This window comes from Abramis brama (genome assembly GCF_963993115.1).
Source record: "Abramis brama genome assembly, chromosome: 2".
NCBI lineage: Eukaryota > Metazoa > Chordata > Actinopteri > Cypriniformes > Leuciscidae > Abramis > Abramis brama.
Window position 1 is genome coordinate 8,648,795 of NC_139964.1, and position 140,862 is coordinate 8,789,656.

General features: G+C 36.4%; 3 protein-coding genes, 1 long non-coding RNA gene and 1 pseudogene across 7 annotated transcripts; all 5 read right to left on the reverse strand.

Moving 5' to 3' along the window:
- Window positions 1–5,262: 5,262 nt before the first annotated feature.
- Window positions 5,263–20,512, reverse strand: LOC311077603 (NLR family CARD domain-containing protein 3-like; annotated as a pseudogene). Its single transcript, XR_014609564.1, has 6 exons — window positions 20,334–20,512; window positions 13,347–15,197; window positions 13,020–13,193; window positions 12,754–12,927; window positions 10,254–10,300; window positions 5,263–6,871 (listed from the first exon to the last, which is right to left on the reverse strand). The product of XR_014609564.1 is annotated as an NLR family CARD domain-containing protein 3-like (transcript).
- Window positions 20,513–43,758: 23,246 nt separating this feature from the next.
- On the reverse strand, window positions 43,759–44,779 carry LOC311077652. The gene is made up of 3 exons (XR_014604952.1): window positions 44,545–44,779; window positions 44,311–44,427; window positions 43,759–44,006 (listed from the first exon to the last, which is right to left on the reverse strand). It is a non-coding gene; the product is annotated as an uncharacterized lncRNA (long non-coding RNA).
- Window positions 44,780–47,602: 2,823 nt separating this feature from the next.
- On the reverse strand, window positions 47,603–69,905 carry LOC311077612 (glutathione hydrolase 1 proenzyme-like). The gene is made up of 14 exons (XM_084106183.1): window positions 69,825–69,905; window positions 63,568–63,699; window positions 62,986–63,240; window positions 62,739–62,869; window positions 59,338–59,427; window positions 58,703–58,892; window positions 58,373–58,533; window positions 58,140–58,289; window positions 57,412–57,542; window positions 54,731–54,927; window positions 52,406–52,521; window positions 51,541–51,656; window positions 48,007–48,114; window positions 47,603–47,926 (listed from the first exon to the last, which is right to left on the reverse strand). Exons 2-14 carry the CDS (start codon window positions 63,663–63,665, stop codon window positions 47,783–47,785), a joined length of 1,887 nt encoding a protein of 628 aa, XP_083962309.1. The 5' UTR covers window positions 63,666–63,699; window positions 69,825–69,905; the 3' UTR covers window positions 47,603–47,782.
- A 13,746-nt stretch (window positions 69,906–83,651) lies between these two features.
- On the reverse strand, window positions 83,652–113,390 carry LOC311077601 (protein NLRC3-like). Of its 3 annotated transcripts, none has more exons than XM_084106161.1 (8): window positions 113,254–113,390; window positions 97,974–98,095; window positions 95,748–95,870; window positions 93,622–95,505; window positions 93,312–93,485; window positions 93,046–93,219; window positions 87,027–87,073; window positions 83,652–85,105 (listed from the first exon to the last, which is right to left on the reverse strand). In XM_084106161.1, the coding sequence occupies exons 2-8, from the start codon at window positions 98,063–98,065 to the stop codon at window positions 84,573–84,575; spliced, it is 3,027 nt and encodes a 1,008-aa protein (XP_083962287.1). In that variant the 5' UTR covers window positions 98,066–98,095; window positions 113,254–113,390; the 3' UTR covers window positions 83,652–84,572. The 3 variants fall into 3 exon arrangements, with proteins under 3 accessions (XP_083962287.1, XP_083962289.1, XP_083962288.1); XM_084106163.1 differs by lacking the exon at window positions 113,254–113,390 and adding an exon at window positions 112,752–112,879 and having other exon boundaries at window positions 97,974–98,159; XM_084106162.1 differs by lacking the exon at window positions 113,254–113,390 and having other exon boundaries at window positions 97,974–98,186.
- A 21,027-nt stretch (window positions 113,391–134,417) lies between these two features.
- Window positions 134,418–136,980, reverse strand: LOC311069362 (E3 ubiquitin-protein ligase TRIM17-like; the record flags this gene model as incomplete). The annotated part of the gene is made up of 3 exons (XM_084092459.1): window positions 136,553–136,980; window positions 135,028–135,123; window positions 134,418–134,477 (listed from the first exon to the last, which is right to left on the reverse strand). Exons 1-3 carry the CDS (start codon window positions 136,934–136,936, stop codon window positions 134,418–134,420), a joined length of 540 nt encoding a protein of 179 aa, XP_083948585.1. The 5' UTR covers window positions 136,937–136,980.
- Between the last annotated feature and the right edge of the window lie 3,882 nt (window positions 136,981–140,862).

A 140,862-nucleotide genomic window follows, 5' to 3' on the forward strand; every position in this document is an offset into this window, starting at 1 on the left:
CAATAGAGTTTGGTAAAAGCTGTTCATTCATTCACACACAGAAACGCGATTAATTTTTAAACAGTATTTTTGCCAGCTGTAGCTACATAACAGCGCACATCTGTGCGTTCATTCATTCATACATAGAAACGCGATTCATATTTAAACAGTCTTTTTGCCAGCTGTAGCTACATAACAGCACGCATCTGTGCGTTCATTTATTCATACATAGAAATGCGATTCATATTTAAACAGTCTTTTTGCCAGCTGTAGCTACATAACAGCACGCATCTGTGCGTTCATTCATTCAGCGTGTACAGACACTTGCGATTAGAACAAAGCAGACATAGAACTGACCTATTCCTCAGCCGGATCCCTTTGCTCCTCGAAATGAAAATTCCAGCACTTCTGAGGTAAATTTTCCAGGATTATTATTAAGATAGTATTATTCCTCACAGCATCGTAAAGTAATGACTCTGTTAACTCGCGGTGTGTGTTATCCAGCTGATGTGGGCGTTCACGGGTTTGCCTGGATCACCTCAGATCATTTGCGTTTGAATAGCGCGCGCTCTCCATGGGCGGAGTCACATTAAAACATAATGAGCTGAGATAAGAACGACTGACATCTCTCTCTTTTCATACATATTACATAAACTGAGAATATTTGTTTTTTATAAAAATTAATTTAAAAGAAGAGAATTCAAGCTTCATGCCTGTGTGTCTGTATGCCTGTTTGACTGAGTATTCGCTGAGTTATTGTTCATTTTCGGACGTGTTTCAGAATTGACTTCACTGACAGAGAGAAAGCAGAACTCACATCATGTTTATTTTTCTTTATTTGTCAAAAAGCACAACACTTTGTTTTTATTGTGAGTATACACAAAAATAATACACACTTAACAGGATCGATTGATGTATGAAACTGGTTTGTAATATCAAAGTCAACAGAGTATTTGGACTCTCGATTGAACTGCTAAGAAAAAAACCGAGCAAATCACGCCGGCGTGATTGCCGACCTCAGAGGGTTAAAGTGATCAAAAGTGACCTTAAAACATGTGTAATGTTACAAAAGATTTCTGTTTCAAATAAATGCTGTTCTTTTGAATTTTTTATTCATCAAAGAATCATGAAAAAAATGTATCATAGTTTCCAAAATATTAAGCAGCAAACTGTTTTTATATTTCTTTAGTATCATGTGACACTGAAGTAATGATTTTGAAAATTCAGCTTTGACATCACAGGAATAAATTACACTTTGAAATATATTCAAATAAAATAACAGATTTTAAATTGTAATACTATTTCACAATATTACAAGTTTTACTGTATTTTTGATCAAACAAATTCAGCTTTGGTGAGCATGAGCTCTTTATAAAAAACATTTTGTTCCTTTGTGCTTTTTTTGTTCCTTTGTGCACTGGCTAAGGAGCATGAGTCAAACTGAAAAAAATAAAATCAAAGTTTTTCTGAGCTAATGTGTTATGTAATCTTGTTAAAATGGATTTCATAAAATTGGTATCGACAACAAACCTTAATATCTCCAGCTGACAGTTTGGGCTCTTCAGTCCATCAGAGAGCAGCTTCAATCCCGAATCCTGCAGGTCATTGTTGCTCAGATCCAGCTCTCTCAAGACACAGTTTGAAGATTGCAGAGCTAATGTCAGACTCTCACAGCACTGCTCCAAGAGATTACAGCCAGCAAGGGGACAATGGTATGGGACAAAATATGTAATAAAAGAAGGTAACTTCACTTCAGAAAAATGTGTTAATAGTAAATGTACAGAAATTAAACACTCACAGAGCTTTTCTGCAGTTGATCACAGCTGGTATCAGTCTTCTTCTACCCTCATCTGATGTGTTGTATTTCTTGAGGTTCAGCTCATCCAGCACCTCTGACATCTGAAGCATATAGGCAATTGTTGAGCACTGAGCAGGATAGAGTTTCTTTTTTGAGTGTTTGTCTGATTTAACAAACTCCTGAATCTCTCTGGACAGAGTCTGATCTTTCACTTCCAGCAGACAGAGGAACAGATTGATGGATCTTTCAGTGGAGAGTCCATGTCCATCTTTGATCTTCTCTTTAATGTACTGTGTGGTTCTCCTGATGCTCTCTGAGCTGTTCTCGGTGTGTGTCAGTAGATCCTGTAAGAGTCTCTGATTGGACTCCAGTGAGACACCCAGCAGGAACCGCAGACACAGATCCAGGTGTCCATTCTTACTCTTAAGGGCTTTATTGACTGTTTCCCTCTGCAGACAATGAACTACATCCAAAAACTTGGATGTGTCGACATATTTCATTACATAAAGGTAAAACAAATAGAAAGCAGCAAGAAATTCCTGGATGCTCAGATGAATGAAACTGTAGACTTTCCTCTGATGAATCACAGATTCCTCCTTAAAGATCTCAGTGCAAATCCCAGAATACACTGAGGCGTCAGTGACGTCTATGCTGCTCTCTCTCAGGTCCTCCTCATAGAACATCACATTGCCCTTCATCAGCTGTTTGAAAGCCACTTCAGTTTCACAATCACTTCTCTGTTGGACTTCAGGAGTTTCTCTGGATCTTTCGCTTCATACTTCTGATTCCTCATGTTGACCTGAATCAGCAGGAAGTGGATGTATATTTCAGTCAGAGTTTGAGGGATTTCTGTACTCAGATCTTCTTTCATGAGCTTCTGAAGCATGATTGAAGATTGAAGATGATTGATGAAGAGATTGGCATGATTTTATTTCAGTTAGCCTAAAAGCTAGTTTGATTTGCATTGAGAGATGATCTTATGGAAAGTACCCCATGCCAATCTCTAGGTATGGTGAAGGCTATGTGATGATGTGGGGCTATTTTAATTCCAAAGGCCAAGGGAACTTTATCAGGATGCATAGTATCCTAAATTTTTTTTTTAAAAAATACTTAAAAATAAAAATCTGCCTGCCTCTATGGGAATTTAACATAGGGGTGTACTCACTTATGCACCATGTATTTTAAGGAAGAACATTTATTTATTTACGATACATTATTCATTCACAAAGAAAATTGGTGTCCTTAAAGGTTGGATTTTTCCTAATTTTTTAAATTAAGGCATTAAGTTCAATTTCCAAAATATGATTTTTTATTCCTCTTTTTAGTCAACTTTAGCATGGGTGTATTCACTTATGCATTGCACTGTATATATATATCTTCTAATAAAACTGGAGAGGAAATACTTGTTTAAGTCATTTCACAATCACCCCCACACCAGCAACTGAAAAATACGTTAAATCTGGCATGTTTCATATTTGCCAGAAGAGAGCCATAAAATAATGCCCCTCCCTCCACCACCTCCTGCTGCGCCACCACCGATTCCGGAACCCTTCAGGGTTGCCATCCATTTGCCAACATCGAACACAAACCAAACAAATGCCAGAAGAATCCAGAAAAGGCCCGGAAGATTTTGCTATCTGAAGCTAGTTAAACAAACTCCGAGATTCAGAGTAGGTTTAAAGTTGCCAAAATCAGACAAATCCAACATGGTTTCGATCAAGTTCAGCGGACTCGGTAAACGTTCTCTGTCAACTCATGTTTTATTATCCAGAGTTTGTGATTAACTCGAGAGCGTGTATGTGTCACGTGCAGTGAACAGCCAATCACACGGAACATGGAGCGTCAGTTTGATTCACTTAACTTCTCAAATAAAGATGAAAAATACAAAAAGGCAACTAAAACTTTGAATGTATGCTCATTTTTTGGTGTTTTTGTATAAATATTTTATAATTTTTATTATTATTATTTTATTACTATTATTTTATGTTTTGTGGGGAGAATATTTATTGATTTATTTTTTAATTGATACTTCCTTATTTTGTAATTTAATTTGGTTTATTTTCTTGTATTTATTTTTTTATTTTTCTCTTTCTTTTTCTGAATTCAAATGTGATGTAATACTTATCAGTCCCTGAACCTCTGGCTTTCTTCTCTGGTTTATGATTTCTCACTTTTGTATTTTATAAGTAAATGTTTAATAAAAAAAAAATAATAATAAAGATGAAAAATATCCTGAATTTAAACACTTCTGCTGCAGCGAGAGCTTGAGATGGCAGCTAAAAGAAAATATCTGACTATATCAATGCATGTGAATCAACTGAATATAAATAAGAGCTCAAAAGAATACACGTTCGATTAATCAGTTTAAAAGCTTAATATTAAAGCTTTTATATATATATATATATATATATATATATATATATATATATATATATATATATATATATATATATGTGTGTGTGTGTGTGTGTGCATTATACATAATAAATATAATAAACATGTTGGGTGTAATGCATTAATAAGGAATTGATTACTGTAATTTAATTACCTTTCCCTTGAAAAAGTAAAGTAAGGGATTACACTTACTCTTTTTTTATTTTTTTTATTTAATTACACTTCTGATGTAGTTGCATTAATACTGTATAGACTATTGAACAATTATATATAAAACAATAGTGGATATAACATATGTAGCTAATGTATGTGTTTAATGTAACCTAATGTAAGAAAACCAGTAACCCAGTGTTACATTGTGCAACTGTTACATTAGAAACATTTTCACCTGTTACTCTCACTGCTGCAACCTAATGAAGACAATCATATTCATCAATAACTGGAATTTATGTTCACTGGAAAAATAAAAGCTGTAATTGATTTGTTTTCACTCAAATAAAACATGCTAGCGCAAGAAAGTAAATTGTTTAGCTACAAAACAAAATCTAATATGATTTTCTCCAATATTTAAAAAAAAAAAAAATTAACTTTTATGCTTACATGCTTTAAAATATAAAGACTTCGCAAAAAAAAAAAAAAAAAAAAAAAAAAAAAAAAAAAAAAAAAAAAAAAAATATATATATATATATATATATATATATATATATATATATTAATAATAATAGTTGTGTTAGAGTGAGCCGAGATTATTTTACAACAGAACACAGGATACATAATTTCCCTGTGGCAGAAGATGATCTTATTTAAGTTATGCTAATAGCGATAATTTTAGCCATAGCAATAAGTGGTGATTTTTTTTGTTTTCCAAAAAAGAAAGACAATTTCTGAACTAACAGTTTGTGACAATCCAGCAGGATGAAACTTTGCATTTAATAAATAAAATATAAAACATCTCAATTACCTCAAATGGATTAATCTCTCCTGTCTAGCATAGAGTGTAAGAAGCATTATTCTGTGAGTTCATCATTACTGTGTGTGCCTTCACTAAATATTCTCAAGGCTTCAGTAATTAATTCATCTTAGTGTAACCAGTGGATCACGACACCAAGCGTGACTGATGTTGCTGGAGTTCACAAAACCAGTTAGATGAAACCACAACTTGTGCGTTGTGTAGATATTGAGTAACATTGGACACTCAAACATGGGGCAACAGGCTTTCATTCATCTGGATCTTTATTTTCACTTCTGGATAAACACACATGAATCGCTCTTAAATGTCCTGTCTCTCCCACGCAATCATGGTGCAAAAGAGTCCAAAAAGGCAAAAAACAAATGAAGCGAAAGAGATTGCTTTACACAAGAAAATTGTATAAAACAGAAAACATACTTGATACAAACAAACAAACAAGCATCCTCTATGGGTGAAACTCACTTACATGTTCTGTCTCGGGTAAATGTACCCTTGTAATCTTGTAATGTAATCTTATCACCATTAGATAAAAAAAAAAAAAAAAAAAAATGAATACAAAAAATAATAACACACTTAATTGAAATAACATTATAAACATGATTTAAGATGGATATATATAAGACTTGAGAACTCAAATGAACTCTACCTCTCCCATGAAATTATGGTACAAAAGGGAAGAATAAGAGCAAACTCTCAAACAAAAAAAATAAATAAGACATCATGACTCAATTAAAGGGAAAACCCTCACAAATAGACAGCTATACCAGGTATGCAGATATGAAGAATTTTGTGTTTGTCCTACTTAATATATTTAACAGTATAATTTGTATATCGGATACATTAGCAATATGACAGAAAGCCTGAATGATCCATCTCTAATTTGCACTTGTGGAAGTTACCTTGTTGTGGTAATTGTGACTTCATATCTTACAATGTGACTTTAAATCTCCAGAATTGCAACTATTTCTCATAACTGTAACTTTATATCTCACACTGCAAATTTATATTACAATATTACTTGTTTTTTGCAAAGCAACCTCATACATTGTGACTATAGCTCACAATTGCAGCTCTATTTCTGACAATTGTGACAATTTATTGATTTCACAATTGTGAGACAACTGCATAAAATCGTAATTACCTGTTCGTTTTTTTGCTCTGAGGTGGAAATGTGTCTCTGTGGTTTCTTGCAGGAGGTTGTTAAATCTGACACAGAGACACTGAAGATTTGGGATAAAGCCCAAATCCAGCATAGAGGGGTTCAGTGAATGTGGTGTTGAATGTGTATATGTGTGTGAGTGTGTGTGTGTCAGAGACGCTGTAGAAGGACAGAGTGCCGGCAGACCCGTCCAGATAGACACCAACTCTATTAGAGCGGGCTGAAGGGCCAGATACTTCAGTGCTTTCATTATTGAACCAGACTGTGTAATTCATATCAGAACAGTACATACTCCAGGACTTATCATTCAGTCCAAACCAACAGTCAGTCCCACGTTTCCTGTCGATTCCTTTATATGCCACTGCTACATGACCCGAGCCACTCCATTTAACCTCCCAGTACCAGCGTCCAGTCAGACTCTCTTTACACAGAACATGCTCCTGGTGCTCAAATCTGTCTGGATGATCAGGATACGGCTGCTGCTCTTTCACACATGTTGCCTCTCTGTTGTTCTCAGACAGAATGACTTGAGAGTGTGCTGTGTTTATATCCAGTGTGAGATCACAGGCATCTGAACACAACAAGAGAGATCAGCACATCTTTGACATTGTTAAATATGCACAGGTGTGTGTGTGTGTGTGTGTGTGTGTGTGTGTGTGTGTGTGTGTGTTTGTATGTATGTGTGTGTGTGTACTCGGTAAACCCTACATTATGATGACCAAATGTCTCCACAGTGTAGATAATAACTGTAATTTTTGACATTTTCTGGTCCCCATGAGGAAAACAGCTTGTAACTTTAGGGGTAAGGTTAGTGTAAGGGATAGAATATACAAAGTTCTATCATGAAACTCTAGATGGCGCAGACTGATAGGTCTTTAACTCAATCTGCTTGTAATCACACCATTCTCTGTAGGGCACAGCTGATTGGTCCCTGCTGTATCAGTAGCCAATGAGCTCGCTGCTCAACCTTCAAATACTTGGTCAGCATTTGCTGTAGCTTTCAGAAACCCCCCACCTTCCCCAGCTCCACCTGTGTAGATCTGCTATGGTTTATTTCATGTTTGCTGTATTGTACAGCACCAGCTTGTCTACTTGCTCACAGCAGTGTGTTGTGCATGTATTGGCAATAGCAAGTCTCTGTGCATGCTCTACAGCAGAAGCAGTGTAGCAGATCTATTCCGCTAAGGCCAAACATATTAACATTGTCATATCCATTACCATACCAAACACTCTGTCATGACAGAAATACAGTTGTTACAGTATGAACATCACTACACCTATGTCATTTCCTCATAATGAAAGGAATACCAGTGTGTAGGGCTGGGCATTGACACAAATTTCAAGATTTTATTTAAATTCACAAGCTTGCAATTTGATTTGATTTCAATTCGATACAATTTGATTCTAAATCAATTAATTAAATCAATTAATCATACATTAAATAGCTACTGAAGAACAGGATAAGTAGAAATGCAATGAATATAAATTATAGTGCATATATTAGGTTCATATTTCTAGCTGACTAGCTAGTTTTTGGACATTGAATCGCTTTTCTGTGGTAAATGTAACATAACGTGACACTGTATACAAGCTGTTTTATTGCCATCTTTCCATAGTTGAAATACTGATTGAGCGATTACACGGAATGCGGTAATTTGCATCTTTCAATATATCTTCTGATGTTTATTCATGTTTATTATATGCTTTCACTAGCAATAATGGGGAAGAGATTAGGGCTGGGTATCGATTCAGATGTTACAATTCGATTCGATTTCGATTCGCAAGCTCTCAAATCGATTCGATTTCGATTCTCGATTCGATTTTCGATTTCGATTCTCGATTCGATTTTTCGATTTCGATTCTGAATTAGATTTCGATTCGACTCAATGAATATTTAATACAAATCCTATATTTATTAAAAAAAGAAAAAGAAAAGAAAAGAAAAGTGAACATAAGTTTTCAAGTGTTTAATTAATAAAAAGAAATTAAGAGCCACAAACCTGTATATTAAACTCTTTTTATTTTAGGTACACTTGGGTATTAAAACAGAACCCAACTCTATATTTCAAATGCATACAATGAATAGACAGGATTTTGATGCAAGATGAAAAATTGATGCTGAAAATTGGACAAGTCAGAACAGTCGCATGTCTTGATCAAACAGGTTAACAATCCTCACATAAACCCATATAAAAACATTGCATATAATTTTTATCTGTGCCCTTCCTGTCTAACAGCTAGGCCATATACATAAATTGAATAAAGTTATCAAACAGTCTGTGCTGCATTAATTATAAATTATATATAGACTAATCAAAGTTAAAAAAGTTCTTTAGTCAAGAGCAGTGAGTGTTTTTCTCTGTTCCCTTTGTTATTTGATTAACTTTAACGACAGAGATAATTAGTGGCTACTGTGTACTGTCCCTTTAAGACCAGCCGCTGTTGACAGAGACGCGGATCTCACACGCGCCTCATTCTCTCACGAGTCATAACTCTTCACGTTCATCATAAGACTGCTCTTATGTTATGAAAATACTCAACAAAAAGACATTTTGGCATTATTGTGTGTTTTATTGTTCGTTCAAGCGCGAAAGATAACTCTATTCTGGGCTGTCTTGTGCGCACGCACGATATCATCGCAAGTTTTTCTGTGTCACAGTCAGGACATTCACAGGCAGCGAGATCTATTTTGTCTTGTCGCGTATGAATGGTTTAAAAGCATTTGCATGAATAAGAGCGGGATCATGTAACACTAGCCAAAGGATGACAAAAAATTAACAGATGCTGCATTGCGTTAAAAGCCCAGATTTGTTTATTTCATACAAAATCGCAGCATTTTGCTCATATAGCCTAATTGCGTATAGGCTTGACATCGCGATTGCGATATGATTAAACGTGCAGCACTAATTGAGGTTATTTTATGATTTAGATAAAACTAACATAAAATCTCACAGCATTAGCTATAAAATTGAGTTTGCAAGCCTATATGAACAGTGGGTAATAGATAAATAAAGATGGAAAAAAATCGATTCTTGGCGTTTGAGAATCGATTTTGAATCGACCACATTTTAAAAAACGATTAATCGAAAAATCGATTTTTTTGCCCAGCCCTAGAAGAGATGATCATTTCACGTGCGCTTCGCCTGAACTGAAGGTGCTATGTGATCTGACGCGCCACATTAAAGAGCGCCGAAACAGTATTTATTGTTTTGAATTTCGTAATAAAAATGACAGAATTTGAAAGCAGAGATGTTGTTTCATTAAAGAAGTTACACAGCAAAAAGCTACAACGTTTTGTTCATTCACCAACTGAAAACAGCAGAAGAGCTATTCAAACAGGACTAGTTTTCTAAACGGCGTTTGAGTAACAATTCTTATCACTCGATGTCTGTGATTTCATGTACTGATTTAGACGGGACTAACATCTATATGTATATTACAGAGGTGGGACTGTGTGTTTTCTAGATGTGGCCGTTACAAAGGTCATGTCCTGTGCGTGCATCACGTATATGTCTTTTAAATTATTAATTATTTATATGATATTAATTTATTATAAAAAATGTAAGTAAACTTTAATGAGTTTTATAGCAGTGGCTGTTTAAATTAATAATTGAGCAGAGAAATCTAGACAAGTATCTTACTCTTACTTAACACTGGTATTAAATGGCCAGTCTAAAACACTAGGTCATTTGCACTGGGATTTTCACAATTTCACGTCTGTGAAACAAATTCACTAACAACCCTATTAAAACTATTCCTGTTCGAATAGGGCTAATGACTGAGAGATTATTGGGATATAAGAATTGGTCCTTCAAAATGACAATCGATTTAAATTGAGGAATTTATATTTTTTACCCAACCAGTGTGTGTGTGTGTGTGTGTGTGTGTGTGTGTGTGTGTGTGTGTGTGTGTGTGTGTGTGTGTGTGTGTGTGTGAGTGTGTGTAGGACCTACATTTTGCCAGTCCTGATGTGATCCTGAAATATCCACCATGGTCCAAACTATACAGAGACAAAAACATACACAAAACAAACAAACAAAAATTACATATGTGGGAAGATTCATAAAATTGCAAATAAAATTAGAGTTTTGTGGCTTTTAATATAAGTTTACATATGAGTTTATTTATATAATTTACTCTCCCTCATGTCATTCCAAACCCATCAGACAAATTAAGATATTGTTAATTAAACCTGAGAGATTGCTGTCCCTAAATATAATACAAATGAATCAAGCAGTTTAATCCAAATTGTCACATCCTCCAGCTGGAGTGCATATGAGCTCTTCCAGAGGACACTCATTTTGTCTCTGTGTCACTATTAAGGACTACATTCCCCACGATCATTTGCCTGGACTCATTATGTCTTCATTCAGTACACTTATGTATTGTTACCTTGTTTGCACTGGCTTATGGTGCCTTCCTGTGCATTATTTGTGTAGTTATGCTAGAATGTTACCACTGTGTAGTGATGGGAAGCCAAGGCTTTCTGAAGCATTTGAGGCTTTCATCAAATTGTGCCGAAAACGGTTTATTACTTGAAGCTTTTAACACAATGCGCATTAGTGTCATCTGGTGGTCAGACTTGTCTTCTCCAACATATCTAACTTATCACCGCAGAGCAGAAAAAGTATGTGACCAAACAAAGCTTCGGAAGTCCGTGACATATAAGTGTGGGATCAATACAGTTCTATCTAATCTCATAGAAATTAATGAGACCACAACTCCTGTCATGTGTAGCCTGGTCAATGGATTAACATATTGATCAATAATATAAAATATACAAGTAGGCTATGTGATCATAATTATATTAATTGAAAAAATATTTTGGGTGTTCTGCTTTAAAAAAAAAAAAAAAAAAATATATATATATATATATATATATATATATATATATATATATATATATATATATATATATATATATATATATATAAAATCTAAATTATGTTATAGGGAAGTGCAGGTTTAAATCCTTTAAATAACGCCTCCTCCATAATCATTTCACTTTTTATGCATCAGATGAGGTTGCGATTCTCATGTTTTTAATGTTTTTAATATTTGTCAAATATTGTTTTTTTAAGTTCAATAAATGTTCCTTTTTTAAATTGAGACTTGTAACATTTGTTATAATCATTGTGTCATTTTTATTATGTAAATTGAGTGAGCAAAAGCAGTATCGGCTCCAAATATCGGCCCAAGAAAATCGGCAACCCGTATCGGTCATCGGCTAAGGCTGATGAAAAAAAATCGGTATCGGCATCGGCACTAAAAAATCCATATCGGTCGATCCCTATTTGCAACCTTGCTTGCTTTTGACAACTCTTTGGACTACCTTCAACTAAGACTGCATTTGGTTCTTCAGCCAAGTCTCAGGAGTGTTTTTAACACGGTACAAACTACTTCTAAAGGAAGCTCAAACTACAGGACTGTAAAACTACCTGAATTACTGTGGTGCTCTCACTACAGAACAAAGTTCCTTGCCATCTGTCTTCTTGTCATAGCAGTGCTCATACACAACACAGCTGAGGTGCATAAACCTCAAGTCCTTTGGTCAAGCTTTTGTTGGCTGGCAGCCAGAGGCTCGTATACCTTTTGTCTTTGACAAAATCTTTCTGCAAAAGCAAATCCAAATCATTTGGATCCATCACATTTTTGCTCACCCCCAGAAAGTGGCAATTTTAACATGCTATAAAAATGATTTGTAAGGCATTTTGAGCTAAAACTTCATATACACTCTCCGGAGACATCAAGCTTATTTTACATATCTTAAAAATTTGTATAATAGGTCCCTTTTAAGCTGTACTGGGTTTAAGAGCTACAGTAATTTTAGCATTAAATGCTATGTGAATTCCTTCAAGACAAAAAATATATTAGTCCTAATATTAGGAGCAACATATCCCTAATTTTTAAGAGTTGCTTAAGAGAAACAATTAGCCTTAAGATTGTTTTGTGAATACAGCCCCTGATTTTGTATCTGTGTCACGTGAACCACTGCAGCACACACCAGTGTGCTCCAGACCCAAAGACAGGTTACACAGAGTGAATCATATGTGCAGGTCAGCACAGACAACAAAACATTGCAATCAAACATTGCAAAAAAGACCACAACAAAAGTTTTAATAAGTGCTGCAAATTGTTATAGCAAGGTGTTACCCTTTAACACTAGGCTCTCTGGAATCCTAGTAGGAATTTAAAAATATATGGGTTGTAATAATTTGTTTTTTCTTAAAGCTAATTTAGTATTAAAGTAACAGTCCTCTATGCTTACACCCTCACAATTTGATATAAAAAATGTTTTCTCTTATGTGAGATTTGTGGATTCTGCTGTATTACATCAGATAAAGTCAGTTAAAAATGATGACCATAAAAATATTATTTCTTAACAAAAGATCCCTCTTTGGTGACCCCTAATTACATTTAGGCACACATATGAGACGCAACGTCTAAACATACTTGAGAAACTGCAGAGAGCAGTTTGGATCCTCCAGTTTGTCGTTGAGCTGCTGGACTCCTGATTCTCCTGGGTGATTGTAGCTCATATCCAGCTCTCTCAGGTGTGAGGGGTTTGAACTCAGAGCTGAAGACACATAACCACAGCCTTCCTCTGTCACCATACAGCCAGACAACCTACAGACACACACACAGTCAGATCATCAACAAACACACATCAACATTATGACCGGCTGACTGTAGATTATCCCTTAGATGCTCTAACACACCTCAGTATCTCCAGCTGACAGTTTGCACTCTTTAGTCCATCAGAGAGCAGTTTCACTCCTGAATCCTGCAGGTCATTGTTACTCAGATCCAGCTCTCTGAGGGCGGAGTTTGAGGATTTTAGAGCTGATGATATAATTTCAAAGGACTGACCAGTGAGATTACAGCCAGCAAGACTGAAAAAAGATTCAAACAAATTCAAACAAAATTAAATTCTTAACCTTATTCTTCAACTGTATTTCAATTATATCATTATTTATTTGTATAATACATTTAAATGAAATGGTTAAGACACAATTTAATATATTAGGACAAAATTAAACACGCACAGAGCTTTTTTGCAGTTGATCACAGCTGGTATCAGTCTTCTTCTACCCTCATCTGATGTGTTGTATTTCTTGAGGTTCAGCTCATCCAGCACCTCCTCTGACATCTGAAGCATGTAGGCGATTGTTGAGCACTGAGCAGGAGAGAGTTTCTTCTCTGATTTCACAAACTCCTGAATCTCTCTGGACAGAGTCTGATCTTTGACTTCCAGCAGACAGAGGAACAGATTGATGGATCTTTCAGCGGAGAGTGCATGTCCATCTTTGATCTTCTCTTTAATGTACTGTGTGGTTCTCCTGATGCTCTCTGAGCTGCTCTCTGTGTGTGTCAGTAGATCCTGTAAGAGTCTCTGATTGGACTCCAGTGAGACGCCCAGCAGGAACCGCAGGAACAGATCCAGCTGTCCGTTCTCACTCTCAAGGGCTTTATTGACTATTTCCCTCTGCAGATTATGTACTACATCAAAAAACTGCAATGTGTCAACATTTTTGATTACATTATGGTAAAACAAATAGAAAGCAGCAAGAAACTCCTGGACGCTCAGATGAATGAAGCTGTAGACTTTCCTTTGATGAATCACAGATTCCTCCTTAAAGATCTCAGTGCAAATCCCAGAATACACTGAGGCGTCAGTGACGTCTATGCTGCTCTCTCTCAGGTCCTCCTCATAGAACATCACATTGCCCTTCATCAGCTGTTTGAAAGCCACTTCAGCAAGTTTCACAATCACTTCTCTGTTGGACTTCAGGAGTTTCTCTGGATCTTTCTCTTCATACTTCTGATTCCTCATGTTGATCTGAATCAGCAGGAAGTGGATGTACATTTCAGTCAGAGTTTGAGGGATTTCTGCACTCAGATCTTCTTCCAGGAGCTTCTGAAGCACAGTGGACGAGATCCAGCAGAAGACGGGTATGTGGCACATGATGTGGAGGCTTCTTGCTCTTCTGATGTGTGAGATGATTCTTCTGGCTTAATGCTCATCACTGATTCTCTTCCTGAAATATTCCTCCTTCTGAGGCTCATTAAATCCCTGAATCTCTGTCACACAGCTGATGTATTTGGAAGGGATCTGATTGGCTGCTGCTGGTCTGGAAGTGATCCAGATGAGAGCAGAGGGAAACAGCTCTCCTTTAATGAGGTTTGACATCAACTCACCCACTGATGAAGTCTCAGTCACATCAGAAACTTTCTGAGTGTCTGAAAACCTCAGTGTGATTCTGCTTTCATCCAGCCCATCAAAGATGAACACAGCTTTACACTCCTCATAAATCTTCGAGTCCAGATCTTGAAGTTCAGGATGAAAGTCCAGCAGAAGTTTGTGAAGACTGTACTGATGACCTCCTGTCAAGTTCAACTCTCTAAATGGAAGCACAAACATGAAATCTACATCCTGATTGGCTTTTCCCTCGGCCCAGTCCAGAATGAACTTCTGCACAGAGACGGTTTTCCCGATTCCAGCGATGCCTTTAGTAAGAACAGTCTTGATGTGGACTTTCTTCTCACATCCTAGTACAGGTGAGGCTTTAAATATGTCATTGCAGTCAATTGGAGTGTCTTGTGAGTGTTGTGTTCTGGCTGTTTTCTCCATCTGTAAAATCTCATGTTCTTTATTCGCTCCTTCTCTCTCTCCCTTTATGATGTAGAGCTGTGTGTAGATCCTGTTCAGGAGGGTTTCATCACCCTGTAATTTCATTCCCTCAAATAATTTCTCAAACTTGATCTTCATGCTGGTTTTGTGATGGTCTTTCACTCTCTGCAGGTCTCTAGTCTCCAGTGTGTGTGTCTGCAGGGCTGCTCCAGTTGTGACCTGCATAATATGGGTCTGATATTGGGATGTAGAGGACGGCACAGATCTGATCACAACATACAAAAAACACAACATCAACTAAATTAACATGTTAAAAAGTTTTAGCACACAGTTTACAGGTTGATAAATAAGTAAATTCTCCAGTGTTAAATTAACACCGACCGGTGTTCATATGGGAACCACCAGCAGGGTGTTAAAAGTAACACTGAAGCAGTGTTGAGTTAATTAGACAATTAAGTGATTAATTGAGTGATGTTTGTTCGATTATTGAAGACACCTGATGATAACAAGCAGAATCACTGAAGAAAGGAGAAAAAAAAGAACTACAACTGGCATACAGACACAGCCTTAGATGAAATCAACTGAGAAGACATGAAATCTCTGTTATTACAAACCAGTTTGACCTTATTTTTGTCAATCATCTACAGAAGATCTTTTTAAGAATTAACAGAGATTTAAATGTTGATGTTATATTGAAAATGTTTGGTCACCATTATGGTGATAAGTGATTCCTTTAGTTGTGCAGTTTGACTCTTTAAATTTTTGTATGTTAATTGTTGTCTTTGTAACAGTGTTTACCAAAACACATAATTTGTTGCAAAAGAAACCACAAACAAAGATTATCAAGTGATATACATTTCATCATCATATAGAAAAATGTTTCACAAATGTCATCACTGACCAAAAGAAGTCACTTGTTATTAATAGATTTTTACCACCAATATTTTTTTTTGCCAAAGATCAAAGATTCTGAATTTTAATTTCTAATTACATTGCGAGAAAACTTCAAGAATCATCTTCTGAATCTCAACAATGGTGACATGCTTAATGCTGCATTGCATTCTGGCAGCCATTTGTTGTATAATATGGTGGCTCCCAGCATGCATTGCTGCAAAAAGCATGTCACCATTGTTGAGATTAATATGCAAATTCTTGATGTCTGTGTGTGTCAAAAATAATTTAACCCACAATGTTTTTAAAATCACAATTCATAATGTCAGATCGGTGGTAATAAATTATCATTGGTGAAAATAATTTATTAATTACAAATAACTATTTTTGGTCAGTGATGAGATTAGTGAATCATTCTACTTCATGATGGTTCAAACTATATCACCTGATCATTTTTGTTTCTGGCTTCCTATGTAAAAAATTATGTATTTTGGTAAAAACTGTTACAAAGACCACAAGTTCACATAAAAACACCAAGAGTCAAACTGACCAACTAAAGGAAACACAGATCACCATAATGGTAACTTTACAAAACCTATAATTTTCAATAAACTGGTTTCATATTGTTTTGATTATGTAATTCAAATCACCATCCTCAAAGTAGTCCATGTGACATCAGTGGGTTAGTTAGAATGTTTTGAAGCATCGAAAAAATACATTTTGGTCCAAAAATAAAAAAAACTACGACTTTATTCAGCATTGTATTCTCTTCTGGGTCTGTTGTCAATCCTGGTTCACGACCCCGCAGTGATGCTGCTGACGTAAGACACTGCTGACGTGTTATCTGGTGCGCCTGAGCTTCGTTTACAGTCTTCGTTTACAGACGCACGCTGTAAACAAAACAATCTTTGCAAACATATCTAAGGATTTCGAAACAGAGGAACAATGTAGAATAACTTGAATACAGCGTGCGTCTCCCTCAGACTGTAAACGAAGCTCAGGCGCACCAGATAACACGTCAGCAGCATCTTACGTCAGCAGCGTCACTGCAGAGTCATGAACCCGGATTGACAACAGACCCAGAAGAGAATACAATGCTGAATAAAGTCGTAGTTTTTGTTATTTTTGGACCAAAATGTATTTCCGATGCTTCAAAACATTCTAACTAACCCACTGATGTCACATGGACTACTTTGATGATGTTTTATTGCCTTTCTGGACATGGACAGTATACCGTACATACATTTTCAATGGAGAGACAGAAAGCTCTCGGCAGAGGTGGAAAGTCCAGGGGTCAGAAAGTAAAAGTCCTGCCATATATTTATTCCACCCATGAACTCACACAGCAAAAACTCCAGTTTTAAATGAACTCTCCTGGGAGTTTGTTTGGCTCCAGACTCAAGAGTGTTAAAGTTAATTAGATAATTAAGTGATTGATTGAGTGATGATTGACCATTATTGAAGACACCTGATGTTAACAAGCAGAATCACTGAAGGAGAAAAATCACAATTTTAGTTACCATTATGGATATCGGTGTTTGATTTAGTTGGGCAGTTGACCTTTAAATGTTTAACTTTAGATTTTGTTTGGCTGCTGTATCTGTTTTATAACAGCCAGATGAACAAAGAGAAAAGGTGAACAGGTGTTGGTTATATTTTAACATAATCATCATTTAACCTGAATCACTGAACTCATTTAGAGTCTAATCTCTGACTTAAATGTATATTGGTCATTACAGCATCACAGTGATTCTACAGAATAATATCCAGATTTGTCATTATAATCCAAATGATTTCTTAAAAGTTGTTCTGATATTAAAAAAAAAAAAATCTTTCTTTAAGGCGCACACAGACATCAAGAATCAGTGTATGAATCTCAACAATGGTGACAAAAAGAATATTCAATTAGGGAAAGGAAATTAGTAAGACAATTCAGATCATAATTTATTCATACACAGCAAAATCCCCAGAGTTAAATTAACTCTGTTCAGAGAACATTTGGTCCCTCTCTAAAGAGAGTTAAAATAACTCTGAATCAGAGTTAAAGTTAATGAGATACTTAAGTGATTAATTAAGTGATGATTGGGCATTAATGATGAACACCTGCTGTTAACAAGTTCTCAGCAGAGGAGGATTCAACAACTCCATAAACAGCATTGCCAGCTTCACTTATTACTAACCAGGGGTGCGTTTCCCGAAAGCATCGTTGGCCAACTATGGTCGCAAGTTCATCGCAATGTCCATTGAACTCTATTGGTAACGACGAACTTGCGACCATAGTTGGCCAACGATGCTTTCGGGAAACGCACCCCAGACTGACTTTATTTCTGTCAGACGTCTACAGAAGGTCTTATTGAGAATCAACAGAGGTTTAGATGTTGACGATTTATTGAAAATGTATGATCACCATTATAGTGATGAGTGTTTTCTTCAGTTGGGCAGTTGGACTCTTCTTGCAAGTTTGTGGGTTTTGTAACAGCTTTTACCAAAACACGTAATTTGTTACAAAGAAAGCCAAAAAAAAGATGATCGGGTGATATAGTGTTTAACAGCAGATAGTAAAAAAAATGCACTTATATCATCACTGTCCAAAAGTGGTCATTTGATGTTAATAGATTATATTCACTAACAATACTCTCTTGCCACAGATTGGACATTTTGATTTTTTAAAATACATAATGGGGGATTTATTTTTTATTTTTTTAAACAAAGACATCAATAATCAGCTTATGAATCTCAACAATGGTGACATGCTTCATGCTGCAATGCATGCTGGGAGCCACAATAGTATAAAACTCATGGCTCCCAGGATGCATTGCGGCATGAAACACGTCACCATTGTTGAGATTCATATGCTGATTCTTGATATCTGTGTCGTAGAAAAAAAAAATTCCCCTATTATGTATTTAAAAAATTCAAAATGTCCAATCTGTGGCAAGAGAGTATTGTTAGTGAATATAATCTATTAACATCAAATGACCACTTTTGGACAGTGATGATATAAGTGCATCATTCTACTTTTTGTTGTTGAAAACTAGATCACCTGAACATCTTTGCATCTGGCATTCTTTGCAACAAATTACATGTTTTGGTAAAAGCTGTTATAAAAACCACAAACACTCAAAAAAATAAGATAGAGTCAAACTGCCCAACTAAAGGAAACACTCATCACGATAATGGTGATCATACATTTTCAATAAATCGTCAACAGCTAAACCTTAATTCTCAATACGAACTTCTGTAAACGTATGACAGAAATAAAGTCAGTCTGGTTAGTAATAAGTGAAGCTGGTAATGCTGTTTGTGGAGTTGTTTAATCCTCCTCTGCTGAGAACTTGTTAACAGCAGGTGTTCATCATTAATGCCTAATCATCACTTAATTAATCACTTAAGTATCTCATTAACTTTAACTCTGATTCAGAGTTATTTTAACTCTCTGTAGAGAGGGACCAAATGTTCTCTGAACAGAGTTAATTTAACTCTGGGGATTTTGCTGTGTACCGCAATGCATGATGGGAGCCATGAATGAGTTTTGATTGGTGGTACCCAGAATGCACTGCAACATGCTTTATTATTGTCACCATTGTTGAGAATCACAGGCTGATTCTTGGTGTCAGTGTGTCCAAAAAAAAAAAAAAAAAACTTTTCAAAGTGTTTTGATCAGGACAACTTTAAAGAAATCTTTTGGATTATTTTGAAAATGCTGATTATATTGATAAGAGTATACTGTAGAATCATAGACTGCTGTAATCAGCAAGGTAAACCTAACTCTCTGAATGAGCTTTGTGATTCAAGTCAAAAGATGATTATGTCGAAACACAACCAAAATGACCTGATCAGCTTTTCTCTTTGTTCATCTGAGAGTTATAATACTGATAGAACAGCCAAACAAAATCTAACGGTATTAGTTTAAGGTTCAAGAGCCCAACTAAAGCCAACACTGATCACCATAATGGTAACTTAAAAAAAGAGATTTTCTCCTTTGGTGATTCTGCTTGTTAACATCAGGTGTCTTCAATAATGCTCAATCATCACTCAATCAATCACTTAATTATCTCATTAACTTTAACACTCTTGAGTCTGGAGCCAAATAAACTCCCAGGAGAGTTCATTTAAACTGGAGTTTTTGCTGTGTGAGTTCATGGGTGGAATAAATATATGGCAGGACTTTTACTTTCTGACCCCTGGACTTTCCACCTCTGGCTCTCGGACTAAATCTAAAATATCTTAAACTGTGTTCCGAACATGAACGGAGGTCTTACGGGCTTGGAACGACATGAGGGTGAGTCATTAATGACATAATTTTCATTTTTGGGTGAACTAACCCTTTAAGGCAATAAGGTGTTCTGTGAAGCTGCTTTAAAACTATATTCATCTTGATCAAATTTTGGACCCATCTACTGTTTGTCTATCAATCTGTTGTCCCAACATGTAGTACTGGGTAGCTTGAATGCATGGTAAATTGTTTTGAAAGCATTTATCAAATACATTCATGGGTATCGTACTGTACCTGAGGTCAGAGGTGAAAGTAACAGGGTTGCGCATGGACTGATCACTCTTCATTGACACACAGCTGGGTCCTGCACCACACTCTTCTTTCTCCTTTCCGTCCTCCTCTCTCTCCTCACAGTAATGCATTTTGGAGTTGTGTTTCCCTTCTCTTTGTCTTGATTTAAGGCCTTAATCTGTTAAATATCATCAAAAGGACAATAAAAACAAATTTACAGTAACATTGGCAATCAAGTTTCATCTCTCAGATTCATGTATTTAAACAGTAACTTTTAAGCTCCATTGCTCTTCAAAATTTGTAACACTCAGTCTTACACTTCTAGTTCTGAGTTCAAACACCTCCTGCTTGCAGATGGCAAACTAATATCTGATTATGACCCTAAACACTTTGTGCTTGCATCATATTTTGTCCTGCACTGGCACTTCAGTGTGTTTCTCAATCAGAAGGCTATATTTTAGTAAAGCCGTCTCAGTTTGAAGGATACTTGGAAGCAGCTTTCATTTTGCATCCATCATTCAGTCTGTTTTAAAGGATGCATCAAGTGTATCCTTCATGTCCTCCAATCACCCACAATCCTTTACACAGAGTTCAATTTACAAAAAAGAATTAGCGGAAAATTACATCTGAGTTCATTATGACAAAAAATATTTTCAAAGATGAAGGCATCATTAGGATATGCCAAAAAAAAAAAAGTCCTTAGATGAGGGCATTGTTTTGTTTTATTTTAAATTACATAATGCTAAACTTTCCAAGATGCAAATTACTTTCACTTTCAAATTATTCACTGTACTGTATTAACAGAAAGACAATAATAATCTAGACAATAAAATAATATTAACAATAATATTAAGATTTTTATTACGTATTTTTCCAAAAGTAATTTAAAATACTATTTTTGCACCGACACTGTTTTAGCACATGCCACCAGAGGTGGAGAATCCAGGGGTCAGAAAGTAAAAGTCCTGCCATATATTTATTCCACCCATGAACTCACACAGCAAAAACTCCAGTGTTAAATGAACTCTCCTGTGAGTTTATTTGGCTCCAGACTCAAGAGTGTTAAAGTTAATGAGATAATTAAGTGATTGTTTGAGTGATGATTGAGCATTATTGAAAACACCTGATGTTAACAAGCAGAATCACTGAAGGAGAAAATCTCTTTTTAAGTTACCATTATGGTGATCAGTGTTGGCTTTAGTTGGGCTCTTGACCCTTAAACTAATAACTTTAGATTTTGTTTGGCTGTTGTATCTAGGTTACAACTCTCAGATGAACAAAGAGAAACATTGATCAGGTGGTGTTGGTTATGTTTTGACATAATCATAATTTGACCTGAATCACAAAACTCATTTAGAGAGTTAAGTTTACCTTGTTGATTATAGCTGCCTGTGATTCTAATGTTATCATTTTCAATGTAATCAGAAAGATTTTTTGAAAGTTGTTCTGATCAAAAGACTTTGAAAAAATATATTATTTGGACACACAGACATCAAGAATCAGCCTGTGATTCTCAACAATGGTGACAATAATAAAGCATGTTGCAGTGCATTCTGGGTGCCACCAATCAAAACACATCCATGGCTCCCATCATGCATTGCGGTATGAATAAATTATGATCTGAATTGTCTTGTTTTCCTAATTGAATATTCTTTTTGTCTCCATTGTTGAGATTCATACACTGAATCTTGATGTCTGTGTGCGCCTTAAAGAAAGATTTTCTTTTTCTTTATCAGAACAACTTTTAAGAAATAATTTGAATTAGATTGAAAAATCTATATCTTATTCTGTAGAATCACTGTGATGTTGTAATGACCAATATACATTTAAGTCAGAGATTAGGCTCTAAATGAGTTTTGTGATTCAGGTCAAATTATGATTATGTCAAAACATAACCAACACCACCTGATCAACGTTTCTCTTTGTTCATCTGAGAGTTGTAACCCAGATACAACAGCCAAACAAAATCTAAAGTTAATAGTTTAAGGGTCAAGAGCCCAACTAAAGCCAACACTGATCACCACAATGGCAACTTAAAAAATAGATTTTCTCCTTCAGTAATTCTGCTTGTTAACATCAGGTGTCTTCAATAATGTTCAATCATCACTCAATCAATCACTTAATTATCTCATTAACTTTAACACTCTTGAGTCTGGAGCCAAATAAACTCACAGGAGAATTCATTTAACACTGGAGTTTTTGCTGTGTGAGTTCATGGGTGGAATAAACATATGGCAGGACTTTTACTTTCTGACCCCTGGATTCTCCACCTCTGCATGCCACTATCCACTGGCACATGCCAAAGACAACCAGATGCCACTAAGCATAAAGGCATGTGCCAATGCCGGGCTACTTATTACCGTCTCTCATTCGGGAGTCAATTTCTGCTGAAGGTGAGCAGTAATATCTACATTTTCTCTGTTTGCTGAGTGTTAGTCACGCTTGTCAGGAAAGTGAGAACACACACACTTTTTATCGAATCATTCATCATCAATAGCGGGTCACTTCCACAATTTAGTATGATTGTGTTCATATCCCAGATCACCCTTTTTATGCGGACTCGGGTACAGTTCACAAGTGTTTTTTTGTTGCTTGTTTTTTGCAAGTCAGCACAATATAGTGAATCCTTTACGTTTAAATTAGGATGCAAACAAGCATGTGAATGCAGGTTAGGGCCGTCAGGTAAAGTGGGCAATTATAAAGTTAATGAGCTTATTAAGTGATTGATTGAGTGATGATTGACCGTTATTGAAGACACCTGATGTTAACAACCAGAATCACTGAAGGAGTCACAATTTAGTCACCATTATGGGGATCAGTGTTTGATTTAGTTGGCCAGTTCACCTTTAAATGTTTAACTTTAGATTGTGTTTGGCTATTGTAATTGAGTTATAACAGCCTGATGAACAAAGAGAAAAGGCGAACAGGTGGTGTTGGTTATATTTTAACATAATCATCATTTGACCTGAATCACTGAACTCATTTAGAGCCTAATCTCTGACTTAAATGTATATTGGTCATTACAGCATCACTGTGATTCTACAGAATAAGATCCAGATTTTTCAATATAATACAAATTAATTCTTAAAAGTTGTTCTGATAAAAAAAAAATCTTTCTTTTAGGCACACACAGACATCGAGAATCAGTGTATGAATCTCAACAATGGTGACAAAAAGAATATTTAATTAGGGAAAGGAAATTACGAAGACAATTCAGATCATAATTTATTCATACTGCAATGCATGATGGGAGCCATGAATGAGTTTTGATTGGTGGCACCCAGAATGCACTGCAACATGCTTTATTATTGTCACCATTGTTGAGAATCACAGGCTGACTATTGATGTCTGTGTGTCCAAATAAAAGTATTTTGATCAGAACAACTTTTAAGAAATCGTTTTGATTATATTGAAAATTCTGAAAAAAAGTATACTGTAGAAGGTTGCTGTAATCAACAAGTTAAACCTAACTCTCTAAATGAGTTTTGTGATTCAGGTCAAATGATGATTATGTCAAAACATAACCAACACCACCTGATCAATTGTTGTTCATCTGGCTGGTATAACTCCGTTACAACAGCCAAACTAAATCTAACGTCAATAGATTAAGGGTCAAGAGTCCAACTAAAGCAAACACTGAGAGACAGAGAGCAAGAGGAGAGAGAGAGAGAGAGAGAGAGAGAGAGAGGAAAGAGGAGGTAAAGGAAGACAGCCCCAAGAAAGGGACCCAAAGAATAAGAAGAGCCAGAGCACCAAAGAGACAGAGCAACAGTTTCAATCTTCTTTTATCCTTTCCTGACTAAAACCCAAATGTGAGACAAACTGTCAAACTGACCAATCAGATAACTCCAACTTCCCCCATTGAACTAAAGGTGTGACAATTCATCGACCCCCGAAGTACACACATATTGGCCTACAGGCCTAGATAACCATCTGTGTCTTTGGGAACTCCAAATGGTCCTTGTGCGTGGTGGAAAGAAGTCTTTGTTCGTTTCAAATATCTTGGATTATTATAATTCTACAAGGGCATTATGTTTTGTTTTCTTTTAAATTAATAACATAATGCTAAACTTTCCATGATGCAAATTACTTTCACTGTATTTCACTTTGAAATTATTCACTGTACTGTATTAACAGAAGAACAATAATATTAAGATTTTTATTACATATTTTTCCAAAAGTAATTTTAAATACTATTTTTGCACCAACACACTGTCCACTGGCACACGCCAAAGACAACCAGATGCCAGTAAGCATAAAGGCACGTGCCAATGCTGGGCTACTTAATATTCTCTCATTTGGGAGTCAATTTCTGCTGAAGGCGAGCAGAAATATCTACTATGTCTCTAGGCGCGTTTCCATTACAGATTTGCGCAAAACCTTTGCGATTTTTTCTAAATATCGATAAAAAAATATTGCGAAATGACGGCGTTTCCATTAACCAATGTTATGAGACTAAAACGTAATTTTTTTCCTCTCGCGATAAGTCATTCCAAAAATCATGGCAACGGACGTTGGTAGGTTTATATCTCACAGCCACGTACCGCACTAGACGTAGGCGTGTTATTCAAGCATTAATGGTAAGGAAAGACCCTTATACTGTGAGCGGCACATATGAGGTGTTTCTGGGTTTTTCTCACTCATTTCTGCTCCGAGGTCTTGATTGTGGCATTTCTTTGAGGTTTAGAATCCAGTATTTCTGTCATTCTTTTGTCTTATATGAATTTAATAAAGAACTCAAGTCTCGTATTCTGTCCAAACACACTGCGCCTTCTAAGTCAGGTGACCTGTAAATGCGCAAAAACGGTTTCCATTGCAGGTTTGCGAAATATTCCTTTTTCGAATTGCCTGAAAAACCTCCTCAAGCGAGCGTAAAAACTTTTTTGCGATAAATGGGAGTTTTTGTGAAATTTACGTGTTTCCATTAGGCGTATTTTCAATTCACATTTACAATTTGCGCAATTTGAAGGGTAATGGAAACGCGGCTTCTGCTTGCTAAGTGTTAGTCAAGCTTGTCACAAAAGTGAGAACACACACTTTTTATCGAAACATTCATCATCAATTGCGGTTCACTTCACGATTTAGTATGATTGTGTTCATATCCCAGATCACCCTTTTTATGCAGACTCGGGTACAGTTCACAAGTGTTTTTTTGTTGTTTGTTTTTTGCAAGTCAGCACAATATAGTGAATCCTTTACGTTTAAATTAGGATGCAAACAAGCATGTGAATGCAGGTTAGGGCCGTCAGGTAAAGTGGGCAATTATAAAGTTAATGAGCTTATTAAGTGATTGATTGAGTGATGATTGACCGTTATTGAAGACACCTGATGTTAACAACCAGAATCACTGAAGGAGTCACCATTTAGTCACCATTATTGGGATCAGTGTTTGATTTAGTTGGCCAGTTCACCTTTAAATGTTTAACTTTAGATTGTGTTTGGCTGTTGTAATTGAGTTATAACAGCCTGATGAACAAAGAGAAAAGGCGAACAGGTGGTGTTGGTTATATTTTAACATAATCATCATTTGACCTGAATCACTGAACTCATTTAGAGCCTAATCTCTGACTTAAATGTATATTGGTCATTACAGCATCACTGTGATTCTACAAAGTAAGATCCAGATTTTTCAATATAATACAAATGAATTCTTAAAATTTCAGACATCGAGAATCAGTGTATGAATCTCAACAATGGTGACAAAAAGAATATTTAATTAGGGAAAGGAAATTACGAAGACAATTCAGATCATAATTTATTCATACTGCAATGCATGATGGGAGCCATGAATGAGTTTTGATTGGTGGCACCCAGAATGCACTGCAACATTCTTACAGCCACGTACCGCACTAGACATTATTATTATTAATGGAAGGAAACGTAGGCGTGTTATTCAAGCATTAATGGTAAGGAAAGACCCTTATACTGTGAGCGGCACATATGAGGTGTTTCTGGGTTTTTCTCACTCATTTCTGCTCCGAGGTCTTGATTGTGGCATTTCTTTGAGGTTTAGAATCCAGTATTTCTGTCATTCTTTTGTCTTATATGAATTTAATAAAGAACTCAAGTCTCGTATTCTGTGCAAACACACTGCGCCTTCTAAGTCAGGTGACCTGTAAATGTGCAAAAACGGTTTCCATTGCAGGTTTGCGAAATATTCCTTTTTCGAATTGCCTGAAAAACCTCCTCAAGCGAGCGTAAAAACTTTTTTGCGATAAATGGGAGTTTTTGTGAAATTTACGTGTTTCCATTAGGCGTATTTTCAATTCGCAATTACAATTTGCGCAATTTGAAGGGTAATGGAAACGCGGCTTCTGCTTGCTAAGTGTTAGTCAAGCTTGTCACAAAAGTGAGAACACACACTTTTTATCGAAACATTCATCATCAATTGCGGTTCACATTAGGGCTGTGCGATATATATCGTGAGATTGTTATGCGCATCTCGTCAGTAAAGCCGGTTCCTTGATTAGTAGTAAATCGCCATCACCTGCTTTCAGATGGAGCGGCATTTACTACAAAGAGCCGTAGTTCACTGACAAGCTGAGCCATATCGCATTAATATCGCCGACGTATCGCCAGCGATATTTAATGTGATATGGCTCAGCTTGTCAGTTAACTACGGCTCTTTGTACACAGCAAAAACTCCAGTGTTAAATTAACACTCCTGGGAGTGTATGAGTCCACACTCAAGAGTGTTTAAGTTAATGATATAATTAAGTGATTAATTTAGTGATGATTGAACGTTATTGAAGACACCTGATGTTAACAAGCAGAATCACTGAAGGAGAAAATCTCAAATTGTAAGCCACCGTTATGACGATCAGTGGTTGCTTTAGTTGGACTCTTGACCCATATATTATTAACTTTAGATTTTGTTTGGCTGCTGTATCTGAATTATAATCGCCAGTTGAACAAAGAAAAAAAGTGATCTGATGGTGTTGGTTATATTATGACAATCATCATTTGAACTTGATCACTGAACTCATTAAAATCCTTCTTTCTGACTTCGATTTATGTTGTTGGTTACAGCATAACTGTGAATCTGCATAAATGCCCAGAATCTTTGATATAATATAAAGGATTTCTTAAAAGTTGTTTAAAAAAAGAAATCATTATTTTAGGCACACACAGATGTCAAGATTCAGTCTATGCATCTCAACAATGGTGAGGAGCAGAATATTCAGTTAGGAAAAGTAAATTACATAGACAATTCAGATAATAATTTATTCATACCGCAATGCATGATGGGAGCCATTAATGAGTTGTGATTGGTGGCAGCCACTGCAACATGCTTTATTATTGTCACCATTGTTGAGATTCACAGGCTGATTATTGATGTCTGTGTTTTAAATGAATTTATCTGAATGTCTTTTGATCAGAACAATGTTTATTTAATATTTAGAATTATAAGTAAAATACTGATAATCATAATCTGAAGAATCACAAAACTGCTGCTAACAAGTTAAACCAAACTATCTCAATAAGTTTCCTTTTTGAGATCACAGCATGATTATGTCAAAACATAACCAACACTATAAGACAACATTTTACTTTGTTCATTTAACTGTTATAAATCAATAACAGCAGACAAACAACAGTAAATATTAAAGTAAACATATAATGGTCTAGAGCCCAACTAAAGCAAACACCCATCACCTTAATGGTAACTTACAATTTGTGATTTTCTCCTTCAGTGATTCTGCTTGTTAACATCAGGTGTCTTCAATAATGCTCAATCATCACTAAATTAATCACTTAATTATCTCCTCAGCCCTAAATGCCGCTTCATCTGAAAGCAGGTGATGGTGATTTACTACTAATCAAGGAACCGGCTTTACTGACGAGATGCGCATAACAATCTCACGATATATATCGCACAGCCCTAGTTCACATCACGATTTAGTATGATTGTGTTCATATCCCAGATCACCCTTTTTATGCAGACTCGGGTACAGTTCACAAGTGTTTTTTTGTTGTTAGTTTTTTGCAAGTCAGCACAATATAGTGAATCCTTTACGTTTAAATTAGGATGCAAACAAGCATGTGAATGCAGGTTAGGGCCGTCAGGTAAAGTGGGCAATTATAAAGTTAATGAGCTTATTAAGTGATTGATTGAGTGATGATTGACCGTTATTGAAGACACCTGATGTTAACAACCAGAATCACTGAAGGAGTCACAATTGTAGTCACCATTATGGGGATCAGTGTTTGATTTAGTTGGCCAGTTCACCTTTAAATGTTTAACTTTAGATTGTGTTTGGCTGTTGTAATTGAGTTATAACAGCCTGATGAACAAAGAGAAAAGGCGAACAGGTGGTGTTGGTTATATTTTAACATAATCATCATTTGACCTGAATCACTGAACTCATTTAGAGCCTAATCTCTGACTTAAATGTATATTGGTCATTACAGCATCACTGTGATTCTACAGAATAAGATCCAGATTTTTCAATATAATACAAATGAATTCTTAAAAGTTGTTCTGATAAAAAAAAAAATCTTTCTTTTAGGCACACACAGACATCGAGAATCAGTGTATGAATCTCAACAATGGTGACAAAAAGAATATTTAATTAGGGAAAGGAAATTACGAAGACAATTCAGATCATAATTTATCCATACTGCAATGCATGATGGGAGCCATGAATGAGTTTTGATTGGTGGCACCCAGAATGCACTGCAACGTGCTTTATTATTGTCACCATTGTTGAGAATCACAGGCTGACTATTGATGTCTGTGTGTCCATATAAAAGTATTTTGATCAGAACAACTTTTAAGAAATCGTTTTGATTATATTGAAAATTCTGAAAAGAGTATACTATAGAAGGTTGCTGTAATCAACAAGGTAAACCTAACTCTCTAAATGAGTTTTGTGATTCAGGTCAAATGATGATTATGTCAAAACATAACCAACACCACCTGATCAATTGCTGTTCATCTGGCTGGTATATCTCCGTTACAACAGCCAAACTAAATCTAACGTCAATAGATTAAGGGTCAAGAGTCCAACTAAAGCAAACACTGAGAGACAGAGAGTAAGAGGAGAGATAGAGATAGAGAGAGAGAGAGAGAGAGAGAGAGAGAGAGAGGAAAGAGGAGGTAAAGGAAGACAGCCCCAAGAAAGGGACCCAGAGAATAAGAAGAGCCAGAGCACCAAAGAGACAGAGCAACAGTTTCAATCTTCTTTTATCCTTTCCAGACTAAAACCCAAATGTGAGACAAACTGTCAAACTGACCAATCAGATAACTCCAACTTCCCCCATTGAACTAAAGGTGTGACAATTCATCGACCCCCGAAGTACACACATATTGGCCTACAGGCCTAGATAACCATCTGTGTCTTTGGGAACTCCAAATGGTCCTTGTGCGTGGTGGAAAGAAGTCTTTGTTCGTTTCAAATATCTTGGATTATTACAATTCTACAAGGGCATTATGTTTTGTTTTCTTTTAAATTAATAACATAATGCTAAACTTTCCATGATGCAAATTACTTTCACTGTATTTCACTTTGAAATTATTCACTGTACTGTATTAACAGAAGAACAATAATATTAAGATTTTTATTACATATTTTTCCAAAAGTAATTTTAAATACTATTTTTGCACCAACACACTGTCCACTGGCACACGCCAAAGACAACCAGATGCCAGTAAGCATAAAGGCACGTGCCAATGCTGGGCTACTTAATATTCTCTCATTTGTAGGGCTGGGCGATTTAAATCGCGATATTGTTATGCGCATCTCGTCAGTAAAGCCGGTTCCTTGATTAGTAGTAAATCGCCATCACCTGCTTTCAGATGGAGCGGCATTTAGGGATGATGAGATAATTAAGTGATTAATTTAGTGATGATTGAGCATTATTGAAGACACCTGATGTTAACAAGCAGAATCACTGAAGGAGAAAATCACAAATTGTAAGTTACCATTAAGGTGATGGGTGTTTGCTTTAGTTGGGCTCTAGACCATTATATGTTTACTTTAATATTTACTGTTGTTTGTCTGCTGTTATTGATTTATAACAGTTAAATGAACAAAGTGAAGTATGAGCTGATAGTGTTGGTTATGTTTTGACATAATCATGCTGTGATCTGAAAAAGGAAACTTATTGAGATAGTTTGGTTTAACTTGTTAGCAGCAGTTTTGTGATTCTTCAGCCTATAATTATCAGTACTTTACTTATAATTCAAAATATTTAATTAACATTGTTCTGATCAAAAGACATTCGGATAAATTCATTTAAAACACAGACATCAATAATCAGCCTGTGAATCTCAACAATGGTGACAATAATAAAGCATGTTGCAGTGGCTGCCACCAATCACAACTCATTAATGGCTCCCATCATGCATTGCGGTATGAATAAATTATGATCTGAATTGTCTATGACAATTTACTTTTCCTAATTGAATATTCTGCTCGTCACCATTGTTGAGATGCATAGACTGAATCTTGACATCTGTGTGTGCCTAAAAGAATGCTTTTTTTTTTTTTTAAACAACTTTTAAGAAATCCTTTATTTTATATCAAAAATTCTGGGCAATTATGCAGATTCACAGTTATGCTGTAACCAACAACATAAATCGAAGTCAGAAAGAAGGATTTTAATGAGTTCAGTGATCAAGTTCAAATGATGATTGTCATAATATAACCAACACCATCAGATCACTTTTTTTCTTTGTTCAACTGGCGATTATAATTCAGATACCTCAGCCAAACAAAATCTAAAGTTAATAATATATGGGTCAAGAGTCCAACTAAAGCAACCATTGATCGTCATAACGGTGGCTTACAATTTGTGATTTTCTCCTTCAGTGATTCTGCTTGTTAACATCAGGTGTCTTAAATAATGTTCAATCATCACTAAATTAATCACTTAATTATCTCATTAACTTAAACACTCTTGAGTGTGGACTCATACACTCCCAGGAGTGTTAATTTAACACTGGAGTTTTTGCTGTGTACAAAGAGCCGTAGTTAACTGACAAGCTGAGCCATATCGCATTAAATATCGCTGGCGATATGTCCGCGATATTGATGTGATTTGGCTCAGCTTGTCAGTTAACTACGGCTCTTTGTAGTAAATGCCGCTCCATCTGAAAGCAGGTGATGGTGATTTACTACTAATCAAGGAACCGGCTTTACTAACGAGATGCGCATAACAATATCGCGATTTAAATCGCCCAGCCCTACTCATTTGGGAGTCAATTTCTGCTGAAGGCGAGCAGAAATATCTACTGTGTCTCTAGGCGCGTTTCCATTACAGATTTGCGCAAAACCTTTGCGATTTTTTCTAAATATCGATAAAAAAATATTGCGAAATGACGGCGTTTCCATTAACCAATGTTATGAGACTAAAACGTAATTTTTTTCCTCTCGCGATAAGTCATTCCAAAAATCATGGCAACGGACGTTGGTAGGTTTATATCTCACAGCCACGTACCGCACTAGACGTAGGCGTGTTATTCAAGCATTAATGGTAAGGAAAGACCCTTATACTGTGAGCGGCACATATGAGGTGTTTCTGGGTTTTTCTCACTCATTTCTGCTCCGAGGTCTTGATTGTGGCATTTCTTTGAGGTTTAGAATCCAGTATTTCTGTCATTCTTTTGTCTTATATGAATTTAATAAAGAACTCAAGTCTCGTATTCTGTCCAAACACACTGCGCCTTCTAAGTCAGGTGACCTGTAAATGCGCAAAAACGGTTTCCATTGCAGGTTTGCGAAATATTCCTTTTTCGAATTGCCTGAAAAACCTCCTCAAGCGAGCGTAAAAACTTTTTTGCGATAAATGGGAGTTTTTGTGAAATTTACGTGTTTCCATTAGGCGTATTTTCAATTCACATTTACAATTTGCGCAATTTGAAGGGTAATGGAAACGCGGCTTCTGCTTGCTAAGTGTTAGTCAAGCTTGTCACAAAAGTGAGAACACACACTTTTTATCGAAACATTCATCATCAATTGCGGTTCACTTCACGATTTAGTATGATTGTGTTCATATCCCAGATCACCCTTTTTATGCAGACTCGGGTACAGTTCACAAGTGTTTTTTTGTTGTTTGTTTTTTGCAAGTCAGCACAATATAGTGAATCCTTTACGTTTAAATTAGGATGCAAACAAGCATGTGAATGCAGGTTAGGGCCGTCAGGTAAAGTGGGCAATTATAAAGTTAATGAGCTTATTAAGTGATTGATTGAGTGATGATTGACCGTTATTGAAGACACCTGATGTTAACAACCAGAATCACTGAAGGAGTCACAATTTAGTCACCATTATTGGGATCAGTGTTTGATTTAGTTGGCCAGTTCACCTTTAAATGTTTAACTTTAGATTGTGTTTGGCTGTTGTAATTGAGTTATAACAGCCTGATGAACAAAGAGAAAAGGCGAACAGGTGGTGTTGGTTATATTTTAACATAATCATCATTTGACCTGACTCACTGAACTCATTTAGAGCCTAATCTCTGACTTAAATGTATATTGGTCATTACAGCATCACTGTGATTCTACAAAGTAAGATCCAGATTTTTCAATATAATACAAATGAATTCTTAAAAGTTGTTCTGATAAAAAAAAAATCTTTCTTTTAGGCACACACAGACATCGAGAATCAGTGTATGAATCTCAACAATGGTGACAAAAAGAATATTTAATTAGGGAAAGGAAATTACGAAGACAATTCAGATCATAATTTATTCATACTGCAATGCATTTTTGGGAGCCATGAATGAGTTTTGATTGGTGGCACCCAGAATGCACTGCAACATGCTTTATTATTGTCACCATTGTTGAGAATCACAGGCTGACTATTGATGTCTGTGTGTCCAAATAAAAGTATTTTGATCAGAACAACTTTTAAGAAATCGTTTTGATTATATTGAAAATTCTGAAAAGAGTATACTATAGAAGGTTGCTGTAATCAACAAGGTAAACCTAACTCTCTAAATGAGTTTTGTGATTCAGGTCAAATAATGATTATGTCAAAACATAACCAACACCACCTGATCAATTGTTGTTCATCTGGCTGGTATAACTCCGTTACAACAGCCAAACTAAATCTAACGTCAATAGATTAAGGGTCAAGAGTCCAACTAAAGCAAACACTGAGAGACAGAGAGTAAGAGGAGAGAGAGAGAGAGAGAGAGAGAGAGAGAGAGAGAGAGGAAAGAGGAAAGAGGAGGTAAAGGAAGACAGCCCCAAGAAAGGGACCCAGAGAATAAGAAGAGCCAGAGCACCAAAGAGACAGAGCAACAGTTTCAATCTTCTTTTATCCTTTCCTGACTAAAACCCAAATGTGAGACAAACTGTCAAACTGACCAATCAGATAACTCCAACTTCCCCCATTGAACTAAAGGTGTGACAATTCATCGACCCCCGAAGTACACACATATTGGCCTACAGGCCTAGATAACCATCTGTGTCTTTGGGAACTCCAAATGGTCCTTGTGCGTGGTGGAAAGACATCTTTGTTCGTTTCAAATATCTTGGATTATTTCTACAAGGGCATTATGTTTTGTTTTCTTTTAAATTAATAACATAATGCTGAACTTTCCATGATGCAAATTACTTTCACTGTATTTCACTTTCAAATTATTCACTGTACTGTATTAACAGAAGAACAATAATATTAAGATTTTTATTACATATTTTTCCAAAAGTAATTTTAAATACTATTTTTGCACCAACACACTGTCCACTGGCACACGCCAAAGACAACCAGATGCCAGTAAGCATAAAGGCACGTGTCAATGCTGGGCTACTTAATATTCTCTCATTTGGGAGTCAATTTCTGCTGAAGGCGAGCAGAAATATCTACTATGTCTCTAGGCGCGTTTCCATTACAGATTTGCACAAAACCTTTGCGATTTTTTCTAAATATCGATAAAAAAATATTGCGAAATGACGGCGTTTCCATTAACCGATGTTATGAGACTAAAACGGAATTTTTTTCCTCTCGCGATAAGTCATTCCAAAAATCATGGCAACGGACGTTGGTAGGTTTATATCTCACAGCCACGTACCGCACTAGACATTATTATTATTAATGGAAGGAAACGTAGGCGTGTTATTCAAGCATTAATGGTAAGGAAAGACCCTTATACTGTGAGCGGCACATATGAGGTGTTTCTGGGTTTTTCTCACTCATTTCTGCTCCGAGGTCTTGATTGTGGCATTTCTTTGAGGTTTAGAATCCAGTATTTCTGTCATTCTTTTGTCTTATATGAATTTAATAAAGAACTCGAGTCTCGTATTCTGTCCAAACACACTGCGCCTTCTAAGTCAGGTGACCTGTAAATGCGCAAAAACGGTTTCCATTGCAGGTTTGCGAAATATTCATTTTTCGAATTGCCTGAAAAACCTCCTCAAGCGAGCGTAAAAACTTTTTTGCGATAAATGGGAGTTTTTGTGAAATTTACGTGTTTCCATTAGGCGTATTTTCAATTCACAATTACAATTTGCGCAATTTGAAGGGTAATGGAAACGCGGCTTCTGCTTGCTAAGTGTTAGTCAAGCTTGTCACAAAAGTGAGAACACACACTTTTTATCGAAACATTCATCATCAATTGCGGTTCACTTCACGATTTAGTATGATTGTGTTCATATCCCAGATCACCCTTTTTATGCAGACTCGGGTACAGTTCACAAGTGTTTTTTTGTTGTTTGTTTTTTGCAAGTCAGAACAATATAGTGAATCCTTTACGTCACATTACCAAGAAAAATCATAATATAAAATGTTTATATGTGATAGCTTGTAGTCTCAGGCGGAAGTGTCGGAAATGACCAGTGTTCTCTTGTGGCACGTGCACATTTCAAACAGAAGACTGCTTCGTCTCAATCTTAACGCTGTTGCAGAGTCTGTAGTGAAATTAGGATGCAAACAAGCATTTGAATGCAGGTTAGGGCCATCAGGTAAAGTGGGCAATTTAAGCTTGATTGGACTGTGCTCAATGGTCTTAAAGCCTGGGTATACTTCATTTTTGCGATCTGCTCCACACCTCAAAGGAGAACTCAGTAGATTCAGGTACAATTAATGACCATTAACCTAAATTATACTCAAATTCAATAAACAAATTTACATCCACTGGTTATTTTATAGTTGACATGACATACAAAATCAACTTTTATTAGAAAACAAAAATGAGTGTGCAGTCAGGAAACTCAAGTAACGGAAAGAAAGAGCAGAAAGGAAGTCAAGGCATTAGGCCTACATTCAATCTGTGGAGTGAAGAAAGGACGTGAGGAGCAAAATTTAGATGCAGCGCATAAAGCTTTAAAATGTGGACACAATTAAAGTTAATTTTAAGTGTTTAGTGAAAGCTTATACAGCAAAACATTGTACAATATGGTTACCATTTGAAATGTTCCTCATTCAATATTTATTAGCCTCGTTGTTGCATGTGTTATAGTCACTTTTTTAATATGTTTCATCAAGATTTCATGAATCATTAATTAATCAAGATTTCATCCAATTGAATGTCAACACAACATGTTCTATCAGTTGTTTTATATTTTGCGCATGCATTGAGTGAACTGATTAATTTTACTCATAGCCTAGGCTATACCACTGCACAATAAATTTGAATAAAATAAACGCGGGGAAGGAAGTGCGTGAGACACGACATAACAATGCAAATGATAATGTAGGCGGCTATAAATTAGATGAAAGACACGTAAGCACATATAATATTTAACATTTCAACAGACATTTATCACTAATGACAAATTATACTAAATTAATTAATAATACATTTGTATTTGTAAAATACACATGGATGTAGCCTATTAGCCTACATATTACATGAACGTATGGTAATTTATAATTTGGGTTGTTAAATATGTTTTTTGATTAAAAAAAAAATTGTGTTAATATTCTGTATGTTCTTAATTAGACATGTGCCGGTATTCGGTAATGCGATAAATCGCGGTAATGAATATGCACGATATTGTTATCGCGGGCACTTCAAAATACCGTGAAAAATAAAAGATCAGAATTTATATTTATAGAACGCGCATTAGCTTATTTTCCATCAACCGCTTAAACAAACACTGCGTATATGCGGCGCAGTGCGCACTCTAGTTAATGTAAATAATCCTCACATGGAGAAGAAGCATGGCGGAAGGAGGAGCGCTGCTGACGATTTATCCCCCTTCTAAAAGCAGGGCTGCCAACTCTACGCATTCAGCGTGAGACTCACGCAATCAACACTTTTCACACGCTCTCGCGCCACACATCCATTTTATCACGCAGAGAAAAATCACGGAGCAAAGAGGACACTGACACCGACAGACTAGACAGAGCAGGTTACTTTTGATATGAAAAAAAATCTCAGCTCTCATGTTCTGTCAATTTTATTACGAAATTCAGACAATAAATACCGTTTTGGCGCTTGTAAATGTGACATGACCGATCGCTGTAGCACCTCAGTTCAAGTAAACCGATCCTCTGTTACTTTTTATTTAAAGATGCAGTACAACTTACCGAAAGGTATTTATGCCTCATACATAATATCGATCAATCAGTGTTTTTCAACCACGGAAAGAGGTCAATAAAACTGCAGGTGAACAATTATGTCACAGAACGTTACATTTAGGCTACCTCAGGAAAGCCATTTAATGACCAAACACATTAGTTGACTAGAAAAAATATCTATAGAGAGGAGTATTTTGCTAAATATGTGCACAATATTACATTTGTATTATATTTTTACTTGTGTCATAATTGTACCAAATTGTATTTAATTTAATTTGTTAATTTTTAACCTTTAATAATTATAGCGTGATATTATAATTAAATATTAAAAATATCGTGATAATACCGTATACCGTGATAAAAGCTCAATCAATTAATCGCAGCATAAAAATTTGATACCGGCACATGCCTATTCTTAATTTAGAAACAGATTTTTTTTTGATAAATCAGGGACGGCCCACTTTATAGGCTACCTAATAAGTTTAAGTTAACAAAAGTAATAATACAATAAAATTAAAATCTAGTTATCTAAACTACACGTTTAACAAAAAGTGCATTTTACATTTTCTCATAAAAACCAACATCTTTACTTTTAATGAGAAAATAATAATGAACTATTCTAGGGCGTATTATAACCCATGCCTCTGAGATGTGTTAAAAAACAACACGCAGCATGTGTTGATGGTATTTTGACACATGTTGTGTAGATTTTTAATACACAATGTGTGTTAAAATGTAACTCTGAATAGCACTGGATGGAGGGCAGTTTGTGTTTATGAAAAAAATACCATAAAAAGCTCTAAAAATAAAAAATCTTTTTTAAATAAAAATATATAAAATCTTAAAGGTGGGGTATGTAATTCTCTTTTTTGGCCATTTTTTCAAAATCACTTGAAATCCTATTCCTAACCCACTTACAGCCACTGAGTTAGAAGCACTGAAATAAAAATTAAGCAATTTAATCATCTGTGGAACGGGCAGGACTCGAAAAACTCCAGCCAATCATTTCCAAGACCACCTAGAATCATTGGACAGTAAATGCGTCAATCAAACGTTGTACCATCCCCCCTCCCCCCATCCATGTCCATGTTCTTTGAATGGGTGGAGTCAAAGGAAAGAAGGTAGGACCATTTGAGGTTTTGCATATCACATACCCCACCTTTAAAGATTAACGGGTGTTTTTTGGCAGCCAATAACATCATGCCTCTTTTTCAGTGTTCTGATAAACATTCAAACATCTGATCTAATTTTCTCTCACCATAAAAAATGTGTTTTATTAAAATACAGTAACAGCAGCCAGAGAAAAACTAACAGAAGAGTAAAGGGTCAAGAGCTTCAATAAAGGAGCCATTAATCACGATTCTGGTGACTTCAAAATAAAACATTCAATGAAACATCAAACCTCTGAACCTCTGTTAATTCTCAATAAGAGCTTGTCTATGTAGATTCATGCTGTTTAAAACATCCAGTTAATAAAATGTTCAACCTCTTTATTAAACATCACTGGACTCCATAAAAACAAGTTAACAATACGTTTCAGTGTTCATCCAAACACTCAGTTGTAAACACAGGAAATAACTGTGGCAATACACCGACTACAGTCACATGTAATATCTGACACAAGTTGTGTAACTATAGGCTACCACATTATTGTGTAAAAGGTTTCAACACATTTCTGTGTAAGAGGAATAACGTTAACACATTAGATGTGTTAAAGGTAACAAAATGTGTGGTCCGTAAAACAGAGATGTGTTAAGAAACGACACAGGTTGTGTGTTAAATTTGACACAACATGTGCTGTGCCTGAGCACACACACTACATGTGTTAAAATCTACACAACATGTGTCATTTTTAACATCTCTTTTTACAGGTTGTTTTGTTTTCAACACATCATTTTAGAAAAGCGTGCCAACACTATCAATGTTTTCATTTACATTCAATATCGTCCGGTTTGAAATCCTCTTTAAGGAAATGGAGAAGCCTACAATAAATGACAGAGTATTTCTATTGTAGCCTACATTATAACATAAAGAATAACTTTTGAACTCACCACAGCATATATCGGAGTAAAATAGCCTACACTGGAGGTGTTTTGTTATCTCCTGACTGGCATCTCTTCCGTTTCACTTTTGTTTTCTGGTCAGGTAAGGTGACCTGAGGTGTGTTCATTCGCCCGTCAGTGCTCTGAGAAGTGGACTACACTGGGTACACTACACTACTCCGCCATCTTGAGTGAGATTCCAGTCCGTACTCGTACGTGTTCAGTGCGAACTCGAAGGGCACTGCAAAAGACATAGGGTACAAGGCATAGACATAATAAATACATAGACGGCCCCAATAGGGCCGTTTTGGAGCGTTGCTGCGATAAGTCAGCGCGTCTGCCAATTTGCTGAGGGCAAGACTGCGCTGTAAACCTATGCAGGTAAACGGGTGAGCTGCGGTTTTTCTGGATAAAAACAATAATAACGTTTACATTTATCAACCGATTTCAGTGGTTTTTACGTGGTGTAGCCTACTAAAAGTTCCATCTCTAGTTATTCAAAATCTCGATAGTTAGACTTATAAAATATAAGGAATTATCAAAGCTTGAAAAGGCTTTGTCATGTATTACTGGATAAAAATTGTGAAGACCCCCATACTGAGATATAATTACATTTTCACATTAAATGAAATAAAGTTTTCTTATTGTGGAAAAAGCATGTTCTGTCTTTAACCTGATTTTAGCTTTTCTTGTGCTTAGAATTAACCGCCGTTGAGAAAACAAATCGGCAAATACAAATCACACCGGTAGGCTGCTTTCTGTATTTTTATAGCACTAAAATGATAGATATTTACAGATAGATAGTCCAAATATACAATAACAAAGATAACTGATGGATCCTTTTTTGGTAATATGCTATGATATGGTACTATGGAACTACAGTGCAATGCAAATAGTAAATATAAGATAAAGTGAGAAGTAATAGTAAATAGTTTAGTGTATAGCCTAGTCAATAAAATAAAATAAACAGTAGGCTATACAGCAAATAAAATAGTAATGAATAATTATATAAGTACAATAATATAATAATAATATATTGATAATAGCATATAGTTTATGTATAATACTATAATAATAACAATAGAATATGAAATATCAATGACAGAATATAGACAATAAAAAAATAATAAGTAAATGGTGACTAGTGAATAGTACAATAATTTAACAGCATAACAATACTAGATTGATAACTGCAAATTGTATAATATTATAATAACAATAATAATAATAATAATAGCAAATACAATGTACTGTAATATGAATTGCAGAATAATATAGACAATAATAAAAATAGTAAATTAAATAGTGACTAGTACATACCTGAAACAAATACTTGTCATAAAAGTCGGTTTTAAGAAAATATGGATGAATATTTAGAGTTCAGGAAATTCACTTTATAATATAAAATATAATATTTAAGCTAAAACTATAATAGAAATAATGTCAAATTTCACAGCTAACTAACAGCTAAACGTCTGACTGACGTTACTATTACTAATTATATAATGACCAAATACAACCAGAAACAAATGTTCAGTCATGCTTGTGAAAGGTAATTCCCCAAGACCTGTTTTCAATTGTGCAGCGATTTGTATGGCCTCAAGCAGCACACGAAGCAGCCATTTTTCTCAAGTCCCATGATGAGAGGTATGGGAAAGTTGCCCTCAGCAATATGGCGGCGCCGTTGACGTACGATCCAGTGGCCAATAGAGTGTCTATGTATTTATCATGTCTATTGGTGCGTTCAAGTCCTCCAGGAAAGTTCGTACATACGAGGTGGTAAGTCGTGTTTACGGCGGCAGGTGTGTTCAAGTCGGAGTAAGATGGCGGAGTACTTTCTCTTAAATAATTACACAAAAACACAGTAAGGTTCTTAAATTCTTGTTCTAGAAATGTTACATGGTGCATTGTTATATTATAATGCCATCCTATCCTGTGCAGGCAATTAGCTTACTGCGCTGTAAATAGAAAAGCCTGACAATATCACTGCTAAATACCTTTAAGTATTGTGGTATTCTGTTTCTCAGTGACACGCACCCAACTCGTAAAGATCGGGGTTTAGAGAAAATCCCAAGCTTCCCACTGGTATTTACGACATGGCAGAGAGGACCCTTCGGGCGGCCATGGCGGAGAGGACCCTTCGGGCGGCCATGGCGGAGAGGACCCTTCGGGCGGCCATGGCGGAGAGGACCCTTCGGGCGGCCATGGCGGAGAGGACCCTTCGGGTGGCCACGGCGGAGAGGACCCTTCGGGTGGCCATGGCGGAGACGTATGGCCCCCCCAAAAAAAATTCTTGGGGAGAATGACGGCGTCAAGACAAGCCTCTGGAACAGGCTCTGGGACAGGAACTGGGACCGGGACAGGCTCAGTCTCTGGCTGGGCAGGGCTGACGTGATGCGCTGGCTCTGGGCAGGACGGGACCAGCGGTGAGGGCTCTGTGCTGGACGAGACCAGCGGTGAGGGCTCTGTGCTGGACGGGACCAGCGGTGAAGGCTCTGTGCTAGACGGGACCAGCGGTGAGGGCTCTGTGCTGGACGGGACCAGCGGTGAGGGCTCTGTGCTGGACGGGACAGAACCAGCAATGAAGAGGGCTCTGAGCTGGAAAGGGCCAGCGATGAAGAGGGCGTTGAGCTGAACGGAACCAGCGGCGAAGGGAGCTTTAAGCTCGGCGGGATAAAAGAAAACAATAGTTCTGCGGGCATGATGCTGTCAGTCTCTAGCTCGGCGGGCATGACGCTGTCAGTCTCTAGCTCGGCGGGCATGACACTTACTGTCACAGGCGCGGCGGGCATGACGCTCACAGTCTCAGGGGCGGCGGGCATGACGCATACTGCCTTGGGCTCGGCAGATCTGGCGTGAATACAAAAGTTTAAATACAAAAGTTCCAGAAGCAACATCACCATCAGGGCCGTGCACAGACCTTTTGAGGGGCATGTGCTGAAACTAAAAAAAGGGCACCCCCCTCCCATTTTCAATAACACAAAATAATAGTCTCAACAGCTTTAGATTTATTCACTATTAATAACAACCATAATAATAATAATAATAATAATATAGATAATATAGATAAACATGGTTTTAAGGGCTTCTGTGAGCCCTTCTGAAACCTTCTGTGAGCCAGGGATGTTAGTCTCTTGAAGGTCTCTTATTCACTACACTTTCTCTAAAATAAGCCAGCAATGAAAAAAAAAAAAAAAACAGTTGCAGTGAAAAGCATTTCTGAAGGATCACGTGACACTGAAGAGTACTGAACTGGAGTAATGATGCTGAAAATGCAGCTTTGATCACAGAAATAAATTACATTTTAAAATATATTCAAATAGAAAACAGTTATTTTAAATTGTTAAAATATTTCACAATATTACTGTTTTTGCTGTATTTTGGATCAAATAAATGAAGCCTTGGAATGAATTAAATCATGAATTACATTCTGCATGATAAAATATAAAGATTTCACAGTGATCTTCTGTAATGTTTTTTTTAAGTCACTACTACAATATTACTGTAGTAAAACCATGTGAGGACGAGCGGAGAGTATAGAATACTATAGATTAAAAAATTAGCTAGATAATATGTGCATATTAACAGCCTTGAATTAACCATAACATGATTAGTCTAAATGTTAATAAATTAAGTGTATCAGCAGCAATCATAAATCAAAGAAGAAATGTCTTACTTCTTAGAAATATATGTTACCTAGGTGACGAGGATCAGTCAGTCGCTTTGTGTAAGTTCCAGTACGAAACAGCGCGGGGGCGCACCTGTTATTTTTCCGCTGGTAAAAACAAATTATATGTTGTTGGATTACTTATCAGTATATAGATTTTGACCAGCGAATGTGTGCAAATGTGCATTTTTTGTCCGTCATTAACAGTGTTGGGGCTAGTTACTCAAAAAAGTAATTACATATTACATATTACTCTCAAAAATAGTAATGCCTTACTTTACTTTATTACTCCCTGGAGAAAGTAACTAGTTATATTACTAGTTATATTACTAGTTACATTTTTTTTCTTAATTACTCTATAATTGCCTGAGATGCATCAGATGGAGGGAGAACATACAAAGGAGGAGTGTTCTTTAGGGTCTTTATTACGCCAACAACAGACTGGCACTGTCTAGCACAAATAACTACAAACAACTGTACTTGTGCAATCAAGTACAAACAAGTATTAACTTCCTCAATGTTTAACAAACACCGTCTGGTGCAAACAATCAATAAATTTGATTGTCAATTTATAACAAGTTCAAACATATATTAACTTCCTCAATGTTTAACAAACACTGTCTAGTGCAAACAATCAATTTGATTGTCAATTTATAACAAGTACAAGAACATATTAACTTCCTCAATGTTTAACAAAAACCATCTAGTGCAAAAAATCAATTTGATTGTCGATTAACAAGTACAAACAAAAAAAATATTAACTTCCTCAAAAAAATATATCCATAAATAAAAAAGACTGGCCTTACCAGCACTGTGTAGAGGAGAGGTAAATTGTTAAAAAGCAAAACACAGTGCAGAGGAGAGGTAGGTTGTTGAAATGAGTTAAAGCAAATACAGAAGACTCAAAGTAAATAAAAGGAAAAATACAGTTGGCATTTACTGTAATGCATTTTTCTGGTGCAAAATATGAGCTTCTGAATGTGTCAGCTTATTTGTCAAAGTAGTGGTTATACCTCATAAGGAGGAGTCTCTCAAAGCGCTTGTCTCCTAACCTGTTCCTCCTTGGAGTGAGAACAAGGCTTCCCAGGCTGAATAGCCTCTCCTCTGGAGCACTGGATGCTGGTGCTGTATTGTATTTTAAAGATAAGTTCTTAATTCTGGGGAAGTTGTCTAGGACCCCCATCTCTGACCCAGACTTCAGGTACTCCATCACCTCCCTGTCTGGGCCAAAATATCCTGAATCCTGCTCTTCCTCAAACACAAAAAAGTCATCCTCACTACTGCTGGATGCTGGACTAATCTGTGGAGGCCTGACCTCATGCTCCTCATTGTGGGGGGCAGCCAGGGGTGAAGCACGACACTCTGTTATCAGCAGAGTCTTTAGGGCCTCTCTCCTGGTCTCTTCCCTCAACCACCTCATCTTGAACTTCGGCAGAGTGACAGCAGCCAGGAGACCCTCCCTACTGTCCAAAACAGAAGCAAAGCGGGTTTTGATGGCCTGTAAGAAAGAGATTTCTAAAATTAGATATTTCTCTTAAAGAGGAAAAACATACCTTCCTGTGGAAGGAGTTGACATGTAAATGATGCAACAGGCATATTGACTATACCAGGTCTTCAGAAACACAGTACCAGTATACAATTCTTACATTCTCTAAGAGCCTATTTCAGTGTGAAATTTAGAAGACTGTGATAATGGAAGCATCTGTGATAGTGGAGGGATGTGCAATTGTGCATATGACAGGCTTCTCTCATATCACACAAAGTTACAGTCAGTAAGTCTTAAATACACACTCACAGCCTACCTGCACTATGACATCAGGCAGATTTGCCATCATCTCGGAGAGATGGCAATGCCAAGGTCTTTGACATCAGAGACTCCAGTGTCGGTAATAGATTGCCATAATAACAATCATTTTCCCCTGGAATGAATGAATATGAATCAATGAATGAATTACTTGTTTGATTCAAATGTTTAACATTCAAAAAAAGGAAAGGCAAGAAGCCACAGGTTTACATTAACCTATACTTTATCTCACCTTGTAAACGGTCCAAAGCTTTTGTAAGCGGTTTTGTGACTGTGCAATACTCTACAAGGAATTTGTACTCTCGCTCTGAAAAGGCTCGTACACCTAACTGACTGCAGAGAGTTGTCAACTGTGGTCTGGATATCTCAGTTATTCGTGCAACTGCATTGTGGAAAGAGTTCCATCTCGTCACTGTAGGCACCATGAGCTTTTTTCCACAAAGGCTTTCCACTAGCTCTGCAGCTACTGTAGATGACACTTCTTCATCCTCCCCTGATCCCTCATCCTCTGAATCGGATGCTGCTGCTGCTGCTGGCTTGGGCTCATACTCCCTGAATGTGAGAAGTGCAAGAATAAAAAAAAAACTATAATGTGTGGCCTATTCAATTCAAATGTAATCATATCATGTGTCTTCTTGATTAATGCAATCAAATTAAACAATTCATTAACTTATACATTTGCAAATAAGTACAAGTAAGTAAACTATTATTCAACTGACCTGAAAGCCTTAACAAAATTCGATCCATTGTCTGTGACTGTTGCTGTGACCTTCTCTGACAGTCCATAAGATGAGTGAACCTGCTCAATTTCAGTGGCCACAATGTCATATGTGTGTCGTCCTTTGATTCTTTTGCAGGCAAGGGCTGCTTTTTCACGATGGAAGTTGCTTGGATCAATCCAATGGGCAGTCATGCCTATGTAGCTTTTGTTGTGACAAGTCCAGATGTCAGCGGTCGTTGACACATACTCTCAAACGTTTTCTTCAGCTCACTTTCCATCATGGCGTAACATTTATCTAGGTACATTGCGAAGGTTTTCCTGTCGGAAAACGGCTGGTCTGTCCCTGCTATCGGTATTTTGCAGATTATCTTTCTAAAAGACAGCGATTCGACGGTAGAAAGAGGTAACATTTCTTCTACTACGTACGAGGCAACAAGCTTATTTATCTCGGATTTTGATGTTGGTAGTACTTTATGTTCAAATGAAAGTTTTTGCTACTTGTGGGGCTGCTCGTTCATGTCACTCTGTCGCTTCGCAACGAGCTTGATGTGTCCGTGCTGTCGCTGCAGGTGCTTCTTCAAGTTGGAGGTAGAGTTACAAGCGGTGGAGAGCAGCTTTCTCCCCGGGCAGAGTGTGCACTTCACCGTCAAGTTATTTTCCTTCCGTTGAACATATTCAAAATAATTACTGAATCTCCACCCGTCGAAACTAGCTTTCTGTTGCTGGGAACCTTCCTCTGAAAAAGAGCTTGCCGTTGTTGACGCTTCCATTTTTCCCCATCTGTCTTTGAGGGTGCCGCTCTGCTGCTGGCTGCCGGGTGTCGACCAATCGGTGATGGTAAATGATACCTCGTGCCAAACCCAGACCAATCACTGTTCCATTCACGCCCTCCTCCCCTTCCCTTCTGTTCTCTGTGTTGTGTGCCTTGTGTGTGATGAAGGTGCTACTGGCAAATGTAACGCAAGTAACTAGCTCGGGAAAACTGTAATAATATTACCATTTTCAGACGAGTAATGCCTTACACTACCAGTTACTGAAAAAAGTAATATTATTACAGTAACGCGTTACAAAGTAACGCGTTACACCCAACACTGGTCATTAAAACGGCGCCGGCGGCATCACATTACATTTTCATCAACAGGTTACAAACTAGTTTGTTGTACCTATATGGGCGCTCAGTTTTTCCTGCTGTAAAATACATTTGGCCAAAATCGCATTTTATAAAAGATGAAATGCTACTTTATGCACAGGCTTTTTAAGTGTCTATGTATTGGCTATGACTAGATGGCAAATGCTAGCCATACCTCTCAGTCTCAGGCGATGTCCCACATGTCTCAGTGAGTCAGACATAAAATAAATAAAATATTAGCCATTATAGACATAGTGTTTAGTAGTAGCCTACTTATTCAAACAACAAGATATTTATTTACCCTTCGCAAAACTTCGTTCAGCTGCTGTCTACTGTGCGGCTGCTGTGGAACTTCAGGGATTCAGTGAATATAGAGGGGGCGGAGTTATCAGCATACTGACAGCTTGAGGATCGAATACGATTTACACAAGTTCATTTTAAGAACTTTCATTGGCTAAATATTTGTAAAACAGACAGACAGACGTAAATGGTAACCAATAGCATTGATTTAAAAAAAAACAAAAAAAACAAAAACAAAACACCACCCAAAAAAGGGCACTTCGGAGTGTAAGGGCAAAAAGGGCTGGATCTCATGCTGCAGTAACACAGGGTTTGTGATGTGAATATATTAATGGAACAACATAATTGTTAGATTCAAAAGACATCAGTGAATCAGTCTATTTCATGATGATTATAAAACCATCAACAGGTAACCATCATCACCTGATCTCATTTCACTTTAGCTTTCTTTGCTGCTGCAAATGTGCTTGACACACACACTGTCACATCGGCCAAAAAAGACAAAAGATATAATAAGAGTTAAGAGCCCAACTAATGGAAACACTAATCACTGTTATGGTGACTTCAAATGAAACACATTAGAGTTAAACCTCTGTTAATTCTCAATATCGACTGTCCCTTCTGAATTTTGTTCTGCTGTCCTGTCTGTCAATAAACTGCCTTCTTGCAATAGGATCTACGACTCCCTTTCTGACAAATGTCTTTTGCAAACTGCCCTGGCCCACTAAAAGTAAATCAGTAGGCTGTGAAAAAAAAAAGTATCTTCCATGCAGACTCATGTTAATTTTACATTGACAGAACAACACTTTAGTTTTTTTAATTTTTTTATTTATTTATAAAGCACAATTAAAACAACGTAATGTTGACCAATGTGTTGTACAGTCACACAATAAAATTACATAAATAAAAGGAATTAAAAAAAAAAAAGCATAAAAAGAAATAAAAGCATGAATAATCCTTTCAAAATAACACTTATCAGGCTAATTCAAATTTTACAACAGGGAAAATACATATTTTTGATTGTATATTCAGAAGTTTTTTAAGCATATTTTAAGATATAAGTGATAGCAATAGGTAAGCTAAAAAAATGGAGAAGCTGGAATAGTTCTGATAAAATGTTTTATCTGCATTTGTGATATCATAATGCAGGATGGCTGAAACAATGTCATGAACAGTTTTTTGCACGTTCCCTGCTCAAGATTTATTGGCACCCATAAAACACCCCAACAAACAAGCCTGGATCTGTCACTAGACAACGGTTTTACTTTTGCTGGATCAAACACACATTTGACAACATCAGTGTGAACACAGGAGCAGTTCTCAGTATCCAGCAGGACGACCGCCATTGCTCTCGTCAGATTCAGCACAGAGTTTGTCCCCCTCTCGCACAACTGCCTGGACCGCTGTTGATTCAATATTGTTTTTTATTGTATGATTCTTCTCCTCCAAGCCTTTAATTACAACCTGAATTCATAAAGACAAAATTGTAATATTTCTCACTTTTCTGACTTTCTGAATCTAATTGTCAAGTGTAAGAATCCTACCTTATCAAACGTATCTTCTATATTTGTCACATTTGGTCTGATCTGAAATCTGGGTTTTTTAACAGCTTCCTTCAGGTCATAGCCAAAGAACAGGTAGTTCAGGATCACCTGAGATGAGAGACAGGACAGGACAGGGGGACAGGTTTTTTTTAGATAAAAGACAAATAGGTTTAAATATCACACAAACCTATTGTTTATTAAAACCCATAACCTTATCCGTTGGCCTATTCTGTAACTTCGGTCTGTTTATTCTTGTTTTGGTGACAGAGATCTGACACTGCTTTCGTCTCGTCCTGGTGGTGTTCGGACTTCGGTCTAGTTTGGTTTCGGTTCTGTGTCGAGATTCGGACACTCATGCTCTGAGTGTTTGCCTTCTGTTGTGAGTGCATGGTATAAGCATTCGTTCTTTCTCGTGTGCTGTCTTGTGTGAACGTGCAGATTCGAGTTAGATTGGGTCTAAATGTTGTTTATATTAGGTCCTCCCTCGTTACCCTCTTTGTTTGCTGCCCCATTTAGGCTACGTTTACACGTGACTGGCTATTTTCATAAACAGACATTTCACCCTCTCCGTTTTCAAAAATAGCATCATGCACACCTGCAGTTTTCAGAAAAGTGTTTGTTTACACGAACCTGTGTAGATTTGCTATCAAGAGCATGCCAGACCTGTAGGTGGCAGTGTAACGAAAAGCTCAAGCCCATGTTAGCCAATCAGAATCCCGAAAATAGCAACAACAGCAACGAATCACTTCCTCTTTCTCTTGACGCAGGTGCAAGTTCTGTCACATACTGTGACGTCAGCTGCCTAAAAGTCAGTTTTTCTCATGCCCGTATCACACATGCTCCGTTTGCGTATGCGGTGTGTATTTTTTTCAGCACCCATGTTTACAGGTTAGAGCTTTCACACTGCACGCGGTTGCAGTCCGTCGATCCGTTCCAGTTGTGGTGCGTATAAAGCAGTGCAGCGATCGTTTCCACACCGAGTCTATTTCTGCTGTGTGCTGCAAACGCTGGATTAAAGTGACAGCGGATGGTTCGTGGTCAAAATGAACACAGATTGACATGAAAATATAATAATCTCACCATAAATTCATTTAATTAAATAAAATGTAGCAAATCTCACCATAAATGTATCTAATTAAATATTAATAGTTTTCACAGTAATCTTTTTACTTTAAGACCGGGGTAAAGCAAGGAAAACTACAGTTCTGACGTCACATTTATACGGAAGTCACAACGGCTCGCAAAAAGGCACAGCTACTTTATGCAGGCTGTGTGCATGTGTCTGTGGATCGATGATCGACTGTTTTGAAACTTATATGGTAGTTTCATAGCCCCTAGACCTCTGTTATCATGAAAAAAGCCAGGAAATTTCAGTTTTGACAAAATGGGACCTTTAAATATTTGACCACTTGCTTGAGAAAGTTAATATATAAATCTACATAGAAGTAATGCATTGAATAATATGGTGTTTAAATTGTGTTTAAACGTGAACACGTCTATTAAAGAGTGTATATGTGTACAAAGAGAATAAATAAAAACTTTTAAATAAAAGTTGCTGATAACTTCTGGATTTGAAAGAAAAATAGTGAGTAAATGTGTTTGTGGTACAGCCGTGGGTCAGTTACGCACTGCAAACGCAGCATATGTGAAAGCACTATAGCATGCTGCTCCTGCACTGCATACACACTGCACACAGAGTATGTGTGAAACGGACATCAGTTTACATGCAAACATGCAAACAAAGTTTTCCAAAATATCCACTCTGGCCGGAGTTTTTAGAAAGAATCGGTTTCACAGGCGAATTCTCTGTTTGCGTGCAAACGAAGGGAAATGTCTCAGTTTTTTCAAAATAACCATGTCTGTGTAAACAGGGCCTTATTCTCCTTGTGTTTGCAGTCCTGTGCCAGATCATCTTCAAATGTTCCCGCTGGTGTGTTTCCCTGCCGTAAGTCAAGTCCTGCTGCCGGTCCCCACTCGGGGTATTTTATTTTATTTTTTTATTAAATAAAAGCCCATATTCTGCATTGAGTCATCGCCTCTTCCCTTCTAGCCTGGTAATACCAAACTCTGCTACTTCGCTTTGCTTCGTAGACAGAGTGGGGCACTTGTCTGAAGTTTAAAATCATTGGTTACCCGTAAGCCAATCACATAACGTTTGGTTATGACGTGTGTTATGCGCATGCTAAGCCGCATCTAACTTCCACTGTAAACACATGTATGATGCGAAAACGAAACCATCGAGCAAAATACCGGAGTGAACAATGGCTGTGAACGACTTTTGCAGATTATGTGAAGTAAATCTACGCATCCACGGTACATTCAGCGTCTACGTCACAGCTCTCAGCCCGCCCTCTGTTCGTTGATTGGCCGGCTGTTTTCAGGCCGGAGGAAAACGGAAAGCTATTACGCTTTCTCAGACTGAATACAGAAGCGAAATGAAATTGAGTGGAAGTAGGAAGTCTGACGTAGTCTTCCCTTCACCCCAGCCTTGACATTTTCAGAATCAACAAATGTTTTTCAAGTTCAGAATAGTCATCCAGAGTAATCAAATGTTTTTTTTTTTATATTGCTTCCTGTAATGTGCTGTTACTGTACGTAAAGTTGAGGAATACTTTAATTGTTCAACTCTCTTAAAGGTACAATATGTAGGATTTTTGCAGCAAAATAACCAAAAACCACAAGGCCAATGTTATAGATTTTGTTTAGTTGATTGCAATATCCCAAATTTTTCCAACTATTTGTAAATCGTGAGAAAATTGCGATTTTAACCAAGGAAACAGGGCGTGTGACCAGGGGTGAGGGAGTCGTCAGTCATAGCCGCGTCACCCTCAGTTTCCGCTCGTACTGCCATAATTACCATGGCGACAGATGTGTGCTGATATCTGTCTCTCATTAGCAATCATGCCCTCATGTTAAAAACATCAGTGTATTCACTCATCCATAAACATTATTAGATCCATCAGCTTGACGACAAGTTCCATAATTCCGCTTATGCGTCATGAACCAACGCCTTTGTTATTGTAAGAGGTTAGCGAGCCCTGGCGGCGAAAAGTCCTGCATATTTTACCTTTAAAGGCACACTATGTAATGTTTCGCCACTAGAGGTCGTTTATTCAAAACAAAGGCGTAGCTTGATGACACCTTGATTTGGCTGAATCATGGGAGTTCTTGTCTTCACCTCTACAATCGGTGGAGAATACGATGGACTAGGGCAGAAATCATATTCATGGATGACAGGTAATGTATTAAAGATTTACTAACGTTATGAAAGCCGTTGTTAGCAGAACGAGGCTGCTGGAGCGATTGCTGATGAGAGACGAGCGCGACACATGGCTCAGAAATCGGGGGTAACATGGGTATAATGTCATTGATAGGCGACGCACAGGCACGGTCCTGGTTGAAACTGCTTATTTCTCTGGATTTAAACATTCTAAGAAACATTTGGGATAATGTAAGTACACAAATCAACAAAATATATAACATTGTTCTAAAAATCTTACATAGTGTGCCTTTTAAGTGTTTTTGTTTTGTTACCTGAGCAGTTGCAGTGGTGATATTTGTCCCACCTGAACCTCCAACCACCATTCTGACTTGTCTGCTTTGTTTGTCCAATATTATTGTGGGACACATAGATGAAGGTGGCCATTTACCTTGTCAAAACAAATAGTCATTTACATGTGAACATTTTTTATTTATTTATTTATTTATAACTCTTTCCCTGCCCGTGTTTTTTTTTTTTTTTTTTAAGCTTCCAGTAAACGGCAGCATCTTTGATCATTTTCACAAATCGTTACAAAACTCCAGAATATTCTGATGTATGAATATCTGAACATGCAGTATAACAAAAGAAAGAACAAAGATTCTGTTTTAAAAAAGTCATGCATTCATGCATTCTTTTTTATCAACACTTGAATGTGGGCAAGTTTCATAAAAACAAAAAGCTGGGAAAATAGTGGTTTTGTCAAAGACCACGTCCGGATCTGATTTCAGAATGATGATCAAAACAAAGATGGAGTAGATTGTGTCCATCACCACACCTAATGCTTCAGAATCGTTTCCTCTTTATAGGTTGACATTTAATTCAGGAACATTAGGCAGTTTTGATTTATATATTGTTTAATGTCTGATGATTACGTTATTTGTATGTCAGCAATACTTCTATTGCTTTTTTCTGCTTCTTCTTTGCTTGTTTTGATCTGGAGATTCTGTACTCTTCCAAAAGATGCATAATAGCACCCATACAGCATAACAGTGAAAACTTGGATAGCCGGAAATGTCTGTCAACGACGGGGAAGCGTTTTGTCATAAATTACAGAAAATGCCATCAATGGCAGGGAAAGAGTTAATATTATAACTCAAAAAACTCAAGCCATGCAACTTTTTTTATTTTATGTTTTACCTGGTTTAATTGATTTGGTTTTTTCAACTCCATTTTTCACATCAGGATCAATGAAATCCCTCATTTGGTCATTAAATATAATGCCTGTTGAGCGTGATATCACTCCAGAGCCAAACCTGTGAGAACAAAAAAAAGATCCAGATAACAAAGCAACTAAGCTTCATAAATATATACACTAAACGTACATTAAAGGGGTCCTATAATATTCTTTTCAAAAGATGTATATAATTATCTGATGTCCCCAGAGAGAGTATGTGAAGTTTTGCTCAAAATACCCCACAGATATATTTATATAGCATGTTAAAATTGTCACTTTTTGAGGGTGAGCAAAAATGTGCCGTTTTTGTGTGTGTCCCTTTAAATGCTAACAAGCTTCTGCTCCCCTGAGGGCGGAGCGTCAAGGGCTCATGTGTTAGCATTACCTCACACAAACATGCACTGAAGATTTCAAAAACTTTTAGCCTTTTATGCTCAAACTAGAGTCGGATGCAATGATGCAGGGACTTAAGAAGAAGTGAACATGTAGAATGCAACAGGACGTTTCTGAATGGTTAGTTGAATTTAGGTAGCTGATGTGGAGGTAATATTGTTGTAGTCCTTAAAAAGCTGATTGTTGTAGTCCTTAAGAAGAGATTTCTGTAAAAGAGCATACCTCCCTTTGCTTTAAACTTTGAGCTTCACAACTTTGCAGATGTTGTGTATGCTCAAACAGCAACATAGCGAAGTTAAAAAAGAGAAAATCATGATCAAGGACCCATTTAACGTCTTGTTTTGTAATATCTATTCTACATTAAAATCGAATCTGTAATTTTGAACGGAAGAGTGCAGTTTAAAAAAAAAGTGTTGTATTTTACTCGGTTGAGGTAATCTTGTTAGCAGTGTTTAATATACGTATTGCTAAAGGCTTTGTCTCATTAGCTGACTTGAATGATTTTGCTGAATTTCTTGCTTGATGAAAAATAATAACCGGAGCACTATGTGAACATAGACATAGAAGTGTAACTCACAAAACATTAAAATGTAGTTCATGCAGTAATCCCACCATATAAAGGTGCATGAGGTATTTGTTCCCTCTGGACTATGAAGACTCTGAAAATATCAAACATGTAGGAAGTTGCACGAGAGTCACTAGCCGTGTTACTATTACCCTTCAAATTGCGCAAATTGAAATAACGAATTGAAAACACGGCCAATGGAAAGACGTCATTTTGCAAAAACTCCCATATATCGCTAAAACGTTTTTTCCGCTCACATGAGGTGTTTTTTCAAGCAATTCGAAAAAGGAATATTTTGCAAAACTGCAATGGAAACAGCTTTTGTGGATTTACAGGTCACCTGGCGTTGTGTGTTTGGACTGAAAACGAGACAGAGTTCTTTATTAAACTCATAAAAGACAAAATAATTACTTGAATACTGGATGCTAACCACAAAGAATACCACAATCAACACCTTGAAGCAAATATGATGGAGAAACACCAAGAAACACCTCATATGTGCCGCCACAAGTATATGTCACAGTGTCTGGTTTGTGTTCCCTGGGTGTCCACTAGAGGTCCTCTTCCCGCACGGTGTCCTACACTCTGTTACTACATTTCCCATGATCCTGTCTGTCACTGAGTGTTCATTGTGTTCAGCTGTTTCTCGTCACCTCGTTTAGCACTTGTGTATATATACCCTGTCAGTTTCAGTGTTTGTCACGGAGTCCTTGTCTTTGTCCCCACACTTCTGTTGATATTCTAAGTCTGTTTGCCTGTGTTTACCTTTTATGTTTTGGATTGCCTTTTTGGATTTGACCTTTGCCTGGACTGGTTGTGAGTACGGATTACCCTTAAAATAAAAACACTGCTATTGGATCTTCCTGTTCCTGTGTGTGGTTTTGTGACAGAAAACACTGTGACAGTATATGGGGCTTGTCCTTACCATTAATGCTTGGATAACACGCCCACGTCTACCAGTCCTTCGATTAAAAATAATGGTTAGTGCAGTGGCTGTGAAAAAATGTGAACCTACCAACATCCGTTGCCATAATTATTGTAATGACTTTTTGTGAGAGGAAAAAAATATGTTTCAGTGGCATAAAAACATGGGTTAATGGAAACACTGGCATTTCGCAATAGTTTTTTATCGACATTTATAAAACATCGCAAAAGATTTACGCAAATCTGTAATTGAAATGCGGCTTATGACTCTCTGACAGCTTTCAACATGTTATTAGAACCAGTTGGTAGAGAGTTATTCCAGTGCTCAATAACTGAATCTGGGTGTGTTAGATCAAGACCAGGATTAAGAAACACTGATCCCCTTTTCTCTTTTTTTTTCTCTTACTCGTTATTGATGCTGCTGGTGACTGCCACTGCACTCCCATCTTCTGCGATAATAGACAGATGAGATGTGCCATGGTCATCAGGCACTGTATCAATGTTCTCCGGCTCATCATCATCATACTTGGTTTGTTTGATGTCATCATTAATCTTACTCCGTTTTTCGTCCGCTAAGCTGTCTGAGATTATATTTTTGACCAACTGTTAAACAAAATTGACAAAATGCATAAATATAGGAACAAGTAAAAGGAAAAGCTTTGATAAAAGTTACTAAGTTACTAAGATAAGTTACTCCTGTTAGATCAGGTGTTGCAAAGATACTTAACCCTATGGGGTCTAAGGTGTTTTTGGGGCCCTTGGGATGTTCTGACATGCCCTGACATTTGTGCTTTTTTCAGTTATTTATAAACATGATAATGGCAAAGGTGTAAATTCACTCTATATAGCACAAACAGGGCTACCATAATATGTGAGCAACATGTATGTACATGTTTGTATTTTTAAGAGAATAATGTTTATGCGTGGATATTGAAAAAAATAAAAATAAAAGTTGCTGAAATAAGACCTCAAAAAACATACTAAATATGTGTCCACAAGACTTTTGACTAATGGATGTTGTCGCTTCGAGTTCTGGCTTCAAACTTATGTGAAAATAGTCTTGCTTTATCGTTCACATAAAACAATACATTGATTTAAATTGTGTAAGACAGGTTTTGTTTGGAAAGCCAACATGCGAGGGGGGCGTAAAGGGGGAGTAGTTTACACCTGAGAATACAATGTCCCACCCATTATGCGTAATGACTTGCATAATGAGCCATTCATTCAGGTGTGACACTGACTGAGCCACAAGAATAAATGCAAGGACAAAAGATATATTTAGAAGAAGACTTATATTGACCATTTAAGATTTTGCTTACATCTATCTTGTAAATATGTTTTGTTATTTTATTAAAAAGGTTACAATTACAAAAATAATTACAATTTCAACAATATTTCAAGTGTACTCTTTCTTTGTAAAAAAAATGATTATAGGCCTACATTTTATCATATGTATTCATTAGTTTGAATATAGCCAACATTGGAACATCTAACATCTTAGTTTATGACTTTATTTTTGACAAAAATAGTATTTATTTATATATATATATATATATATATATATATATATATATATATATATAGAACATATGAGCAGAAATTGCTAAACAAAAGCTTATTTGATGTGGCAGTATATTCTACAGTAAAAACTGTACCCAAATCTAGTCAACAAAATGTTGTCTTTCATATTTCGCCTGACTGTAACGTTGTTTTTATGAAATATTAGGGCATATAAATGTTAACTTGCAGTTTAATACGTTGCTCATACAAAGACATTTTATTTCAACATATTTCAGTTGATTTTTACTCATCTCAGTATAGCAAAGCATTTTAGTTGATTAAAGCGGTTTATTCTTTCACACACAGACACGCGATTCATATTTAGGCTAAACAGTCTTTACAAATATGTACCCTTCATTCATCTCACAGAAACGCAATTCATATTATAGAAACGTGATTCATTTTTTTGCGGTTTACATAGGCCTATACTAACGTTATTCCACATTAACATTTGAGAAAAGATAACTTAGCCAACCTCACTCCTCAGCGGGATCTATTGCTCCTCATATCAGCACTGTTCTGAGGAAACTTTTCTCCAGGATTATTAGGTAGGCTATATTATGTCTCACTCGCGGCGCGCTGTGTTTACAGCTGATGTGGGCGTTTCACAGGACTGAAATGGTTCTCAGAATTTGCGTTTGAATAGCACGCGCTCTCCGGGGCATGGCCACATTACATTTGAATAAGCTCTAATGAGCTCGACTGGAATCGCTCTCTTTTAATACAGATTTCACAAGCTGAGAATATTTGTTTTTTATATAAATTACTTCATTTAAAAGAAGAGAATTCAAGCTTCATGCCTGTGCGTCTGTATGCCTGTTTGACTGAGTATTCGCTGAGTTACAGTTCATTTTCGGACGCGTTTCAGAATGGACTTAACTGACAGAGAGAAGGCAGAACTTGCATCACGTTTATTTTTCTTTATTTGGCAAAAAGCACAACATTTTGTTTTTATTGTGAGTATACACAAAAATAATACACACTTAACAGGATCGATTGATGTATGAAACTGGTTTGTAAGATCAAAGTCAACAGAGTATTTTGAATTTTGTTTGAACTGATAAGAAAAAAAGCGAGCATATCGCGCCGGCGCGATTGCCGACCTCAGGGGGTTAATACGATTCAGAAATACTGTGTTTGAGATCTGAGGTGGCTTTCCCCTTGTTGCACACCACTCACTGCTCACATCACGTTCAGTTCAAATTTGTGGAGGGGAACATTATCAGTAAATAATAATATGACATAATCAGTGAAAGACAATTTAGATGAGACAAGAAACAACAGAGCAAAGAGAGTGCAACAGGATCAGCAAAGGATCCTTAGCTATGTGTCAAATTACCCGCTATGTGTCAAACCGCTGCCAACAAGGGTATTGATCCAACATCTGTGGTACTTTTATATGTGTTTGGAGCTTGGTCCCATAATTGTTATTTTTGGGTGAACTATTCCCTTTTAACACATACCTTTAGCCTGCAAATAGCCAGTATAGACCCAAGGAATATATAGGTAGAGTTGAGTTTGGTTCACCTCAGTGATGTTTTCAGTATGTCTCAGTTTTCCCTTTTGGACATTAGCGAAGCGGAACGCCTCTATCATGCGATGATACATCAAAGTCTTTTTCTCTACAGTGGACCGGCTGCTGTTTGAGATATTGTAACCTGCAATGAAATGCTTAATTATTTGAACTGAACCTTAAAAGATTGAAATAATTAAAGACTTCAGGTTAAACACAGACTCTGAGATATTACTAAAGCCATGTTGCACACTGTACAAGTCTTTTGGTCCTTTACAACTGTTGCTTTTTATAAGTGTTTGATGTGATCTTAAAGTTTAAATGTCTTAAGTGTCTTTAGTAACTCAAGCAAAATATGATGGCATGAACTGGCAGTTTTAAGAACAAACTCAAGGTAATAGAACTATATTAATAGATGTAATAGGGTCGGGGCATGTTGTGTTGGACAATCATATACAGCTTTGAATTGAACTCTCTCACATGCACATCAACTGTTGTGCTTTATTAGGTTAATGGCACAGTGGATACAAATCCTCTCGTGTGACTCCCCCTATCATTTCTTGCACCCTAGGCAACTGCCTATGTCACCTATGCCATGGGCCGGTCCTGAATGAAGATGGCTCTAGTAATTAAAGAGCCTTAGCATTCCCAACCTGTAATCCACACACAGACACACACACACATACACATACACATACACATACACATACACATACACATACACACACACACACACACTGACCTTTGAGAATGTTGAGTATCAGAGCGAGTATTGGTCCACCGAATGGAGCGGTAGGAGCATGAAATATGTATTTCCCCACAGTAAAGTTTAATGCATACTCATTCAGCACTGACTTATAATTCAGCAGGTCCTCACGTGTTATAATGCCTCCTGTGTTATGAGAAACAAATTCAGACAGATTTGCATCATCACTAGATCCATTAGATACGAGTCAAATTTAAGCATGAAATAACCTGCAGCCTTGATATCGTCCACTATAGTCTGAGTTAATGACCCATTATAAAAGACATCTGGTCCTTCTTCTGCGATCTTCTGATAGGTGAGAGCTAGTTTGGGAAATCTTATAATGTCATTTTCCTTCAAGAGGTTATTACTTGAGTCGCAAAGCACTTCACTGGAAAGAAGAAAGAAGAACAGAAGATCACGCCATACAATTTAAAAGGCTGATGCTTTAGGGACCCTTGTGTAAATATAGACATAATAGAGTCAGATCTGCCTTTCAGGATATTTGCCACTGAGAAAGGTTTTTTTTTTTTCTAGTTTACAAAATGATATATTCTTACCACAATGCTGTATTATTCAGAATTGTGTGACTAGTCTCCTTGATGGCATTAGCCAAGGTCTTGCCAATTGGAATACCCTCTTTTGCCAGATTTATACTGGGCTCAAACAGCTCCCTCCATGGCAGTCTCCCGTGTCTTTGGTGTGCCATTTGATAACCACGCAGTTCTCCTGGCACAGCGATATACAACCCTGGCATAAGATTCATATAAAACAGAGGAATGGTCAAGTCAATCAATGGCCAAACGGGCAAGAAATCATCAGATACATCCCTTTAGCTGCTTTAGACCTGGTTTCACAGACAAGGCTTAGATTAGACTTAGTTTAATTAGGACATTTAAGTAGCTTTTATATTAAATATGTTCCTTAGAAAAAAAAAGAGAGAAAAAAAGAAAAAAAACATTACTGGTGTACATCCTGAGACAAAACAATTGCACTGACATATTTTGAAATATCTCAGTGCAAGTTGCTTTCAGTTAGATCAGATCAAAATTTTAATCTGGGACTAGCTATAGCCTTGACTGTGAAACTGGGGGTTCATGTTTTAATGTGTGGACTAATGTGCTTATACTGAATCTGTGCTGTAAAGCCATCATGGAGGATGGTTTTGGAGATATGTAGATTTATGCTGGTTTACCTGATATTGCATTATCGGGGTCACTGCCAAACATGTTCCATGAAGCATTCATTGGAGCGATTTCTTTAGCATTAATTGTCTCCACCTTTCCTGAAGGTGAAAACATGAAACTTTGAATTTAACACAGAGATGTGGCCCAGTGGTCAAAAGGTTGCAGTGATTTGGCCAAAGAGGACACTGAAGAATTTAAGATTCTAGCTTGAGATCTGTAATAGCAAGCTTTGGTGCAGCTTTAAGAAAGCAATCATATTCTGTGAGGTACTTCATTTTTGCCCTTTCTTATTCTCTTTCATATTGCTTAACAGTACAAAAAGGAACAAAGTAGGGACGTGACTAGATCTCGTACCGCAAGATTTAACAAATGGTTAACAACACAGAGAGCAACATAGTGTCGGCCCACATCTGGTACACACTGGTTCCACACGGTCCAGATCTGGGCCGGAAAAAAAGCAGTTTGCATGGTGTGATGTCCACATTATTTCTATTGTAAAGAAGTGGCCAAATTTTAAAAAAAAATAAAAATTAAGTGGACACTTGAATTAAATGTTGTTTGGCCAAAATTAAATATTTGATTTGCTGTAAAGTGTAACAACAACAATCACCAAGAAGCTGGCGCCCTCTGCAGGCATTTGTTATAATACATAATGTACATAAGTTATGTTTATATTATGCATTACATTATTTGTTCAATAAAACCACATGATTACTTGCTTTTGATACTTTATTTGAAAGAATTATTATTTTCTCATTTATATATATTTTAAGTCATTGTATAGGCTATTATTTAAAAAAATCGGATTAATTGTCAAAATAATTGACCGATAACTTGATCAACCAACATAATCATTAGTAACAGCCCTGGATTAGTTAAAACATTTCAAAATTCATCTGAATCTGCATTGTTTTGCATTTTGTGACTCTCAGTCTAATAAGTAAATTTTTATTAACATCTAATAACATTTTTCCATCATTTATTTTATCATTGAAGATTTCTTAATAAAAATAGTGATAAAATATTGTCTCGTTCTTGTGAACCCAATATCGTAACTCATCTAACGAGCTAAGTGTATCTTCACACCCCTAAAACAAAGTCCAACCCTAAACTCTAAAAATAATAAATTGTGTAGAATCCCCCAACACAGCACTAAATCCTAACCACAACATAAACCTTATATCCAGCCCTAAAATCAAATTGATTAAAATAAATGTTGTTCCGGAAATTGAAAAGATGTTGATCTAGAAACATTATGGATGAAAACACATGCACACCTGGTCAAGGGATGGTTTGTTAATACAAAATTTACACATTTGTGCCCAGGTAAATGTGGCAGGAATTGTTTCTCATGGCGACCTCAGGCTGCTCTAGGGAAAACCACTTTTTTAATAATGCACTGTAAGTAGCTTTTAAGTTGATTGAAATGTATCTGCTGTATAGCAAAAAAAAAAAAAAAACTCTATCCCATATGTGCTTTATAAAGATGAGCACTCATAGGAGGTTATTTGTTTGTTTCTTGAACTGTTGCCATTGTGGCAACAATTTTTGTGGCTTTTTTGCCACAACAAATGTGCTTTATACACACACAATTATAGCAGCCAGAGAAAGTTTAATGCTAAAGAGTCAAGAGTCCAACTAAAGCAAACGCTAACCACCATCATGGTGACTTTAAAAAACAAAATATTATTTTTTTAAACCGGAAATTAAATAAAGTAAATCTGGTTAGTTTTAAGTGAAGCTGGTAATAAATGTACAGCCATGCATTTCACCTTTTTGTTAGGTTTATTCCAACCAAAATTCAACGACTGCCCAACGTTAGAGCTTGACGTCAAACAAACATTGGATTTAGACATCAACCCGACTTTCATTTTCAACCAAAATCCAACGACCGACGCTGTAGTCTATATCCTGTGCCTGCTGGGATCAACATCATGACATCTTGACGTCAAATAAATGTTGAATTGACATCAAATGCCAACAAAGCATGACATCAAAATAACATCAAAATAACATCAGCAGAGATCAAAATCTTGACATCAAATTGACATTGACACGTTGACGTCAATATGACTTTCATTTTTGACCTATTTCGTGACGTAATTTTGACATCAATGTTTGATGTCACATTGATGTTAAATTGACATCAAATGCCCACTGGGTTATGTCATGATTTGTCATGCCTTTTTAAGTTGTTCGTTTAACGTTCTTTCCCAAGGTAGAAAAGTCAACAGCTCTTAGGTCTTTTATTTTAGCAAACTGCCAAAAAACCTTTTCAGACTGTGTGCAGCTGAACCAAGAAAAGCTTAAGATTGCATGGAGCTGATAAGCATGAATGGCAGAAGAAAAAGACTGCAATTAAAAAACAAAACAAGAGAAAATTATTTTAATGCAAGCAATAAAAAACTGCACACATCAGCTGTGGAATAAAAGAAAAGAAATGCATGATCAACTAGATTAAGGCAAACTCCTGTCTTAATGTAAACCCTGTCCACCACCCCCAAAGGTTTCACAAAGTTATTCTTGCCACTGTAACTTATGGCTTCCTAAAGACAGGTTTATGGGTAAATAAATGAATAATAATAAAAAATATATACCAGGGCTCAACATTTAAGCCTTTAAATTTGTCCTTCGGTCGGTCATTCACTTGTCCGAGTAAAAACATTTGTTAGAACAGGAAAAAAATGTGATTTTTTTGTGTGTGTGTTGTAAATATAATTTATTCCGAATCAGTATTCTCATCAGTTCAGTCAGCTTTAACATATATACATCGGCATATTTATGATATTTTAACCTTTATAAAGGGCATTTTTCACTAATCGTTTGCTTCATCTTTCATTTAAAATTCTTAAATTTGATCAATAAATTACAATAGAATAATAAGATGCTAAAGGGCTGTTACCAATCAAATAAACTGCATTAAATAATGTAATGAGATTATTTAAAATATTTTTGGAATATACAAATAAGAAATATTATTTGTGCATAGAAATAATATTTATAAACCGCCAGTAGGAGGAGGCAGGCGACCATCTTAATGAGTGAGTCATTGATGCAATGTGCATAAAGTTAAAATACTGAAACTAATTTGATTTTTATTTTTATTTTTGATTTTTTTTATTATTTTTTTTAGTTTCATTTGATTCAATTTTAGATGATGGAATATGCAGAAAGAATAGAATTAAGCAGAAAGGTCTATTGCTTTATAGCGTATTCATTTCGTGCATCATGTTTTTGAAAAGTAACTAGTAAAGTAACTAGTAAAGTAACTAATTACTTTTGAAAATAAGTAATCAGTAAAGTAACTGGATTACTTTCTTGGAGAAGTAATCAGTAACTAATTACTTTTTCCAAGTAACTTGACCAACACTGGTGGCAGACTGGTTTAAGTATCTCAAATCCCATGTACCTGTTGATGCATTGTATATGGTGAAAACCACTCCTCCTCCGATGCCCATGCTGTGGGGATTAACCACACTCAGACACAGCAGAGCAGCAATAGCAGCATCAACTACTGAACCGCCACGCTTCAGCATGTCCCTGCAAACACAAAGAGCTCTGTGTAAAGTCAACTGAACTCCATATTGTTATTGTAGACTAGGGTTGTAAAATTTCTCCCAGAAACATAAATGTGTCTCTTTGTAATTGTTCTGTACCTCCCGATCGCAGAGCAATTCCCAGCATCTGTTGCCACTGCTGCTTTATCATAGCAATTAACAGAGCAATTCGCAGCATCCGTTGCTCTATCATAGCAATTATCAGAGCAATTCTCAGCATCCGCTGCTCTATCATAGCAATTAACAGTGGATGTCGGAGTGGTTCTCTTATTGAGTGTCAGAGAGAGTGTCAGAATGAGCACCAGAATGAGCACCACCAGTAAAACCACTGCAATCACGATGGCAAGCCAATATCTGAAAGTAAACCACCAGAGTACAGTTTGAGAAGTTTCATATTTATTCATTACACACAGAAAAAATGTTTTGTGGTATCATTTTATATATTTTGTAGGCTGAGATTCCCTAATCTGTATTATCAACTGGCATACCTAACCAAATCATGTCATTCAAATTATTCAATGACAATAGATCCTGTTATCATGGAATACACTATACACTATGTACTATACACTTTTACATTTTTTTTTTTTTCTATTTTACTTTATATGCCTGTGTGTTAGAGAGAGAAAGAGAAGGTGTGTGTGTGTGAGAGTGTTTGTGTGTGTGTGCATCCTTCATTACCTTTTTGACTTTTCTTCTTGACCCTTTTGACCTTCTTGAACTTTTTGACCTGCTAGACCTTCTATCTCTTCTTGATCTTCAAGACCTTCTTGACCCATTATTGAATAGCCACTGTCCACCAGTTTAAAGAAACTATAAAAAAAAAAGGCTATATTATTATTATCCTTAAAAAGGCTATATTTTTATTATCATTATTAATTTTATTACAAAAATCATTATATTCAGTCTCGAATTAAGAACACATAGGGCCCTGGGGATATAGCAAACCCAAGAGCCCCCTTCATAGTCATACTAACAATGTTTTCTACCACATGAATAATTAGTATTTTAAAAAACATCATATCTCTAACACAGAGATACAATGTTTGCAAATATTTGCAAATAAACAAATATTGTTGGCTATAACACATTATAAGCATAAATTCATTAACTCCAAAAATGAGGTCAAAGCAAACAGGTTTCCAGAAACCGCAATATCTTTTGTGCATAAGACTGCCTTAAGGAATTTACTTTAAATAGTTTCATCATTAGAAGGTCTAATTATATGATTTCGAAGTCTGTTCATATCGAAGTAGACTAATTAATTAAGACAGAAACAAACAATATATATTTTGAATGGACTGTAAATGTGTTTGACAATATTAATAGCCGATTCAATTATATAGCAAACTGATTATTAATGAATTAATATTTTACAGTAAAAGTTTGTTAGAGCTAAACATATCTACACTGTAAAATCCAGCAGTGATTGTGACGAGCAGGATGAGGCCCGAGGGCCGTGAGAGAACGGTGCGAGGCCGGTGGCGTGATTACTAATGAGCGACACCTGTGAGACGGGCTGGGGGTACAAAGCGGCGAAGGCGAGGGATGGGGGGTTGGGGGGTGATTGCATATCTGTATATATATGTAAGAGTCAGTTCGTGTATGTGTACACTGTTAGACCTTATCAGGTTTTTTTTACAGTAAAATTTTTATTTTTAAAGTAATTTACTGTTAATTGTACAGTTCTTTACTGTAATCTACAGTATGTTACTGTAAAAATGCACTAAATTAAAACTCAAGTTAACTAATTTCACTTGCAGAAACTGACTGCCTTAAATTGACCAACTGTCATTGAAATGTATTAAACAAAATGTATAATGCATAAACAATGTGAGAAAATATTAATTATTTAATTTGAGATCACTACAACAATACTGCACATACAAAGATTTCCACTGGACCAACAACTACACAGTCACCGCCTGTTAAATAAAGCAACATGCAGAAAATCACCAATGTCTGTAGATCTTCTCCTGGACTGAAGCACAGGCTCTACTCTTCTGCACAATGGTGACCCAAAAACTAAATTTTACAGTAAACTACTGGCAACAGTGTTCCAGTACCTGTATTATAACTTACAGTTTATTACTGTTAAAATACATTTCGTGGGTGTGACTTTTTAATCTTACACTGTTAACCCTTTCAACCCCACAGGAAAATCCACACTACAAAGAGTAAAAGTAACATTGAGACAGTGTTGCAGTGAGATAATTAAGGGAATATGTAAGTGATTGTTGAGCATTAGTGATGAACACCTGCTGTTAACAAGCAGAATCACTGAAGGAAAGAGAAATACACGAACAGAAAATAGAGAAACACAAGAACTACAACTGACTTCCAGCCATTACATTACATGTTTAATTGAAAATGTTTGGTTTGAAGTTACCATTATAGAGATCAGTGTTTGCTTTAGTTGGGATGCTGACCCTTGACTTTTAACTTTAGTTTCTCTTTTGTTTGAATTGTGTTATAACAGGTCGCATTTGTGTGCACACACAGTTTGTGAATGATTGAGGTCGTATTGATTATGATGAAAAAAATCATCATATAGCTTGTTCATTCGCTTAATCTCTTTCAGTTATTAAACCTATATTAAAAGCATTTTATTACCACCAGTGTAAAACTACAGTAATATGTTGCAATAATGATTTTTTTTTTTATAATTTACTTTGTTGATTGAACATGAATAGTCTGTGTTCGTCTGTGTTGTTTGCACGTGAATAGTCTGTGTTGATGGAACACAATTGTGTAAGTGGCTACCAAAGCAAACAATTTGTGTGCAACCAATGTCCACTATTCAATTGAGTAAATCCAATGAATTATTTTTTTCAGTGATATTACCTTATATTTAATATAAGGTTATAATAGAAACATTCACAATAAAAAACATAATGTCATATTTATACACAGCTTAAGTAGCAGAATGGTAATTTTTTATCGGTCTGAAGCTGCTGTTTAAAAGCTTATAATTACCATTGTTGTATCTCCGATCATGTAAACTGTAGTGTCAATCTGGTTTCAGCTTCACCACACAGCCTTTAATGTTCACATTTCATGTTGCGCTTGAGTTGAATTCAAATGAGTCAAGCGAGTTTGTCCTCTAAATAGCAGCGTTTAATACTATGTGGGGGCGTGGTGAGGTTTGGCGATCGGCCCACTGGGAAAAGTTCAGGTACTCCCAGTCTCTCCGAGTGTGGGTATCTGCAGGATGGAGGAATGGGTGTGCCGAAAGGTAGGAGTGTGGATAAAAGTCTTTATCATTGGTTGCAAAAGCTGTCTGTCAGGGTGTGGAGTACGGTTAGGGGCTAGTTTCTGTTGTAGAGATTTTCCTTTTCACTACTCCAACCTGAAGCTATCCTCAATCTACAGTATATCAGTCTGTCTCAGTCAGTCTACTTCACAGCCAGTCACATGATCCCTCCTTGCTCGGGCTCTATGTTTCGGTGTACAGTGAGAATGGCATCTTGCAGTTTCCTTAAGAGGCAGTTAAAAGCACAATTTGCTCCCAAAAATAAACTCTCAAAATTTAATCATTGTCATGTAATTCCAAACTTGTGTTTTTTGCTCATCACAAACTAAAAAAACAAAACAAAACATGTTTAATCCTTGACAGGAACAGGCCTATGTGTACACTACAATAAAGAAAGGCTCACATAAAAAGCCAGGACTTGCATATTTCAACAGCTGTAATGTTCCACAAATTAAAAAGTCATGAAACCCCCGTTTTAGCCTACTTAAGTTTGCGCTCGTTAATTTACTGGTGTTTGTTCCATTATTCACCCCCCAAAAAAGCATGACTTAATCCAGACCCTACCTGGTGGACTGTGTTTGTCATTATATAAATTATCCGGCTGCGTGTGTCTTCTTTAATTTGCATGTCGACGGTAGATCACGTGCTGAACTTTACACTCCCATCTGCGCTTTTTTGGAATTGCGCTCTTATGCTAATTTGCCCTGTTTACTAAATCTGGCCCTAAATCCCTAAATTTACTCTCCTAATGCAGTCCCTTGCAAAGCATGCTGGGAACTACAGATCCACTACCCAGTGCTGCATTTCTCCAAAGCATCGTGACACGGGTCATGACTATACTGCCCTCTATAGGTCTGGTGCAGTCGCAGTGCGCATGTGTCGAATGTGTCCATTCTGATCTTTATTGGAAATTGTATGTTGGGTCAATGTAACTCAATTAGGGAAAACAGCATTCCCTTGTTTTATGTTATATAAACCTTATTGAATTAGGTTATGTAACAAATACGACTCGGGGTAAACGTGAATTAGCTCAAGAATATAGGGAATTTTGGAGATATTAATAATTATAACTCATGGTCATAATTCATAAGTCGCATGTACATTTATTTTATCAATTATCGAGATTACCTTGTTCTGTAACTGGTCTGATCATCATTTATTCGTCCATCGAATAAATGTAAGATTATTACAGTTAAGAAGGGGTATTTACAAACTCCAAGAAAGTTTTATCTTCTGGCCACGGACATCAAACTTTCTGAGTTTATTAATTAAAACTACTCAATGTAGTCTATATATCGAGCTTGTAGCTAGATCTTTAGTTTCATTGACTTATAAGGTGGAATTTCAAACACAGAGACAGTTAAAAGTATAAATGGATTTTAATAAATGTAAACTAAAGATTATATGAGCTACAAATATAAACGTACGTAAAAATGCAAACAATAAACACATAAACATTTAACCGAACAAGAACATAAAACAATAACGTGGTCAGAATACATGAAAGAAAGAAAGAAATAGAGAGAAGGGAAAAGCTAGTAATTATTACATACAGAAACCTAGGTTCACAAGACACCTGGAAACAGCTTTTATCAGATAATGTACTTGCGAGTTTCTGTGCTCTTTCTGGTGAGGCTGAGGCAGGACAGCGTGGACGGTGTCGATCCTGTTTCTGCTGCGTCTTCCGGTGCCGCGAAGTTTAAAAAGGCTCACTGAATGTAACGTTACCGAGAAAGTTCAGTTCGTCTCCCGGGATGATGGAAGAGGCCGGAAATCTTAGTTGCAGAGGGAAATCTATGACTCGAACATGCGTTCGTTCGATAGAGAAGGCCAGGGTCTTCTTCAGATGTTCCTTGGAGAAGCGCTGCGCCGGAGAGGAGGAAGGGCGGCAGCAGGAGATGAGAAGGAAAGAGCCGGAGAAGAGAGAGATCAGAGGGGGTTTCTGCCTTTTAACAGACCTCTGTTTACGCCTTCTCTCCGAGGCCCAGCGAATCAGATTGTCTTTCCTGAAGCGGGAAAAATTCTCTTTGTGTGAAGAAAAACACGCCTCCTTTGACCATGTGTTTTATGAGGGAAAGGATCATATTTAGAAATATGATATTTCCTGGAACAAATGCATATTATTGTACTTTGCAGTCAAGATTCGACTCCGTTAGATGGACAGGATTACAGAGATATCAAAAATAGAATATAGACGCTGTAGCAATGCACAGATACATTATTATGCATTAGTATAGGCATTTTAGTGCTATTAATGTTACAATAGGACATATATGCTTTCCTATGGTTTACACACACCTCTTAGCACAAAAAGGGATATATTTAGTACATTTAAGACTTTATTGGTGAAAAGTCTTTTCCTGTGGTGGGTTTCTGTCTGAAAGTCCACGAGTGTGTGTGTGTGTGTGTGCGTGGATGTGTGGAATGTCACGAGGCTTTGAGGTTGGGGGGAGTACCAGCCAAACTGGCGCTGGCAAATTGGTCCTCGTGGGGCAATTATTAACCAGCAAGGCCATCACATGACCACTTAATGCGAAAAACAGATGTCATTGTTGCTACAGTTACAACAATGAAATTAGAATGTAAAGGTAGAAATACTTTCTTAAAGCAACAACTGCTCATATTTACTTTTTACAGTGCAGCTCTGACAGCATCATGGGGAAACTGAACAACACTTTTGTGTTACTGTGTTACATGGACACACTAACGGCACGTGTCCGTGTACCACGGCACAGTGGAAAAAAATGTCAAGGTAGCAACAAATATATATATTAAAGATTATAATTTAAATTAAAATTATTTGATAAAACACAGAGTGAGTCAAAAATGGCTTTACATCAAAAAAAAATTCTCATTATGATCGTACCATTAAAAGGTGATTTTATCATCGTAATATTTTGATCAGGGAGAAAACACATTTACACATTTATCCAAAGCGACTTACATTGAATTTCAAGGTACACATTTATATTCTTATCAATTCTTGCTTTCACTGGAAATCAAACCCATGACCTTGGCATTGCAAGCGCCAACGCTCTACTGTTTGAGCTACAGGAAAACTTGTTGATGTAACAGCAACAGTTTCTGACAATCCAGCAAGATGACTCTGAGCCTGTGGATCCTCTGAAACAATGATCATTATAATGACCCCCTGTCATTATAAAACCATCCCTTCAGGCTTCAGCCCTGACTTTTGGAACATGGGAAAAACAAAACATTAAACGTTGAAGCATTTTTTATTTTATTATTTTGTACTGTACAATACGGTAATTCAGTGTGCCTACTAGGCATTTACTATAACCTTGTAAATATCGTTCACTGGAATGAATGATTGGACGTTTATATTTTTGGACTGTGAGTGGAATATGCAGACGGTCCCTTTAGCAGCCTAGGCGAATATCCCACATAGCAACATTGTTTCATCCCAGATCCGGCCCACATCTGGCACATGTGGAAAGATGATCCGGCCCATATGCAGCATGGAAGTTAATCTATGCAATACAGCGAATATCATAATCAAACCTAAAACTAGCATTACTGCGCTTCTGGAGCGGTTGCTTTCCACTACAAATGCAAATGCAAATGCCTTCTCTGTTAGTTAGACAGTTGAAAGATAAGAAACTCAAAACCAAATAGCAGCTCACTTTGACTAGATCGTTACATGAAGAATAAGTTCTGAACTTACCACAAAATATGTAGCCGTTTACATAAAACGGTGTGTAAAACAAAATCCCAGTGTTGACAGATTCAGTGCTTTCGAATGGCGTTGTAGTTTCTCTCTTTTACTTTCGTTTTTAACTCCAACCACATGTGAAAATCGCGCTCCCTCTAGTGGTGCAGAGCATCATCAAATTCTCAGGTAATTATCCCCATTAATATTCACATTACAAACCCTGTGTTACTGCATCATGAGATCCAGCAATATTATAACAATCATTTAGAAAATTTTAACAAACATGAGCATGAAAAGTCAATCTTTGGCTGAAGTCAGTTGTAGTTCTTGTGTTTCTGCTCGTCTCTTTTTCTGTTCTCTTCTTTCCTTCAGTGATTCTGCTTGTTAACAGGCTTATTAAGGCAGAGATGACTCCATATTTAATATACACAGATTTTGTGGCTCAGTTCTGGTTTATTTATTTGCTCTTGGCTGACATGTGGCATTGCTATGGCCTGCTTGTGGCCCAGATCTGGCAAACAGATGTGGGCCGGATCTGGGATGTCAAAATGTTCCTATGTGGGAAGCTGCTTTAGGTGACTGCACAACACACACACACACACACACACACACACACACACACACACACACACACACACACACACACACACACACACACACACACACACACACACACACACACACACACACACACACACACACACACACACACACACACACACACACACACACACACACACACACACACACACACACACACACACACACACACACACACACTTATTTCTAGTAAAGTGCAGTGTGTGTGTGTGTGTACATTCAAGGACTTTGTGTTTGCAAAGAAAGATACACAATTTTCTCTGTTTTGATGAAGATGACTACTGGGATGTCGACATTAAATGATTGCTAGAGCTAGTTAGAGTAAAGCTTGAGTATATTCATGAGATTGAGTTTTTTCAGGATTCATGGGAATCTTATAAAAGCTACTGTAGATGTCGTCACTGTTTCAGAGGATCCACAATCTCAGCTTTATCCTGCTGTATTGTTACGAACTCTTACTGTTAGGTCAATGTGTTTTCTCTCTGTTCAATTAGATGATGATGATAATTATTTACATTATCATAACTGTAATGAGAAAATGTTTGGCAGCACTGATTTATAATTTATATGATTTATATAATTTTGTTGTTCAGTCATTTTTGGTTCACTCTGTTTAACACTGTTTTTTTTTTTATTATTATAAAACTGATTGTTTGATTTTGTTTTTGCCACCTTACATTTTCTGTTTATAACTTTTATATTTTTGTTCCTGTATTTTGGATTTGTCAAAATATAAATGAATATGACTGAATCAAGCTGACTTCATAAGGTTGTATTAGTGATAGTAACAGGTGAAAATGTCTCTTCACTGTAACATCTGCACTGTGTAACACGCTCAATGGTGTTTTAAGCCCCCAATGGCTCCTTAGAGGCAGCTAACCCTACCCTCACAGCAAAATCCCCAGTGTTAAATTAACACTGCTCAGAGTTTATATGAGTCCACACTTATAATTAACACTGAAGCAGTGTTAAAGTTAATGAGATAATTAAGTGATTAATTGATTAATTGAGTGATGATTGAGCATTATTGAAGACATATGATGTTAATAAGCAGAATCACTGAAGGAGAAAATTAATTAATTTAAAATGGTCACCATTATGGTGATTGGTGTTTAGTTTAGTTGGACTCTTGACCCTTACTTTTTTAACTTTAGATTTTGTTTGGCTGCTGTAATTTGGTTATAACAGTCAGATGAACAAAGAGCAAATGTGATCTGATGGTGTTGGTTGTGTTTTAAAATAATCATTAGCTGGCCTGAATCACTGAACTCATTGAGAGTATAATTTCTGAGTTAAGTTTACCTAATGGATTATAGCAGCACTGTCCTTGTAGAGCATGCCATTTTTAGCCTTTTCAATGAAAACCAAATGATCAAATCAATTACGAAAAAAAAAAAAAAATTAAAAAGTGTTCTTTTCAGGCACACACGGACATCAAGAATTAGCGTATGAATCTCAACAATGGTGACAAACAGATCAACTCTGAACATAAGCTCATTATTTATTCATGCAGCAATGCATGATGGGAGCCATGAATGAGTTTTGATTGGTGGTACCCAGAATGCACTGCAACATGCTTTATTATTGTCACCATTGTTGAGATTCACAGGCTGATTCTTGATGTCTGTGTCTAAAAAAAATAATAAAAAAATAATCTATGTGAACAACGTTTAGGAAATTATTTGGATTACATTGTAAAAGTTAAAAATATTATGATTTTCAAGGACAGTGCTGCAATAATTAATACAGTATATCTAATTCAGAAATTAGGCTCTATATGAGTTCAGTGATTCAGGTCAAATGATTGTGAAATAATTATTATATTAAAACACAACCAACACCATCAGATCACCTTTTCTCTTTGTTCAGCTGGATGTTATAACTGAAGTACAGCAGCCAAACAAAATCTAAAGTTAATGATTTAAGGGTCAACAGTCCAACTAAAGCAAACACTGATCACCATAATGGTAACTTAAAATTACGGTTTTCTCCTTCAGTGATTCTGCTTGTTAACATCAGGTGTCTTCAATAATGCTCAATCATCACTCAATTAATCACTTAATTATCTCATTAACTTTAACACTGCTTCAGTGTTACTTATAACACTCTGAGTGTGGACTGTGAGTGTTAATTTAACACTGGGGATTTTGTTGTGTACCCATCCCCTCGCTGCCTGGAAGGCGCCGTTGGGGGCTTAAAACACCAAACACCAAACACCATGTAACACTGGGTTACTGGTTTTCTTAAATCTTTGCACATGGTGAATCACTTTCTCTGTCTTTCACATTACATCTGTAAAGTTCAGATTGAGGATTGAGAGATTCAGACACTAAACATTGAGATGATGCAATGATTAGTGTGTGTTTAAAGGGTTAGTTCACCCAAAAATGAAAATTCTGTTTGTTTTTTGCGCACAAAAAGTATTCTTGTCGCTTGATAAACTTAAGATTGAGCCACTGTAGTCACTTGGACTATATTAACGATCTCTTGAATAACTTTTCTGGGCCAGCAAGTTTCAATCCCTTAGAAGCCTATGGAGGAGTGATTCAGCTCTCAGATTTAATCAAAAATATCTTAATTTGTGTTCCGAAGATGAACAAAGGTCTTACGGGGTTGGAACAACATGAGGGTGAGTTATTACTGACAGGATTTTTGGGTGAACTAACCCTTTAAACACTACCTAAAATTTAAAAAGTGAAAAAGCATAATACAACCCCTTTAAGAACCCTGATTCCCATCATAAAGAACCATTTCAGCATAAAAGTGTTCTTAAAGAGAATATGATTTTAAATGGAACCTTTAAACAGTCTGTTTTTGAATGTTATATTTCAATTAACTGCATTTTTTACTTTATTATATCATCGGGAAGGTAATTAGATTGCAATGTCATTTAGATTAAGAGTACACTCTAAAAAGAGATGTGTTAAAAAACAACACACAGCATGTGTTGATGGTATTTGACACGTTGTGTAGATTTTTAACACTCAATGTGTGTTAAAATGTAACTCTGGATACACTCTAAAAAGAGAATTGTTAAAAAACAACACACATTATGTGTTGATGGTATTTTGACACATGTTGTGTTGATTTTTAACATACGTGTGTTAAAATGTAACTCTGGATAGAATAGCACTGGGTGGAGGAGAGTTTGTGTTTATGAAAAAAGTATAGGTATAGGCCTATTTTATATGGTATCCCATAAAATGCTCTAAAATAAATTAAACAATACATTCAAATAAACAAATTAAATCTTAATTCATGAAAACTTCAAGATTAACGGGTGTTTTTTTGCAGCCAATCACACCATGCCTCTTTTTCAATGTCTTTTTCAAATGCTGCTTTCACTTGTTATTAATAACCAGATTAACTTTATTTCTGTCAGACTCTACAGAAGTTCTTATTGAGAATTAACAGGTTTTGGTGTTGACGATTCATTGAATATTTCATTTAAAGTCACCAGAATCGTGATTAGTGTCAGCTTTATTTGGGCTCTTGACCCTTGACTCTTTTACATTAGTTTTCTCTGATTGCTGTAAATGTGTATTTATTTTAACACATTTAAAACAGCAGAAATAATCATGAGAATAATATGCTCAGATGATAATATTATCATCATGGACATGTAATATTGTTAATTGTAAATGTTTTGAAAAGATGAGTATAATACAGTATATAAAATATGATTTTTAAAAAGATTAGCATATTGCAATTATCTTAAAATTAATTTTAATTTAACCTTTAATTTGAACTTTACAGACTATGGTATCAAACAGACATCAAGAATCAGCACATGAATCTCAACAATGGTGACAAACAAAAAGCTTCATGCCGCAATGCATGCTGGGTGCCACTATAGTACAAATCTCATCCATGACTCCCAGCATGCATTGCGGCATGACGCTTTTCGTTTGTCACCATTGCTGAGATTCATACGCTGATTCTTGATGTCTGTGTTTGACTAGTTTCTGCTGCAGATTAAAATTTTCAGAAATTTTTTTTTATTTATTCTGCACTGCTGGATAGCATGATGTAGTTTCACAAGATTGTTATAACTGACAGCACATAAATAAATTAAATGCGCACCATCCATATACTCATAAACTTGATCAGATCAGCACTTGTTGATTATGAGATCATCAAGAAAAATCTGATCATATTTTCTTTCGCCGTTACAAATGTATTTTATTAAAATACAGTTAAAGCAGCCAGAGAAAAACTAAAAGAAAAGTAAAGGGTCAAGAGCTCAAATAAAGGAGCCATTAATCACGATTCTGGTGACTTCAAATAAAACATTCAATGAAACATCAACATCTAAACCTCAGTTAATTCTCAATAAGAGCTTGTCTATGTAGATTCATGATGTCTAAAACATCCAAATGTTCAAACAAACTCTTTATTAAACGTCACTGGACTCCATAAACACAAGTTAACAATACGTTTCAGTGTTTGTCCAAACTCTCAGTTGTAAAAACACAGGGAGTAACTCTGGCAAATACACACCGACTACAGTCACATGTGACACATATCTGACACAAGTTGTGTAACTATACCACATTATTGTGTAAAAGGTTTCAACACACTTCTGTGTAAGAGGAATAACACATTAGTTGTGTTAAAGGTAATACAAAATGTGTAGTCCTTATAAACACAGAGATGTGTTAAGAATCGACACAGGTTGTGTGTTAAATTTGACACAACATGTGTTGTCCCTGAGCACACACACTACATGTGTTAAAATCTACACAACATGTGTTGTCCCTGAGCACACACACTACATGTGTTAAAATCTACACAACATGTGTTAAAATCTACACAACATGTGTTGTCCCTGAGCACACACACTACATGTGTTAAAATCTACACAACATGTGTTGTCCTTGAGCACACACACTACATGCGTTAAAATCTACACAACGTGTAATTTTTAACAACTCTTTTTACAGGTTGTGTTGTTTTCAACTCATCATTTTGAGTGCCGACACTCACCATCACTGTGAATGGTATGCAGTGTTTGCTATGTTCTCAAACAAACAGGCCAGTGTAAATACAAGTTATTTATATACAATATTTTGTCAGTTGCTTCATTTTAATTTAATTCAAAGTGCAAACTCTGTTAACTGTTATCTCTTCATGAACTTTTGTCAAAAGCAGCATTATCAATTAGGGGTTGAAGTAGGGCTGGGCGATATATTGCACGGTATTGTTATGCGCATCTCGTCAGTAAAGCCGGTTCCTTGATTAGTAGTAAATCGCCATCACCTGCTTTCAGATGGAGCGGCATTTACTACAAAGAGCCGTAGTTAACTGACAAGCTGAGCCATATCGCATGAATATCGCGGATGTATCGCCAGCAATATTTAATGCGATATGGCTCAGCTTGTCAGTTAACACTCCTGGGAGTGTATATGAGTCCACACTCAAGAGTGTTGAAGTTAATGAGATAATTAAGTGATTAAATTAGTGATGATTGAACATTATTGAAGACACCTGATGTTAACAAGCAGAATCACTGAAGGAGAAAATCACAAATTGTAAGCCACCGTTATGGAGAATAGTGTTTGCTTTAGTTGGACTCTTGACCCATATATGTTTACTTTAGATTTTGTTTGGCTGCTGTATCTGAGTTATAACTGCCAGATGAACAAAGAGAAAAGGGATCTGATGGTATTGGTTATATTATGACAATCATCATTTGAACTTGCACAGTGAATGAGTTAAAATGAACACAAAACTAGTAGTCCTGGAGCTCACCCACGGATGTGTCATTTTTAACACATTCTTTCTAAGAGTGTAAGACTACTTACTACAGCGCCATTGTTTTACAGAAAACCTTTGTACTCTGTATATCTCCACATAAAAGGTCTGACATCAATCTCTCAACACTTTTGAGAAGTGAGAATGGGAGAACAGGTTCTCTAAAATGAGTCTCCATGTCAAGAGAGAAGATGAGGACACTGCCTCTAAAATGAGTTCCCCATCTCCTGGATCAAGCTGTGTGTCTGTGAAGAGTAAATTTAGGGATGCAGTGACCTCTGACCCCAGGTAAGACACTAGCCATTTAAACATTTAGCAGACGCTTTTATACAAAGCAACTCCAGAAACCTGCAAAAAATCTGCCAAAGGGTAATAATACTTATTTTACAGAATGACGTTTATCTCACATCTTAAATAAGTTATGTTACTCAGAGACTGACATGTTTGACTTATCAAAAATGTTACATTCAGCTGTCGCAAATTCATTACCTTGAAAATCAAGTTCTTTTTTTTCTTCTTTTTTTACCAGAAAAGGAGTAGTTTCGAATATGTTGTCCTATTATTACCCCTTAGCAGATTTTTGCTCATATATATATATACTGTATATTAGGGATGTCCCGATCAGGTTTTTTTGCCCTCGAGTCCGAGTCCGAGTCATTTGATTTTAAGTATCTGCCGATACCGAGTCCCGATCCGATACTTCTATAATGCAAAAAAAAAAGAATAAAGAAGAGCGAAAAAAACAGATCCAGGATGTTCCTTATTTTTTATTTAATTCACCTTATTTTAACATTCAACAACTCTGTTAACAAACACAGCACTTCTGTGAGGTAGCTTGAACAATCAAGTAATAAATAAATTCTTCACTTTTGGACTTTAGTGCAACAGTAAATATTAAAAAAAAGTCTAATATATAAACAAATAGCACCTCAACTTAAAATATCCGGTAGGCATGTAAACAAATAAAAAATAAAAGTGCCACAGTGTTTGCAAAGCCAGTAATGTGCTTTTAGGAACTGCACTCCTAACTCCTACGCCAGTTTCACACTGCACTGTTAGCAGAGCGTGCAGCGCGTATTTTTTTCGCCGCCCATGTTAACAGATTAAACCAGGCTTTAGAGCATTCACACCGCACGCAGAGGCGGCGCGGCAGTGCGTAGCAGAGCAGAGCAGGAGTGCCGTGATCGTTTCGGCGCCGAGTCTATTTTTGCTGCGCCGCTTACGCTGAATTAAAGTGACAATGCATTGATCATGGCCAAAATACACCGCAGTTTTATCCAAAAAGTGCATTGATGATATCTATTGTGTTTTAAACAGTCAATCAAATGACCAACAGCAATTTAAAAAGAAAACAAATGTCCAAAAACAAACTTGTTGCCATAACAATAAAAACAAAGATGAACCAAAAGTTATATAAATGAAATTATTAATAAAATAAGCTTCTTGACAAGTCTTTTCTCTTAAATGTATTTGAAAACGAAAAAAAGCAATGCCAACTTATCCATTATAGACTCTGTCTGTACACAACCCGCGGTTCAGCCGCGCGTGACAAACGCTGCCAGTATGAAAGCAAAACGCGCGTGTCCTGCTCCTGCTCACCATACGCACTGCTCCTGCGCTGCTTACACTCTAATAACGCGTGCAGTGTGAAACCGCCGTAACTCTGTGTCACCGCATAATAGAGGTGTTAAAAAATAATGAGAATATAAATACATATATATCCGAGTCCTGATCGGGAGGTAACGTCCGAGTCCTGATCGGGAGGTAACGTCCGATTCCGATCGAGTCTGAAAACACGCGATCGGGCCCGATTTCCGATCACGTGATCGGATCGGGACATCCCTACTGTATATTATTCTTACACTGTTTCTTACTTTCATCTCTTTTCTATTTTCATACTCTTTTCTATAACAATTTTGAAGCTTTGTATTACAACATTTCCATTTCTCGTGTTACTGCCTCCTTAAAACCCAGATATACTTCAAAAAAAAGTAATTTTTCCATTCTCTGCTCAGGATTTTAAATTTTGAATGGGTGAGCAAAGGTTGACTGTTTTGGTGTTTAGATGAGTATTTACATAGGTGATGCATGTTATGCTCTCAGTAACACAACAAAAATTACAGTCGTGATAAAAAGGGCAGGTAAGAAAGCATAGTGATGGGAATATGTTTGCGCCAGCTCTGAAATTCAGTGTATCCATCCATTTCTGCTGGAGGTATCGGGCCTTCATGATGAATCACTTTGTTGTATTCCTCTCTTTGGATTAAAGTGTCAGAAATTATCAAATGTAAATCTAAGGTTCATTCAAGTTATTCAGTATTGTTAGTGCTGTGAAACGATGTTTTGTTTGTCATTTGTCAGCATCAGCATCAGCAGGAGGAAGAGACAGAGATCAGAGTCTCCAGAACCCAGCGGTGTGTCTCTCAAGAGTAACACATCCATGAGGCAACCCATTGGACTCGACTCAGTGATGGACCAGTGACCTCTGACCCTCCGTTAGTCCTCCGTTATCACTAATGCTCAACAATCACTTACATATTCCCTTAATTATCTTACACTGTTAACCCTTTCAACCCCACAGGGTAATCCACACTACAAAGAGTAAAAGTAACATTGAGACAGTGTTGCAGAGATAATTAAGGATATGTAAGTGATTGTTGAGCATTAGTGATGAACACCTGCTGTTAATAAGCAGAATCACTGAAGGAAAGAGAAATACACGAACAGAAAATAGAGAAACACAAGAACTACAACTGACTTCCAGCCATTACACATTATTACACTTATTATTAACAGTATGACTTTATTTCTGTCATACATCTACAGAAGTTGTTATTGAGATGTTTAATTGAAAATGTTTGGTTTGAAGTTACCATTATAGAGATCAGTGTTTGCTTTAGTTGGGCTCCTGACTCTTGATTTTTTTATCATACATTTTTCTCTTGCTTAAACTTTGTTTTTGCAATCCACACCTGTGCATACACGGTTTGTGAATGCAGTTTGTTAAATTGAATATGACGATGAAATCATCATATAGCCCGCTCATTCCTGAAACTCACTCAGTCTAACTCTGTATCAAAACGGTTATATTACCACTACTGTGAAACTACAGCGATGATTTACAATGACAATTTCTTTTTTTAACACATCAAGCAAAACCAGAAAAACAGAGCAACACTGTCTTACAGGAGCACAGAGATATCAAAAATCAGCACGTCTCTCAACAATGGTGGCAATATTTTTATTTTTTTAATTCATACTGCAGTGCATGCTGGGAGTTTATATTATCCTGGAACCCAGCATGCACTGCGACATGAAACTTTTGATTGTTACCATTGTTGAGATTCATGTGCTGAGATTCATGTGCTGATTGTTGATGTCTGTGTCCAAATAAAAGGCAAGTTCTAAATGTTTTACTGCACTATATGATTTCAATATTCTTTATAATAAATATTAACAAAAACATTGCTGGATTAGGTAAATGATAAATATCCATAAATTCAAAACTTATGTACTGGATGTGATCAGAAAATCAGACATGCTCAGGATGATTATGTCATCATCTCACCAGCCTAAAACACCTGATCATCTTCCTTTTGACTTTTTCTTGCCATAACAAAGTGTTTTATAAACTCATAGTTAAAGCAGCCAGAGAAAAAATTATATTAGAAAGTCAAGGGTCAAGAGACCAAACTTTATTCTTTTCAATAAAATCAACAACTAAATATCTGTTAATTCTCAACAAGAACTTTTGTACATGTATGAAATAAATCATTAGCTGGTTTGTAAACTGGTTTCACACTCAGTGTTGCTGGAAGTCAGTTGTATTTCTTGTGTTTCTCTTTTTTCTGTTCTTGTTTCTCTGTCCTTCAGTGATTCTGCTTATCAGGTGTTCATCAGTGTCTCAATTCACTCACTTCTTTTCATTCACTCTGTCAAGTGCACTATATTAGTGAACTAGTGTAGGGAATAGTGAATGAGGGTATAGGGTGTGATTGGGAAAACAGCCTCTGAGTGTCGATGTTGAGCGCTGTTAATTTACAGTATATTCCTGTAGACTATTTTTGTTTTCTACGGTATATTACTGTTTTAATGGAAAATGGTATGATATTTAGTGATGGGCGATAGGCTACTGCAAATACCGATACCAATACTTTTTCATTTTAAAAGCATGCACTTGAACTTGTATGCACTTTCCTGTGCTAGAGCAGTGTGTCATGATTTATGAGGTGAATGCATCATTAATATGCTAAATCTGAATACGTTTTCATGACTACTAGGCCTAAATATTTTGTGATTTGTGCTCTCAACTCGCCTGTAATTAGTCAGTGACGTTTACAAAACTACCCTAATTATAGTACTAGCCTACTAGTACTAGCCAACTGTTCAAAAGTTTGGGGTCTGTAAGATTTTTAATTCTCTTCTGCATTAATTTGATCAAAAATACAGTAAAAACTGTAATATTACAATTTAACATGGGCTATCTGTTTTCTATGCCATAGTAAGCTGTAATTTATTCATGTGATAAAAGCTGAATTTTCGGCATCATTACTCCAGTCATGATGAGAATTAATTTTAATATGCTGATTTGCTGCTCAGGAAACATTTCTTATTATTATCAATGTTGAAAACAGTTTCATATTTTTGTGGAAACCATGCTACATTTTATGCAGAATTATTTGATGAACAAAGTTCAAAGAACAGCATTTATATGAAGTAGATTTTTTTTTAACAGTGTAAAACCCTTGACTGTCACTTTTGATTAATTTAATGCATCGATCCTTGTTGAATAAAAATATTAATTTCATTAAACAAATCTTACTGACGTCAACATTTTGAACTGTTATGTACACTTTTGGTTTGTTTATTGCGAAATAACTCCCGACCATGCTCTCTGTGATTGATTGGTTTTGTCTTGTATCCAGATGACTAGGAGAAAAAGTTCTATCCTACACAATTATCCGCTAACATTCGCTTATTTTTCAACTTAGAAACTTATTTTACTAACTGAATTGCGTGCAAAAATGTATAAAAAATTACTGGTAAAAAAACACACATTTGGATCGATATTTTTATGTGAGGATCGATACTTCAGGATAGGGCTGGGCGATATATCGCACGATATTGTTATGCGCATCTCGTCAGTAAAGCCGGTTCCTTGATTAGTAGTAAATCACCATCACCTGCTTTCAGATGGAGCGGTGTTAAATTAACACTCCTGGGGCTGGGAGTGTATATGAGTCCACACTCAAGAGTGTAATGTGTTAAAATATGAGTGTTAAATTAACACTCAAGAGTGTTAAAGTTAATGACATAATTAAGTGATTAATTAAGTGATTATTGAACATTATTGAAGACACCTGATGTTAACAAGCAGAATCACTGAAGGAGAAAATCACAAATTGTAAGTTACCATTATGGTGATGGGTGTTTGCTTTAGTTGGGCACTTGACCCTGTTTACTTTAATTTTTACAGTTGTTTGTCTTTGTTATTTTATGTATTTTATCTTCAGTTGATTTAATCTAAGGCTGTGGCTTGAAGTCAGTTGTAGTTCTTGTGTTTCTCTTTCCTTCAGTGATTATGCTTGTTAACAGCAGGTGTTCATCAATAATGCTAAATTATTATTCAATCACTTAATTATCTCATTAACTCCAACACTGATTCAGTGTTACATTTAACAGCCTGTAGTGTGCACTAGGGCTGTGCTCAGAATATCGATACAACGATACATCGTCATGAACTCCTGACGATGCGTGTATCGATACAGCAGCTGCCGTATCGATACTGTTGTGCTTATGTAGCCAATTCAGGGCTCGAATTTCAGCGTGGGTATTGCGCATAATTTTAATTATTCCTGCAATTTGGCATGTAGATTGTATGAGTAAATGAATTCACACAGACTATAAAATCAGATCAGTCATTTTAAAACTTTCTGCGAGATGCAATTTCACAAAGAGTGTGAAGCCTTGTTTACTTTCGCCTGGCTCCGCAGCGCGAGTCTCCGCTGCTTGCCCGCGCACCTCCCCAAACGAACGAGACGTTTATACTCGACGCGCTCACAAACAGCTTGCGAGTAACAAAAGTTATTTTTCGCGGATATCACTTTAACAAACAAAAACACGCAAAATGATGTCAAACATTTCGGTCTTGTTGAGTATCCTCTAAACACAGTCGGTTATGTCTTAAGCATAAAACGCATGATGGGACAGTATAATGAAATCAGGATCCGTGCACTAGCTCTTAAAGGGACAGAAGCCATATGTGTCTGTCATTAATATTGTTGTCAAAACAACAAAAGATAGTTTTAATTTTAAGGAATCTGGATTAATGGCCTATGTATTTAATTTAGTCAGGACTAAAATACTACCCAGTGTTATTTTACATTTTGATTACTTTATTCAGTTTCTACCATTTCTGAATACTATGCTAGACCTATTCAAAAAGTTTTCTCTTTATTGGTAGGCTATCTTTATTCTATTGTATTTATTTGCGCTACTTTTTACAATTTAATTCAAAGATTGAAATCAATCTCAAAAGATTACAAATACATTAATGCACTTCATATGTCAGGATTTACGGCCATAGTGTTGTCGAGAATAACGGCTTCAGATAATTGCTTCACGAGTGTGAGCCACGTTACACGATAGGCTACCAACACGTCAGTTTTTAACAGAAATGGCAATTCCCCGGTTGTATGATGAAGGGAACTTCATTTCTGCTGTCACTCTCTTCTGCACAGTGTTTCACTCTTAACCCTGAGCATGTCGATCAATTGTTGTTTCTGCATAAAAATCTGAAGATGTAATTGTTTAAAATGATTTCAAGGTAATGTGAAGAAATGACTTTGTTTGGTGCACATTCCAACACTTAAGACCAAATTGTTAAATAATCAGAAGCAGAGACTTTAAAAGTAGAAGGAAGAGCCATTTTAAGCTTTTTTTGTGACAATTTTTTTATTTCATTTAACTAAATAGTTTTTCAGTGATCACAACTGTTATAACACTGGTTATACAATAAACACAATAAATAAAATATTACTGTTACTAAACTCTGAAATTCCAAATTGATCCATATCGTGATACGTATCGTATCGTGGCTTTAGTATCGTGATGCGTATCGTACCGTGACATTGTTGGTGATACACAGCCCTAGTGTGCACACTGAGCAGTGTTCATTTCATCTGGGCAAACCCATGTGGGGCCTACATGGAAACTGGGTGCAAAACTGTCTGGGTCCCAGTTAGACAGCCCAGGTCAAACCCATTTGGGCCCCACATGACTGTGCTGGCTGGGAAATATTCTGAAGGCTTCAGTAATTAATTCATCTTAGTGTAACCAGTGGATCGTGGTGTCAAGCGTGACTGATGTTGCTGGAGTTCACGAAACCATTTATGGTTTTGTGAACTCCAGCAACATCAGTGTAGATGAAACCACAACTTCTGCGTTGTGTAGATATTGAGCACCATCAGACACTCAAACACGGGCTTTCATTCATCTGAATCTTTTTTTTCACTTCTGATAAACACAAATGAATCGCTCTTAAATGTCCTGTCTCTCCCACGCAATCATGGTGCAAAAGAGTCCAAAAGGGCAAAAAACAAATGAAGCGAAAGAGATTGCTTTACACAAGAAAATTGTATAAAACAGAAAGCATACTTGATATAAACACCCAAACAAGCATCCTCTATGGGTGAAACTCCCTTACATGTTCTGTCTCGGGTAAATCTTATCACCATTCGATAAATAATAAAAAATAAAACAAACAAAAAACTAATACAAAAAATAATAACACACTTAATTGAAATAACATTATAAACATGATTTAAGATGGATATATATAAGACTTGAGAACTCAAATGAACTCTACCTCTCCCATGAAATTATGGTACAAAAGGGAAGAATAAGAGGAAACTCTGGAAATAAGACACCATGACTCAGTTAAAGGGAAAACCCTCACAGATAGACAGCTATACCAGGTATGCAGATATGAACAATTTTGTGTTCGTCATACTTAATATATTTAACAGTATAATTTATATATCGGTTACATTAGCAATATGACAAAGCCTGAATGATCCATCTCTTATTTGCACTTGTGGAAGTTGCCTTGTTTTGGTCATTGCGACTTTACATATTACAATGTGACTTTAAATCTCGTAATTGCAACTATTTCTCATAACTGTAACTATATATCTCACACTGCAAATTTATATTACAATATTACTTGTTTTTTGCAAAGCAACCTCATACATTGTGACTATAGCTCACAATCGCAGCTCTATTTCTTACAATTGTGACTATTAATTGATTTCACAATTGTGAGACAATTGCATAAAATCGTAATTCCCTGTTCGTTTTTTTGCTCTGAGGTGTAAATGTGTCTCTGTGGTTTCTCGCAGGAGGTTGTTAAATCTGACACAGAGACACTGAAGATTTGGGATAAAGCCCAAATCCAGCATAGAGGGGTTCAGTGAATGTGGTGTTGAATGTGTATATGTGTGTGAGTGTGTGTGTGTCAGAGACGCTGTAGAAGGACAGAGTGCCGGCAGACCAGTCCAGATACACTCCTACTCTATTAGAGCGGGCTGAAGGGCCAGATACTTCAGTGCTTTCATTATTGAACCAGACTGTGTAATTCATATCAGAACAGTACATACTCCAGGACTTATCATTCAGTCCAAACCAACAGTCAGTCCCACGTTTCCTGTCGATTCCTTTATATGCCACTGCTACATGACCTGAGCCACTCCATTCAACCTCCCAGTACCAGCGTCCAGTCAGACTCTCTTTACACAGAACCTGCTCCTGGAGCTCAAATCTCTCTGGATGATCAGGATACGGCTGATGCTGCTCTTTCACACATGTTGCCTTTCTGTTGTCATCAGACAGGACGAGTTGAGTGTGTGCTGTGTTTATATCCAGTGTGAGATCACAGGCATCTGAATACAACAATTAGAGATCAGCACATCTTTGACATTGTTAAATATGCACAGGTGTGTGTGTGTGTATGTGTGTGTATGTTATGAGGACCAAATGTCTCCACAGTGTAGATAATAACTAATTTTTGACATTTTTTGGTCCCCATGAGGAAAACAGTTTATAATTTTAGGGGTAAGGTTAGTGTAAAGGATAGAATATACAAAGTTCTATCATGAAACTCTAGATGGCGCAGGCTGATAGGTCTTTAACTCAATCTGCTTGTAATCACATCATTCTCTGTAGGGCACAGCTGATTGGTCCCTGCTGTATCAGTAGCCAATGAGCTCGCTGCTCAACCTTCAAATGCTTGGTTAGCATTTGCTGTAGCTTCAGAAACCCTCCACCTTCCCCAGCTCCAGCTGTGTAGATCTGCTATGGTTTATTTCATGTATGCTGTATTGTACAGCACCAGCTTGTCTACTTGCTCACAGCAGTGTGTTGTGTGTGTGTTGGCAATAGCAAGTCTCTGTGCATGATCTACAGCAGAAGCAGTGTAGCAGATCTATTCCGCTAAGGCCAAACAAATTAACATTGTCATATCCATTACCATACCAAACACTCTGTCATGACAGAAATACAGTTGTTACAGTATGAACATCACTACACCTATGTCATTTCCTCATTATGATAGGAATACCAGTGTGTAGGGCTGGGCATTGACACAGATTTCAAGATTTTATTTCAATTCACAAGCTTGCATTTTGATTTGATTTCAATTTGATACAATTCAATTCTAAATCAATTAATTAAATCAATTAGTCATACATTAAATAGCTACTGAAGAACAGGATAAGAAGAAATACAATGAATATAAATTATAGTGCATATATTAGGTTCATATTTCTAGCTGACTAGCTAGTTTTTGGACATTAATTCGCTTTTCTGTGGTAAATGTAACATAACGTGACACTGTATACAAGCTGTTGTATTGCCATCTTTCCATAGTTGAAATACTGATTGAGTGATTACATGGATTGCGGTAAGGTGCATCTTTCAATATATCTTCTGATGTTAATTCATGTTTATGCTTTAACTAGCAATAATGGGGAAGAGATGATCATTTCACGTGCGCTTCGCCTGAACTGAAGGAGCTATGTGATCTGACGCACCACATTAAAGAGCACCAAAACAGTATTTATTGTTTTGAATTTCGTAATAAAAATGACAGAATTTGAAAGCAGAGATGTTGTTTCATTAAAGAAGTTACACAGCAAAAAGCTTATTGCAATTTATTAGATGGGATGTGCGCTACAAAGTTTTGTTCATTCATTAACTGAAAACAGCAGAAGCCCTATACGGACAGGGATAGTTTTCTAAACGGCGTTTGAGTAACAATTATTATCACTCGATGTCTGTGATTTTCATGTACTGATTTATACTGGACTAACACCTATGTGTATATTACAGAGGTGGGACTGTGTGTATTCTAGATGTGGCCGTTACAAAGGTCATGTCCTGTGCGTGCGTCACGTATATGTCTTTTAAATTATTAATTGTTTATATGATTTTAATTTATTATAAAAAATAAAAAAAACATTGAAGTAAACTTAATGAGTTTATAGCAGTGGCTGTTTAAATTAATAATTGAGCAGAGAAATCTAGACAAGTATCTTACTCTTACTTAACACTGGTATTAAATGGCCAGTCTAAAACACTAGGTCATTTGCACTGGGATTTTCACAATTTCACGTCTGTGGAACAAATTAACAACCCTATTAAAACTATTCCTGTTCAAATAGAGCTATTGACTGAGAGATTATTGGGATTTAAGGATCGATAAGCTGTTCTTCAAAATGACAGTCGATTTAAATCGAGGAATTTATATTTTTTACCCAGCCCTACCAGTGTGTGTGTGTGTGTGTGTGTGTGTGTAGGACCTACATTTTGCCAGTCCTGGTGCGATCCTGAAATATCCACCATGGTCCAAACTATACAGAGACAAAAACATACACAAAACAAACAAACAAACAAAAATTACATGATATGTGGGAAGATTCATAAAATTGCAAATAAAATTAGAGTTTTGTGGCTTTTAATATGAGTTTACATATGAGTTTATTTATATCATTTACTCTCCCTCACGTCATTCCAAACCCATCAGACCCATCAGATTATTTCAACACACAAATTAAGATATTGTTAATTAAACCTGAGAGATTGTCCCTAAAGTAAAACAAATGAATCAAGCAGTTTAATCCAAATTGTCACATCCTCCAGCTGGAGTTCATATGAGCTCTTCCAGAGGACACTTGTTTTGTCTCTGTGTCACTATTAAGGACTACATTCCCCACGATCCTTTGCCTGGACTCATTATGTCTTCATTCAGTACACTTGTGTATTGTTACCTTGTTTGCACTTGATTATGGTGCCTTCTAGAGTTCTCAACGGGTCAGGTCGGCCCGACAAACCCGACGGGACCCGCGGGTTCAGGTCGAAAATATAATCAAATGACTCGAGTCGGGTCGGACCTCGGGCTTAATCTTTTTTCCGCTCAGTAAAAAAAAAAAAAAAAAAAAAATTATTAATCATCGCTGCTGTTCACCATAAAGAAAGTCTGGCTGCTGCGTGCAACGTGCATCATGGAGAGGGGCGGGTATGAAGGTAAAATAGTAGCAAAACTTGAGAGCACGTAGATGTGAATTTGAGAACTTTCTGAAGTTCAATCTGAAGTTGAAATTCTTTCTGAAATTCAATCTGAAGTTGAATGTTGAAATTTGCACTCGCAGACAATAGTCACAAACCTGTATTCTGAATCTGAAGCTGCAGACAAGTAGACACAAATGTGTAAAATGCCATTCACAGAAATACAACGACAGACACAAACTTGTAATATATATATTGCGTTTAATCTTACGTTCACATTCGCAGTACAGCCTCAATTAGGCACTTTCAACTACTCAATTCTCAGAGGCGGTATTAGAGAAAGGGGAGCGGGGGCTGGAGCGGGGGGGGGGGGGGGGGGGGATGGGGGGGTGTTCAAAGGAGCCGTTTTATTGGTTGGCACCTAGCCAATGAAATGGGACTTCAATGATGTCACGAAACCCGCGTGCACTGAAACGCTAACATGGCTTAATGCAATGCATTAGACTGATATTAAAAGAAATAAACGATATTATCAAACTCAGTAAACTCAATGCTAATAATGCATACTACAGAAAAGCAGATGAGCACAGAATATGAACGCAACACGTTTAATTGAGACTGTGGTATTAAAAGACCAAACTCAGGAAACACCATACAAATAAAGCATACAGAAAAGCAACTGAGCACAGAATATGAACGCAACGCATTTAATTGTACGTTTTCCTCCCATAGAAAACCAAGAAAACGCTTAATGAGGCTTAATGGACCAACAGTTATAAAATAAAAAAAATAAATAAATAAAAAACGCATAATTCGTTACATTATTAATAAAACACAGGCAGCAAGTTTATTTGCACTGAACACACATTTGCTTTCTTTCGTCATATTCTGTGCTCATCTGCTTTTCTGTAGTATGCATTATTAGCATTGAGTTTACAGAGTTTGATAATATCGTTTATTTCTTTTAATATCAGTCTAATGCATTAAGCCATGTTAGCGTTTCAGTGCACGCGGGTTTCGTGACATCATCGAAGTCCCATTTCATTGGCTAGGTGCCAACCAATAAAACGGCTCCTTTGAACACACCCCCCCGCTCCCGCCCCCCTTTCTCTATTACCGCCTCTGAGTTTCAAGTGCACAAGTTAGTTTTGCACCTGATATATCGCGAAAAGAGTAGCAAAAGTCAAGGCGTGAAATTTGAAATTGCAGTGACAGATTTGAGAAGTTGAAAGTGCCTAATTGAGGCTGTACTGCGAATGTGAACGTAAGATTAAACGCAATATATATATTACAAGTTTGTGTCTGTCGTTGTATTTCTGTGAATGGCATTTTACACATTTGTGTCTACTTGTCTGCAGCTTCAGATTCAGAATACAGGTTTGTGACTATTGTCTGCGAGTGCAAATTTCAACATTCAACTTCAGATTTTTATTTGACAGGTTTTCACATTGGAGCTGTGAGTGTAAATGTTCATGTACAAGTACGAATATTTATTGTAAAAGTTCTCAAATTCACATCTACGTGCTCTCAAGTTTTGCTACTATTTTACCTTCATAGGCGGGGGCAGACCTGACACCGCTGCGTGCAAGCCTTTAGCCTGGAGAGAAGAAGATGGAGTTGGTGAAAAGTAAACTTGCCACAGGTGAATTCACCGTCGCTACTACAGACTATTAATATATTTAAAGTTTATTGTTTCAGTTGTTTGTATTGTTTGTATTGTTAAAAGTCGTGAACATTAAAGGTTGATTTGAATTCCCGTCTGCTGGTCATGATAATACGTGTATGAGAAAAAAAAATAATCCGACACGGCGTCGGGCCGCGGGCCAGGTTCGGGCAGATAATTCATGTTGATGTGTCGGGTTACATCGGGTCCGGGCTTTAAAAGCCACGGGCCGGGTCGGGTCGGGTTGTAATTTTCAGGCCCGTTGAGAACTCTAGTGCCTTCCTGTGCATTCTTTGTGTAGTTATGCTAGAATGTTGCCACTGTGTATTGATGGGAAACCAAAGCTTTCTGGAGCATTTGAGGCTTTCATCAAATTGTGCCGAAAAAGGTTCATTTGAAGCTTTTAACACAATGCACATTAGTGACATCTGGTGGTCAGACTTGTCTTCTCCAACATATCTAACTTATTATCACAGAGCAGAAAAAGCATGTGACCAAACAAAGCTTCGGAAGTCTGTGACATACAAGTGTGGGATCAATACAGTTCTATCTAATCTCATAGAAATGAATGAGACCACAACTCCTGTCATGTGTAGCCTGGTCAACAGATTCACATATTGATCAATAATATAAAATATACAAGTAGGCTATGTGATCATAATTATATTAATTAATTATAATATTTTAATTAATTAATTATTAATATTTTTGGTGTTCTGTTTAAAAAAATATATATATATATATAAAAATCATGTTATAGGGAAGTGTAGGGTTAAATCGTTTAAATAACCTTTAGCCAAGTCTCAGGAGTGTTTTTAACACGGTACAAACTACTTCTAAAGGCAAGCTCAAACTACAGGACTGTAAAACTACACTGTAAAACCCAACAAGTTAAGCTAACTCATTTCATTTGAGGAAACCGATTGCCTCAATTCAATTAAGTTTATAAAAACAATAGTTATGAGTACTCTGAACTTATTTCAGTTGAGTTTACTAAAAGTAGATATACATTGCAGTCAATAAATTAAGTGATTAATTAAGTGATTATTGAGCATTAGTGATTAACACCTGCTGTTAACAAGCCGAATCAATGAAGGAAAGAGAAACACAAGAACTACAACTGACTTCCAACCACAGCCTTAGATGTAATCAACTCAAGATAAAAGACGTTTAAATCTCTAAAGATCTCAGCAGAGGAGGATTAAACCACTACACAAACAGCATTACCAGCTTCACTTATTACTAAACAGTTTGACTTTTGTCATGCGTCTACAGAAGTTGTTATTGAGAATGAACAGAGGGTTAGATGATAATGATTTATTGAGTTTCATTTAAAGACACCATGATAGTGATCCGTGTTTGCTTTAGTTGGGCTCTTGACCCTTGACTTTATAACACCAGTTTTTCCTCTGGCTGCTGTAACTGAGTGTTTATAAAACACATTTGTTATGGCACATACGCCAAAAGAAAATATGAGCATGTGGTTGTGTTAAGATGATAAAAATCATAATTTAGTGACTTGATTCTCTGATCATTCCCAGAGCCAAATCTCTGATTAGATAGGTGATGTATTACTTGTATTATTCATTATAGTATAACTGATTCTGCTGTAAGGCCCATTGTTGTGATTAACAGATTTTAAAAACCTCTATGGTATCATGCTGACTTACACAGTAATCAAGAATCAGCATATGAATCTCAACAATGGTGACCATTAAAAAATGATTTATGCCGCAATGCATGCTGGGAGCCATGGATAAGTTTTGTATTATGCTAGTACCCAGCAGGCATCATTTTTTAATGGTCACCATTGTTGAGATTCGTATGGTGATTCTTGATGTCTGTGTGAGTCTTAATAATGCAATACCTTTTCTGTGAAACTTTTTGTGCACAACTATTTGTAAAATCCTTCATATTATCTGATGTCTCAACATGGCTAGCTCTTATGCTGTAGAATCACAGTTTTGAGTGAAACTAATATGTTGCCCTTTTAATCAGAGATCAGACTCTGAATGAAATCAGTGAATCAAGTCACGAAATGATGATTGTCATCAACAATCCTGCACCATCAACACCAGATCAGACTTTTCCTTGGCTTTTGTGCCATAACAAATATGTTTTATAAACACTCAATTATAGCAGCCAAAGAAAATCTTAAGTGCAAGAGTCAAGGGTCAAGAGCTCAACTAAAGTAAATGCTGATCTCCTTCATGGTGACCTTAAATGAAACTCAAATCATCAACTTCTAAACCTTTGTTAATTCTAATAAGAACTTCTGTAGACGAATGGCAGTAATAAAGTCAAAGTGGTTAGTAATAAGTGAAGCTGGTAATGCTGTTTGTGTAGTGGTTTAATCCTCCTCTGCTGAGATCTTTAGAGATTTAAACATCTTTTATCTTGAGTTGATTTCATCTAAGGCTGTGGTTGGAAGTCAGTTGTAGTTCTTGTGTTTCTCTTTCCTTCAGTGATTCTGCTTGTTAACAGCAGGTGCTCATCACTAATGCTCAATCATCACTTAATTAATCACTTAATTATACAATTATCATTCTGGGATCTAGAAATGTTCTATAACTCATTCAGTTTGAGTTCTGTTTCAGTCATTCAAGTTTCGGTAATATTTGAGTGCTGTGAACTCAATTGTATTTAGTTAATATTACTGTTAGGTTTTACAGTGTACCTGAATTACTGTGGTGCTCTCACTACAGAACAAAGTTCCTTGCCATCTGTCTTCTTGTCATAGCAGTGCTCATACACAACACAGCTGAGGTGCATAAACCTCAAGTCCTTTGGTCAAGCTCTTGTTGGCCAGAGGTTTGGTCGTATACCTTTTTTATTTGACAAAATCTTTCTGCAACAGCAAATTCAAATCATTTGGATCCATCACATTTTCGCTCACCCCCAAAAAGTGGCAATTTTAACATGCTATAAAAATGATCTGTAAGGCATTTTGAGCTAAAACTTTGCATACACACTCCGGGGACAAGAGTGTAAGCTGTACTGGGTTTAAGAGCTACAGTAATTTTAGCATTAAATGCTATGTGAATTCCCTTTAGACGAAAAATGTATTAGTCCTAATATTAGGAGCAACATGTCCCTAATTTTTAAGAGTTGCTTAGGAGCAACAATTAGCCATAAGATATTTTTTTGTGAATACAGCCCCTGATTTTGCATCTGTCACGTGAACCACTGCAGGACACACCAGTGTGCTCCAGACCAAAGACATGATAACACAGAGTGAATCATATGTGCAGGTCAGCACAGACAACAAATCATTGCAATCAAACATTGCAAAAAAAGACCACAACAAAAGATTTAAATAAGTACTGCAAATTGTTATAGCAAGGTGTTACCCTTTAACACTAGGCTCTCTCGAATCCTAGTAGCAATTAAAAAATATATGGGTTGTAATAATTTGGTTTTTCTTAAAGCTAATTTAGTATTAAAGTAACAGTTCTCTAAGCTTACACCCTCACAATTTAATATAAAAACTGTTCACTGTTTTCTCTTATGAGATTTGAGGATTCTGCTGTATTACATCAGATAAAGCCAGCTAAAAATGATGACTATAAAATATTATTTCTTAACAAAAGATCCCTCTTAGGTGACCCCTAATTACATTTAGTCACACATATGAGTCGTAACGTCTAAACATACTTGAGAAACTGCAGAGAGCAGTTTGAATCCTCCAGTTTGTCGTTGAGCAGCTGGACTCCTGATTCTCCTGGGTGATTGTAGCTCAGGTCCAGCTCTCTCAGGTGTGAGGGGTTTGAACTCAGAGCTGAAGACACATAACCACAGCCTTCCTCTGTCACCATACAGCCAGACAACCTACAGACAAACACACAGTCAGATCATAAACAAACACACATCAACATTATGACCGGCTGACTGTAGATTATCCATTATATGCTCTAACACACCTCAGTATCTCCAGCTGACAGTTTGGACTCTTTAGTCCATCAGAGAGCAGATTCACTCCTGAATCCTGCAGGTCATCGTTACTCAGATCCAGCTCTCTGAGGACGGAGTTTGAGGATTGTAGAGCTGATGATATAATTTCAAAGGACTGACCAGTGAGATTACAGCCAGCAAGACTGAAAAAGATTCAAACAAATTCAAACAAAATGTTTTCAACTGTATTTCCATTATATCATTATTTATTTGTAAAAGATGTTCAAATGAAATGATTAAGACACAATTTAAAACATTAGGACAAAATTAAACACGCACAGAGCTTTTTTGCAGTTGATCACAGCTGGTATCAGTCTTCTTCTCCCCTCATCTGATGTGTTGTATTTCTTGAGGTCCAGCTCATCCAGCACCTCCTCTGACATCTGAAGCATGTAGGCGATTGTTGAGCAGTGAGCAGGAGAGAGTTTCGTCTCTGAGTGTTTGTCTGATTTCACAAAATCCTGAATCTCTCTGGACAGAGTCTGATCTTTGACTTCCAGCAGACAGAGGAACAGATTGATGGATCTTTCAGTGGAGAGTCCATGTCCATCTTTGATCTTCTCTTTAATGTACTGTGTGGTTCTCCTGATGCTCTCTGAGCTGTTCTCTGTGTGTGTCAGTAGATCCTGTAAGAGTCTCTGATTGGACTCCAGTGAGATGCCCAGCAGGAACCGCAGGAACAGATCCAGGTGTCCGTTCTCACTCTCAAGGGCTTTATTGACTATTTCCCTCTGCAGATTATGCACTACATCAAAAAACTGCAATGTGTCAACATGTTTCATTACATAATGGTAAAACAAATAGAAAGCAGCAAGAAACTCCTGGACACTCAGGTGAATGAAGCTGTAGACTTTCCTCTGATGAATCACAGATTCCTCCTTAAAGATCTCAGTGCAAATCCCAGAATGCACTGAGGCGTCAGTGATGTCTATGCCGCTCTTTCTCAGGTCCTCCTCATAGAACATCACATTGCCCTTCCTCAGCTGTTTGAAAGCCACTTCAGCAAGTTTCACAATCACTTCTCTGTTGGACTGCAGGAGTTTCTCTGGATCTTTCTCTTCATACTTCTGATTCCTCATGTTGATCTGAATCAGCAGGAAGTGGATGTACATTTCAGTCAGAGTTTGAGGGATTTCTGCACTCAGATCTTCTTCCAGGAGCTTCTGAAGCACAGTGGAGGAGATCCAGCAGAAGACCGGTATGTGGCACATGATGTGGAGGCTTCTTGCTCTTCTGATGTGTGAGATGATTCTGCTGGCTTGATGCTCATCACCGATTCGTTTCCTGAAATATTCCTCCTTCTGAGGCTCATTGAATCCCTGAATCTCAGTCAGACGGTTGATGTATTTGGAAGGGATCTGATTGGCTGCTGCTGGTTTGGAGGTGATCCAGATGAGAGCAGAGGGAAGAAGCTCTCCTTTAATGAGGTTTGACATCAATACATCCACTGATGAAGTCTCAGTCACATCAGAAACTTTCTGAGTGTCTGAAAACATCAGTGCGATTCTGCTTTCATCCAGACCATCAAAGATGAACACAACTTTACACTCCTCATAAATCTTTGAGTCCAGATCTTGAAGTTCAGGATGAAAGTCCAGCAGAAGTATGTGGAGACTGTACTGATGATCTCGGATCAAGTTCAACTCTCTAAATGGAAGCACAAACATGAAATCTACATCCTGATTGGCTTTTCCCTCGGCCCAGTCCAGAATGAACTTCTGCACAGAGACGGTTTTCCCGATTCCAGCGATGCCTTTAGTAAGAACAGTCTTGATTTGGTCTTTCTTCTCACATCCTAGTTCAGGTGAGGCTTTAAAGATGTCATTGCAGATGATTGGAGTGTCTTGAGGGTGTTGTGTTCTTGCTGTTTTCTCCATCTGTAAAACCTCATGTTCTTCATTCACTCCTTCTGTCTCTCCCTCTATGATGTAGAGCTGTGTGTAGATCCTGTTGAGGAGGGTTTCATTCTCTTGGTGTTTGGGTCCCTCAAATAATCTCTCATACTTGTTCTTCATGCTGGTTTTGTGCTGGTCTTTGACTCTCTGCAGGTCTCCAGTCTCCTGTGTGTGTGTCTGCAGGGCTGCTTCAGTTTTGTCCTGCCTGATGTGGGTGTCACAGTGGGATGTAGATGACGGTACAGATCTGATCAGTTCCTTTCCCTTGCTGAAAAAGAAAATAACATAGCAGCAAAAAGGAATATAGCAGTGACACAAGGACAGCTGACGACATCAGAAATATATTGGTTATTAGAAATAGGTTTTACACCCCTCATCAAGTAGCTCCCCTGTACAGTGTATATGTGCACATATTTTGGAGTGCATTTAGTGCTCTTTCATTTAGTTTATTAAATCATTATTAATCTGATATGCAGTACAGTAAATTAGCGAGTAAATGTTTATACTAACAGAGGATCAGAAGACACTGGTTCATCACTCAATCTAGGGGGTGGGTTCATGGATCTGCTACTCTTCACAGACACACCACTGGGTTCTGGAGACTCAGAACTCTGACTCTTCCTCCTGCTGATTCTGACAAAAGACAAACAAAACAACATTTTAGACAATATTTAAATGGGTTAGTTCAAACATAAATATTATGTCATTCCAAAAATGTATTACTTTCATTAATCTTTAAAACACAAATCAAGATATTTTTAATAAAACTGAGAAATTCCATTCAAAGTCCATACCACCAATTTTTTTAAAGATCCAATAGGGTCTCACTAAAGGCTAAATTAAATTTGTTCATCATATAAAGTGATCGTATCTCTTCACAAAACTTGGATTAAATCACTCGATTTATATGGATTTGTTTTATGATGCCATTATGACCATTTTGGATCTTCAATATTTTGTTGGCATGAACTTTCAGCAGAAGGGACAGAAATCTCCCAGGTTTCATTAAAAGTAGGCTGGGTGATAAAATGATACAATTATTGTGATATAATTTTTCTTGATAAAATGATATCAAGAGTTTGATAAATGTTCGATAATGTTAATGCGCCAAAAGCGGAACGAAACTCATTTGATCAACGCACCACACGGACAATTTATTCACTCTGCTCAAAGTCCAAATGGCAGCGCAGCACACGTTTACTAGATCAGATGTGTTTACTTGCTGAATGGTCTCGGTCACACAACCACTAAACAGCGCTGTGAGATCCAGTGAGAAGCGCTTGAATTCAGTGAAGAACACAAATGTCTCTGTGATTTAAACTGGTGTAAAGCCAGATGAAACCGTGCTGACAAGCAGGAAACACTGTGCACAACAATGCAGTCAGAAAGCTTTTCAGTCTACAAATCACATAATTTACCATGGATTTACTGTAGTAACACTAACTGCACCATGGAATTGTGGCAGAAATGGGGGATATTCAGATAGAATTTGATCATATTACTACTGTATGTAGACATGTATTACATATAATTACAGTATTGTTTGTGATAAAGCTATAGTGTTTGTGAATTTATACAAAATGTATTTAGGCTACTATTTTTCATATAAAATACCATAGAAACCATATAGTTATTCTATCATGGTATTGAGATACTATATGTGTTGTTTTAACTGTGTTAACTAAATATATGATATTATGGATGACCAATGGTTAATTTAAAAAAAAAAAACTCAAACAGTCAGAATATTTATATTTTTACCATTTAAAAATGAGGTTGTTAATTTTTACAGATGTCTGATTTTGTTAATGAACATTGTTACGTGCTCAGAGGATATGGTGTTCTGTTGTTGTTGTTGTTGTTTTAAGGTCATCATTGCGACATTCACAACTGAATGGGCGTCCCTACTATAAAAGTCTGACGCAGACCGGAAGTGGGAAAGAGAGAAGGAGGGAGCTGATTCTTTTGTTTTGTCACACTGGGTTGTTGGCGTGTCTCGTTTTTGTTTTTTTGATTCTTGGTTTACCCTCTTCAATTTTTGAGTTAACAGTTTGTTTTCTTCCGGTGGTTTGTTGTTTGTGTATTAAGTTGAAACTTTGAGTCTTTGTTTTTTATTCATATTGTCTTACAGCTGACCAGGGAGTAGTGACCAGGGAAGTATGTCACGTGACTTCCATTTCGTAACATCTAGGGAAGCGTGTTTTTAAGACACTAGGTAAGGAGCAGGTGCCACTATTGTATGTTTTGAGATTTCTTAAGTAGTATAGATAAGGCAGGGCGTGTTGAACGCCGAGGACTTTATTTTATTTGTTGCATCTTTTTTTTCTTATTTTCTTGTTGCATTAGTAGTTTATTGGGAAGGGGACGTATTTAGAATGCGTGTTTTATTTAATTTAAAATGACAATTTTCATTTTTGGGTAAAGTATAAATTTAAGGCTATTTAACAAGAATAACAATTATGATAACAACATTATCAGACTGTAAATGTTTGGTTATTCATCATCTGCCACTTTAAATGCACAAGCGGCAGTCAATGATTTTATTGTTGATCATCTTTATGAAAGTTATTTAAAAAAAAATTTCTCGCCTTATTTGTGGTGTGGACTTCACTATTCTCATCAAATTCAAACAATTATTTATCATTATAGTTATTATTAAAATGCAGGCTTCAGGAATGCACTCAGTCAATGTGGATTAAAAACATCTGACATGTGCAAAAATAGCTAATGTGTTACCTGAGGTCAGAGGTCACTGTTGCATCACTGGACGCAGATGGACGATTCTTCGTGGGTTGATTGTCGCTTGATCCAGCAGGTGAAGAACTCATTTTAGAGGCAGTGTTCTCCTACTCACATTTCTGTGTTGAGAGACTGATTTCAGACCTTACAGTACAGTACAGTTGTGTAGTTCAATGATCCAGTTCAATGATAAAAATGCGTTAACCCCCTGTACACTGGAGTACAGGTACATTCAAATATACCCTTAATCCACTGTAACTGCATGACCTACACATATAGAGTACTATTGTTCAATTAGGGTATTACAGCTTAAGTCCAGAGCAATACAAATAGCGGAATAAACGCAGAAATTAAATACAATACAGCATAAGTGCACTGAAAAAAATGACTGCAATTAATAAAACTGTCTAAATAACTGATATTTTTCAAAGTAAACAGAACTGCAGTTACAACTTGCAAGCAGCTTTGCAATGCTTCTGATCAGGGTTTATTTGATGGCTGGTTTCACTCTCATTTACACTCTTGTACTTAGGTAAAGTTGGTTTTATATTCGCATATTCGCACTTTCACGTCTCAATAACAAGCGCAATAAAGCACATTTTTGCTAAATAAAAGCAGCTGCATGATCTTTAGGACAAAGATGGTGAACTACAACACTCTCCACAATCAATCAAAACGGGCAAATGTTGTTTTAATGGCATACAAAGTTGCGACTGTTCACTGAACATTCAATGTGTGTGGTAAAGAAGATTAGGGACCGTCTAAAAAGGTCTATTTTTTCCATTGTGTGCAAACAGACAATTACATTTTTGCAAAGTACAGATGTACCAGCAAATCTCTCTCACATTATGTGTTCTAATGCTATTGATTGTACTTTAGCAACAATAAAAAATGCATTATAATGATTGTATTTAGGAAACCTGCCTCACTTTACATAATGTACATAAATATTTTTAGAATAAAATTACATTAATTCACCAAAGGGATTTTTTACTATCCGAAGGTTGTAGCATGTTCCTAGTGACCACACTGACTTACTACCTGGTGAAATTTTGACAAAAAGTCCCTTACTGTACATACAGTTGACAAATTATGGTTTTTTTTTTAAATTACTGTAATTCACCCTAAGTATTTTTTCGTGTTCCAAAGGTTGTAGTATGTTCCTACTGACCAGACTGACTTACTACAGGTGGAATTTTCACAGTATCTCCCTTACTGTACATTCAGTATACAAATATTAATTTAAAAAAATTACAGTAATTCCCCTAAAGTATTTTTCCTGTTCCAAAGCCTGTAGTGCTTTCTTATTGGCTTACACTATCCCACACTGACTTACTACAGGTGAAATTTTGACAATACCTCCCTTACTGTACGTACTGAAAGGTTGGGGTCAGAATCCCCTGTTTCTTCAATTAAATTATATATATCCTTTTGAATGATTACTTTATTCTTATTAAAAATTCAACAGTCAAGTAGTATCCTAATCATTTCTGTATTCATTTTATTTTAGGTGCATTCCAGTGTGTGCCCTTGGGTTGTGTTCACATGCAAGGGGCCTTTTGATGATAATTGTCTTGGGATTGTCTTGGGACTCCTGGAAACTCCATCTGCATACATTTAGTGTTTTACAGCCAATTGGTCAAACACAAAATCTTGAACTGTCATTATTTCTGGAAGACCCCTTAGGACTTTCACATATAAAACTCTTCGTCTCTTTGTCCTCTTTTTCTGGACCTTTCCATCATGGCTGTATCTTCTTTATCTCGTCCTCAACACATAGATGGCAATGATGGCATTTTTCTCCTTTCTTTTGCAAAGCTCTTTCTAATACATTTTCAATTCCTCTCTACTCTGCCACCATCATCTGCTTAATAAATGCTTACAACCTTCAGTGTGGTATGCTTTTCTTTAAAAAATATTTTCATAATAAAAATATTTATAAAACAAGTTACAGTGTTTTCCTTAATAAACCAGCTTCATAATAAAAATCTTTATAAAACAAGTTCAGGTGTTTTTCTTAATAAACTATTTTCTCAATATATGGTTACAATGATTATTAATACACACTGTAAAAGAAAAGTTGACTAAACTTAAAATTCTAAGGCAACTTGCTGCACCGATTTTTTTAGTTGACTCAACTAATAGAGTTTACTCAACTGGAGATGTTATAGTCGAGTCAACTCAACTATAGAGATGTTTTAGTTGAGTCAACTAAAAAAAAACTGCAGCAAGTTGCCTTATAATTTTAAGTTAAGTCAACTTTTCTTTTTTTTTACAGTGAACACTTTGTAAATAAATTGTTTAACAACTACTTATGGTACTTTTCATTATAAAACCACTTTTTTAATAGTTACAATTGTGGTTTACTATGACCCATAAATACTTAATATACAACAAGCCATGATTACAATAGAATAATTGCATATTTCAAAACAATATCCACATATCTTCATCTATATATCTGTCTTAGTTGACTTGTATAAGTTTGAGGGTCAATTTATACATAATTTCACCTTATTTTCATCAAGTGAACATCTCATGTGTATTTCTTTAGGGAGTGGAGTAAAGGGGCATATTATCGTTCCTGCTTTCCTGGAGTGAAATGTTTTATCAGCCTGTTTAGGTGGACTGCTCTTCTGATAATGAGCTCAGGCCTTCTTCAGCCTCAAAGAGAACTGTTGTTTGTCAGGCAGTGTTGTGTGTGTGTGTGTGTGTGTTTTATTCTTTGCAGGTTCAGAACTTTGTGATATACAACATTCTTGGACCCTGGAAGAAGGTCACCACGGACTTAAATCTCGGAAATGGACGACAAATATTCCGATTAACGGCGATATATCCACTTATCTATCAAAAATGTATTATTGTTTAGACTTTATGTTCTCTTAGCCAATCAGAAGTAAACAATTATGTAATGCATGTCCTTGAAAAAGGTATAATTGTGTGAGATTTGTTTGTAAGGTAGAGTTGGCTTGCGACCTTCTCGTGACTTTGACGCTGGCTCTACCAATTTAACTGCAAACTATTCTTCAGTAAAATTTTACTTATTTGATTGAATTTCACGACTCCTGGTCTTCTTTCATCATATCTGGTCCTGGGTTTTACAACTGTACCTACCCCCCCCCCAAACAGTACAATAATCAAATCATTTTTTCCTGTTCCAAAGGCTGTAGTGCTTTCCTTGTGACCACACTGACTTACTCCAGGTGGAATTTGGACAATAACTCCCTTACTGTACGTACAATAAACGAATATGTTTCCAAAAAAATTACTGTAATTCCCCTAAACTATTTTTTCCTGTTTCAAAGGCTGTAGTGCTTTCCTAGTGATCAGACTGACTTACTCCAGTTGAAATTTGGACAATAACTCCCTTACTGTACGTACAATAAACAAATAAGTCCAAGAAAAAATTACTGTAATTCCCCTAAACTATTTTTTCCTGTTTCAAAGGCTGTAGTGCTTTCCTAGTGACCACACTGACTTACTCCAGGTGAAATTTGGATAATAACTCCCTTACTGTACGTACAATAAACAAATAAGTCCAAGAAAAAAATACTGTAATTCCCCTAAACTATTTTTTCCTGTTTCAAAGGCTGTAGTGCTTTCCTAGTGACCTGACTGACTTACTCCAGGTGAAATTTGGACAATAACTCCCTTACTGTACGTACAATAAACTGATACGTTTCCAAAAAAATTACTGTAATTCCCCTAAACTATTTTTTCCTGTTTCAAAGGCTGTAGTGCTTTCCTAGTGACCTGACTGACTTACTCCAGGTGAAATTTGGACAATAACTCCCTTACTGTACGTACAATAAACTAATACGTTTCCAAAAAAATTACTGTAATTCCCCTAAACTATTTTTTCCTGTTTCAAAGGCTGTAGTGCTTTCCTAGTGACCTGACTGACTTACTCCAGGTTAAATTTGGACAATAACTCCCTTACTGTACGTACAATAAACTGATACGTTTCCAAAAAAATTACTGTAATTCCCCTAAACTATTTTTTCCTGTTTCAAAGGCTGTAGTGCTTTCTTAGTGATCAGACTGACTTACTCCAGGTGAAATTCGGACATTAACTCCCTTACTGTACGTACAATAAACAAATAAGTCCAAGAAAAAATTACAGTAGTTCCCCTAAAGTATTTTTTCGTGTTCCAAAGGCTGTAGTGCTATCCTAGTGACCACACTGACTTACTACAGGTGGAATTTTGACAATACCTCCTTTACTGTACGTACAATAAACAAATAATTTCAAGAAAAAAATACAGTAATTCCCCTAAAGTATTTTTTCCGGTTCCAAAGGCTGTAGTGCTATCCTAGTGAGCACACTGACTTACTACAGGTGGAATTTTGACAATACCTCCTTTACTGTACGTACAATAAACAAATAATTTCAAGAAAAAAATACAGTAATTCCCCTAAAGTATTTTTTCATGTTCCAAAGGCTGTAGTGCTTTCCTAGTGATCAGACTGACTTACTACAGGTGGAATTTTGACAATACCTCCTTTACTGTACGTACAATAAACAAATACGTTTAAGAAAAAAATACAGTAATTCCCCTCAAGTATTTTGTACTGTTCCAAAGGCTGTAGTGCTTTCCTAGTGATCAGACTGACATACAACAGGTGGAATTTTGACAATACCTCTTTTACTGTACGTACAATAAACAAATACATTTAAGAAAAAAATACAGTAATTCCCCTAAAGTATTTTTTCCTGTTCCAAAGGCTGTAGTGCTTTCCTAGTGACCACACTGACATACAACAGGTGGAATTTTGACAATACCTCTTTTACTGTACGTACAATAAACAAATACATTTAAGAAAAAATTACAGTAATTCCCCTCAAGTATTTTGTACTGTTCCAAAGGCTGTAGTGCTTTCCTAGTGATCAGACTGACATACAACAGGTGGAATTTTGACAATACCTCTTTTACTGTACGTACAATAAACAAATACATTTAAGAAAAAAATACAGTAATTCCCCTAAAGTATTTTTTCCTGTTCCAAAGGCTGTAGTGCTATCCTAGTGACCACACTGACTTACTACAGATGGAATTTTGACAATACCTCTTTTACTGTACGTACAAAAAACAAATAAGTTCAAGAAAAAATTACAGTAATTCAAGTAAAGTTTTTTTTCCTATTCCAAAGGCTGTAGTGCTTTCCTAGTGACCACACTGACTTACTATTGGTGAAATTTTGACAATACCTCCCTTACTGTACGTTCAGTATAGAAATATTAATTAAAATAAATTACAGTAATTCACCTATAGTGTTTTTTAGATATTGCAAAGGTTGTAGTGCTTTCATAGCGATCAGACTGACTTACTACATGTTAAATACTGCCAATACCTTACTGTAAGTATAGTACAAACATATTATTATTAAAAAGTTACTGTAATTTCTCCTTTTTTCATGTTCCAAAGGTTATAGTATGTTCCCAGTGATCGCTCTACTCAATTAACTTTGATAAATGTATTAGGTAAAAGTATGTATTAGAACTGCTGTTCCTTGTACAACACAATTATTTCATTGATTAAAAATAGCAGATATTTTAGGTTAATAATATTTTCAATGTTATAAATAAGCAACGCCCTTATTGTAATTATTCAAGTTACGTTTTTGTTATGAAGTCCTGAAGAAGTGGATTCTGGAACACACTGCTGCTTCAATGTATATCTAATGAGTGATTATAATCAAGGTATTAATCAATAGTTTTCCTTCTATATATCAAATGAGTTGAATGACTTCTCTAGGCTTATGAGATTTTACTTTGTTATATAAATTATCAGTGTGATTATCGAAAATGTTATTTCATGTATCATTTAAATATAAGTCTGTATTTGATATCTGAGGTGTAACGTAAGGGTCTGTCCCATGCCCGGAATGCAGTGACAGTGCTTGCTCATTTAGCCTGGCTTCCAGAGATGAAATATGGACTTCTTTAACAGGTGTCACTACATCCATCTGCTTTTCTACACTGTAAAAAATAAAATCGTAAAAAAAACGGTCATTGACTGTCAGCTACGGCTGCCAAACAAAAACCGTAAAAATAAAGTAAAATATCCTAATTTAAATTAAGTGCAAAAAACTTTTACAGAAATTTTCCTTAAATGTTTTACGGAAAAACAGTGTTTTTTTACAGCTATTTCCTGAATTATTATGATCAAACACCTTCATTGTAAAAAAAATCCCATAAAAAACAGTCAAATGACTGTCAGCAATGGCTGCCATACAAAAACCGTAAAATTAATGTAAAATATCCTAATTTAAATAAGTGGAAAATACTTTTACAGAAATCTTCATTAATCTTTTTTAACAGAAACACACAGTTAATTCACATTTTTTCTGATTTTTTACTGAAAAACATGCAGTTAATTATATGCATGATTTGTTGTGACTATACATCACTGCATCAGCAACTACACAGTTACTGTCTGTTAAATAAAGCAACATGCAGCATTTCATCAGTGTTTCTGTGCTCATCCTGGACTGAAGCTCAGGCTCTACTCTTCAACACAATGGTGACACACAAAACACACCATACAGAAACACTTTAAACCCCAACAGAACATTAAACACTACCAGATCTCTCAGGATCTCAGCATCTTCACTTATTACAATCCAGACTTTATTTCTTTCATACTAACATTCTTATTGAGCATTAACAGAGGTTTAGAAGTTGAAGTTTTATCGAAAAGAATAAAGTTTGATGTCACCATGATGGAGATTAGTGTTTGTTTTAGTTGGGCTTTTGACCTTTTAGTGATTAACTTAAAATTTTCTCTGGCTGCTTTAACTGTGTGTCTTTGATGCATATTTGTTATGGTAGGAATCCAAGAGGAACTCAGATCAGATGATGTTGGTCTCTTTTTAGTGATAATAGTCATCATGTAGTGTCCTGCTTCATTGATACCACCTGAAGTGTAATATCTGATTAAGTAATTAAATATTTGTTGTTAATTTTTGCATGATAAAACTGCTATATAAGATCCTGCAGTGTTGTGATACTCAGATTTTATAATGTCATTATACAGAAAATGTTTTGGCAGGATTATATAGACTCACTCAGACATCAATAATCAGCGTATGAATCTCAACAATGGTGACAACGAAAAAAAATCTGAACTACTATAAAGTCACAAAAAGGCTTTGTTGGTTGTCACCATTGTTGAGATTCATATGTTGATTCTTGATGTCTATACTACAAAAAAATAAAAAATAATTAACCAGCTCAAAACTTTTTCCATATAATACATATCTTTTTAAATTTCAGATTATTACAATATTGTTGCCAAGGATCATGTGAGAAATTATCATTATAGATAATAATGTAAAATATAATAAAAATCATTATAGACTTTGTATACAGCTAAATTCAATCTACATATTATGTAATCTAAACTAATATATTCAGAAATTTGGCTGTCATAACAGTGAATCAGATCATCACGATGACTGTAACATCACTGATGAATGACCAAGATCATCTGATATTTCTCCTGCATTTATTGCTATAACAAAGGTGTATTAAATACACAGTTAAAGCAGCCAGAGAAAACTAATGTTAAAAACTCACGGGTCATGAGCCCAACTAAAGCAGACACTGATCTCAATAATGGTGATATCAAATTTATTTTAAAGCTGTCAGCTGCGGCTGTCAAACAAAAACCGTAAAAATAAAGTAAAATATCCGATTTTAGAAGTGCAAAAAACTTTTACAGAAATTTTCCTTAAATGTTTTACAGAAAAACACTTATTTTACAGCTATTTCCTGATTTATTACGAGTTTTAAAAATTATATGCATGTGAGAAATTATGACATTATAGACTTTGTATAAAGCTAAATTCCATCTACATGTAATCTAAGCTAATATATTCATATTTTTGGCTGTCATATCAGAGAATCAAGCCATCATATGATGACATCATCAAGGAAATAACCAAAATCATCTGAAATTTTCTCCAGCATTTATTGCTATAACAAATGTGCATGAAATACACAGTTAAAGCAGCCAAAGAAATACGTAAGTTAAAAACTGAAGTCATGAGCCCAACTAAAGCAGACACTAATCTCAATCATGGTGACATCAAATTAATTTTAAAGTTTTTTACAATTTATTTAATTTTATTAATAATTTAATTAGCATATTTTACTTTAATTTTAGGGTTTTTGTTTGGCAGCCGCAGCTGCCAGTCATTTGACCCTTTTTTTACGATTTTTTTTTACAATGAAGGTTTTTGATCGTGATTATTCAGGAAATACCTGTAAAATAACAGTGTTTTTCAGTTTATTTAATTTAGGATGTTTTACAGTTTTTTGGGGAGCTGACAGTCATTTGACCATTTTATCATTTAACTGTTTTCTTTCTGTTAAATTACAGATTATATTTGTAATTTTACATACATTTTTATGTAATTTAAGAAAACAGAAAAAATACTGTATGAAAAATACAACAAATGTTCTGTATAAAAAATGTGAATTACTGTAATTTGTCATTAATGTCACAATACCTAAAATAACAGCTGAATTTTTATTTTACAGATATTTTTTGTAATTTTACAGTGTTTTGAGTACAATTTAAAATGAAAGAAAATGATCGTAAAAAAATCACAGTTATTTTCTGTAAAATTAGGATTTTTTTTTACAGTGTACCATCTTTGGCACTGTTCAAGTTAGTAAACATGACAAGGATTAATTATGTAACAAACCACTAACAGTAATAGTTATGTATGTTAACCAATTACATAATGCAATGAATAAATATTGAATAAAATGTTCAATTGCTTAAATATTTTTGTTTACCCAAAGTAGTCCTGACTGGAAACATTTGAAAAAATTGTATTCAAACACACACATTTGTTTTACTTAAACTTTTACGTCACTTCACTAAAAGAAAATAATATAGTAAAGTAAAAAGTACTTGACAAAACAATCAGTTAAAGGGTTTATGATAATATAAGAACAACTTAAACCAAGAGAGGATCAACAACAGCAACATTTTAAAGAGGTGATATTGAAATTTTACTCTAACCACAAGGAATTAATTACAACTTTTATGTATAATCTCAGTGGAACAATTAGAAAGATAATAGAAATAAAACAGTGCACTGTACAGTATATCTTGAATGCCTCCATGATCTTGCTGTTCATTATCTGTCAGATTTGCTGCACCAATGCGTACAGGTTCAGTCACTACTGTTAATAATAATGTAGCCCCTATTAATGTACTACAACCTTAAACAAACAAAACCCCCTTTAGTGAATTACAGTTATTATATATATTATGTAAAACAGTATTATTAGGTATTGTCAAAATTTCACCTGGAGTAAGTCGGTGTGGTCACTAGGAAAGCACTACAATCCTTGGAATATATATATATATATATAAAAAACACTATAGGTGAATTACAGTTTATTACATAAGCATGTGTAATAAACACATGTAATAATGTTTATTACATAAAAATATTTGATAATTGTACAGTAAAGGAGGTATTTAGTATTTAAAAGAGGTATTGTCAAAATTCCACCTGTAGTAAGTCAGTGTGGTCACTAGGAAAGCACTACAGCCTTTGGAACATGAAAAAATACTTAAGCGGAATTACAGTATTTTTTTCTTAAATGTATTTGTTTATTGTACGTACAGTAAAAGAGGTATTGTCAAAATTCCACCTGTAGTATGTCAGTCTGATCACTAGGAAAGCACTACAGCCTTTGGAACAGGAAAAAATACTTTAGGGGAATTACTGTATTTTTTTCTTAAACTTATTTGTTTATTGTACGTACAGTAAAGGAGGTTTTGTCAAAATTCCACCTGGAGTAAGTCAGTCTGGTCACTAAGATAGCACTACAGCCTTTGAAACAAGAAAAAATAGTTTAGGGGAATTACAGTAATTTTTTTGGAAACGTATTAGTTTATTGTACGTACAGTAAGGGAGTTATTGTCCAAATTTCACCTGGAGTAAGTCAGTCAGGTCACTAGGAAAGCACTACAGCCTTTGAAACAGTTAAAAATAGTTTAGGGGAATTACAGTAATTTTTTTTAAACGTATCAGTTTATTGTACGTACAGTAAGGGAGTTATTGTCCAAATTTCACCTGGAGTAAGTCAGTCTGATCACCAGGAAAGCACTACAGCCTTTGAAACAGGAAAAAATAGTTTAGGGGAATTACAGTAATTTTTTTGGAAACTTATTAGTTTATTGTACGTACAGTAAGGGAGTTATTGTCCAAATTTCACCTGGAGTAAGTCAGTCAGGTCACTAGGAAAGCACTACAGCCTTTGAAACAGGAAAAAATAGTTTAGGGGAATTACAGTAATTTTTTCTTGGACTTATTTGTTTATTGTACGTACAGTAAGGGAGTTATTGTCCAAATTCCACCTGTAGTATGTCAGTCTGATCACTAGGAAAGCACTACAGCCTTTGAAACAGGAAAAAATAGTTTAGGGGAATTACAGTAATTTTTTTGGAAACGTATTAGTTTATTGTACGTACAATAAGGGAGTTATTGTCCAAATTTCATCTGGAGTAAGTCAGTCAGGTCACTAGGAAAGCACTACAGCCTTTGAAACAGGAAAAAATAGTTTAGGGGAATTACAGTAATTTTTTTTGAAACGTATCAGTTTATTGTACGTACAGTAAGGGAGTCATTGTCCAAATTTCACCTGGAGTAAGTCAGCCTGGTCTGTAGGAAAACACTACAGCCTTTGGAACAGGAAAAAAATACTTTAGGGGAATTACTGTAATTTTTTCTTAAATGTATTTGTTTATTGTACGTACAGTAAAGGAGGTATTGTCAAAATTCCACCTGTAGTAAGTCAGTGTGGTCACTAGGATAGCACTACAGCCTTTGGAACAGGAAAAAATACTTAAGGGGAATTACTGTAATTTTTTCTTAAACATATTTGTTTATTGTACGTACAGTAAAGGAGGTTTTGTCAAAATTCCACCTGGAGTAAGTCAGTCTGGTCACTAAGAAAGCACTACAGTCTTTGAAACAGGAAAAAATACTTTAGGGGAATTACTGTATTTTTTTCTTAAACTTATTTGTTTATTGTACGTACAGTAAAGGAGGTTTTGTCAAAATTCCACCTGGAGTAAGTCAGTCTGGTCACTAAGAAAGCACTACAGCCTTTGAAACAGGAAAAAATTGTTTAGGGGAATTACAGTAATTTTTTTTTAAACGTATCAGTTTATTGTACGTACAGTAAGGGAGTTATTGTCCAAATTTCACCTGTAGTAAGTCAGCCTGTTCTGTAGGAAAACACTACAGCCTTTGGAACAGGAAAAAATACTTTAGGGGAATTACTGTAATTTTTTCTTAAATGTATTTGTTTATTGTACGTACAGTAAAAGAGGTATTGTCAAAATTCCACCTGTAGTATGTCAGTCTGATCACTAGGAAAGCACTACAGCCTTTGGAACAGTACAAAATACTTGAGGGGAATTACTGTATTTTTTTCTTAAATGTATTTGTTTATTGTACGTACAGTAAAAGAGGTATTGTCCAAATTCCAACTGTAGTAAGTCAGTCTGATCACTAGGATAGCACTACAGCCTTTGGAACAGGAAAAAATTGTTTAGGGGAATTACAGTAATTTTTTTGGAAACGTATTAGTTTATTGTACGTACAGTAAGGGAGTTTTTGTCCAAATTTCACCTGGAGTAAGTCAGTCAGGTCACTAGGAAAGCACTACAGCCTTTGAAACAGGAAAAAATAGTTTAGGGGAATTACAGTAATTTTTTCTTGAACTTATTTGTTTATTGTACGTACAGTAAAAGAGGAATTGTCAAAATTCCACCTGTAGTATGTCAGTCTGATCACTAGGAAAGCACTACAGCCTTTAAAACAGGAAAAAATTGTTTAGGGGAATATTTTTGGAAACGTATTTGTTTATTGTACGTACAGTAAGGGAGTTACTGTCAACATTCCACCTGTAGTAAGTCAGTCTGATCACTAGGAAAGTACTACAACCATTGAATATAAATATAAAAACACACTATAGGTGAATTACAGTTTATTACATAAACATATGTAATAATCCAAATTCCACCTGGAGTAAGTCAGTGTGGTCACAAGGAAAGCACTACAGCCTTTGGAACAGGAAAAAATGATTTGATTATTGTACTGTTTGGGGGGGGGGGGGGATTACAGTTGTAAGACCCAGGACCAGATATGATGAAAGAAGACCAGGAGTCGTGAAATTCAATCAAATAAGTAAAATTTTACTGAAGAATAGTTTGCAGTTAAATTGGTAGAGCCAGCGTCAAAGTCACGAGAAGGTCGCAAGCCAACTCTACCTTACAAACAAATCTCACACAATTATACCTTTTTCAAGGACATGCATTACATAATTGTTTACTTCTGATTGGCTAAGAGAACATAAAGTCTAAACAATAATACATTTTTGATAGATACGTGGGTATATCGCCGTTAATCAGAATATTTGTCGTCCATTTCCGAGATTTAAGTCCGTGGTGACCTTCTTCCAGGGTCCAAGAATGTTGTATATCACAAAGTTCTGAACCTGCAAAGAATAAAAAACGCACACACACACACACACACACACACACACACACACACACACACACACACACACACACACACACACACACACACACACACACACACACACACACACACAACACTGCCTGACAAACAACAGTTCTCTTTGAGGCTGAAGAAGGCCTGAGCTCATTATCAGAAGAGCAGTCCACCTAAACAGGCTGATAAAACATTTCACTTCAGGAAAGCAGGAACGATAATATGCCCCTTTACTCCACTCCCTAAAGAAATACACATGAGATGTTCACTTGATGAAAATAAGGTGAAATTATGTATAAATTGACCCTCAAACTTATACAAGTCAACTAAGACAGATATATAGATGAAGATATGTGGATATTGTTTTGAAATATGCAATTATTCTATTGTAAGCATGGCTTGTTGTATATGAAGTATTTATGGGTCATAGTAAACCACAATTGTAACTATTAAAAAAGTGGTTTTATAATGAAAAGTACCATAAGTAGTTGTTAAACAATTTATTTAGAAAGTGTTCACTGTAAAAAAAAGAAAAGTTGACTTAACTTAAAATTATAAGGCAACTTGCTGCAGATTTTTTTGAGTTGACTCAACTAAAACATCTCTATAGTTGAGTTGACTCGACTATAACATCTCCAGTTGAGTAAACTCTATTAGTTGAGTCAACTAAAAAAATCGGTGCAGCAAGTTGCCTTAGAATTTTAAGTTCAGTCAACTTTTCTTTTACAGTGTGTATTAATAATCATTGTAACCATATATTGAGAAAATAGTTTATTAAGAAAAACACCTGAACTTGTTTTATAAAGATTTTTATTATGAAGCTGGTTTATTAAGGAAAACACTGTAACTTGTTTTATAAATATTTTTATTATGAAAATATTTTTTAAAGAAAAGCATACCACACTCAAGGTTGTAAGCATTTATTAAGCAGATGATGGTGGCAGAGTAGAGAGGAATTGAAAATGTATTAGAAAGAGCTTTGCAAAAGAAAGGAGAAAAATGCCATCATTGCCATCTATGTGTTGAGGACGAGATACAGAAGATACAGCCATGATGGAAAGGTCCAGAAAAAGAGGACAAAGAGACGAAGAGTTTTATATGTGAAAGTCCTAAGGGGTCTTCCAGAAATAATGACAGTTCAAGATTTTGTGTTTGACCAATTGGCTGTAAAACACTAAATGTATGCAGATGGAGTTTCCAGGAGTCCCAAGACAATCCCAAGACAATTATCATCAAAAGGCCCCTTGCATGTGAACACAACCCAAGGGCACACACTGGAATGCACCTAAAAGAAAATGAATACAGAAATGATTAGGATATACTTGATTGTTGAATTTTTAATAAGAATAAAGTAATCATTCAAAAGGATATATATAATTTAATTGAAGAAACAGGGGATTCTGACCCCAACCTTTCAGTATGTACAGTAAGGGAGGTATTGTCAAAATTTCACCTGTAGTAAGTCAGTGTGGGATAGTGTAAGCCAATAAGAAAGCACTACAGGCTTTGGAACAGGAAAAATACTTTAGGGGAATTACTGTAATTTTTTTTAATTAATATTTGTATACTGAACGTACAGTAAGGGAGATACTGTGAAAATTCCACCTTTAGTAAGTCAGTCTGGTCAGTAGGAACATACTACAACCTTTGGAAAATGAAAAAATCTCTTTGGTGAATAATTGTAACTTTTACATAAAACATTTTTGCGTACTGTATGTACAATAGCCTACACAAAAGTACACTAAAGCAGTCTAGGTGAATACACAGCAAATATCAAACCTGAAACAATTTTTTTTTTTTTTTAACTTGACTATGTTCATAGTGAAGGTCTTACATGATCAAGTCTGCAACTTGGTTATTGCTTTTTATATTTGCTTCGTATATGTGCGGTTTTCTGCGTTCAATATCTTGTGAGCTGAATATTGTTACTTCACAAATAACATTGTTTTAATATTTAAATCTTCTTCTTAAAATGAGTTTTCCTTCGGGTTTGCACTTTGCAGATGGTCCCTTCTTAGCAGCCTGCGCATAGAGATCAATGTATTTTGTCCAGTGAGAAGGAAAGATCGTTTTGAGGAAAATCATGTTGTAGCTTCTGATGTTTAATCTGTAGTTATATGTGATAGGTGTTTTGTGTAGCAACGGCGTTTAGTTCACGAGTTATTGAACGCGGAAGTCCGCGAATGTGCGAATATGCGAATATAAAACCAACTTTACCTAAGTCACTCTTGTGACGTCTCTAATATTTTTCAGTTAATTTTTCAGTTCAAACATCAATTTCATAATATTTGCTGCTGTTCAGTTATTTTCGTTTTATTATGGTACATTCATGTAGCCTCAGATTTAATTCTGAATACAATAAAATGTACAACAGTTTTAATATAGCAGTTTAAGCACTATTATAGCAACTTGTATGCTGTAGGCTATACGTTTAGCATACATCAGTGTTTTGTTGGCTACTGTGTCGATGTATTTTAGTCATTACAATGAGTGAGTCATTACAACGATGAATCAAATAACAGAATCGATCGTCAATACTGTACGTACATTAATGCCACATTCGTTAAGATAAAAAATCATAACAAGTCTTAATAAATAGCCTATTCGACGATGCCTGCGCCATATTGTTCAGAGCTGTTTGTTTTACCGTCGAAAGATAAGAAACTCAAAACCAAATAGCAGCTCACTTTGACTAGATGGTTACATTAAGAATAAGTTCTGAACTTACCACAAAATATGCATCAGTTTACATAAAACGGTGTGTAAAACAAAATCCCAGTGTTAACAGATGCTTCCGAATGGCGTAGTTTCCCTGTTTTACTTTCGTTTTTAACTCCAACCAAATGTAAAATCGCGCTCCCTCTAGTGGCGCGGAGCATCTTCAAATTCGCAGGTTCTTCTTCTTCTTCTTATAGGATTCCGGCAGTGTAGACGCTGCTGAGCGTATTACTGCCCTCCACAGGTCAAAGTTTGACTTAAATTCTTACATACAGTATCATGCAAGAACTGAAGAAATGCCTTGGAGATCAGTTTATGCTCATAACTGTGACCAAACAAAGATAAAAGAGAAAAAGCCTTAAAGGGGTGGTTCGGGATTTTTGACATCGGACCTCATTTTTAAGTCAGCCTGGTTGTTATTCATCAGTGGAGACATTTTTTTTTTTTTAATTATCCAGTCCTTATATTTGGATAGTTAGCCGATGCTAGGCTAGCGCGAGTCAATGGTATATGTTAGCCAGCCATTAAAAACCGTTTTACCCACTCCACAGTGCACCAAACGCAAATCAATTATAACACTAGACTATCGATGTATATGTCCGTTGAGAGAATAATGTTAGAAATCAAACTTACCTTTCATCACATTGCATTAGTTATAATTTGTTCCCTGTAATCATAAGCCTTGTCTACAGCAGCAGCGGAGTGATATTGATTACCTAGGCAACCGAGTGAGCCGGTACACACATGACGCAAGTGTATTTACCTGCCGCTAAATGGATGTAACGACTGTAGTGCGCTTCTGTTCTGTGTTTACTTTTTGCCGCATTACTAACCGGAGCAAAGTAAAATTCCGCAGCTGCTGAGAAACTAGTTCCTTTCCCAGCCAGCAGAGCCATGTGGGGCCCAAATGGGTTTGACCTGGGCTATCTAACTGGGACCCAGCCAGTTTTGCACCCAGTTTCCATGTAGGCCCCACATGGGTTTGCCCAGATGAAATGAACACTGCTTAGTGTGCACACTACAGGCTGTTTAATGTAACACTGAATCAGTGTTGGAGGTAATGAGATAATTAAGTGATTGAATAATGATTTTGTATTAGTGAAGAACACCTGCTGTTAACAAGCATAATCACTGAAGGAAAGAGAAACACAAGAACTACTTCCAGCCACAGCCTTGGATGAAATCAACTGAAGATAAAATACATTAAATCTCTCAAGATCTCATTAAACAACTCCACAAACAGCATTACCAGCTTCACTTATTACTAACCAGACTGACTTTATTTCTGTCAGACATCTACAGAAAAGAATTAAGAAGAGGTTTAGATGTTGATTACTTATTTGAAAGTAATAGTTTGATTTGATGTTACCATTGTGGCGATCAGTGTGTGCTTTAGTCAGGCTCTTGACTTTTTAACATTAGTTTTTCTCTGGCAGCTGTGTCTGTTTGTTATGGTGAGAACAGATAATAAATATAATCAGATGCTGTAAGCTGATTGATGATGAGAATATAATCATCATATATTGGCTTAACTCATTGATATTATGTGGGAGGTTTATACGTGTAGTATGTTATTAATTCTGTTTTATTGTTGTGATTCTACAGCAAGAGAATAATAGAATTTAATCAGAACATCAAACGATTTTTAACACACCATTTACATATTTTGGGCTCCTGTGAGTTTTACTCGCACACAGACATAAAGAATCAGCATATGAATCTCAACAATGGTGACATGCTTCATGCTGCAATGCATTCTGGGAGCCATGGATAAGTTTCGTATGATGCACTCAGAATGCATTGCACCATGAAGCATGTCACCATTGTTGAGATTCATATGTGCAACATATGTAAATGGTGTGTTAAAAATCGTTTGATGTTCTGATTAAATTCTATTATTTTCTTGCTGTAGAATCACAACAATAAAACAGAATTAATAACTAGGGCTGGGCGATTTAAATCGCGATATTGTTATGCGCATCTCGTCAGTAAAGCCGGTTCCTTGATTAGTAGTAAATCCAGGGTTCGAAATGACTTAGGACTCTTGGGGGGTCCCCTAAAATTTAATTATTAAATTATTAAAAATTCTGAAGACTACCTTGCTACACTATATACTGTAGGCAAAATTATATGGACCAATGATGAAGGTGGGATAATTGTCTTGGGATGTTTTTCATGGTTTGGGCTAGGCCCAGTATTGTAGTGGTGTCTGGATAAGTGGCTATAATCTAACAGGTAAACCTCTAACTCTGGAGCAACAAAGTTACAAGTTCTTTTTCTCTCCATGATGCAGGTTCTAAATTAAGAAAAATAATATTAGCTTCCTAGATAGCTTACCAAGCTCTCATGTATACTCATTCATGCTCAAATCACATTCACTTTAATCAACTCACAGACCTGGTTATCTTTCGTAATCACTGACTGGAAAAGTAGGTTGTTATGCTAGCTTTGAATAACTAGTCTAGCTGCTAGGTCTGCTATGGAAGCTTGTTTCCGCCACAGAATAAAACATTTTAAAAGAAAATTGCAACTTTTTATCTCACAATTGCGAGTTTACATCTCGCAATTCTGACTTTATTTCTCAGAATTGCGAGATATATTCAGAATTGCGTGAAATAAAGTCGCAATTGCGTGTTATAAAGTCAGAATTGTGAGATATAAAGTCAGAATTGCGTGAAATAAAGTCGCAATTGCGTCTTATAAAGTAAGAATTCTGACTTTTTTTCTCGCAATTGCGACTTTAGGCTATATCACGCAATTCTGACTTTATTACACATAATTGAGAGTTTAATTCTGACATCTTTTCTCAGAATTGTGAGATATAAACTAACAATTGTGATATATAAAGTCCAATTCTAAGGAAAAAAAGACAGACTTTTTTTTATTTTATTTTTTTACCACAGAATAGTTTATATCTCACAATTCTGACTTTATAACACGCAATTGCGACTTTATATCATGCAATTCTGACTTTATATCTCCCAATTGCGTATTATAAAGTCAGAATTGTGAGATATAAAGTCAGAATTGCGTGAAATAAAGTCGCAATTGCGTCTTATAAAGTAAGAATTCTGACTTTTTTTCTCGCAATTGCGACTTTAGGCTATATCACGCAATTCTGACTTTATTACACATAATTGAGAGTTTAATTCTGACATCTTTTCTCAGAATTGTGAGATATAAACTAACAATTGTGATATATAAAGTCCAATTCTAAGGAAAAAAAGACAGACTTTTTTTTATTTATTTTTTTACCACAGAATAGTTTATATCTCACAATTCTGACTTTATAACACGCAATTGCGACTTTATATCATGCAATTCTGACTTTATATCTCCCAATTGCGTATTATAAAGTCAGAATTGTGAGATATAAACTGAAAAAAAGTCAGAATTTCAAGTATATTTCTCGCAATTGCGGGTTTATATCTCATAATTCTGACTTTATATCACGCAATTTTGACTTAACACACAATTGCAACTTTATATCACGCAATTCTGACTTTATAACCTGCAATTGCGACTTTATATCACGTAATTCTGAGATAAAAAGTCAGAATTGTGAGATTAAAAAGTCGCAATTACCTTTTTTATTTTTCACTCTGTGGCGGAAACAAGCTTCCATAGTCTGCTGTTAGCTGGCAGATCATTTGGCTTCATACACATAACGTTACAGATAGCAAGAAACGTTGACAAACGTAGCCTTAGCCTAGCCTACTCTTCTAATCATTACACTGGGTATCTAGTTAATGCAACTTTTGATATAGGAACTCGAACTCCTAATATTTTACTATAAGCAATTATGGAGATATAAATATAATCGAAGCACTTACAGGATTTTCATTCAGGATTTCACTCTTTGTTTCGTTTTGCCGCGTTCAGCTACAGCACGTATCTGCGGGAGCACCACAACAACAATCTGTGACGCTGTATAGGAACTCACTCGGCTAATAGCTGCCCTGATTGCTGCCTCGCGCTAGGAAATAAATTAATTACTGTTATAAATATAAAACGTCACTAAAGACCTAGAATTTTCACAATAATTTTTAATGTTAAAATACATTTGTCGGGGACCCCCCAAAATCCAAAAATAAATTCTTATGGGGGGTCCCTAATGACTTATGGAGGGTCCGGGACCCCCCCAGACCCCCCTCATTTCGAACCCTGAGTAAATCACTATCACCTGCTTTCAGATGGAGCGGCATTTAGGGCTGATGAGATAATTAAGTGATTAATTTAGTGATGATTGAGCATTATTGAAGACACCTGATGTTAACAAGCAGAATCACTGAAGGAGAAAATCACACATTGTAAGTTACCATTATGGTGATGGGTGTTTGCTTTAGTTGGGCTCTAGACCATTATATGTTTACTTTAATATTCACTGTTGTTTGTCTGCTGTTATTGATTAATAACAGTTAAATGAACAAAGTAAAATGTTATCTTATAGTGTTGGTTATGTTTTGACATAATCATGCTGTGATCTGAAAAAGGAAACTTATTGAGATAGTTTGGTTTAACTTGTTAGCAGCAGTTTTGTGATTTTTCAGCCTATGATTATCAGTACTTTACTTATAATTCAAAAAATGTAATAAACATTGTTCTGATCAAAAGACATTCAGATAAACTCATTTAAAACACAGACATCAATAATCAGCCTGTGAATCTCAACAATGGTGACAATAATAAAGCATGTTGCAGTGGCTGCCACCAATCACAACTCATTAATGGCTCCCATCATGCATTGCGGTATGAATAAATTTTGATCTGAATTGTCTATGTAATTTAATTTTCCTAATTTAATATTCTGCTCCTCACCATTGTTGAGATGCATAGACTGAATCTTGACATCTGTGTGTGCCTAAAAGAATGATTTTTTTTTTAAACAACTTTTAAGAAATCCTTTATATTATATCAAAAATTCTGGGCATTTATGCAGATTCACAGTTATGCTGTAACCAACAACATAAATCGAAGTCAGAAAGAAGGATTTTAATGAGTTCAGTGATCAAGAACAAATGATGATTGTCATAATATAACCAACACCATCAGATCACTTTTTTTCTTTGTTCAACTGGCAGTTATAACTCAGATACAGCAGCCAAACAAAACCTAAAGTTAATAATATATGGGTCAAGAGTCCAACTAAAGCAACCACTGATCGCCATAACGGTGGCTTACAATTTGAGATTGTCTCCTTCAGTGATTCTGCTTGTTAACATCAGGTGTCTTCAATAATGTTCAATCATCACTAAATTAATCACTTAATAATCTCATTAACTTCAACACTCGTCTTGAGTGTTCATATACACTCCCAGGAGTGTTAAATTAACACTGGAGTTTTTGCTGTGTACAAAGAGCCGTAGTTAACTGACAAGCTGAGCCATATCACATTAAATATCGCTGGCGATACGTCCGCGATATTAATGCGATATGGCTCAGCTTGTCAGTTAACTACGGCTCTTTGTAGTAAATGCCGCTCCATCTGAAAGCAGGTGATGGCGATTTACTACTAATCAAGGAACCGGCTCTACTGACGAGATGCGCATAACAATATCGCGATTTAAATCGCCCAGCCCTATTAATAACATACTACCCGTACAAACCTCCCACATAATATCAATGAGATAAGCCAATATATGATGATTATATTCTTATCATCAATCAGCTTACAGCATCTGATTATATTTTCTCTTGCTGTTCTCACCATAACAAACAGACACAGCTGCCTGAGAAAAACTAATGTTAAAAAGTCAAGAGCCTGACTAAAGCACACACTGATCGCCACAATGGTAACATCAAATCAAACTATTACTTTCAAATAAGTAATCAACATCTAAACCTCTGTTAATTCTCAATACGAACTTCTGTAGATGTCTGACAGAAATAAAGTCAGTCTGGTTTGTAATAAGTGAAGCTGGTAATGCTGTTTGTGGAGTTGTTTAATGAGATCTTGAGAGATGTAATGTATTTTATCTTCAGTTGATTTCATCCAAGGCTGTGGCTGGAAGTAGTTCTTGTGTTTCTCTTTCCTTCAGTGATTATGCTTGTTAACAGCAGGTGTTCTTCACTAATACAAAATCATTATTCAATCACTTAATTATCTCATTACCTCCAACACTGATTCAGTGTTACATTAAACAGCCTGTAGTGTGCACACTAAGCAGTGTTCATTTCATCTGGGCAAACCCATGTGGGGCCTACATGGAAACTGGGTGCAAAACTGGCTGGGTCCCAGTTAGATAGCCCAGGTCAAACCCATTTGGGCCCCACATGGCTCTGCTGGCTGGGTTGGGATCATTGAGATGAAAGGTAAGTTTGATTTCTAACATTATTCTCTCAACGGACATTTGCATCGATAGTCTAGTGTTATAATTGATTTGCGTTTGGTGCACTGTGGAGTGGGTAAAACGGTTTTTAATGGCTGGCTAACATATACCATTGACTCGCGCTAGCCTAGCATCGGCTAACTATCCAAATATAAGGACTGGATAATTTAAAAAAAAAAATGTCTCCACTGATGAATAACAACCAGGCTGACTTAAAAATGAGGTCCGATGTCAAAAATCCCGAACCACCCCTTTAACTCCAAGTCCTGTCAGTTTAATAAATAATATATTTCTTTCTGCCCTATACTTTCTGCATTCTAGGAAAACATGCCCTACTGTCTCAAGACTTCCACATTCACACAAGCCAGAAACATGCTTTCCTACAATGCACAAATAATAATTTAACCCACAGTGCCCCAACCTCAATCTACACATTTTAACTGAGTCCCTATGGGACAAAATGTTAAATGAACATCTTTTTCTAACTTTAGGTTGTTATGGAAAAGTATTGTCTACCCCTAATTTCATTTTCCCACCCTCTCTGCCATTCATTTATTAAACCCTCTTTAATTTGTTCCCTCAGTTCCACTCTCCCTAATAATACATGGACATCTACTTCTCTTCCTAAGCTCTCCTTTGCTATTTTATCCACCCACTCATTCCCCCTCACCCCAGCATGCCCGGGAACCCAGCAAAAACTGATATTACAATCAAACCTAATTCTAAAAAACACATTCAATATGTCATTTACAATGTCAGGACGAGCTTTAGATTTTCTAGAGCAGCTGCAGAATCAGAGCAAATAATGACTTCTCTAGGTTTTCCTTCCTCAATCCACCATAGAGCCCATAAAATTGCCATTAACTCAGCAGTAAGAACAGAACTTCCATTAGAAATACGTCAACCAATTTCCAACCATAACTGTTCCACATATACCCCAAATCCAGCTTTCACATTAACTAGATCTCTAGATCTAGGGACAAATATAAACCACAAATGTTTCATTAAAAGTGTGCAAAAAAAATGTCAAAAATATCAGTCAGCAACAACTAAGCTTTATCTAAGCTTTATCTATACAACTATATAGAGTTAAATAGGTTTAACTCTCACAAGATCACATTTGATTCTACCAAGGGTTAGTTTTATTACAGGAGCATACTTTATGCAAGTGTACAAAAGCAAACAAGGATACTTTAAGTGTGCAGAAATATATCTAGTTTCAAGTGATCTGAAGGCAAGGTTGCCAGGTCCCAGAAAAATGTCCAGCTCAATGTCGACTCAAAAACCAACAAACCTTTAATATAAAATGCAAAACTCAATTAACATGCCTTACAATTCCCTATGTGGGAGAAACGCATGTAACTTCTAAGTTGTGAAGTGAAATGAAACGTGCCTCTCATTCCATCTCTCCTTCACTTTCTCTTTTTAGCGGTCCTGAAGATTCCTGGTATTCATTCAAAGGATCAACACACATTAGTAAAAAGATGTTTTTTTGTTTGTTGTTGTGTACAGTTAAACTTTTTGCTGACCTTGATATATATAGAAGTATTGTCTCTGTAAATAACTGTATTTTTTCCTGTGACTGCATTTTTTAAAATTGCCCAAAATTCCGCAACGCTGTCTGAAGGCTTCTTCTCTTGTTCTATCTACATTATTCTGAAACCTACTGTATGCCTGAGGCAGATTTTGTTTTGATGGTCCCAGAAAAGGGACCATCAAAATAAAGTGAAACCCTGAAGTCACCATCATTAATCTTGGAATCTTGTGGCAAATTCAAGATGCAGGAAATTTCCTGAAGAACTGTGCACACAAGTGCAACAAGTTTTGGTTTTGTTTTAAAAAACAAAGTCGTCACACCAAGATTGGATTAAAACTTTATTTAAATTCTTGATCAATTAATTCTTGATTTCTTATGCAAAGTGCATCATCATTGCTGGTAGTTGAACTAATTTCACCCAAATGAAGTTAGTAGTATTAGTAATCTTGCGTGAAACTTCCTTGATACATACTGGAGTTTCTTCAATGAGCAGTTTGGATCCTTCAGTTTGTCGTTGAGCAGCTGGATTCCTGACTGTCCTGGGTGATTGTAGCTCAGGTCCAGCTCTCTCAGGTGTAAGGGGTTTGAACTCAGAGCTGAAGACACATAACTACAGCCTTCCTCTGTCACCATACAGCCTGACAACCTACAGACACACTCACAGTCTGATCATCTACAGACATACATACACAGTCAGATAAAAACACGCATTAACAGTCAGACAACCTACAGAGAGATAGATTAAATAAGAGATTAGGCATTGCAATTTTTCATATGCTATTTTCATATGTTAATGTACTTCTAAATCTATCTTTTTAAAGAAAGAGATATCCAAGTATAACAATGGAGAGGATCTGATGAAAGACATAATAGGTGCTGGAATTATCAATTAATTTAACAAATGTACAATTCTATGCAAACGGTTTAAATTGCCACCCAGAAAGTTCAGACCATCCTCGATCAGTGTGATAATTTACCCATTTTTATGCTTAAATCACAATTAACAGAAAATATTCCTAGCTTGAATAAAACGTACTGGGCATCCACAATATATAATATCAAATGTTACACACCTCAGTATCTCTCAGCTTACAGCAGCTCCACTCCTGTATCCTGTAGGTCATTGTTACTCAGATCCAGCTCTTTCAGGACACAGTTTGAGGATTGTAGAGCCGGTAATACAGTTTCACATTGCTGAGCAGTGAGATTACAGCCAGCAAGACTGAAACAACAACAACAACAACAACAACAACAACAAGAAATTCATTCTTAACCTGTTTCTACAACTAGCATTTCAACATAAACATTCATTTTTCAGATTAAAATGAAATCTGAAACTGAGTAAATTATAAATTAGGTAAATTATATATTATATTTACTTGACACAACAAAATAAACTAAAATCCTATTTAGAGATAACTCTTTGTAATTTATGGATTAAACACTCACATGGCTTTAGTGCAGTTGATCACAGCTGGTATCAGTCTTCTTCTACCCTCATCTGATGTGTTGTATTTCTTGAGGTCCAGCTCATCCAGCACCTCATCTGAAATCTGAAGCATGTAGGCGATTGTTGAGCAGTGAACAGGAGAGAGTTTATTCTCTGAGTGTTTGTCTGATTTCACAAACTCCTGAATCTCTCTGGACAGAGTCTGATCTTTGACTTCCAGCAGACAGAGGAACAGATTGATAGATCTTTCAGCAGAGAGTCCATGTCCATATTTGATTTTCCCTTTAATGGACTGTGTGGTTCTCCTGATGCTCTCTGAGCTGTTCTCTGTGTGTGTCAGTAGATCCTGTAAGAGTCTCTGATTGGACTCCAGTGAAACACCCAGCAGGAACCGCAGGAACAGATCCAGCTGTCAATTCTCACTCTCAAGGGCTTTATCTACTGCTCCTTTAAGCAAATTTTGTACTGAGGCAAAATTCTTCAGTCTCTCCATGGTAATGTTCACATGGTAGTAAAATGCATAAAAAGCAGCAAGAAACTCCTGAACGCTCAGATGAATGAAGCTGTAGACTTTCCTCTGATGAATCACAGATTCCTCCTTAAAGATCTCAGTGCAAATCCCATAATGCACTGAGGCGTCAGTGACGTCTATACCGCTCTCAATCAGGTCCTTCTCATAGAACATAACATTGCCCTTCATCAGCTGTTTGAAAGCCACTTCAGCAAGTTTCACAATCACTTCTCTGTTGGACTGCAGGAGTTTCTCTGGATCTTTCTCTGCATACTTCTGATTCCTCATGTTGATCTGAATCAGCAGGAAGTGGATGTACATTTCAGTCAGAGTTTGAGGGATTTCTGCACTCAGATCTTCTTTCATGAGCTTTTGAAGCACAGTGGATGAGATCCAGCAGAAGACGGGTATGTGGCACATGATGTGGAGGCTTCTTGCTCTTCTGATGTGTGAGATGATTCTGCTGGCTTGATGCTCGTCACCGATTCTCTTCCTGAAATATTCCTCCTTCTGAGGCTCATTGAATCCCTGAATTTCTGTCAGACGGTGGATGTATTTGGAAGGGATATGATTGGCTGCTGCTGGTCTGGAGGTGATCCAGATGAGAGCAGAGGGAAGCAGCTCTCCTTTAATAAGGTTTGACATCAACTCACCCACTGATGAAGTCTCAGTCACATCAGAAACTTTCTGAGTGTCTGAGAACATCAGTGTGATTCTGCTTTCATCCAGACCATCAAAGATGAACACAACTTTACACTCCTCATAAATCTTTGGGTCCAGATCTTGAAGTTCAGGATGAAAGTCTACAATAAGTCTATGAAGACTGTACTGATGTTCTCGGATCAAGTTCAGCTCTCGAAATGGAAGCACAAACATGAAATCTACATCCTGATTGTCTTTTCCCTCGGCCCAGTCCAGAATGAACTTCTGCACAGAGACGGTTTTCCCGATTCCAGCGATGCCTTTAGTAAGAACAGTCTTGATTTGGTCTTTCTCCTCACATCCTGGTTCAGGTGAGGCTTTAAAGATGTCATTGCAGTAGATTGGAGTGTCTTGTGAGTGTTGTGTTCTGGCTGTTTTCTCCATCTGTAAAACCTCATGTTCTTCATTCACTCCTTCTCTCTCTCCCTCTATGATGTAGAGCTGTGTGTAGATCCTGTTCAGGAGGGTTTCATTCTCTTGGTGTTTGGGTCCCTCAAATAATCTCTCATACTTGTTCTTCATGCTGGTTTTGTTCTGGTATTTGACTCTCTGCAAGTCTCCAGTCTCCAGTGTGTGTTTCTGCTGGACTGCTTCAGTTTTTTTCTGACAGATGGGAGTCTGATAGTGGGATGTAGAGGACGGCCCAGATCTGATCAGCTCATGTATCTTCCCCCTGCTGAAAAAATAAAAGAGCAGAAATTCCAGTGATTACAATGAGCATCAGAAATATCATTAATATATCAGTTACTGGATATGACTTTGGTGTCCCTTTTCAAGTTGCACCTTTGTGTAGTGCATATGTCCCTCGTGTTATTTCATTGAGTTTCTTAAACTACTTTAAAGGGGGGGTGAAATGCTATTTCATGCATACTGAGTTTTTTACACTGTTAAAGAGTTGGATTCCAATGCTAAACATGGACAAAGTTTCAAAAATTAAATTGTACGTTTGAAGGAGTATTTCTGTGCCAAAAATTCTCCTTCCGGTTTGTCACAAGTTTCGGAAAGTTTTTTTCGAGTATGGGCCTGTGTGACGTCAGATGGGGCGGAATTTCCTTATATGGGTCCTAAGGGCACTTCTCTCGGAAAGGCGCGGGCGCGCGCGCATCCGTAGACCAGAGAGAGAAGAGAGCCAAAGCAGTTCGCCCGTCAAAGCACTGTGCTCGGCTTTAGGGAAGTCAGTGTCACCAAAGAAGTGTGTTTTTGGTTGCCAGGGCAAGACAACCCTGCACAGATTCCCAAAGAACCTAGCGTTAAGGGACCAGTGGATGGAGTTTGTTTTTCCAGAGCATCAACGGAGTTGTGCAAGACTGTTTGTTCCCTGCATTTCGACAATGATTGTTTTATAAACAAAGCCCAGATCGACGGATTTGCAGATCGTCTAATGCTAAACCCCCTGGGGTCGGCAGTATCGCTGGCGATACCAGCTCGCTTTTTTTCTTATCAGTTCAAAAGAAATTCATTTTGCTCTGTTGACTTTGATATTACAAACAAGTTTCATACATCAATCGATTCTGTTAAATGTGTATTATTTTTGTGTATACTCACAATAAAAACAAAGTGTTGTGCTTTTTGCCAAATAAAGAAAAATAAACGTGATGCGAGTTCTGCCTTCTCTCTGTCAGTTAAGTCCATTCTGAAACGCGTCCGAAAATGAAATGTAACTCAGCGAATACTCAGTCAAACAGGCATACAGACGCACAGGCATGAAGCTTGAATTCTCTTCTTTTAAATGAAGTAATTTATATAAAAAACAAATATTCTCATCTTGTGAAATCTGTATTAAAAGAGAGCGATTCCAGTCGAGCTCATTAGAGCTCATTCAAATGTAATGTGACCACGCCCCGGAGAGCGCGCGCTATTCAAACGCAAATGACTGAGGCAATCCACGCAAACCTGTGAACGCCCCCATATCAGCTCGAGAAAACACAAGTTTATTCAGATCATTACTTGTTTACACCGTCTCGCAGCGCTGTGAGGAATAATAATAATGGAAAATGTACCTCAGAAGTGCGGGTATTTCGAGGAGCAAGGATCCGACTGAGCTGAGGAATACTGTAGTACGTTTTTTTTCCTTCTCAAGTGAATCGGGTTTCTGTTTGTGAATGAATGAACGGCAGAGATGCGCGCTGTTTACCACAGCTCGCAAAAAGACGGTTTAAATTTAAATCGCGTGTGTGAATGAATGATGATGTTTTAGCAAACTGTATTGCTATACTGAGATGAGTAAAAATCGACTGAAATATGTTGAAATAAAATGTAGGCTATTTGTATAAGCAACGTATTAAACTGCAAATTAACATTTATATGCCCTTATATTTCATAAAAACAACGTTACAGTCAGGCGAAATATGAAAGACAACATTTTGTTGAGTAGATTTGGGAACAGTTTTTACTCTAGAATATACTGCCACATCAAATAAGCTTTTGTTTAGCAATTTCTGCTCATATGTTCTATATATATATATATAATACTATTTTTGTCAAAAATAAAGTCATCAACTAAGATGTTAGATGTTCCAATGTTGGCTATATTCAAACTAATGAATACATAATAAAATGTAGGCCTATAATCATTTTTTACAAAGAAAGAGTACACTTGAAATATTGTTGAAATTGTAATTATTGTTGTAACTGTAACCTTTTATAATAAAATAGCAAAAGATATTTACAAGATAGATGTAAGCAAAATCTTAAATGGTCAATATAAGTCTTCTTCTAAATATATCTTTTGTCCTTGCATTGTGGCTCAGTCAGTGTCACACCTGAATGAATGGCTCATTATGCAGAGTGGGTGGGACATTGTATTCTCAGGTGTAAACCACTCCTCGTTCACGCCCCCCTCGCATATTGGCTTTCCAAGCAAAACCTGTCTTACCCAATTTAAATCAATGTATTGTGTTATGTGAACCATAAAGCAAGACTATTTTCACATAATTTTGAAGCCAGAACTCGAAGCGACAACATCCATTAGACAAAAGTCTTGTGGACACATATTTAGTATGAGTTTTGTGGTCTTATTTCAGCAACTTTCATTTTAATTTTTTTCAATAACCACGCATAAACATTATTCTCTTAAAAATACAAACATCTACATACATGTGGCTTACATATTATGGTAGCCCTGTTTGTGCTATATAGAGTGAATTTACACCTTTGCCATTATCATGTTTATAAATAACTGAAAAAAGCACAAATGTCAGGGCATGTCAGAACATCCCAAGGGCCCCAAAAACACCCTAGACCCCAAAGGGTTAAGGATCGAGCAGTCACAATGATAAAGGTTTGCGGTCGTGCGTTGGAACCGCAGGCGGTGAGTAAAACTGCTTCAAATGTCTGTGTGTTGTTAGCTCGGCGCGTAAGCACAGCTTTAGCACAGCCTGCACGGCACGCCTCCAGCCGCTCGTTTTTTTCCGGAAAGACTCGGTACAGCCTATCTTTCAAAGACTATTTGAAGATTTGAAGGATGCAATACTACTCTATAGGTACTCAAGATTACCATGAGATTGACTGAAAATGAGTGTTTCACCCCCCCTTTAAATTTTCAGTGCATGTCTGTGTGAGGTAAAAGCATAGATATCCATATAATGCTAGATTTCTTAAGGCAGAGTCTCGAATGGCATCACCATCTTGTCACAGGGAAGCTTTCTGGCGAGCTCTGTGGTATCTGAAGTAAGGTGAGTGATCAGCACGAACACAAATCCTCTTATCTCGCTGAAATCTTGACGGATTTGCAAACGGTTTGGTTTCTTACAAACGTTATTAACGTGGCTATAATTCTGAATGCTGGAACATGTTGAAACTGCAGATTTTCTTAATTATTCATATGTATGCAGTGTCATAACTACATCTCTGACGTTTATAACAAACCAAACCGTTTGAAAATCGGTAGAAAATTGGGCAAGTTATGGTTATTTAAAAGTACATGCACACAATGTTACGAGTGAGCAAGCTCCCTGTGGCAAGATGGCCACCGTGTGCGGACGTCAACCTCCATTGGCCAGCAGTGCGGACGAGACATCTAGCCTTTATTATATGATATCTACGGGTAAAAGGCCACAACCTCTTGAAGATCCGCCCTCTGCGCTGGGAGCAGCAGCTTATTTGCATTTAAAGGAACAGAAACAAAATGGTGTGTTTTTGCTCACCCTCAAAAAGTGACACTTTTAACATGCTATATAAAAATATCTGTGGGGTTTTTCGAGCTAAAAGTTCAAATACACACTCTGGGGACATCAAAGACTTAATTTACATATTGTGAAAAGGGCATCATACCACCCATTTAAATCACATCAGCAACATGCTAATCATATTAGCTATATGCTAAATAATGCTAGCAACATGCTAGCAATGTGTGTTAAATCATGCTAGCAACATGACTATTGCCTTCAAAACATTCAAACTTTAAATGACTTTAAACTCCAAACTACTTCAAACCATTTAAAAACCTTTTAAAACGTTCTGGTCTAGAATAGATTAACTGAAGTTAATCTAATTTAACAGATGTTTGTTTTTATACAAAGCCATTTAAAGCAAATTACACATTCATTACTAGAAAGAGAGAGAGTTAGTGGTTTAACAGGATTTAGTCAACAGAAGTCTTCATACACATCTTGAAAACTGCAAGCGACTCATCTGTTTGGGAAATTTGGGAAGACAGTGACAGTGGAATTTCAGGAAAGTGATATTGTGCATCTCTGTGAAGGTTCAGTATCAGCACTCACCCACTGCAGGCTTCTGGAATACACTGTAAAACACTTTTAATAAAAGCATCTGCCAGTCCTAAAATGGCCAGTGTCTCACCTTGGGTCAGAAGTCACTGTTGCATCACTGAATTTAGGAGGATCTCTAGTCTTGGAATGATCACTCTTCACAGACACACAGCTTGATCCAGGAGATGGAGAACTAATTTCAGAGGCAGTGTCCTCATCTTCTCTCTCATTATGGAGACTCATTTTAGTTTTCTCCTTATCTTTAAAATCTGTTTTCTCAAAATGCACTTCTGCAGCATGCTGTCATACAGGTAATTTACTACAGGTTCTGTCTGTGATAATAGACTAGGGCTGGGCGATATATCGCGCAATATTGTTATGCGCATTTTGTCAGTAAAGCCGGTTCCTTGATTAGTAGTAAATCACCATCACCTGCTTTCAGATGGAGCGGTGTTAAATTAACACTCCTGGGAGTGTATATGAGTCCACACTCAAGAGTGTAAAGTGTTAAAATATGAGCGTTAAATTAACACTCAAGAGTGTTAAAGTTAATGAGATAATTAAGTGATTAATTTAGTGATGATTGAGCATTATTGAACACACCTGATGTTAACAAGGAGAATCACTGAAGGAGAAAATCACAAATTGTAAGTTACCATTATGGTGATGGGTGTTTGCTTTAGTTGGGCTCTTGACCCTTGTATGTTTATTTCAATTTTTACTGTTGTTTGTCTGCTGTTATTGATTTATAACAGTTAAATGAACAAAGTAAAATGTGATCTGACAGTGTTGGTTATGTTTTGACATAATCATGCTGTGATCTGAAAAATGAAACTTATTGAGATAATCTGGTTTAACTTGTTAGCAGCAGGTTTGTGATTTTTCAGCCTATGATTATCAGTACTTTACTTATAATTCAGAATATTTAATAAACATTCTTCTGATCAAAAGACTTTCAACTAAATTCATTTAAAACACAGACATCAATAATCAGCCTGTGAATCTCAACAATGGTGACAATAATAAAGCATGTTGCAGTGGCTGCCACCAATCACAACTCATTAATGGCTCCCATCATGCATTGCGGTATGAATAAATTATGATCTGAATTGTCTATGTAATTTACTTTTCCTAATTGAATATTTTGCTCGTCACCATTGTTGAGATGCATTGACTGAATCTTGACGTCTGTGTGTGCCTGAAAGAAAGGTTTTTTTTTTTAAACAACTTTTAAGAAATCCTTTATATTATATAAAAAATTCTGGGCATTTATTCAGATTCACAGTTATGCTGTAACCAACAACATAAATCTACGTCAGAAAGAAGGATCTTTATGAGTTTAGTGATCAAGTTCAAATGATGAATGTCATAATATAACCAACACCATCAGATCACTTATTTTTCTTTGTTCAACTGGCAGTTATAACTCAGATACAGCAGCCAAACAAAATCTAAAGTAAACACCTAAGGCTCAAGAGCCCAACTAAAGCAAACAATCATCACCATAACGGTGGCTTACAATTTGTGATTTTCTCCTTCAGTGATTCTGCTTGTTAACATCAGGTGTCTTCAATAATGTTCAATCATTACTAAATTAATCACTTAATTATCTCATTAACTTCAACACTCTTGAGTGTGGACTCATATACACTCCCAGGCGTGTTAACACAGGAGTTTTTGCTGTATACAAAGAGCCGTAGTTAACTGACAAGCTGAGCCATATCGCATTAAATATCGCTGGCGATACGTCCGCGATATTAATGCGATATGGCTCAGCTTGTCAGTTAACTACGGCTCTTTGTAGTAAATGCCGCTCCATCTGAAAGCAGGTGATGGTGATTTACTACTAATCAAGGAACCGGCTTTACTGATGAGATGCGCATAACAATATCGTGCGATATATCGCCCAGCCCTATAATAGACAGCATGGGTCATCAACAGGGTATGAATGTGTCAAATCCCTCTGAATCTGAGGCATGACCTGCAGTCAACCAATCCGGACACCAGTCCAGTTACATTCAGATAGTAGGGGTGCTTTCACACTAACACTTTTTTGCAAAATCTTATTCATACAATTAGGCATACAAATAGGAGTGTGCGATATCACGATTTTTGATCGTGGACGATTAAAATGTCTCCACGATGTGCTTTTGAAGAAATATCGTAGTATCGTAGATTCTACCAGTTGCTGTTCTGGCGCCTCTGTCCCAACATACTGTACAACGCGATGTTTATTCACATCAAATGTTATAGGACACTGCAGTTCACAAAAGTTCATAATTTGTTTGTGCTTTAATGCCTTGTCGGTTAAACATTTAATTAGCGTGCTGATGTGCTGTTCTAACGTGTGCGTTTCTCAGCGCGTACACGTGAAGCTCACATGCACTAAAAGCCTGTCTACCAGCGCCTGAATACTGGACTAAGTTATCTTTCGAGTCTTATTGTGCTAATACTGTCAAATACACACAAGGTTTACATAAAGTCGGTTATGTCTAAAGTGAAAGCAAACTTTGAGAGAAAATCTGCTTGTCAAATGCGTGTATATTAGACGCGTCGCGTGCAGCTCTTAAAGAGACCGTAGCCTAATAGTAAACATGCTGCCACTTGTCCTTAAAGAGATAGTTCACCCAAAAATATATACTATGGAAGTCACTGGGGTACATCAACTGTTTGGTTACCCATATTCTTCTAAATAACTTTTTTCAACAGAAGAAAGAAACTTATTCGAGTTTAAAATAACTTGAGAGAGTAAATTATGACAAAGTAAATTTTGGGAGAACTATCCCTTTAATGCTAATTAAACAACAAAACACAAAGAGGAAATCACTCACTGCTCTTGACTGAGAGCTTAAATAGCTTAAGTCTATGTTGTGTTTTATTTTCATATTTGTTCATTTAAACACTTTCTTAAATGCTACAGTTAAATAGGCCTACACCTACTGTAGCTGAAAACATTAAGCACTGTTTATTTCATTTGGACATTAGTGTGGCTGTAATGCTTAGTCACAAAATAGCAAAACCAACGTGAAAAAGAATCGTGATAAAATCGTGATTTTCCTGAAAAAAATTGTTATATGATATTTTTTCCATATCGCCCACCCCTACCTACAAATCCCCTCTGTAAAAACCTTTAGTATGTCAAGGAAACAAACGTGAATTTTGAATCAGCTTCATCCAATGTTCAGTTTTCTATTCTGGAAATTTATGCAAACTGTCTCATTTACAAAAAAAAATTGTATTACAAGTCTGAAATGTTACATCTGTCTAATGTACAGTGATTAATCATTTGAGAAAGTATGGTGATATCTATTAGTTATTTTCTAGAAGTCTAGCACTCACAGTAAGGGCAGACGTCCTTCATCTTCTCCCACACTTGGTACTTCAAGTTGCCCAGATGTTTGGGAATATCAATACGAAACTCTGAACTCAGTTCTGCATCTGGAAGCGTGTATTTAGCTCTACACACACACACACACACACACACACACACACACACACACACACACACACACACACACACACACACACACAGCTCTCAGAGTACTGACTGGACTCAACTAAACTACACTGTTAGACCTTACCGGTTTTTTTTACAGTAAAATACTGGCAACACTGTTGCCAGTAAAATACTGTTAATTGTACAGTTCTTTACTGTAATCTAGTTTGTTTCTGTAAAAATGCACTAAATTATAGTTAACTAATTACACTTGCAGAAACCGACTGCCTTAAATTGATCAACTGTCATTTAAATGTATTAACTAAAATGTATAATGCATTAATAATGTGAGTAAAGTATTACTGTGAACTTCTTTTATTTGAGACCACTAAAAAACTATTGTACATAAAAAGATTTCCACTGGCTCAGCAACTACACAGTCACCGCCTGTTAAATAAAGCAACATGCAGCATATCATCAATGTCTGTAGATCTTCTCCTGGACTGAAGCACAGGCTCTACTCTTCTGCACAACGGTGACCCAAAAAATAAATTTTACAGTAAACTACTGGCAACAGTGTTGCCAGTATAAACCTGTTTTATAACTTACAGTTTATTACTGTTAAAATACATTTTGTGGGTGTGTCTTTTTTATCTTACACAGTTAACCCTTTCAACCCCTCAGGGAAATCCACACTACGAGTAAAAAGTAACGATGCAGTGAGATAATTAAGGGAATATGTAAGTGATTGTAAGCAGAATCACTGAAGAAAAGAGAAACACAAGAACAGAAAATAGAGAAACACAATAACTACGACTGACTTCCAGCCATTACACATTATTACACTTATTATTAACCAGTATGACTTTATTTTATACATCTACAGAAGTTGTTATTAAGATGTTTAATTGAAAATGTTTGGTTTGAAGTTACCATTATAGAGATCAGTGCTTGCTTTAGTTGGGATGCTGATGCTAAAACATTAGTTTTTCTTTTGCTGCTTGAGCTGTGTTGTTGCAAGTCACACTTGCGCACACACAGTTTATGAATGACTGTAGTTATAATGATTATGATGACAAAATCATCATATTGCCTGTTCATTCACTAAGGAATTCATTCTCACTTATTCAGAGTTTAATCCTCAAACAAAAGTGTTACATTACCACCACTGTGAAAACGCAGCAATAAGATACAATGACTCTTTTTTTTTTAACACATGATGCATAACCAGAGAAACAGAGCTACACTGTGTTTTAGAATCACAGAGATATCACAATTTAGCACATGAATCTCAACAATGGTGGCAATATTTCTTTTTTATTATTATTATTATTCATGCAGCAGTGCATGCTGGGAGTTTTATATTATCCTGGAACCCAGCATGCATTGCGACATGAAACTTTTCACCATTGTTGAGATTCATATGCTGATTGTTGATGTCTGTGTGGGTCTGAGTTAAGCAGGAGTAAAATAAAATTGAATGCACTATATGATTACAATATTCTTCAGAAGACCTGATTACAGAAATATTGATTTCATTTAGTAGATTCACAGATATATGCTAAACATGAGATAACTATAATTTCAATGACTATATACAGGAAAAATCTGAAAATCAGGCATGTCCAGGATGATTGTGACATCATCACAAAAAAATAAAAACACCTGATCAACTTCCTCTTGACTTTTTCTTGCCATAACAAATGTGTTTTATAAACTCACTGTTACAGCAGCCAGAGAGAGATGAAAGGTAAGAAGTCCAGGGACAAGAGACCAACTAAAGCAAATACTGATCTCCATCATGGTGACAACAAATTTTATTAATAACTAAATCTCTGTTAATTCTCAACAAGAACTTTTGTACATGTATGAAAGAAATAATCGTAAACTGGTTTCACACTCAGTGTGGCTGGAAGTCAGTTGTAGTTCTTGTGTTTCTCTTTTTTCTGTTCTTGATTCTCTGTCCTTCAGTGATTCTGCTTATCAGGTGTTCATCAGTTTCTCAGTTCACTCACTTCTTTTCATTCAAGTGGACTATATTAGTGAACTAATGTAGGGAATAGTGAATGAGGGTATAGGGTGTGATTTGGAAAACAGCCTCTGAGTGTTGACTTTGAGCACTGTTAATTCACAGTATATTCCTGTAGGCTAGTTTTATTTTCTACGGTATATTACTGTTTTAATGGCAAATGGTATAATATTGTCAGAATTTTACAGCAAGGGTTAACAGTGTATTATATTTTTTTACTTAGAAACCAATAAATACCTGTTCATAAGGCTGTTATAATTCTGTGAAAATGCACAGCTAGATTAGTGTAATAAAATAACAAAAAGTGTGAGTATGTGAAGTGTATTCCCTCCCCCACCTGAAGGAAAGTGATGTCATCATCCTTCATTCCCTCCTCCATCTCTCGGAGTCTGTTTGAGAGTGAATGTATTCTGCCCTTCCTTCTCTTCTCCATCTTTCCTCTCATCTGTTTCTCTTCTTCATTTAGAGCTGCTACCGGTGGATTTTCTTAAACTCCTCCCTGATTCTTCTCTCTGTCTGCTGAACTTGAGACTGGGGGGTTTAAGTGTTCATTTTTAATGTAATAGTTGAATGTTCTCGTTTGATAACTTGACCACCACCCTCCTGAAACTACATTAGAAGTTGTACTTGTCTGTGTGCAAAAAGGGATTTTCACATCTAGATTTAAACTTAATTTGCAATTATATAAATGAATGTCTAATGATAGACCGTGTATCATCTGAACTGGCAGCTAATCTTGTTTAATTTGTTATATAACATCTGCATAAGCTTCAGTTCTAGACGTAAACAAACTGAAATGACTTCCGCACCGAATGGGACAGTATATAGACCTCCATTTGACACAACACTAATACACACATAATTTTAGACTTATTTTATGTATTTGTTCTATATTTGTTGACAAACAATATCTACAAAGTCTTAAAAGTACAGTTCAGAGCATTTAATATGAAATATGAAACTACATTAACAAAAAGTTTGGATTACAACTCTCCCCAGTTTTATTTTTCTACTGTAACCAGTTTAGTCCTCTACTGGAATCTGGCTAGTTTACCAACAACATGTCAATGGAATTCGTCACCTGATTGTAATCCGAGATCTTTGTATCTTGTGCTGCACCATTTTGCAATGACCACAAGCTCTTCTCGGCTGGACGAAGAGCTGCTTTCAGCTTCTCCTTTAAAGAAAAAACAAAGAATTAGCATGCAGCATTCATTTAAAGAAAAGCTTATTTACTACAGGGTCTGTGATAGACACCCAATGGAGCCTCATCAACAGGGTGTGAATGAGTCAAATCCCTCTGAATCCTGCAGTAAACCAATCCAGAGCAAGTTACATTCAGATAGGAGTGCTTTCACACTAAAGCCTGGTTCACACGGCAGGATAATTAGGCCGATTTTAGCCCCGATTCCCCCCTTCTGACAATCTTAAGGATGCTCCGATTATGGTAAAATAATCTGATCAGATATTCCTGCCGTGTGTGGTGTGTTAAAGCTGCTCTCGTCTGCTCGGAAGGACGTCGGGACCGCTCCGATCTCAAATCGGGGATATCCAACATGTTGGATTTATTTGGCCCGATTTCTTCTCGTGTGTGGTGTCCCCCGGGGACAAACGAGCACGCAACCTGTGGACTGTGGCGTGTAGCCAATCAGAAAGCGAGGTGACGAGGCGGCGAGGAAGCACCGGCACCAACAAAATTAAAACAGCCGCCGGCATGGCGCACCAGAAAGTCCGGTGGACGTCGGAGATTATCGCCTTTTCTTTTGATAACGTTTTTTTTTCGGTTAATAACAAACTACAAACTATTGCCACTGCATCCTCTTCATCCGCCATGATTGTTTACTCTGAAGTCAAGTTTGATCTCGAGGTATTTTGCGAAATTTCCCGTCTGACCTGGGAATGCTCGGGAGTCAAATCGGTTCGTGTGTGATGTGTTGATTTTGCCGTGTGGCTGCGCACCACACACTATACGACCAAAACTGTTAGACCCGTGATTTTTTTATCCCCGTGTGTGGGGTCTCTCAGGTTTGGAAAATCGGCCGACAATTTTAATATCGTCCCGTGTGAACCAGGCTTAACACCTTTTTAACAGTGTCATTCATAAATAGGCCTACAAAGCAAACACCATCATGGTGACACACATGACTCTAAAATATGACCCTCAAAACATTGCATGTTCATAAATAGAAGTGTTACCAGACATCTAACGATGAGTTTTACTCGCATTTGTGTTAATTTTAGAACCAGTATATACTCTCTCTCTCTCTCTCTTACACACACACACACACACACACACTATCTCTCTCTCTCTCTCTCACACACACACACACACACACAATCTCTCTTTCTGTCTGTCTGTCTGTCTCTTACTCTCTCTCTTTCCCCCTCACACACACACAGTCTCTCTCACTCTTACTCTCTCTCTCTCATACTCTCTCTCTCTCTCTCTCTCTCTCTCACTCTTACTCTCTCTCTCATACTCTCTCTCTCTCTCTTTCTCACACACACAGGCCTAAATTGATATTCCAAAAAGAAAAAGAATGTTAATTTAATAACGCTATGGCATGCTAATGAAATGCTTAATTTCACATTCAACGTTCTCTCACCTTTCGTTGTCGTACAGCCTGTTGTAGCGGCTGTATTTTGTGCCATTTGTACTCATGTTTCTTACACTCTGAACATAAAACCTGTTCATCCGTCTGACAGAACAGCTCAATTTTCTCTCCGTGTATCTGACAAACATGTTCTCTATCCCTCTCCTTCCTCGAGTTGTTCTCTCTCAGGTAAGACTCACAGGTGTTCCTCAGGCTCAGATTGGACACCGGTTGCTGAGGTGAAAGCTGTCGACAGACGGGACAGTTTCTGGATCTGCTCGAGGTCCAGTGATCATTAATGCACTGACGACAGAAACTGTGACCACAGCTCAATAACACAGGGTCAGTGAAGAGCTCAGTGCACACGGGACACGACAGCTCTTCCTCAAGAGACATTTAAAAAGAGGAAAATACCATGCGTAGAGGAAACGCAATAACAAACCGAGATTTCCCGCAGGGCAACTGACTGACCAGCGAAAAAGCTTTTAATTAATGAAATTAATGATATGAAGTCAAGGGACAAGAGACCAACTAAAGCAAATACTGATCTCCATCATGGTGACAACAAACTTTATTATTAACTAAATCTCTGTTAATTCTAAACAAGAACTTTTGTACATGTATGAAAGAAATAATGTTAAACTGGTTTGTAAACTGTTTTCACACTCAGTGTCGCTGGAAGTCAGTTGTAGTTTTTGTGTTTCTCTTTTTTCTCTTCTTGTTTCTCTGTCCTTCAGTGATTCTGCTTATCAGGTGTTCATCAGTTTCTCAATTCACTCACTTCTTTTCATTCACTCTGTCTAGTGGACTATATTAGTGAACTAATGTAGGGAATAGTGAATGAGGGTATAGGGTGTGATTGGGAAAACAGCCTCTAAGTGTCGATTTTGAGCACTGTTAATTCACAGTATATTCCTGTAGGCTATTTTTGTTTTCTACGGTATATTACTGTTTTAATGGAAAATGGTATGATATTGTCAGAATTTGGCCTTTTTTTACAGCAAGGGTTAACAGTGTAGCAGTAATCTTGCGGGGTGCACAGTAAAAACCCCAATGTTAAATCAACACTGCTCAGAGCACATATGGTCCCACTCTACAGAGTGTTAAAATTAACACTGAAGCAGTGTTGAAGTTAATGAGATAATTAAGTGATTAATTAAGTGATTGGCCATTAGTGGTGACACCTGATGTTAATAAGCAGAATCATTGACGGAAAGAGAAAAAACAATAACAGAAAAAAGAGAAACACAAGAACTACAACTGACATCGAGTCATTACACATTGTTGCATTTATTATTACCAGTTTGACTTTATTTCTGTCATACATCGACAAAAGTTCTTGAGATTCAACAGAAGTTTAGACGGTAATGTTTTATGGAAGTTTTCTTTTCAAGTTACCATTATGGTGGTCAGTGTTTTCTTTAGTTGGGCTCTTGACTCTTTTCATTATGTTAATATTAGTTTTTCTCTGACTGTTCCATCATTGTGTTTATAAAGCACATTTGTTACTGCAAGAGAAAACATGACCTGCTCACAATATGTTTTGATGATAATAACATTATCATCATGTAGTGACCTGATTCACTGATGTCATTCAGAGTCTAAATCTTTGACTATATGCTTGATGTCTCATTTTAGTATTGGTGATTGTAGCTCTGAGATTCTACAGTTTGAGATCCAACAGCAATATGAAAAATTTTGAAAATACTTTGTGCAAAGAAGTTATTGTGTTAAAACACACAGACATCAAGAATCAGCATATGAATCTCAACAATGGTGACAATAAACAAACTAGTGACGAACAGATCAACTCTGAACATCACAAAACAAGCTACTAAAGTCAGAACAAAACAATAGCAAAATAAAAGCAAACAGAAAAAAACAATGAAAATTACAGGACACTTCAGCTGCATAATTTATTCATGCTGTAATGCATGATGTGAGCCATTGAGGCGTTCTGATTGGTGGCTCCCATCATGCACTGCAACATTAAGCATTTGTTTGATTGTCACCATTGTTGAGATTCATATGTAGATTCTTGATGTCTGTGTGTGATTTTAAAACTTTCAGATCATTAAAATATTGCTGAAAGTAACTACTGTAGTGAAAAATTAATAAAATATGTGGATAATCAGTTTATAATGATGGGTGCCATCATTGAATCAGGTCACTAGTAATTTCATCATCAAATCATAACCAGGGCTGCATTTCCAAAAGCATCTTAAGCCTTACTTGATTGCAGACCAACTGCAACAAATGGTCTGTACGATCAAATTAGGCTTGCGATGCTTTCAGGAAACACAGCCAAAGTCACAGTTTTTTTTGCCACAACCCATATGCTCTATAAGCACAGAGTTGGAGCAGCCAGAGAAATACTAATGTTCAAAAGTAAAGGGTCAAGAGCAGCCCAACTAAAGCAAACACTGACCACCATAATGGTGACATGAAACGAAACATTCCATAAAACATTACCATCTAAACTTCTGTTAAATCTAAATAAGACCGTGTGTAGATGTATGACAGAAATAAAGTCAAACTGGTAAAATAATAAGTGCAATAATGGCTCGAAGTCAGTAGTTCTTGTGTTTCTCTTTTTTCTGTTCTTGTTTCTCTTTCCTTCAGTGAGTCTGCTTGTTATCATCAGGTGTCACCACTAATGGCCAATCGTCACTTAATTAATCACTTAATTACCTCATTAACTTCAACACTGCTTCAGTGTTAACTTAATTATCTCATTAACTTCAACACTGCTTCAGTGTTAATTTTAACACTCTGTAGAGTGGGACCATATGTGCTCTGAGCAGTGTTGATTTAACACTGGGGTTTTTGCTGTGTGGACTCTGAACAGTAAACTGATCACTACGGCCTCCGAGGAAGATTCATTTGCATTCAGTCTAGAATAACACACAGCCCTCACATACAAAAACTGTGGCTTTTAACACTCTTTCGTCGAACACTATTTACATAATTTCAGGAATATACTGAAGATCTTTTGTGTACCCTTTACAAGACAATAAAGGGTTGTGTTGTTTGACAGTAAGTTGAAAACCAGTATTCAAATGCTCCAATAAAGAACAAAATTTTGCAGAAGCAGTACAACTGGAGGAAAACATCCAATTTCACAACAGAAAACAGATTTGAACATCTCACCATTTTAACCCTTTCAACCCCACAGGAAACCCAGCTAACAGATTTTTGGGTAACAGTTTATAATAACTGCACGCTAGTAATCATTAGTTAAGCATTAGTAAACAGTTAATTCATAATTTATAAAGCATTAATAGACATAAATGAGCAGTTTATAAATACAGCTATATATGCTTTATTCTTGATTTATAAGCATATCTATAATGTGTTTAATAATTGTATTTCCATACTTTATTAATGATCAATTTATAATTTCTAAATGAAGAATTGCATTATTTACAAACCAGTTATTTAGGAGCTGTCAGTGGTTCATAAGATCACGTAGAAAGTGCTACACATTCTTATACAGTTTTAGGAGTTTCCCAGCAGACACAGGACTGAACCTCTTCAAAGAGGTTTAGATGTTGAAAGTAATAGTTTGGTTTGGTCACCATTGTGGAGGTCAGTGTTTAGTTGGGCACTTTGGTCTTGACATTTTAATGTTAGGTTTTCTCTGGCAGCTGTAATTGTTTGTTATGGTGAGAACAGCAAAAGAAAATATAATCAAGTATGTTGTCAGCTTTTTTATAATAAAGATATTATAGGAGACCATTTGTCTAGGGACCACCTTCCTTTGTGTGCCAGGTATCCCTAAACTCTTAAAAACCTTATCATCTTTTGTTTTACTTATTTGGAAATGAGACATTTGTACCAGTCGCAATGAGACATTTCAAATGATACTAAATATGTATAATAATCGATGTTAATCATTCACATTAAACCATACTCCATGTTGTACTAGTGTGGTTAGGAAACGTTTAAAATGTGTTCAGAATTTGAAAGATTGATTTGTTTATAAAGAAATGTGTTATAGAACTATTCATGCATTCCATATTTGCATAAACAAACTTTGTGGACTTATTCAAACTATGACAGACTTTTACAATGTACAAAGAACAGTTTGATGATGATTTTGGTCACTTTGGTCGTGGTCGTTTTTGCAAACCCACTTTTTGAGCACAACTTCGAAAATATGCATTATGGCAAATATGAAGGTCTAAGATGATAAAGGTCTAAGGATAGAGAAAAAAACATAGTAATTTTATAGTAAATAGTTTTTTTTTTATCTCCTTTAAAGCAAATGTACCATGTTTTTAGAAATGTGATCTTTGTATTCATTGTATTCATTAATTCAT

Bases quoted from the DNA above. Each gene is read 5' to 3' on its own strand.
- LOC311077612 (XM_084106183.1), bottom strand. From the start codon at position 63,665: ATGGGTCAAGAAGGTCTTGAAGATCAAGAAGAGATAGAAGGTCTAGCA. The intron at 58,893-59,337 runs GTAAACCAGCAT...ATCTTATGCCAG, and splicing joins CCCCGATAATGCAATATCAG to GGTTGTATATCGCTGTGCCA. The intron at 54,928-57,411 runs GTGAACCAAACT...TTTGTTTAACAG, and splicing joins ATACTGAAAACATCACTGAG to TTGGTCAAAAATATAATCTC.
- LOC311077601 (XM_084106161.1), bottom strand. From the start codon at position 98,065: ATGAGTTCTTCACCTGCTGGATCAAGCGACAATCAACCCACGAAGAAT. The intron at 95,871-97,973 runs GTAACACATTAG...GTCTTTTGTCAG, and splicing joins ACAGTGACCTCTGACCTCAG to AATCAGCAGGAGGAAGAGTC. The intron at 93,220-93,311 runs GTGTGTTAGAGC...GTTTGTCTGTAG, and splicing joins TGTCAGCTGGAGATACTGAG to GTTGTCTGGCTGTATGGTGA.